The 144179-nt window shown below is 38.3% G+C and overlaps 6 protein-coding genes and 8 non-coding genes across 14 annotated transcripts; 11 read left to right on the forward strand and 3 right to left on the reverse strand.

Annotated features, from left to right (window-relative positions):
- The first annotated feature begins 1468 nt into the window (after positions 1 to 1468).
- LOC107792992 (uncharacterized) lies at positions 1469 to 6537 on the forward strand. The gene is made up of 2 exons (XM_016615261.2): positions 1469 to 2179; positions 6185 to 6537. The coding sequence occupies exons 1-2, from the start codon at positions 1883 to 1885 to the stop codon at positions 6359 to 6361; spliced, it is 474 nt and encodes a 157-aa protein (XP_016470747.1). The 5' UTR covers positions 1469 to 1882; the 3' UTR covers positions 6362 to 6537.
- A 33-nt stretch (positions 6538 to 6570) lies between these two features.
- LOC107792991 (lipoyl synthase, mitochondrial) lies at positions 6571 to 13585 on the reverse strand. The gene is made up of 4 exons (XM_075246665.1): positions 12973 to 13585; positions 10929 to 11140; positions 9410 to 9789; positions 6571 to 8043 (listed from the first exon to the last, which is right to left on the reverse strand). Exons 1-4 carry the CDS (start codon positions 13425 to 13427, stop codon positions 7936 to 7938), a joined length of 1155 nt encoding a protein of 384 aa, XP_075102766.1. The 5' UTR covers positions 13428 to 13585; the 3' UTR covers positions 6571 to 7935.
- Positions 13586 to 28305: 14720 nt separating this feature from the next.
- LOC107799639 (secretory carrier-associated membrane protein 1-like) lies at positions 28306 to 35992 on the forward strand. Its single transcript, XM_075246996.1, has 12 exons — positions 28306 to 28569; positions 29479 to 29535; positions 29659 to 29721; positions 30180 to 30213; positions 30322 to 30444; positions 34019 to 34081; positions 34162 to 34252; positions 34357 to 34402; positions 34481 to 34548; positions 34771 to 34819; positions 35175 to 35240; positions 35704 to 35992. The coding sequence occupies exons 1-12, from the start codon at positions 28513 to 28515 to the stop codon at positions 35788 to 35790; spliced, it is 804 nt and encodes a 267-aa protein (XP_075103097.1). The 5' UTR covers positions 28306 to 28512; the 3' UTR covers positions 35791 to 35992.
- Positions 35993 to 48664: 12672 nt separating this feature from the next.
- LOC142177657 (U2 spliceosomal RNA) lies at positions 48665 to 48859 on the forward strand. The gene has a single exon (XR_012706230.1). It is a non-coding gene; the product is annotated as a U2 spliceosomal RNA (small nuclear RNA).
- A 2121-nt stretch (positions 48860 to 50980) lies between these two features.
- LOC142177661 (U2 spliceosomal RNA) lies at positions 50981 to 51175 on the forward strand. The gene has a single exon (XR_012706234.1). It is a non-coding gene; the product is annotated as a U2 spliceosomal RNA (small nuclear RNA).
- A 908-nt stretch (positions 51176 to 52083) lies between these two features.
- LOC142177667 (U2 spliceosomal RNA) lies at positions 52084 to 52279 on the forward strand. Its single transcript, XR_012706240.1, has one exon. It is a non-coding gene; the product is annotated as a U2 spliceosomal RNA (small nuclear RNA).
- Positions 52280 to 57572: 5293 nt separating this feature from the next.
- On the reverse strand, positions 57573 to 60540 carry LOC107799641 (desiccation-related protein PCC13-62-like). Its single transcript, XM_016622781.1, has 3 exons — positions 60021 to 60540; positions 59117 to 59342; positions 57573 to 58190 (listed from the first exon to the last, which is right to left on the reverse strand). The coding sequence occupies exons 1-3, from the start codon at positions 60362 to 60364 to the stop codon at positions 57798 to 57800; spliced, it is 963 nt and encodes a 320-aa protein (XP_016478267.1). The 5' UTR covers positions 60365 to 60540; the 3' UTR covers positions 57573 to 57797.
- Positions 60541 to 91465: 30925 nt separating this feature from the next.
- On the forward strand, positions 91466 to 91659 carry LOC142177663 (U2 spliceosomal RNA). Its single transcript, XR_012706236.1, has one exon. It is a non-coding gene; the product is annotated as a U2 spliceosomal RNA (small nuclear RNA).
- Positions 91660 to 92700: 1041 nt separating this feature from the next.
- On the forward strand, positions 92701 to 92896 carry LOC142177664 (U2 spliceosomal RNA). Its single transcript, XR_012706237.1, has one exon. It is a non-coding gene; the product is annotated as a U2 spliceosomal RNA (small nuclear RNA).
- A 313-nt stretch (positions 92897 to 93209) lies between these two features.
- On the forward strand, positions 93210 to 93405 carry LOC142177658 (U2 spliceosomal RNA). The gene has a single exon (XR_012706231.1). It is a non-coding gene; the product is annotated as a U2 spliceosomal RNA (small nuclear RNA).
- Positions 93406 to 94339: 934 nt separating this feature from the next.
- LOC142177674 (U2 spliceosomal RNA) lies at positions 94340 to 94533 on the forward strand. The gene has a single exon (XR_012706244.1). It is a non-coding gene; the product is annotated as a U2 spliceosomal RNA (small nuclear RNA).
- A 5403-nt stretch (positions 94534 to 99936) lies between these two features.
- LOC142177923 (U2 spliceosomal RNA) lies at positions 99937 to 100132 on the forward strand. The gene has a single exon (XR_012706451.1). It is a non-coding gene; the product is annotated as a U2 spliceosomal RNA (small nuclear RNA).
- Positions 100133 to 100374: 242 nt separating this feature from the next.
- Positions 100375 to 102824, reverse strand: LOC107799642 (pentatricopeptide repeat-containing protein At1g03540-like). Its single transcript, XM_016622782.2, has one exon. It carries the CDS (start codon positions 102658 to 102660, stop codon positions 100858 to 100860), a length of 1803 nt encoding a protein of 600 aa, XP_016478268.1. The 5' UTR covers positions 102661 to 102824; the 3' UTR covers positions 100375 to 100857.
- Positions 102825 to 103977: 1153 nt separating this feature from the next.
- LOC107799640 (syntaxin-124-like) lies at positions 103978 to 106157 on the forward strand. The gene is made up of 2 exons (XM_016622779.2): positions 103978 to 104735; positions 105661 to 106157. The coding sequence occupies exons 1-2, from the start codon at positions 104227 to 104229 to the stop codon at positions 106091 to 106093; spliced, it is 942 nt and encodes a 313-aa protein (XP_016478265.1). The 5' UTR covers positions 103978 to 104226; the 3' UTR covers positions 106094 to 106157.
- The last annotated feature ends 38022 nt before the right edge of the window (positions 106158 to 144179 follow it).

A 144179-nucleotide genomic window follows, 5' to 3' on the forward strand; every position in this document is an offset into this window, starting at 1 on the left:
TTTAGATTCAAAGTCATACATATTCTTCCACATGGAGTACTAATACTCCATTTACTTTAACAAAGTGGTGCACTTTTAGTCGTAACACTAAACATATTTTAATTTTTAACAGAAATCTAAGATCTAATAAAATATTTGTCCCTTTATTTTCTTGTTTACCGAAAGAAATAAAGATGACAGATTTATCTGGATAGCAAATAGTAAATATACATAGAATTTATTTACTATACGTAAAATATACATTTTACTAAGAAATGTTAAACACCATTAATTTTTATTTGTAATGATTTTTATCTAGATAACCTTCGTATATTTTTTATTATATACATAATATTTACTATACGTTGACATAAAATAAATATACGTAAAATCATTGCGGAGAGTAAAATAAATTTTATTACTAAAATAAATATACGTAATATATATTGATTAGATTTTTTTATTTTATGGGAGTCAGCGTATAGTAAACATAATATTTATTTTTATTTTATGTATATATAATAAAAAATCTAGATAACATTTGAGGTTATCTAGATAAAAATTATTGCAAATAAAAATTAACGGTGTTTAACATTTCTTAGTAAAATGTATATTTTACGTATAGTAAATAGATAATTAGTAAATAAATTCTATGTATATTTACTATTTGCTATCTAGATAAATCTGTCATCTTTATTTCTTTCGGTAATAAGAAAATAAAGGGACAAATATTTTGTCAGATCTTAGATTTCTGTTAAAAATTAAAATGTGTTTAGTGTTATGACTAAAAGTGCACCACTTTGTTAAAGTAAATGGACTATTAGTACTCCATGTAGAAGAATATGTATGACTTTGAGTCTAAAGCCAAAGATAATATATGTTTTTGGACTTTTTTCAGTGTTATGACTAAAAGTGCACCACTTTATTAAAGTAAATGTACTATTAGTGCTCTATGTGAAAGAATATGTATGACTTTGATTCTAAAACCAAATATGATGTATTGTTTTGGTCTTTTCCTCATAAAATTTTATAGTAAAGATGGCATGCTGATATAAAAATTTTAAAAGTATTAACATTGTGTATAACTTAAACTCGTACCAGAAAGTATTAGTGTAACTAGGGGCGGATCTATGTAGGTCATTCGGGATCGCACGACACCCGAAAACTCCATATATATAAGTATTTTACACCGAATCGGAGCGAATTAGTTCAAAATCGATCGAACTGATTAAATATATATTTGAATTCAACCTCCTTTACTAGTTTAATTGCATTAATAACCATGAGACCCGTGATCATCAAATTCTGAACGAGTCTATAATTGTAACTTTTTTTATTTTTGTCACATGGCTACTTTCTTATGTGTATTTGAAATACACTGTATTCTCCACTAACCATAGTTAGCTTCCAATTAAAGAGCATTATTATCTTAAACAAACTCTAGTTTACCTTGATTTTCTAGTAGTATTCCTTTTTCTCCTCCTCCATTTGCCCATCCCAAAGCTCTACACTTTTTCTTCTCCCTCCACCCTCTGTTTGTCCATTTCAAGAAGCTTAGTAGTAAACTAAACCAACTTTTATTATAGTATTAGCGTAAATCTTTGAAAGTTACCCACCTCGAATCCATCATCATCATCACACACACACACACAAAATCTCTCTCTCTCTCTCTCTCTCCAATTTCATCAACCAAGTAAAGTGTAGAGTCTTGTGTATGAAAGAAAAATTGGGTCTTTCTCTGTTTCTTGAATAGTAGCCTCCCTTGTTCAATTCTCTCTTTTTTCTCCAAATCTGGCAGTTTTCAGTTAGGCAAAAACTCAAACACATTGAGTGCAACAACAAACTGGTTAGTTATTGGTTAATTGGTGATGAGACAAAAACAGAGTAGTTTGTTTTTACTCAAATGGGAAGACATATAATTAGTGGTAGTAGTACACCACCAATTTCAAGTGTGGCACCAGCGGTAAGTGGTGGTGTAGAAGGAGGAGAAGATAGTAATCATTGGAGAAGCTTTGACAACTCTGTAAATGCTGTGTCATTTGGTTTTGTTGCAACTGCTATTCTTATTTCTATGTTCTTAGTTATGGCTATTTTTGAGAGGTTTCTCCGGCGAAGATCTTCCTCTTCCGGTGGCCGGAGTAGTACTGATCTTGTTGCTCAAATGAGGGTTCAAAGGAAGCTTGATTACCCATCTCCCGAGGTATGTTCTCTCTTTCTCTCTTCCAAAATTGTATTATATTTTCACTTTTAGCCCGTATCGAAATTATATCAAAAATATAATTTTTAAATATAACATAGAGAATGTATATATATACAAAAAAAAATAAAAAATCAGACTATTATTTTGAGAGCGTTTATACAGTGTTATTTTCTCGATATGTTATCTGACTTATTTAAACAAATAATTTTATTTGATTTTATTTATAGTTATCGTGAAATTATTAGATCATTTAAAATATAAGTACTATATGCAATCCTTTATAAAAATAAGGATTAACAGCCTCGAAAATATTACATTTTACTTGTTAGTTGTTACAAATTAAAATACATTATTAGTGTTAAATTCCAATTTAATGTAATTTTATATAAGTCAAATAATTTATACAACTATGCTGATAGGAAATAGCAAATATCGGATGCTACCGTTGTAAAAAAATTAATAATAATGTATTCACATGCATGTGTAAATATATTTTTTACTCCTTCAGTGCAGTTTAACATGGTGATAATATGTTAACTATATTTTACCAGGTTATTATTACCGTTTATCACAAATATTAACTTATAGTTACCTCTCATAAGTGTATTGCTTACTTGTGAGTGTATAAAACAACTCATATATATAAAAAAATATTTTTTTAAAGTGCTTTATGGAGCAATTTGTCATTTGTGTATCTTTTAATCGTTGCTTCAGCGCTTGTACTTTGCTTAGTAGGAGGAACAGTGCTATGTGATCATAACATGTCAATTACTGTCAAACATCTTTATAACAATTTCGGTTGTTCCGATATTTTTTTGTTATTATATTGAAGTGCTATTATGGATGAGATATATTATTTCCTCGGTTTCAATTTAGATGAGTTAGTTTAACTCGACACGGAGGTTAAGAAAAAAAAAAAGACTTTTGAAACGTGTGATCTTAGAAGCCTGATGGGGTAAAAGCTTTGTGAGACCATGTCATTTGTGTGGTTATAAAAGCTTCTCATTAAGGGTGAAATGAGTAAAATAAAGAGTTTAAAGTTGAATTATTTCCAATCGTAGAAATGTATCATTCTTTTTTGAACTAACTAATAAGTAAAGTGTATCATCAAAATTGAAACGGAGGGAGTGTAACATAATATAAAAATCGGTTTCGAGAAAAACTAGGGATACTGTTACATAGAGGTGTGACTATACTTTTCTATTATACATTTAATATTTTATTGGACATAGAAATTAAAAGTAAGTATTACGAATGGAAATATACGTGGTTATTCTAGGTTTCTAGTATGTTTTAAGGACCATAATGAGTAGGCTAACTAACTTTTCTGTGACAGTTAATTGCTTTTTTCCTTAATGCCATTATTGTTTTTTCACATAATTATGGCTATTATAGTATATAGCTGGATTATTTGACTGGGATTCTATTCATAATTATCATTTGGTAGACCTTAGTGACTGTTGATGATTCGTGATAATCATGTCGTTGAAAAATTTATGCCTCAGACCAAAAAGAAAAAGTGATAATATTATTCCGGTTAAAGATAGTTTTTAATTCGGTGATTTTCTCTGTGTAAGTAACAATTTGTTGTGTAGGAAGTGCTTTGCCTCCTAAATCCTCGGTAGATTTCGAATAGCATATGGTTAAATTACAAAAAAATTGTTGTGTAAAATGCTTCTTTTCAGCATCATGAAATATAATTGTCCCTAGGTAAATGGTCTAGTGGTAAAATACGCAGCATCTGCAATGTGGTTAGGCGTGCGTCACGAGTTCAAACTTTGTCACAGTTAAACGTCTGGTATTTAAGTGAATAACGATAAAGGGGTGAGCCTATTATCCATTGAATTTTGAATCGAGCGCCATTTATCCTCGGGAATTTATCAGTTATCAAAGAAAAATACAATGTCCAAAATTATATTGGACAAGAGGTTGCTATCATGACCCCATTGTGGTTTTGCATGGTACTATTCAAGTTAAAAAGACTTTTGTGATTGAAACCCATGTTGTATGTCCCAGTTTTATGCATAATAGAAGACATTAATGCCCAGGATATGCTATTTTATACAAGGAGCCATTCAAAACATGTTTTTTTTAATTGACTGATTTACAATTTTTTGGTCAGTTTGTCCCAGTATCTAGCCAAAAATAATTATGTGGTAAGGAGAGATGAAGCTATAGCTTATATGACATCCTACCATAATTTTGACTTTAGAGACCAGAATGACATATGACCTTTTTTTTTGTTCTCTCTCTTTTAATAATTGGGTCGTTTGACGCACCTCAACTAATTTTTCGAGATATGACCTTTTTTTTGTTCTTTCTCTTTTAATAATTGGGCCAATTTGACGCACCTCAACTAATTTTCCGAGATATAACCTTTTTTTTTTGTTCTTTCTCTTTTAATAATTGGGCCAATTTGACGCACCTCAACTAATTTTCCGCAACTAATATTCCGAGATACCTGCTACCTTCCATCAATGCTTTTAAACCTAAAATCTCGGGGCATCTCCAACCTTTGCTCCCATTTTGGGACAACTTTACTCCAATCATTCTCCAATTTTTCCCCCAAAAGAGAATATTCTTTTTTATATTCTTCTCTCTCTTCTATATTATATTAATATCTTTCATTTCAATTTTATTTTTTAATTTTCATTAAACAAATTCCATCTTTTATTTTCATTAATTTGTAATTTCCATTACAACAATTCCATAAAATTTTAAATAATATAATTTGTAAGCAATTATGGATTAACTAATAATACAAATAAAAGTAAAATTATTGCGATACAAGATTAATTTTAATGTATTTTAATTTAATGTATTTTTAATTTTAATGTATTTTCAATTTTAATGTATTTTCAATTTTAGCAACATCAAATATTTTATATTTGCACCTTTCATTTTTTGTGATGGATATATCATTTTCATACAATTATAACTCATAATAAAATTAACTACCAATTTTACATTTAAAAAAAAAATAGATGCACGATAATTAATTTTTCAAAATTATACGTCCAAGTTAAGATGAAAAATTAATTAGGTAAATATATTATATAAACATAATTAAGTATATATAAAAAGATAAATTAAAAGATTAAATAATAAAAATAATAATATTTTAATAGAGAATATTAAATGGGGAGATAATAGTGTTTCCCCAAATTTGGGAAGATACTATTCACTCCCCATTTTGGAATGGGGACAAAAATGGGGGAGTGTTGGAGTGAAATTTCCCCATTTTTGTCCCCCAAGGGGACAAGGTTGGAGTTGCTCTCATAGGAGCAGTAATCAACCCATTTCACTGACTACTAAGCCACACTCAGGAGTACTCCACTTTTGTTCCTTTCCTGGTGTGAGTTAATGCTGGGTTCAACAACAGCAACAACATACCCAGTGTAGTCTCACAAGTGAGGTACGGGGAGGATAGAGTGTATGCAGACCTTTCCCATGCCTTTAAAAAGGCATAAGGGGTTCAACATTGTCTCATTATTATTTTATTTTTTTTATTTTTGGAGAATAATGGAGCAGATTATTGAATTGGTTTAAAAATTCACATTCTAGATGGAGTATGAGTGGGAATATCTGAAAATTCTATAGCTGGCTACATTATGAGATACTTGTTAACTGTTCCTTTTTAGCTAAGCAACACTTGTCTAGTAATATTCACGAGATTATTCGTAAAGCTACATTCTATGCTTTAGATGTTTAGTTAATTGATTGCTAGAATCATGTTTTACAAATGCTTAATGGTGGATTGAACCACTTTATCAGCAAAAAGAGGGTGGAGAGAACTAAACACTTAACATATGAATATATATGCTCTTTTGGTTTCATTCCTTCATTTTAACTTCCAGACATTGCAAGTAGCCGTCAACAAGGGTAAACCACACTTAAAGTATTAAATTCTTTACATTGTCGGCGTATATAAGTTAAGTTCATTTGTTTTAAATGTTTCTCAACTACGCGGAGCTGCTTTTCTGATTTTCTTTGTTATTGCTTCAGATGACTTTTTACGCGAACGGAGTCTCAGTACTGATGCCCGGAGAAGAAGTTCCTACCTTCATTGCACATCCTGCACCTCCACCTTGTCCTCCAGAGTGTATTTCTCAACCCCGTCATCAAGACGACGACGCGTCTTCAAGTCCAGCCTTAACTTCTATTGGCCATATTCTCAATTGACAATACAGATATGAAACTGAAATCTATGGATATCATTATCCTGAACCTGTAAAAGTAGATATTGGTAGAAATGTCCCACTCATAGTGAGATGAAAACTTAAGGGCCTTTTTTCCCCTTGAGGAACTTGTCATTGTATTTACATAGTGTAATGTGATTTGCCTACTGGCTTTCTTCATTACTCCAGGGTATGTTCCAACTCCACCTCTTCTTTTCTTTTTCCTTTTATATTAAAGAGTTTAACTTCTGTACATTGATATGCATAAGTGTGCCTCCTACACAATATTATCGTTTTTGTTTTCCTTTTTTTTGCGTCCTCTGTCCCTACTTTTGACTCAGCTACAGCTCGTAGCTTTTGATATTTTGGAAGAATCTATTTTACGTCTCTTTTTCGTTGGAATAGGAATCATCTACTAGTTGGGAAGTTAATCTTCTGTTTCTGATTTTAGGTCCCTTTGGTATATTGGATTGACTCTGAAGCTTCACCCATCCGAATTTTCGTAACACTTTCCATTTTGAGACGTTGACACCACTCTCTTTCTCACAACTTTCAAAGTCAAATTTGTATGTTTTCTATATTAAAGTGACATTATTTTTTGGTTCTTTTAACACATTAAAAAATTTATCTTTTAGCATTAATTAATAATAAAATTGACCATATTAATCTTAATTTACTCATTAAAAATATAATAAATTACTCCTAGAAGTTAATTCCTTCCTGATATATGAAGAACTAAAATATTTTTTACCACAAAAAAGGTTAAAAAATCACTTAAAGTGGACCGGAGGGAGAGTCCGGAGAGTGCGTCTTGCTCTTGGGTCTCCATCGATATGCAGGAGAATTTTATAGAAACATAAGTTCTTTGTTATTGAAAAAAAAATAGTGAGCTCACTGCCCAAAATTCATCCCAAAAGAGGGAACAGAAGCTGCACATCCCAACAATAATTTCCTTTTCCAAAGACCTCCATAGGGATTACAATCTCAATAATCTCTTCATAGACACGAATTCATTTTCTTTCTCACAGACATGCAAGTTGGCCTGTCAATAGTATATGATTTTTTTTTCCAAAGTTTGAAATTTATGTTTAACTCTCTTTCCCACCGCCAGATAGTCTCGTTTATCTATAACGCTGAAAGTGAAAAAGTACAACCCCAGTGTAAATAGAGATTGTGTAGTAGCTTGCTTATTCTTGTTAGACTCTGATGCTCATTTTAATTATAAGTCTAGAGTATCCAACACTGTGAATGCCCACAGGACAGCCGTTGTATAGATTTTCTTTTCCCTATTGATTTCAACAAAGAACTTGAGAATAGTGACAGATGGAACAGATTTACAGTAAGGTAGATATACAACTACAACTTATACTTACTTCATAAATGAGGGTATATATGGGGCAAAAGCTAAAGCTAACCAGACTTGCAAAACCTATATCTTTCTCTTGCTCTCCACTCTCTTATGGAAAGATGCCATAGAGGAATAAGAGTTAAATGACAAACCTTCTTTTTATTCGCAAAAAAACTTGTGTGGACATTCAACCCTGTGGTATGAAAAGACACGATTTGAAGACCAGAAGCTTACACCGAAGATGCTGCACGATCTGATTCTATCATGGATTTAATATAGAATTCACCTGCCTTGTATGAGGACCTAACCATGGGGCCAGACGCCACATATCGAAATCCCTGCCAGCAATTCAGGAAAATATATTAGCTAAACACAAATAATGCCAGTAAAGCAAACAAACACTTCCTCTTAAGCTTCAAGTTCAATCATGTTACCAGAAAATCTAGCAGTTCTAGATTTAGTCCCATTCGGTATTGCAGAAAATAGGTACAATAATAAAGAGAAAAGCTATCAGAGTTTTTTTGGGAATATTTTTCAAAAGACACGCCTTGGTTAGAACCAGTGTTCTGATATTGAGCCTATGACCAGTGTTTTTAAAGGCGTAGGTGTAAGAGGTGTTTTACATATGTCTCAGTAGGGCATAAGCCCCATAGGTATTTAATTTTTAATATTTTATAAAATAATATAATTACAATAAATATTTATAAACAGGTAAAATTGCATAAAAAATAAAGAAAACTATAAATATGTGAAATATATATATATATATATATATATATATATATATATATATATATATATATATGTGTGTGTGTGTGCGCGCGCGCGCGCGCGCTTCATCCCCACAAAAAACTAGTCAAAACAATCTATTGTACGGTACTTAGAAGCTCAAGTAACTTGAGTAGAAAAAAATAATGTTTTCTACATGGAGGAACAAAATGGATGACTAACCTTCAATTTGAACTTTGAACTTGCTGATACGAAAGAGAATGTTTCTCTTTGTATTTGTAAAAATAAAATTGAATATTCATTGCTTTTGGGAGATATTAGCAGACTAGCGGACAAGATAAAGAATTGGAAAAAACCATGAATTGGGGCTTCAATCAATAAAAAAGGTCTTGACTTTTAAATTTAATACATTTCAGTTCCTTTTTAAAACTTTTGAGTAATTACCAAGCTGAATTTTGAAATTTTGGGTATTATATGAATGACTTATTCAACAAACTTTGTTTTAATTTGAGAAAATCTCTGGGGCTTACCTCACTAAAAAAACTCGCCTTAAACGCCCGAGCGTACGCCCCGAACGCCCGGGCGTACGCCCCGAATTGCTGGGCGTACGCCTCTTGAGACTTTCGCCCTACACCATCACCCCGGGGCGTTTTTTGGTGCGCCTCGCCCCAGGGCTCGCCCCGAAAACGCCTTTTAAAACACTGGTTAGAACCTCACTGGCTGTGTCATTGTCCCAAGTGCAAGTAATAAGCTTTCACAGTGTTTATTCCGATCAGGCCAAATTGACCAATTATAAAATGAGACTAACTTTTTGTTACACACAAACTTTTTTAGAAAAAGGTGAAATTTAATTGATTTGAAAAACCATAGGTAGGCCTATGTAATTAGGACAAAACCTCAAGGGAGATAATTAATCCTACCAAAAAACAAGGCATGTAGGACCTATGTACGAAATAAAAAAGGTCATAAACAAACCATTTCCATGCCGAGTACACGATAGTTCTCAAAGGCCTCAGGAGTTATGTATTCTGATACAGGCATGTGACGCTTTGTTGGTCTCATGTACTGACCAAATGTCATTACATCAACCCCTGCTGCTCGCACCTTCTCCATTGTTTTAACAACTTGGTCAGGTGTTTCCCCACAACCCAACATTACGGACGTCTTCGTCAATGTACCAGCAGGGGCACAGTCCTTTGCCATCATCAGAACATCCATAGATTGCTTGAAGTTAGCACGATGATCTCGTACTACACGCTGAAGCTCTTCAACTGTTTCAATGTTGTGAGCAAAAACATCTAATCCAGATTTTGCAACTTTCTCAACACAGCTAGGGTCTCCTCGAAAGTCTGGAACTGCAGGATAAGAACAACATCAATACCACGACTTCTAGCATGGTAAGGTCAAAAAAATAAATAGAATCTGGGTTATCAGAAGGAAAAGGAAAATTCTTGGAAATAGATTTTTGAGAAGCTTGAAAATGTAACGATAACTTCTATCATGTTAATTACGTAGACAAAGTAACAAGTTCAAATGGCTAATACGTTACTTTCACTGTTGCCTTTTTCTTTTAAAAAAAAAAACTTCCAGAATGGAAACGGAAAAGAGCAGTTGGACGAAAATTGCTAGTCCGAACTTAAATGTCAAATTCATGCATGACCGGTGGCAAGTTGATTTTGTAGTTAGATTACCCAATTGACATTGATCTGGAAAAGGAATAGAACTAGACAAAGGTATTTTTTGCCAAATTTTTTATGTGTTCCGCCAATGGCAAAGTTGGAGAACACAACAACAACAACAACAAACCCACTACATTCCCTCAGGTGGGGTCCGGAGAATACACACTTAAGAAATTTCCTGCCAGAAAATACTACTGAAAATCAAATGCTTTAAAAGCTATAGGACTTTGAAGAGAAGTTGTAACCACCCACAGCTTCTTAGTTCATATATTTTCATTTTTCATTTAAACTAACACGTGTCTAAATATTTTCTTCCTTTATTTTACTATCCCAGAAGAACATTTTATGACACTGAAATGGAGCCTTAGACCTCCTTCAGAATTTGAAAAAGTTAAAACAAGGCAAAACACTTCTCTAAGTGTAACTTGGCAGTCAAAGAGAATGCATCAAAATGAAGTATTAGTTTTGATCATATTTCACATGTCTAAGACAAAACGAGATGTCAAAAATCTCAGACACATATCAAACATGTGGGTTTCAACGAAGTGTCATGGTTCCTATTGTTAAGCTCCTCTATCAATAGATTCTTAGCCACGACAAATCAGCCTATCCAGATGCTTAAAAGGGCATCATTGGGATTTCCCAGACCTTATCCATCAGGTACCAGATCAGTTGTCTTTCTATCAACCTAAAAGCAGTTATTTGGTTGGTCACAAACTTCTTAAAAACCATCAAATTAAAATAAAAACGACAAGCATACAAACTCCACTTCCATAAAATCAAGTTTAAAAAACATAAAAGCATGGAACTCATACCAAGTGCTTCTATGAGCATATTTGGCTTCAGGGTTTTCAACTTCTGCACTGTCTCAGCAAAATGACCGCTTCCTTGATCAGGTAGATCATCACGGTCAACACTAGTAATAACAACATAATCCAGACCCCACGAAGCAATGGCCTCGGCTACATTAGAAGGTTCATTTGGGTCCGGAGGGGGTGGAGTGCGTGATGTCTTCACATTGCAGAATCTGTTAAAGAAGCAGAGATCATTAAAAGGATCGTTTTCTCATATATTGCAACTTATTTCTCTCAAAATCCAAACTAGGCTACATAAAGAGGTCTCCTCTAACCTCCTCGAATCCTCAACGGATTATATAAACTACGAACTGGTGGACTAGGAAAGGAAAAGATGATCTAAATACAATGCGTCTTTCTTAATATTTTTCCTAAAAGAGAGTGTATTCACGCACTTTGCAATAACATCAACATCCTGGGGGTGGGTGGGTTTCGAGGCTATCAAATTGCTAAGTTCAAGGGGGTAATTAGGCCAAACATAAAGTTTAGGTGTGCACTGAATAAAGTCATCAAGTTCAGAGGACCCCGATCTATTTGCCTAAGACCTAACTAGTTATAAACTCTACGATAAATTCCTTAATATAAGTTGCAGAAAGCACCAAAAGCAAGAAAAGTTTCACAAAAGAGCGTAAACACCTTACCATTACCAACAACCACTAACACCTTCACCGACTCCTCTCACATGTCCAAATATACTCACATGGGGAGCAAGTACTAAAGGAATATACACAGTGAAAGCAGGATACCTACACAATATTAGCCAAAATGAAATGGTGGACAATTGGCCTTGGAAGCTCATCTGGAAAACAAAATTACCCCCCAAAGTTATATGTCATAGCTGGACTACATTGAAGGAAGCGTGCCTCACTCAAGATAATCTTTGCAAAAGGAGTATTCCCCATAGTTAATAGATGCTATATATGCCAGCAAGATTTTGAAACAAACAGACATCTATTTTTGCATTGTCCAGTTGCTACAGACATCTGGAATTCTTTTCAGTTTTAGGACTCAACTGGATGATGCCAGAGAGTATTAAAGATGCTTATAGTAGCTGGAGTTTATGGAAAGTTGGTAAGTCCATCAGCAAGATCTAGAAAATGATTCCTGGATGTATATTTTGAGCTATTTGGACAAAAAGGAACAGAAGATGTTTTGAGGGTTTAGCAACTCCAAATTACTCCTTGAAGGCTAATTGTATAGTTTTGTTATATAGCTGGAGTAACCTCTCCTCTATTAGCTCCCCCGAATTATTTTTGGATTTTGTTAGCTCCCTAACACTAGCATAGGACCATCTGTACAGAGCTAACATATCATCTTTTGTATTAGCACCTGGACAGTGCTCTTTTGCATCTTCTTGATGCTTTTTATAATATCTCTTACTTCATCAAAAAAAATTAATTGTTTAGGTCTGCCTCTTCATGATTACGCTCATTGGCCCCCCCACAACTCCCACCTTCCTTCCTTCTAGTGTTACATCACTAGGTAGACCTAAAATCAATAGAGGGTTGTCTCACAAGACCTGCAATCTCTCGAAATTAATTCAAACTTAGCTAAAAACATAACAGAATAGAAACAACGGATCACAAAAGAACAAGTAAGTAAAAGATTTTTAATGCTAAAATTAATCAAATTTATCAATCAACACTCCACCATGTTGTAATCCTAAACTAGTCGGGGTTAACTAAATAAGTTTGCTATATCCATTTGGATCTAATCAAGCACATTTCGTTTCAATCCAACTCCTAAGTCCCAATGGGCAAGGGAAAAGGGCATTCCTATCCAATGCATTCATATACTCCCCCGTACCAGTTTATGTGACGCTATTTCCTTATTAGTCTGCTCTAAACATCACTAGTTTGAAAAGACATGTAGCCACAAAAATGTTATGGCATGTTTAAACCACAAGATTCAAAACTATTCCTTTATTCTTACACTCCGTGTTGAGTTAAACTATATCACAAAAATTGGAATGGAGAAAGTATAAAAGTATAGTAATAAGCATCACCTGCAACCTCGGGTGCAAGTATCACCGAGAATCATAATAGTGGCGGTAGCAGTACCAGTTTCACCACCTGACCAACACTCTCCCAAATTAGGGCATTTCGCTTCTTCACAAACAGTGTGCAGTTTCAATTCCCTCAATTTCTTCTTAATCTGCGTGTACTTCTCTCCACCAGGGATGGCTTCTTTCATCCATTTCGGCTTCGGCAGCGGCTTCTTCTTCGTACCTACCTCAACGGAATACTCGTTTTCCGATTGCAGCCTTATAAAGTCGCCTAGCGTCGGTGACTCGGCGGCTAACCGATGGCGTAAGCCTTCTAGGGTTAGAGGTGGAGAAGTAGAGGTAGGCGTTGGGGCGGAGGAAGAGAAGAATTGAGGTAAGAGAAAGTAGTGGTGGTGGCTATGCCGGTGACCGGATTTGAGTGATCGGAAAAAGAGTGTTGTGAAACGGGAATTCATTTTCCGGCGTTTGAATGTATTTCCGGTGCCGGAAAAGTTGGATTCGATTTTCTCGGCGGAAAGGACTTCACCGTTCCAAGGCGTTGGTAGTTGGTTCTCACTCGGTAGTTGAAAAGAGATGGGCTTTTTTTGGCTGTGTTTGGTACTATGGAAAATGTTTTGCATCTAAAATGTTTTCCTATAAAATATTTTAATGTAAAATGAGTTATTTTATCACTTATTTTCATTGATGAGTGAAAACCTTTTTTCGAAAAATATTTTTTTGTTTTGGTTAGAGAATAGAAAATAGAAAATAGAGTGGGTTGATCTAGTGGCAAGTAACTGAAATTATCTCCTTTCCGCTTCACCGTTCCAAGGCGTTGGTAGTTGGTTCTCACTCGGTAGTTGAAAAAAGATGGGCTTCTTTTGGCTTTGTTTGGTACTATGGAAAATGTTTTGCATCTAAAATATTTTCCTATAAAATATTTTAATGTAAAATGAGTTATTTTATCACTTATTTTCATTGATGAGTGAAAACCTTTTTTCGAAAAATATTTTTTTATTTTGGTTAGAGAATAGAAAATAGAAAATAGAGTGGGTTGATCTAGTGGCAAGTAACTGAAATTATCTCCTTTCCGCTTCACCGTTCCAAGGCGTTGGTAGTTGGTTCTCACTCGGTAGTTGAAAAAAGATGGGCTTCTTTTGGCTGTGTTTGGTACTATGGAAAATGTTTTGCATCTAAAATATTTTCCTATAAAATATTTTAATGTAAAATGAGTTGTTTTATCACTTATTTTCATTGATGAGTGAAAACCTTTTTTCGAAAAATATTTTTTTGTTTTGGTTAGAGAATAGAAAATAGAGTGGGTTGCTCTAGTGGCGAGCACTCTCCATTTCCAACCAAGAGGTTGTGAGTTCGAGTTACCCCAAGAGCAAGGTGGGGAGTTCTTGGAGGGAGGGAGCCGAGGGTCTATCGGAAACAGCCTCTACCCAAGGGTAGGGGTAAGGTTTGTGTACACACTATCCTCCCCAGACTCCACTAGTGGAATTATACTGGGTTGTTGTTGTTGTTATTGTTAAAGAATAGAAAATATTTTTTAGAAAAATAATTTTTTATGCTACTCTCCTCAAATACCATTCTCCCAAGTCCCTATATTTTTTGTGCTCCCGCAAATACCCAATATTTTTATGACTCTATTTTTTCAAGAATTTAATATATTTTTCTAAAAATTCACACAAACCCAAAGTAACTAATGTGTTGCTTTACTTTTTTTATGCAAAAATAACGTTGAAATTTGTGCTCCATAACTAAAAAAAATATTTTTTTTTTGTTGAAAAAGAAAGTACTATTCTACAACACAAAAATAAAGTACTCATTTTGTTGAAATGAAAGAAAATACTTTTTTTACATTATAAAAAGAAAATACTCTTTTTGTTGCAATAAAAAAATACTTTTTACTACATCATTTTGTATTTTGTTGAAATGAAAGAAGATATTTTTACTACATCATTTTGTTGAAATGAAAGAATTTTTTTTCTTCTACATCATGAAAAAAAAAGTGAAAAAAAAAAAAATTATATCGTGAAAAGAAAATACTTATTTGTTGAAATGAAAAAACATACTATATCTATAATATGAAAAGAAAGTACTATTAATAATATTTCTATTTAGGGTGGGGGGTGTAACTGTAACGACCTGACTTGTCGTTTTAAGAATTTACGCCTCGTTCGGTGACTTAAGGTCTCGAACAGCCTCGCAATATGTATTATGACCCGCGTGTGTGGTCTAGTTTGATTTATGGATGATTCGGAGTGATTTGGGACACTTAGTCCCTAAGACGGAAGCTTAAGTCTTAGGATTTTGACCGTAGTCGGAACTGTGTGAAGACGACTCCGGAATGGAGTTTCGTCGGTTCCGTTAGCTCCTTTGGGTGATTTTGGACTTAGGAGCGTGTCTGGACTGTGAATCTGAGGTCTATAGCCAATTTAAGCTTGAAATGGCGAAAGTTGAATTTTTGAAAAATTGGACCGGAAGTGGACTTTTTGATATCGGGGTCAGAATCCAATTCCGGAAGTTGGAGTAGGTCCATAATGTCAATTATGACTTGTGTGCAAAATTTGAAGTCATTTCGGATTGTTTTGATGTGTTTCGGCACAAGTTATAGAATTTGAAAGTTCAAAGTTCATAGATTTTGATTTGGGGTACGATTCGTCGTTTTGATGTTGTTTGATGTGATTCGTCGTTCAAAGTTTTGACTTGTGTGCAAAGTTCGTATGATGTTTTAGGACTTGTTGGTGTATTTGGTTGAGGTCTCGGGGGCCTCGAGTGTATTTCGGGGTTGTTTCGGATCATTTCGGGTTGTTTTCGGAACTGTTGTATCTGGTATTTGACTTCCTTATTCGCGAACGCGAAGAGAGTCACGCGAACGCGAATAGGAGTTTTGAGGCTGCTGGGATTTGGCCTTCGCGAACGCGAAGGTATGCCTGAAGAACCTACACGAACGCGAGGGGCCAGTCGCGAACGCGTAGAAGGAAGGAGGGAACTGGGCCTGGAGTCATCAGCCTTCGCGAACGCGAAGCTTCAATCGTGAACGCGAAGCAGTAGGACTTGAGTGCATCGCGAACACGAGAGCTTGAACGCGAACGCGATGATATGCATGGCAGGCCTTCGCTAATGCGACGCTGGTAACGCGAACACGGAGAAGAATTTGAGGCAGCGAGTTTTTGGCCTTCGCGAACGCGAGACATAGGTCGCGAACGTGCAGAAGGCCTATCTAGGCAAAATTAAAGGTCCCAAAAATGGGGGTTTGAGTTCATAACTCAAAATCTAATTGGGAGCTCGGTAGAAGGCGATTTTTGAAGAGATTCTTGCGTTGGTGTTTGAGGTAAGTGATTCTTATCTAGTTTTTATTAATTTCCATGATTATGTCTTTGAATCCATCATTTAATTCGGATTTAATGGAGGAAAATTAAGATTTTTGTAAAATCTTCCAAAAACGAAAATTTAAGATTTGGAAGTCGAGTTGTTATTGGAATTCGATAAAATTGGTATGGTTGAACTCGTAACGGAATGGGTGTTCGGATTTCATAAAAATTATGTCGGGTTCTGAAGGACGGGCTCCGCGTTGACTTTTGTTGACTTTTTAGAATAAACTTTTAAGTCGGCGTATTATTATCTGGAATTATTTTCGATGAATTTTAATGAAGTTATACAATTAATTTGGATAAACTTGAGATGTCCGAAGGTCAATTAAAGCAAGAAGGCTATTTAGGAATATCGGCCTAACTTCAAAAAGGTAAGTGTCTTGCTTAACCTCGAGTGGGCGAATTACCCCTTAGGCATTGAGTTTTATGTGCCATTTGTGAAATGTGAAAAGTCGTGTACGCGAGGTGACGAGTACGTACTCGGGCTTATACGTGCAAAATTCATTGAATTAAAATCTTAGGCATTATTATATAGTAAATTGGGAAATTGTGAAAAATTATTAAATCATCTGTTTGCCATGCCTAAATCCTTATTGTTGAATTTGTTTTTATATGATAATTTGATGTGATTGTTACTTGAAATATTTATGAAATTTCGTGAGTATTGTTGGTTTAATATTTCTTGAAAACTAATTTCAATATGAATTTTCTTTTGCAAATAATTAATTTAAGCGAGCTTAAGAATAAGTGTTAATATAATTATCTAAATTTGCATTAATGAAGGTTTTGCTTTATGTTGAATAATTTCTATCTCTATTGATTGTTTTGGGATGTTATATACATTGTGTGGAGCCTTGGGCTATTTGTTGTGAAATTAATTAATTTTGTTATATCTTTGAAATTTGGTTGTGGCCATTGGGCAAATTGTGATATGAATTGATTTTATTATATTTTCATGTTAATTTTCCGTGTAAATTATTGTGTTGTGTGAGTTATTATTTTGGGGAGATAAGGGTGGCATTTCACCGTTGATATTATCTGGGTATAAGGGTAGCATTTCACTGTTATTGTGTTTGTTGGAATATTATCTGGGCGGAGCGATAAAGGTAGTTATAGGAGCGATAATGGTGGCAATAGGAGCGATAAGGGTGGCTATTGATATTGTATGGGCGGAGCGATAAGGGTGGCTATAGGAGTGATAAGGGTGGCAATAAGAGCGATAATGGTGGCGATTGTCAAGGGCGATATGTGATGATGTGGGGTTGTGATGTTGATAATTTTCATGTGATGTTATGATTTTCTTGTGTTTATTTTTATACCTTGTGCAATTTGTCTTGTTGTTGGTAAATTGATAACAATCTGATTTATACTGGAATTGAGAGCCTGTGGCCATTGCCAGACGGATTATAAAATGAAATATGGGCACGAGGTGCCGTGAGTAAATAATGAAGATATTTGGCACGTGAATTGTCCGTGCAGTTGTGATATGAAATGTGGGCACGAGGTGCTGTGATGAAATGATAATGATAATTGGCACGTGAATTGTCCGTGCAGTTGTGATATGAAATGAGGGCACAAGGCGCATAGAAAATATGATGATTTAATTATGGGCACGAGGTGCCGTGAAAATATAAAAATGGACTGAGACCCGTATTTTCATGATTATGAAATGAGGTGTCACATAGTGACTTTTTAATTGAAAGAATTATATTCAAAATATTTATTTGGAAGAATTTTTTCTTAGAAAGTATTGTATTTGAAAGATATTTATTTGAGAAAATTATATTTGAAAAGATTTATTGAAACAATTATATTTGAAAAATAATTATTTGAGAAAATTATATTTGAAAAGGAGTTTTATTCGTAAGAATTATATGTGAAAGATATTTAATTGAAGAACTTGATTTAACTGGGTATAATTGTATTTATTAATTGTTGAGCGATATTAAATGGTGATCTTATTGTCTTACTGTGCATATCATTAGTTGTTTGATGTTGCCTTGATGATCTTTGTTTCCTATTATTTTGTATACTATATTGCACAGGTTATTAGACTAGTGAATGTCTTGACTGTACCTCGTCTCTACTCCACTGAGGTTAGTCTTGATACTTACTGGGTACCGACCGTGGTGTACTCATACTACTGCACATTTTTGTGCAGAGCCACGTATTGGAGACATCGGACTTGAGCAGAGTTAAAGCGGGATCGTAAGGATTCAAGGTAGAGCTGCTTAGTCGTCGCAGTCCCTTGGAGTCTTTTTATTTCATTGTACTGTTAATTTGTAATCAAACAGTATTGTATATTCGGTCCTCGTGATCATTTCATGTATTCAGTTAGAGTTCGTGACTCAGTACTACCAGTCATGGGAGGTTGTATATTTATATTTGTTTCGTTGTTAGTTTTGATTTCTTATTAAAAAAATGGCTTCAGAAAAAATGTAATTGAAATCGGATTACCTAATCTTAGAGACTAGGTGCCATCACGACGCCTGTGGTGGGATTTTGGTGTAATGACTCAACCGGTCATTTTAACTTTTTAGCCCCGACCCCCTATTTATTTCACTCACTGTCTCATTTTGTGGTTACTTTACTTGTCAGGATACTTGGTGTCGGATTCGGGAGAGTTTCGTAGTGGAATGGGACACATAGTCCCTAAATTAAAAGTTAAAATTGTAGGAGTTGACCGTAGTTGGACTTGTGTGAAGATGACTCCGGAACGGAGTTTCGTTGGTTCCAATAGTTTCATATGATGATTTTGGTCTTAGGGGCTTGTCCGTGTGTTGATTTGGAGGTCTGTATGTCATTTCGGAGTTTTATTGGCGAAAGTTGAAAAGTAGAAAGATTTTGGAAGGTTTGACCGGGAGTGGACTTTTTGATATCGGAGTCGGATTCCGATTCCGGAAATTCAAGTAGGTCCGTAATATCAATTATGACTTGCGTGTAAATTTTGAGGTCAATCGGACTTGATTTGATATGTTTCGGCATCGGATGTGGAAGTTAGAAGTTCAAAGATTCATTAGGCTTGAATCGATGTGCAGTTCGTGGTTTTAGCATTGTTTTATGTGATTTGAAGGCTCGATTAAGTTCGTATGATATTTTAGGACTTGTTGATATTTTCGGACGGGGTCCCAGAGGCCCCGGATGTGATTCGGATCGAATTCGGACGAATTTTGGACTTAGCTTCATTGTTGAAGTCCCATGCCTATTGGTGTCATCGCAACTATGGAGGGTTCGACCGCAGGTGCGGAATCGCGGGTGCGGAGGTTGAAGCACAGAAGCGAAAGGGAGCCCCCAGGAGCTGGGCTCGCATGTGCAGACACCTGGGCGCAGGTGCGCCTCCACAGACGCGGCCATTTCCTCCGCATTAGCGGAAATTGGAGGAGTGGTTTTGGACACGACCGCATGTGCGGTCTCCTTCTCCGTAGAAGCGGGCTCGCAAGTGCAAGCCATGGTCCGCATAAGCAAAAATTCTGAGCTTAAGTGGGATCCACACATGCGATGGTTTTCCGCAGATGCGGCGTCGCTAGGGGTGTTCAAAACCGAACCGAAACCGAAAACCGAACCGAAACCGAAAACCGAACCGAAACCGAAGCTTAATGGCTTATTGGTATCGGTTTAACGGTTTAACGGACGGGGAACGGATTAAATTTTTTTATTAACGGCTTATCGGTTTGGGGGCGGATTATTTAATTTTCTTAACGGATAATCCGTTAACCCGTTAAGAATATATATATATATATTAAATATATATATATATATATATATATATATAATAATCAAAAACCCTTCTTCCACTTCCAATACTCTATCTATTACTAATTTACTATTAGACATTTAGTTATAATTTACTATTCCAGTTAGTTACTATTAGATAATTTTGATGTCATGTGTTATACCCAGTGTTCTCTTCTATTTCTTCTGATAGTTATAAGTTGTTAATAGGCTCATCCCCAGAGATGATTCTACTGGGAAATACGCTGGAATGTAGCTCTATATTTCTTCTATTTAGCTCTCTTCTTAGGTGCCATATTCTATAGACTGGAATGTAGTCTGCTGAGCATAGGAATTTTATTTTGAGTCACAGCGGTCAGCAAACAATCCGATAAATCGCCCGATAAGAGCTAAACCGATACCAATCCGCCCGATATCTTATCGGGTGGCTAGTGGATTAATACATTTAAAAGCTGATAACCGATAAGCCAAACCGTTAAGAGTAAATAACCACCCAATCCGCCTGATAAGCAGCCCCAGGCCTCGCAGAAGCGACAAAAAGGCCGCAGAAGCAGATTCGCTGGGCAGAAAAAAGTGATTTTTTAAGGTTTGATTTTATTATCCATTTTGGACTTAGAGAGCTCGGATTGAGGCAAATTTTTGAGGGATTTTCGGAGGAAGAATTTGGGTAAGGATTCTTGACTAGTTTTTGATTAGTTCCCACGAATCTATCGTTATTTTCATCATTTAATTAGTGTTTTAGTTGGAAATTTGGGGGGAAATTTGGAAAAACTTCTTAGGCTAAAAATTGGGGATTTGAAAGGTGATTTGAGGTCGAATTTGAGTAATTCTTGTATGGTTGGACTCGATATCGAATGGGTATCTGAGTTTTATGATTTTGGTCGGGTTAAGAGATATGTACCCGGGCCGACTCTTTGGAGCGATTTTTCAATTCTTTGCTAAAGTCGTAATTTTATTATTTAAATTAGTTTTCTATAGTTATATTTATAGTATGAAATTATTTTGGCCAGATTTGAGTCGATCGGAGTTGGAAAATCGAGGAAAAGGCTTTCTTATTGATTGATTGAGCGAGGTTTGAGGTAAGTGACTTGTCTAACTTTGTGTGGGGGAAAACACTCTCCCATGGAATTTGGTATTGTTGTGACAATTTGTAATATATGAGGGCCGTGTACGCGAGGTGACGAGTGCGTACACTGCTATATGTTGAAATTCCGGTTTTATCTAAGTAGTTCCTTTTATGCCTTAACTGAGTTACTTTAGCATGTAGAGTCATCGCGTTTAGCCTAATTTCACCTGTCTACTTGTCTTATCTCTTATTTGCAACTTGTACTACATGCTTAGTCGAATTACATGCTTTCTTGATTTCATATTCCTTATTTAATTGTGGGATTCTTTACTTGAAATTGCTATCCTTGAAATATCATTGTTTCAGTTGTTATGTTTTGGTTTCTGTGATTATTGTTGAGATGATTGTTTGGTTGTTGCACGAGGTTTCTATCGTACCCTTGTGATTATTGATACGCATGCGGTGGTATAAGGTATGGGTGTTAAAACGCATGCGGTGGTATAAGGTTTGGGTGTTGAAACGCATCCGGTGAGATAAGGTGGACTCGATACGCGTGGCTAGTAGGAGAATTATTAGAAGTCATGCGGTGTGATAAGGTCAGCTAAAATATGAAATGCTATTAAGGGAAAAATAATTTTCAAAATAAAATATAAAGGCTCACGCGGTGATATAAGGAAAGATTGTGAGATATTTACTTTTGAGACTACGAAGCAGTACCTCAGGAGTGCCCCTGTTGATTTTCTCTATTTGCTACATTGATTGTTGTTGTCTTTCCTTAACTTGTAAGACTTTTGCTTTCCTTTCATGTTGTATTTGTCTTCTTTGATTCCGTGTTATTACCATTCCGTAAATTCTCATTACTTCACTTCTCTGTCATTTCATTATATTACTTTATCTTCTGCCTTATTTCTTATTATTTTCAGTAGGGCCCTGACTTGACCTCGTCACTACTCTACCGAGGTTAGGCTTGGCACTTATTGGGTACCGTTATGATGTACTCATACTACACTTCTGCATATCTTTTTGTGCATATACAGGTACTGCCTACCAGACCAGGTATTAGTGAGCTAGTCTGTACATGGAGACTTTAAAGTACATCTGCCAGCGTCCGCAGATCTCGGAGTCCCCCATCTATCTTTATTATGTTGTTTCCTTATCCTCATTAGACTCTGATGTATAATGATATTTAGTATTTCTCTTTAGAGCTTGTGACTTATATCTACCGGGTTTCGAGAGTTGTTTATACTTAGGTTTTAGTTTTTATTTATTACAATTGTTGATATTTTTGAGTTTTAGCTTTGGTAGATGACATGGAAAAAATGGTGAGGTGGCATTTGGTAGATGACATGAAAAAAATGGAGTGATTCAGCTGTCACAATATAGATCCGTTAGGTATAGGGGCAAATATTATAAGTTCACTAACAGTAAGGGCAAAAATGGATAAATAATATAACGGGTGGCATAAGTAAACAATATAGTATAGTAAAGGGGCAATTTTAGACATTTTCCCGATTAAGAAAAGGTCTAAAATTGTACTGTCGAAAATAGTGTACATTTACCCTCCGTTATACTATCAGTACAAAAATACTCTGACGTTAACCAATAGTTCAAATGCACCCCTCTTCTATTAAGGATGTCCAAGATGGAGTTTAATGTGATGACGTGGCTATTAAAAACAAATAAATCAAAGACAAGTCAACAAAAGACCCAAAAAAAAAAAAACCAACTCTTCAATCTCATACGCTAAAACAGAAATCCTTCTGCCATGATTTCAATGGGATTGTCTAAATAAAAATGTGGTCCTTTTTAGTAAGCTTCGTGTCAAGATGAAGATTTGGACTTTTTTTTTTTTTTTGGATCTTTTGCTGACTTGTCTTTGATTTATTTGTTTTAATAGCCATGATATCGCATTGAACTCTACCTTGGATAGCCCTGACAAATGAGGGGTATATTCGAACTATTGGATAGCGTCGGGATATTTTTGTACCAATAGTATAACGCAAGGTAAATGTAGACTATTTTTGATAGTATAAGAGTATATTTGACCCTTATTCCAATTTTACCCCTTTATTTTCGAATATTATTTACATCTAACCTCCGTTATATTATTCGGTCAAATTTATCCCTTCCGTTATACTATCCGACCAAATTTATCTACCATCAACAAACTTTTAAAAATTACCTTTCAATCCGTCAGGTGACCCAGAATCTCCCAAAATATTTTAATCAAGTCACTTATTCTTCTTCTTGATCCACTATTTTCAAAATAGTTGGCATTTATATGCTCTTTCCATTGAAAAAAATAAGAGAAAAAATATATTAAAATAATACAATGGTTAGTAAATAAAATATAGTAAATTGAAGGATCTAAATTAGATAGCTTGTTTAAATTCCAAAAGTATTTACAACTCCCCAACATTAATGAATTCGTTGTACCAAAGTTATGGAGACTTTGTAAGTATTAGAGATAGAGTTGAAGTTCCTCGGAGAATTTACATTGTCGAATTCAACTTTGCTTTAATCAAATGCCTACGCACCGTGTACTCTTAAGTTAGTCGATCAAACTCTATACTTACCAAAAAATAATAAAAATATATTCAAATATACATATACATACATGATAAGTAGCTACATACAATACACATTATATAGACCCACTTAATTTTACGGTGTGTATATGGTTGAAAAATAAATAAAGTTTTAAACCAATTCCAAACGCATTATCACAAGAGGAGAAGTGAGTGCAATGGTAATTAAAAATTTTTATGGATAATTTGTATAGTCTAGTACCTTTAGCATTCACATCATAGTAATTTCTGAAAATAGTGGAGCAAGAAAAATAACAAGTGATTTAAATAAAAGAAAATTGGGAGATTTTGAATTACCTAATAGTTCAAGGGGTAATTTTTAAAACTTTGCTGATGGTAGGAGTAAATTTGCCCGGATAATATAATGAAGATTAAATGTAGACAATATTCGGAAGTAGAGGGGTATATTTGGCCCCTTTCCCAAGAATTTATGAGCAAAGTTATAGCCCATTTGACCAAGCTGCAAAAATCAGCTTATTTTGAGAAGTGTTTTTTTCTTAAAAATGTGCTTTTCTCAAAAGTACTTTTGGTGAGAAACAGTTTGTGTTTGGTTAATTAATTTGAGAAGCATTTATGAACATCAATTAGTGTTTGACTAAAATTTTAAAAACTGTTTCTAAGTGTATTTTTCTCAAAGATATTTTTCAAAAAAAGTGCTTTTGAAAATAAACTATTTTTTTCTGCTTCACCAAAATTGGTTCAGCTTTTGAATTTAGTTATACTATACAATTGACCAAACGATTCCTTAAAGATTCTTGTTAAGGTGAACTTTTACTATTACTCTATTTATTATTGTCTACCACCATTCACTACCACCACTAAACTTGTACACCTATCACGATCACCACTATCCACCATATCACAACCCCAATCGTCACTTGTTTCCGCCGCTAACTTTAAGATTGCTTCGTCAAATAAGCAATTTTACTGCATCATGTAAATAAAATAATCTCTCTAATATTTTGCGAATATAGTATTTAATTATTAATTTACATAATTTAGTAGACTTTAAGTAAAAATAAATTATGCACATTTAAATACTAAAAATCAAATAATTTTTAAAAGAAAAGACTTTAGTGTCAGCTAAGTGTCACAACTCATAATTTGGAGTTGTGATTTCGGCCAAGAATTGGTGAGAAAAGGTCCTTCTGATGGTCTGACGTAGAACAGTCTACTCGGGCAACTTGGGCTTTTTAATTTTAAGCATATATAAGGGGGGTATAGGTGATGAAAGCTCCGACCTGCCTCCCCCATACGTGCTGCCACCGAGCCGTATAGAACGAGCTGCCTTGGGGGCGAACCCCAAGGGCCTGCCTAGATGACTCAAGGGAGTGTCAAAGGTATCCATGCGAGTTTGGGAACTCGTATGGGCGGCGCAACGCCTTCGGGCCTGCGTTGGGCATCAAAGTGGCGCTGGAGGCTGGAAGTGTGGAACGGCCAGCCCCGCGGGCTGCCGAATGTTGGAACGAGACCTCCGTGCCGATTGGATACTTGACGCACCTATCATAGGGGCATCATGTGTCGACTTGTGAGCATGGCTTTGGTTCAACCATACAAGCAAGGGTCCGTTGGCCTAAAGGTGCAGGTGTGGGCGACACTGCACTACTTCGGAATGGAAGCATGTTGCAAGAGGGCTATGTATGGGCATGGCACGAAAGAGGCGCATGACAATGGCCAAGGGCTAAAGGTTGCCTTACTCGGGCGAGGCACGAACTAGTCGCGGATGCACTAGGCGAGTGTCAAGCTTGAGGATTGGGCTGTGCACGCGGGAGCGATGCTCAGTCTTGGGCTAAGGACAAGGCATGTCCTAAGCCAATCCCCCAGGGCACGTATGGATTGTGATCCTAAAATGGAGCGCCACGACATGTCTAGGGCCAAGGGCCTAGGCATCTTACGGGCGGCACAGATTGGGACGAGCCTGCGGGCGAGCCCCACCGACAGGCACAAGATTGTGCTTGGGAAATCCTGGGACAGGAAGTAGGCTGGCCCATGGTGATGGGAGTCCGTGGGCGCCGCACGGGCGAGCAGGTGCCGCTACCCAACGTGAGGATTCGGGCCCGTGACACTTGGTATCAAAGCTGATTAAGGCCATACTATGCCATGGCACAACGTCAAGGCAAAGGGTGGATATGGCGAGTGCATTTTGGATGTCAGTGCCGAGATCACGTCAAAGCAGAGATTGATGTTCATCTGCCACCAAAGATCGAGAACCCGATACTGATAGTCGACGAAGGAAATGGGTGATTCCATTGTCTTTCGTGAGTCTAAAGTGCTACTGAATGAGGTGATATGCCGATGAGTCGGATGGCCAAGAGAATGCCATGTTTGCCAGGTCGTGCAACCATATTGCGAAAGAGTGGGAGCCATGGACTATAAACTTGGGCATGATCATAGCGGAGATCTTGCCAAGGATGCGTGCGACGCATCAAGCTGAGTGTCTTTCCTTCAAGAGAAGACTTTGGGTTGCCTGAGGGCATTGCCAAGGTGAGGAGACGGATTCGAGGGTATAGCGAAGCTTCGAAATGGGGCGAGTTTCCTAGTTAGAAGGTGTCATCATTCTGGAAAGGGGTATGTCGAATAATCGGGGACCAAGAGTGTCCAAGTGCGAGGCACACCGAATCGGGAAGCCGTGCTAGCAGGGCCAAGAGGGCGCCTGTCTATAGGGCGAGTATTGAACTACTACCGGGAGCATTGGCTACTTGCTGAGGAAGTGACAACTGGAAAACAAAGAGCTTTGTTCGGAAATGCGGCGATGCTATGACTTTGGGAATGTAGTACTCACCAAAGGTCGTCCCAAGTGCTGGCCGAATGCCAAGTGGGACGACAGTGCTAAGATGTATCCTCCACATTGAGTGTGGGAGGATCCCACCTATGCAAGAGGCATAAGGGCGAAGTCGTGGGTCTGGAAGCGAACACATCTTCAAGGTAGTGAAGGCAAAGAAAGCTACGGGAGCAGAATGCTACGTGAGCTATGCCAAGAGGGCGTCTTAATGCTACGGGAGCGAAAGGCTACGGGTGCCATGCCAAACAGGGCATGTTAAGGCTATGGGAGGGAAAGGCTTCGGGAGCGGCGTCAAAAGAGCTCATGATGTGCTAACCTGTGAAGGAAAGCTTCAGACGGACATGAAGGCCGTGAGGGTCATGGTGTGATTTGACTAGTATGGGTCAATTACAAAGTTAGACACCATAGGGTGCAAGTGCGGAGGCACTTTCCAAGTGAACACCGAATGGAGGTGAAGTGCAGAGGCACGCTTGGAAGATACTTGGGGGAGAAGTGCATGGGGCACGCCTCCTTTTGAGAAAGGACTTCGAGGAAGTCCAACCCACAGGACAAAGGGAGCTTGAATGGGCATACCTGAGGGGGCAGACTCCGGGATGTCTTAAGCCATGATGTGTCATCGGGGACGATGACATTATGAGTGTGGGAGGATATCACAACTCGCATTTTGGAGTTGTGATTTCGGCCAAGAACTGGTGAGAAAAGGTACTTCTGATGGTCTGACGTAGAGCAGTCTACTCGGGCAACTTGAACTTTTTAATTTTAAACATATATAAGGGGGGTATAGGTGATGAAAGCTCCGACCTGCCTCCCCCATACGTGCTGCCACTGAGCCGTATAGAACGAGCTGCCTTGGGGGCGAACCCCAAGGGCCTGCCTAGATGACAAAGGAGTGTCAAAGGTATCCACACGAGTTTGGAAACTCGTATGGATGGCGCAATGCCTTCGGGCCTGCGTTGGGCATCAAAGTGGCGCTGGAGGCTCGAAGTGTGGAACGGCCAGCCCCGCAGACTGCCGAATGTTGGAACGAGACCTCCGTGCTGATTGGATACTTGACGCACCTGTCATAGGGGCATCATGTGTCGACTTGTGAGCATGGCTTTGGTTCAACCATGCAAGCAAGGGTCCGTTGGCTAAAGGTGCAGATGTGGGCGACACTGCACTACTTCGGAATGAAAGCATGCTGCAAGAGGGCTATGTATGGGCATGGCACGAAAGAGGCGCATGACAATGGCCAAGGGCTAAAGGTTGCCTTACTCGGGCGAGGCACGATCTAGTCGCGGATGCACTAGGCGAGTGTCAAGCTTGAGAATTGGGCTGTGCACGTGGGAGCGATGCTCAGTCTTGGGCTAAGGACAAGGCATGTCCTAAGCCAATCCCCCAGGGCGCGCATGAATTGTGATCCTAAGATGGAGCGCCATGACATGTCTAGGGCCAAGGGCCTAGGCATCTTACGGGCGGCACAGGTTGGGGCGAGCCTGCGGGCGAGCCCCATCGACAGGCACAGGATCGTGCTTGAGAAATTCTGGGACAGAAAGTAGGCTGGCCCGCGGTGAGGGGAGTCCGCAGGCACCGCACGGGCGAGCAGGTGCCGCTACCCAACGTGAGGATTCGGGCCCGTGACATAAGTCCCAAAGCCCCAACATATATATAATGCCTCAAATTTCGTCTTGTGAACACCCGCGAATAGCTTCTTACGTGCTTTTCTATACAGAAATTTCCCCAATTTCTTCTGCGAGAAAACAGGCAAAAGCAAATGAATGATAATTAACGAAAAATATATAACAGAAATTTAAAGAAAAAAATTCAGGAATGACGTTTTAATTCAATAGTGCATTGGTGATCAATGCACATTAATTTCCACTCCCCAATTAAAACCATACGTGCTACAGATTTACATTTTTTTTTATAGATCTGTCGCATGCATATTTGGGTTTTGCTTTTGGGTGCCTGTGGATTTTAGCAAAAAAAAATATTTTGCATAGGGATTTTTGATTCTCTTCGTGGTTATTGATCATGGCTCGTTTTAATGAAAATCCTTTTGCAGAAGAAGCTAATGTGAATCCATTTGCGGTATATACACATAAAATCTTATGCTCTTATTAGAAAATTTATGTTTGTTATTTGAAAAATATGATTTATATTGGTGGCGGAGCTAGAAATTCTATTAAGAGATTCAAGAAAATCCCAAAATGTCCTACCTGAGATTTGAACATGTATTAAAATTTTGTTTTTATACTATCTATATAGTATAACTTTCCGACCGTTGAATCCCCTTCTTTGCGTGTGGCTCTGCCGCTGATCAATGGCGGGGACGGAACTAGAGGAGCGGAAGGGATTCAAACCCCTTTCGCAGGAAAATCACACTGTATGTATGGGGTAAAATTTGTGTTTTTTCATGTATATATAAATAATAGATGTTGAACCCTTTGAAGGGGAGCCTCAGCATAATTGGTAAAGTTGTTGCCATGTGACCAAAAGGTCATGGGTTCGAGTCGTGGAAAAAATCTCTTGCAAAAATGCTAGGTAAAACTGCGTACAATAGACTCTTGTGGTCCGGCCCTCCCGCTAGCGCACCGGGCTCCCCTTTTATGTTGAACCCTTTGGTGGAAATCTTGCCTCCACCATAGGTCGATGGGGTTGTTGCATTTTTTTCTTTTTGGCATGTTAGAAACAATATAATTGCCCATAGAGAATATTAGGTTTGAATTATTTTTGTTCATTTTGTCCGGTTAACAGATCAGTTAATTGCATATTGGTATGTCATTACCTCTTGATGTTTTCTTGTTTAGTGTCATTCAATTGGAGAATGTAGTCAAATATTGAGAACGAGCTAGGATTTTTGTTGTTCTTAGGATTGTGAGCTCATTTAGTTACATTAAACTAGCTTCTTATGATTGCACATTGTAGAATTGACTTGATTTAATTGTGAGCTGTCCACCTTGCTTATTTATGCATTATTTTACTTACTAAAATGTTCAGAATACTGGAGGCGCTGCCCGTGGTTCAACAATTGATATTCCTCTTGATAGTGCAAAGGTGAGATAATTTTGACAATTTGAACTCTAAATATATCGCTTGTCACTTTGCCAGTGACCACAGTAATTCCGTGTACATTTGGAAACTAGAGTTGAATGATTTTTTACTTACATAACGATTCAGGATCTGAAGAAGAAGGAGAAGGAACTACAAGCTCGAGAGGCTGATCTGAGAAGAAGAGAACAAGTAGGTTTGCATAGCACTCTATGGTGGCTTCTTGTTATGCCTTTGCTTATCTTCCGTTAAGTAAACTATCCAAAGTTTTGTCAAATAGCTTTCTTCATCTAGAAGTTGTTTATCCTTTTAGAGATTTATACCTTAGTAGAAAATATAATGAACTCCTAGTACTTTTTTTATTACTATTATTTTTATTTTGGATAATATTGGCCTGAGATGGGTTTATATGGAGTAACATCATCAGTGCGGATTCATATAGCCAACATCAACTTGTTCAGGACTAAAGCGTAGTTGTTGTTGTTCTCTACTTTATGTAACTATTGCTATTTTAATATCTGGTTTACATAGAAGTTCTGTTTGAGCTTGAAGGATTAGATGTTTGTTGTGCAGAATTAATGCTATGACCGTATTTTGTAATTTAGGAATTTTATACGCTATTAATTTTCAGCTTTCTTGGTTTCTTATAGGAAGTGAAAAGGAGAGAAGAGGCCTTAGCAGGAGGTATTTCTCCACTGTGTATATATTACGTCGTTGTGTTGTTGAACTAAATCAAAAGTTTTCTTTTGTGAAAATTGATATCGTTTCTGTTCTCCCCTTGTTCTTTGGCAGCTGGTGTTGTTGTAGAGGAAAGGAATTGGCCACCATTCTGCCCTATCATTCATCATGATATTGCAAATGAAATCCCGATCCATTTACAAAGGATGCAGTATGTTGCATTTACTACATTGTTGGGTATGTTCGATTTAAAACCAGCTGTTACATCTTTTTGTTTACCCTCTGATTTACAGATGCTACTAATGCTTCTCAGTTCTCACATTACCAACTTTCTAGCAAGTCAACAACCTTTGATTTTACCTGGCTTACAGACCGATGTGCATATTAATAACTTCACTATGTTTTTATATAGTAGTCCAGCCACCGTCGGAAGATTACTGCATTAAAACAATTGGTCATATTGGTGCATGATCGACCTGGTTTTTGCCTTTTCCCGTGCCAATACTGTTGAAATTGTCAAAAGTCCCACATCGGTGGATGACAATTTTGAATGGGAATTTCACCCTATAAAAGGAGGCCTAATGTTTAGGATTTAAATACACCTCTCATTTGCCTTTTATCTTCTTAAGGCATTTGTATCTTCTCTCTTTAGTATTATTTCACTTGTAATTTTGGAGTGGAATAAAATATTGATTGTGTCCGAGGAAATAGGCAAAATTGGCCGAACCTCGTAAATTCTGGTGTTCTTTTATTGTTGTCTTATTGTCTTGTTTATTATTTAGTGGTTGTCATAATTTTTGGTATAGTAGTTGTGACTCATTCACACTATATACATTTGGCTTCCGCAACAATTGGTATCAGAGCCAAGGTACTGTCTAAGTATGCTCTGTGGTTGCAGCATAGTCTGATCTTCCACATCAGAAAAGATCTATCTTGGTAACTGAGTCAAGGTTCTGTCTGAGTATGCTCTGTGGTTGCAGCTTAGTAATCGTCTACCATCTGCTGCTATTGATGGCAAGACACCATTTGAAAAATGGTATGAAAAATCTGCTGTAGATTATGACTCCTTGCACGTGTTTGGCTCAATTGCATACTATCATGTGAAAGAGTCAAAATTGGATCCGAGAGCAAAGAAGGCTATATTTATGGGGATTACTTCTGGAGTCAAAGGATACCGCTTATGGTGTCCAGAGACAAGGAATATTATATTCAACAGAGATGTTACCTTTGATGAATCTGCCATAACAGATAAGGTGACAGTTGAAGATGTCAAACAAACTGCTGGTGCATCAAAGCAGGTGGAGTTTGAGGGAAAATTTATTTTTCCTACACAAAAAGCAGAGGAGGAAACTCATGAAGATTACCCTCTGGAAGAAGAGCCAGTAGAGAGGGAGATTCCAACTCAGGAACCTCGACAACAACTTGAATCAATAGCAACCAACAGGCCAAAAAGGACAATAACGAAACCTGTTCGTCTCATAGAGACGGTTGCTTGTGCAACCTCAATTGTAGCTGATGGTGTTCCTACCACTTATAAAGACGCAATCTAAAGTTCAGAAAAAGATAAGTGGAGGATTGCCATGAATGAAGAAATGCAGTCCCTTCATCAGAATCATACATGGAAATTGGCCAATCTCCCGAAGGGAAAGAAAACAATTGGGTGCAAATGGGTATTTGCAAAGAAAGAAGGATTTCCCAACCAAGAAGATGTTCGCTACAAAGCAAGATTGGTGGCCAAAGGATATACTCAGAAGGAGAAAATTGATTATAATGAAGTATTTTCTCCAGTTGTAAAACATTCCTCCATTAGAATTATGTTGGCTTTGGTAGCACAGTTGAATTTGGAACTAGTTCGGATGGATGTAAAAACTGCATTTTTACATGAAAACTTGGAGGAGGAAATCTACATGAATCAGCCAGAAGGATTCAAAGTTGCTGGAAAAGAAAATATGGTATGCAAACTTGAAAAATCGTTGTACGGATTGAAACAATCTTCTAGACAATAGTACAAGCGATTTGACAAGTTTATGTTGCGGCAAGGGTACAAGAGAAGCAAATACGATCATTGTGTATATTTGTGCAAACTTAATGATGGTTCCTTTGTATATCTTCTCCTATATGTTGATGATATGTTGATAACTTCCAAGAATTCGAAAGAAATTGATAAGTTGAAGATTCAACTGAAGGAGGAGTTCGAGATGAAGGATCTGGGTGAGGCAAAGAAAATTCTTGGCATGGAGATAATAAGAGATAGACGTTCAAAGAAACTCTGTTTATCTCAGAAAGAATATTTGAAGAGAGTACTACAGCGTTTTGGCATAGATAAGAAGACTAAGCCAATTAGTACGCCACTTGCTCCCCATTTTAAGCTAAGTACTACTATGTCGCCAAAGGATGAAACTGAACAGGAGTATATGTCAAGGGTACCATACGCAAATGCTGTTGGTAGCTTGATGTATGCAATGGTTTGTACGAGACCTGACACTTCACAAGCCGTTGGAGTTATTAGCAGATATATGCATAATCCAGGAAAGGAGCATTGGCAAGCTGTGAAATGGATTCTACGGTATATTCATAGTATTGTAGATGTTGGGTTAGTTTTTGAGCAGGAAGGCAATCGGTCTGTAGTTGGATATTGTGACTCAGATTTTGCGGGTGATCTGGACAAACGAAGGTCAACTACTTGTTATGTGTTTACTTTTGCAAAGGCACCAGTTAGTTGGAAGTCTACTTTGCAGTCAACAGTTGCTTTGTCTACAACAGAGGCAGAGTACATGGCTATTACAGAGGCTGTGAAGGAGGCAATTTGGCTTCAGGGGTTGCTAAAAGAGCTTGGTATTGAACAAAAAAATATTACAATTTTTTGTGATAGTCAAAGTGCTATTCAATTAGCGAAGAACCAAGTTTATCATGCAAGGACGAAGCACATTGATGTTCGGTATCATTTCGTACGAGAAATCATAGAAGAAGGCGGAGTCACGGTGAAGAAAATTCATGCTATGGAGAACCCTGTTGATATGCTGACAAAAGTGGTGACTGCGGTCAAATTTCAACATTGTTTGGATTTGATTAACATTGTTGAACACTAAAGATTGAAGATGAAGACACAACCAAAATTTGTTATTGAGAGAAAATTGAAGATGTGAAATTTTGACAAGGTGGAGATTTGTTGAAATTGTCAAAAGTCCCACATCAGTGGATGACAATTTTGAATGGGAATTTCACCCTATAAAAGGAGGCCTAATGTTTAGGATTTAAATACACATCTCATTTGCCTTTTATCTTCTTAAGGCATTTGTATCTTCTCTCTTTAGTATTATTTCACTTGTAATTTTGGAGTGGAATAAAATATTGATTGTGTCCGAAAAAGTAGGCAAAATTGGCGAACCTCGTAAATTCTGGTGTTCTTTTATTGTTGTTTTATTGTCTTGTTTATTATTTAGTGGTTGTCATAATTTTTGGTATAGTAGTTGTGACTCATTCACACTATATACATTTGGCTTCCGCAACAAATACGAGGTGTGAGGTTGGACCTTGGGCACCGTCTATGTTTTCTGATGCATAGGAATAATTGACCAAGTTGAAATGATCGATTTACATAGGTCGATGGGCCGGGCTGAGAATGAAGAACAAATGTGTGTTGTCATTCATTGAATCTTACAACTTTTACATAGTACAACAACTTTTGTTAGGATGATTTAGAACGAGCATTGGTGTTTCTTAAATTGTTGAATCAGACAATTCTCTTGAAATGGTTCATTTGGTTAATGCACTAGTGGGGTCTATTAACTTTGGACTCGGATAATCGCAGGTTTGGCGGGTTGTCTTCTATGGAATATTTTAGCAACAACCTTTGTTTGGATCAAAGGAGGAGGTTGCTGTTAAACTAATTGCTCAATCTTTTTAATCCTTCAATAAAAATTAACTATCTAACATAACTTTTTGTCATTATAGATCCCGGTGCTTGGTTTTTTGCTCTTATCTACTTATTCGGTATTCCATCAGCCTACTTCTTGTGGTATCGTCCTCTTTATCGTGCGATGAGGTACTGTTTTTGCGCTACCTCATTAAGGAACAAATCTTTATCACAGTCCTATGTTGCTGTGTTTTTTTTTTAAGACTATTTTACGATATCCCCTCTGTTTGCAGGACTGATAGCGCACTGAAGTTTGGCTGGTTTTTCTTATGTTATGCGGTGAACACAACATTTCCCCTTTTCTACTTTAGAGTTGCTTGTTAAGGACTGTTCTGAGTTTTTATTCATATATTGTAGATTCACATTGTATTCTGCGTCTTAGCTGCTGTGGCACCTCCATTCGTCTTCAGGGGGCATTCATTAACGTAAGTTTTTTTTTTCCCGGTTTTAGAAAAAGCAATATGTGATGATACAATGAGTTTCCAGGATACGAAAGTTATTGCAGTTATACCTTTTGAGCATTTTTTCCCTTTTTAATTTATTATTTGAAGTAATGTCTTGAGTTAAATGTATATGTTTCAAGTATTCCTTTATATATGCGTCGATATAATGTGGCTTACTCTTTTTTACATTCCTTTGTCTAACAGTGGTTTCTTGAATGCAATTGATCTTATAGGCTGGAATTCCATAATCGGGGTAAGGTTATCTTAGATTTTTCTAACATTTCATTAGGATCTATGTTATGCGGACTCTCCAAAATATTGCCGCACCCGTGTCGGATCCTCCAAAAATACATTATTTTTGGAGGATCCGACATGCACCCGGCAACATTTTCGGAGAGTTCAAGCAACATAGATTAGGACTAATCTATACTAGAGGTACTCTATATTCATATTATTGTCTTCTGAACATGGGTTCAGATTAATATCAACTGCAGAAATCAACAAATTCTAACCATGTTAGAATAAATTGATGAGTAATTCTTTTGTCACAAAAGCGGAAATATTGCTTTTTGCCTCAAAAAGAGATTAAACCTTGCTTTTACTTGCAGATATTCTTCTTCATTGGTGCTGCATTCTTCTCTGTTGAATCGTTGATCAGCATATGGGTTATTCAGGTTTAGTTATCTGCCCCTTTGTAATTGCTTCTACTAGTGCTCTAACGGAGACAGATTTATGATTTAAACTTTATAGGTTAAACATGTAAAGCTCTTAGCACTGAACACATTCTAGCTTTGAAATTATGCTCCCAAAATTTATTACAGTCAGACCTCTCAATAACATCATTACATAACATTCATTCACTATAAAAATCAAGTTTTTTATGAAACCAATTTTTAAGCTATATTATAATATATGCTCTCTGTAACAGCACTTTGCTATAAAAGCCAATAAAATCCGGAACAAATGAGGCTGTTATAGAAATGCTTAACTGTATTTATTAAAACGATAATGGTTATTCATATATGTCTATGTTCTATGTAGAATATTAGATTTGGTTGAACGCATACGCCTGTATAGGCTCATTCGTCTCTGCTCTTACCCTAACATCTTTCATTATCTTCAATATGCAATATGCAGCAAGTGTTCATGTATTTCCGAGGAAGTGGCAAAGCCGCGGAAATGAAGAAACAGGCTGCAAGATCAACAATTAACGCGGCAATATAAACTAACATTTGGGGAGTGAAGGCGTACGCGCAGTTTTGGACTTTGGCCTGTTGTATTCTTTCATTCTTTCTTCTCACACCTTAGCTAGATAAGCTTTTGCAGATGTGACTACTCAAGTACATATATAGTGATGTCCCTTGCCTTTGGCTATACTAGTGTATCGTTAATCCTTTAAAATCAAGAATACTCTTCACCAAACTAATATTTAATGAATACCCGTTTATAGGGAGTTTTCTTCATACTACAGGAGCAGAGTTGTACGAATATAGAGAATCATCAAAATGTTTGATTTTTAGTTTCTGGAATGTTTGTGTATTATGCAAACTCATTGTGATCCGAGCGGAAGCGAGCCTTGGAGCAACGGTAAAGTTGTCTTCGTGTGATCTATAGGTCACAAGTTCAAGCCATGAAATCAGTCACTGATGCTTGCATCAGGGTACGCTGCCTACGTCACACTCTTTCAGGGTGCCGCCCTTCTCCGACCCTGCATGAATGCGGATACTTCGTGCACCGGCTGTCCCTTTCATTGTCATGGGAGTACAGGAACAATTTGGTGTCAATCAACAAGATGGATTGCCATAAACAGTCGGCATTCTCTTGTATGACACAAAATTATTAAATGGACAGAGATTAAAGGTATTGGATTTTCTTGCGTGTTGACATTGTTTCAAGTCATACCAAGAGTGGATTACAATCAGATCTTATATATTTCCAATTTTTGGCACCTGCTTTATGAAATACTTGAATTAGTTGAATAATAAACCATACATGCTTGAGATTACTTTAGACTTGTTCTAGTAAACCATGCAAAATAAGACAATGAGAGTTGAACTCGCACCTATTTTGTGTGAAACTCAACAGTACCGCTAGACTTTAGGGATCGTTTGGTTTGAGGACAAATTATGCTGGGATTAGTTATATTGCGATTAGCTATACTCTGATTGATTATGCTGTGATTAGTTATCCCAGTATTATTTCTTATTGACTATTTGGTATGTTGTATTAATCATGAGATTATCAATTTTACTGCTTATTCTGGGATTACAACTCCACCATCTGGCAGGTATAAGTTATCTCGATACTATTCTTAGAGCCCGTTTGGATTGACTTAAGAAAGTAGATTTTTACCAGAAATAACTTGTAAGCCAAAAAGCACTAAGTTGGGGTTGCCCAACTTATTGCTTTTGGCTTGTTTTAAGCGGGTTTTAACTTATTTTAACCACCTTTTGACTTTGCCAAACACTAAAAAAGCTAAAAAAGAGCTTTAAAGCTTATTTGACCAGCTTAAAGGCCAATCCAAACACCCTCTTAGTGATGACCCAAAATATCATCTTTAAATTTAATAAGTAATTTTGTATTCTAAGATCTCGAAAAGTACCATTTATTTATTCCTCGACTTGCGTGCGCAGCACCTAAAATTTTCCGGAAAGTTTTCATGTGAAAAATGTATTAAAATGTGAAATAGAACTTTAAAACTCAACTGAGTTGATTTTGGTCAATATTTTTAGCAGACGGGCCCGGATCAGTATTTTGACAGTTCTGGTAGCTCTGTATCGTGATTTGGGACTTGGGCGTATGCCCGTAATTTAATTTGGAGGTCCCTAGTTGAAGTTATGACCATTTAACGGAACTAGCAATTTAAAGGCTAAAGATTTCCAAGTTTGACCACGGGGTTGACTTTTTGATATCAGAGGCGGAATCCGATTCTGGAAATTTGAACAGTTCGATTATGTCATTTATGACTTGTGTGTCAAATTTGAAGTCATTCCGGATTCATTTAATATGTTTTGGCACGAGATTTTGCAAATTGAAAAATTTAAAACTCAAAGTTTGAATCGGGTGTGAATTATAATTTCAGCGTTGTTTGACATGATACGAGACCCCGAGTAAGTCCATATTATGTTATTGGACTTGTTGGTATAGTCGTACGGGGTCCTGAGTACCCCGAGAGTGATACGGATTGAAATTGGATCAAGAATTGAACTTAAGCAAAATCTGAATTTTTCCTTCTCTTGTAATCGCACCTGCGGATTTTTTACCGCAGGTGCAAGCTCGCATAAGCGAGCCTTCGATCGCAGAAGCGTCCGGGCATGGCTTGGCAAAAATTCGCAGGTGCGGAAACCTGCACGCACCCGCGTGTCCGCAGAAGCGGACACAATAATCGCATAAGCGAAAGCAGCGCAGGTGCGCATTTTTCCTCCGCAGGTGTGAGGCCTCACCTGGCAGCCCTATTTTGCAGATGCGAGATTTTTCTCGCAGATGCGAGCTCGCATGTGCGAGCCCAGGCACCGCAGGTGCCGAAATGCCTCGGCAGTGTATATATCGAAGAGTCCGATATTATTTTCATATTTTGGTCGTTTTGAGCTCGGTTAAGGCGAAGTTTTGGGTGATTTTCACGAAAAACATTGGGGTAAGTGTTTCTTATCCTATATTGATTATATTTCATAATTCCATACTCGTTTATATCATGAATCCGTGAATTTATGGAACAAAAATCTATTTTTTCTAAAATATTCCAAAAACGAGAAATTTAGATTTGAAGGTCCATTTGATATCGGAATTGGATAATTTTTGTATGGTTGAACTCGTAGCAGAACGGGTGTTAGGATTTCGCGAGTTTTTAAAGGATTTGAGATGTGGGTCCCACTGTCGAATATTTTGATAAATTTCGAATTTTTATCCGGAAAATTAGTAAATTCATATGGAATTAATTCCTATGATTCATATTGAGTATATTGAATTATTTGTGAATAGATTTGAACTTTCGGAGATAAATTTAAAAGGGAAAGATGTGGTTGAGTAATTGATTGAAATTTGCAAAGCCAGCTAAGTGTCGTGGTTAACCTTGATTTGAGGGAATAGAACCCTTAAATTATTTGTTATGTGAATTGCATGTGAACGACGTATAGGCGAGGTGACGAGTGTCTATACGTCGTCAAATTAATTGTTTGCCTGCTTACTTGAAAGTTCATAAATTATTTTAAATCATAAATTAATTATTATAATAATTATTTCTCTCATATTTTTTGTCAAATATTAATTCTTGAATTCCTGCATTAATTATTACATGCTATTTGAATTATGTGTTTTAATTGTTATTTGACATTTAGCATAATAAATATTAAACTAACTAATTTCTCTATGATTTTCATAATAAATTGTTATTTGTCACTATTTGGTTCATAAATAAATTATAATTATTGTGTGCCTTGATACTTAATAATTTCTCATTGGACGTGGTATTTATTAGAGTAAGTTTTATTATATTTATGAGTTATTTAAAATTATATTGGGGGAACGGGTTGCGCGCCGCAACGGAAATGAAAGTGTATATATATATTGGGGGATAGGATTGCACGCGCAATAGACTTATTTAAAAGTCAATATTGGGGGATCGGATTGCACGCCGCAATAGACTTATTTAAAAGTCAATATTGGGGGATCGGATTGCACGCCACAATAGACTTATTTAAAAGTCTATATATGTACTTGATTGAAATAAATATATAACAGAATTGAATGTGAATATATTGTGAGAGCGGGTTGCACGCTGCAACAGAATTGAATATGAATATATTATGAGAGCGGGTTGCACGCTGCAATAGAATTGGTTAAAATAATAATGGATTATGACTGTTGAGTTGGCTTCAATTGTTATAAATGAGTTACCTGATTTATTTCTATTATTTGTTGTTGTTATTAATATTGCGTACATGTTAATGTAAGTGAACCGCCTTAGCCTCGTCACTACTTCGTCGAGGTTAGGCTCAGCACTTACCAGTACATGGGGTCGGTTGTACTGATACTACACTCTGCATTTCTTGTGAAGATTTTGGAGTTGGCCCCAGCGGCGTACCATAAACTTGCTCGGATTTCAGCTACCAGAGGAGACTTGAGGTATAACTACATGGCGTCCGCAGTTCTAAAGTCCCCATCTATTTTACTTTAGCTGTGTGCTTATTTTCAGATAGCTTTATTTTATTCGGACCTTTATTTGTATTTATTCTAGAAGCTCATGCACTTATGACACCAATTCTGGGATGGTATTTAGACACCGTTATTTTTATGGATAATTTCACTATATTTCAAACTTTGCTTCCACTTTTATTTCCTTGATTATTAATAATTTAAAAATTGGTTAATTTTATTCTAACGTTGGCTTACCTAGCAAGTGAAATGTTAGGCGCCACCACGGTCCGAATGAGGGAATTTTGGGTCGTGATACTTGGTATCAGAGCACTAGGTTACATAGGTATCACGAGTCACGAGCAAGCTTAATAGAGTCTGAAAGATTGGTACGGAGACTTCTGTACTTATCTCTTAGAGGCTATGAAGTTTAGGAACAATATCACTTCTTGCTTATTTTGTCGTGTGATTTTATTCTATCATCGATGATTGAACTATTCTACTCTTATTCTCTCGCAGATGGTGAGAACATGTAATACCTCTACCGATTGACAGGGACCAAAAACCCCGGTGGCAACTATGGCCAGGGGTAGAGGTCGAGGCTGAGGTCGTGCTAGAGGCCGAGGTATAGCTCAGTCCAGAGCTCGAGCAGCTGCACCTGTTGTAGAACCTCAGATGGAATTTCAGGAGGAGGTTCCAGTTCAGAATGTACCAGCTGGACCAGTTCAGGTCTCGGAAGGATTCATAGCTACTCAAGTGCTTCAGGACGCTATAGTTCGTTTGGTGAGTCTTATGGAGGGCGTGGCCCAGAATGGTACATTTTCAGTGGCACCAACCGTCTCACAGGTTGGGGAGGAGCACAAACTCCCACTACTCCCACTCCGGAGTAGATGGCTCCCCAGAATCAGGCTCCAACAGCCCCGCCAATTGGGGTAGTTCAGCCAATTATTGTGGCACAGACCGGTGATAGGCCCGCAATGTATTTTGAGGCCTTATTGAGACTGGATAAGTTTACCAAGCTCTTTTTAATTCACTTTAGTGGTACACCTTCCGAGGACCCACAAGATTGTCTTGAATACTGCCATGAGGTGCTGCGGAACTTGGGTATAGTTGAGACCAATGGGATTGATTTTGTTGTATTTCAGATGACGGGTTCCGCCAAGAGGTGGTGGAGAGATTATATATTGACCCGACCAGTCGGATCGCCTGCACTTATATGGGAGCAGTTCTCTCAGCTATTTCTGGAAAAGTTCCTCCCTATCATACTGAGAGAGGAATTCCACAAGCAATTTGAGTGTCTACAGTAGGGCAGTATGACTGTTACTCAGTATGCGTCCCGTTTTGTAGATTTGGCCCGTCATGCTCTCCTTTTACTACCTATGAAGGGAGAGAGAATGAGGAGGTTTATTGAGGGACTCACTCACCCTATCAGACTTCAGATGGCCAAGGAGACCGAAAGTGAGATTTCTTTTCAGGCGGCTGCTAATGTTGTAAGGAGGATCGAGATGGTTCTTGCACGGGAGAGAGGGCAGAGGTCTGATAAGAGGCCTCGTCAGTTCGATGGTTTCAGTGGTGCCTCGTCTGGAGGCAGAGGTAATTTTGGTAGGGGTCATCCTCCCATACCTTTTTCATTCAGCACTTCATGTATCTCCCGGTGCTTCACGGAGTCACGGTCCTATTATGCCTTACTCTGGGCAGCCAGCATTCAGTGCACATTCAGCTCCTATCAGTGCATCACCACTCCAGAGTTACTACAGCGGTTATTCGGCCCATTTGGGTCAGCTTCAGCTTCAACAGCCACGACATCATGATGGGTGTTATGAGTGTGAAAACATTGGTCACATCCGGAGGTATTGCCCTAGATTGGTGAGTAACAGATCTCGGCAAGATTCTCGTGCCATCATACTGGCACCGGTTGCTTCACTGCATGTTCAGCCAGCTAGAGGTAGAGGTCAGGCAGTTAGAGGTGGAGGTCAGGCTATTAGAAGTGGAGGCCATCCAGTTAGAGGCCGTCCCAGGGATGCAATTCAGAGTGGTGGGGCCCAGCCCCGATTTTATGCTTTTCCAGCTAGGCCGGAGGCCGAGTCATCTCATGATGTGATCACAGGTATTATTCCAGTTTGCCATAGAGATGCTTCAGTTATATTTGATCCAGGGTCTACTTATTCCTATGTGTCCTCCTATTTTGCTTTATATTTGGTTGTGCCTTGTGATTCTCCGAGTGCTTCTGTGTGTGTATCTACACCGGTGGGAGACTCTGTTGTAGTAAATCATGTCTATCATTCGTGTGTGATTACTATTGGTAATCGTGAGACTAGTGTGGATCTTCTACTTCTTGATATAGTAGATTTTGATGCCATATTGGGTATGGATTGGTTGTCCCCTTATCATGCTATATTGGATTGTCATGCCAAGACAATGGCCCTAGTTATGCCGGGGTTACCTTGGTTAAAGTGGAAAGGAACTCGTGATCATTCTGCTAGCAAGGTTATTTCTTATATGAAAGCTCGGCGTATGGTAGAGAAAGGATGTTTATCCTATTTGGCTTATATTCGCGATCCCAGTGCGGATGTTCCTTCTATGGACTCAGTACCAATTGTTCATGAATTTCCAGAAGTATTTCCTGCAGTTTTGCCGAGGATGCCACCCGACAGAGATATTGACTTCTGTATTGATTTGGCTCCGAGCACTCAGCCCATTTCTAATTCCACCACACCGTATGGCCCCGCCAGAGTTGAAAGAATTGAAAGAGCAGTTACAAGACTTGCTTGATCAGGGATTCATTAGACCCAGTGTCTCACCCTGAGGTGCACTAGTATTATTTGTAAAGAAGAAAGATGGCTCCATGCGGATGTGTATAGATTATCGGCAGTTGAACAAGGCCACTATCAAAAACAAATATCCGCTGCCAAGAATTGATAACTTATTTGATCAGCTTCAGGGTGCAAAGGTATTTTCGAAGATCGATTTGAGGTTTGGTTACCATCAGTTGAAGATTAGGGCATCTGATGTCCCTAAAACAGCTTTTCGAACTCGGTATGGGCATTACGAATTCCTAGTGATGTCATTTGGGTTGACAAATGCCCCAACAACATTTATGGATTTGATGAATCGGGTGTTCAAGTCTTATTTGGATTCTTTTGTGGTTGTATTCATTGATGATATCTTGATTTACTTCAGCAGTCGAGAGGAACATGAGTAGCATCTTCGAAGTGTGCTTCACACCTTGAAGAATAATCAGTTATATGCCAAGTTTTCAAAATGTAAGTTTTGGTTAGACTTAGTTGCCTTTTTGGGGCATGTTGTATCGGCAAAAGGCATAAAGGTGGATCCTAAGAAGATTGAGGTTGTTTAGAATTGGCCTAGACCTACTTCAGTTACAGAGATCCGGAGTTTCCTAGGTTTACCAGGTTATTATCGTCGGTTCGTGGAAGGGTTTTCATCTATAGCAAGCCCATTGACCAGATTGACCCAGAAAGGTGTCCCATTCAGATGGTCAGACGAGTGTGAGTTGAGCTTTCAAAAGCTCAAGACCGCTTTGACTACGGCGTCAGTATTGGTATTACCCACAGGTTCAGGATCGTATACGGTATATTGTGACGTATCTCACATTGGGCTTGGTATAGTATTAATGCAAGATGGCAAGGTAATTGCATATGCGTTGCGGTAGTTGAAAGTTCACGAGAAAAAGCCATTGTTCATGCGCTGAAGATTTGGAGGCATTACCTCTACGGTGTCTTGTGTAAGGTATTTACTGATCATCATAGCCTTCAGTATCTGTTCAAACAAAAGGATCTTAATTTGAGACAGAGAAGATGGTTGGAGTTGTTAAAAGACTATGATATCACCATTTTGTATCACCGTGGAAAGGCCAATGCGGTGGCCGATGCTTTGAGTAGAAAGGCTGTGAGTATGGGCAATCTTGCGTATATTCCGGTTGGTGAGAGGCCATTAGCTGCAGATGTTCAGGCTTTGGCTAATCAGTTCGTGAGGTTAGATGTTTCGAAACCCAGTTGGGTTCTAGCTTGCACAGTCGCTCGGTCTTCTTTATATGAGCGCATCAGAGAGAGGCAGTATGATGATCCTCATTTACTTGTCCTTAAGGACACGGTGCGACAAGGTGATGCCAAACAAGTTGTTGTGGGGGAAGATGGGGTTCTGCGAATTCAAGGTCATATTTGTGTGCCTAATGTGGATGGGCTTCGTGAATTAATTCTTGAAGAAGCACATAGTTTCAGGTATTCTATTCATCCAGGTACCGCCAAAATGTATCAAGATTTTTGGCAACATTTTTGGTGGAGGAAAATGAAAAAGGATATAGTTGCATATGTAGCTCGGTGTCTGAATTGTCAACAAGTTAAGTACGAGCATCAGAGACCTGGTGGTTTGCTTCAGAAATTAGAAATTCCTAAGTGGAAGTGGGAGCGTATCACTATGGATTTTGTTGTTGGGCTCCCACGGACTCAGAAAAAAATTGACGCAGTTTGGGTCATTGTGGACAGATTGACCAAGTCAGCACATTTCATTCTAGTGGTAGTTACCTATTCTTCAGAGAGGTTAGCTGAAATTTACATTCGTGAGATTGTCCGCCTTTACGGTGTGCCCGTGTCTATTATTTCAGATCGAGGTACACACTTTACCTCACATTTCTGGAGGACTGCACAATGTGAGTCAGGCACGCGGGTGGAGTTGAGTACAACATTTCATCCACAGACAGACGGACAGTCAGAGCGCACTATTCGGATATTGAAAGATATGCTCCGTGCTTGTGTTATAGACTTTGGAGGTTCATGGGATCATTTCTTACCACTTGCGGAGTTTGCTTATAATAATAGCTACCAGTCGAGCATTCAGATGGCTCCATATGAGGCATTATACGGAAGGCAATGCCGATCGCCAGTTGGTTGGTTTGAACCGGGAGACACTCGGTTGTTGGGTACCGATTTGGTACATGATGCCTTGGATAAGGTCAAGATTATTCAGGATCGACTTCGCACAGCTCAGTCTAGGCAAAAGAGTTATGCTGACCGTAAAGTTTGTGATGTTGCATTCATGGTTGGAGAAATAATATTGCTCTGGGTTTCACCTATGAAAGGTGTAATGAGGTTCGGAAAGAAAGGCAAGTTGAGCCCTAGGTATATCGGACCCTTTGAAATTCTTGAAAGGGTGGGTGAAGTAGCCTACAGTCTTGCACTACCACCTAGTTTATCAGCGGTTCATCCGGTGTTCCATGTTTCTATGCTCCGAAAATATCATGATGATCCGTCCCATGTGTTAGATTTCAGCTCAGTCCAATTGGACAAAGATTTGACTTACGAGGAGGAGCCGGTGGTTATTCTAGCCCGGCAGGTCCGACAGTTGAGGTCTAAGAGTTATCCTTCAGTTCGGATGCAATGGAGAGGTCAGCCGGTAGAGGCATCTACCTGGGAGTCCGAGTCGGACATGCGGAGTAAATATCCACACTTATTCACCAGCTCAGGTGTTTTTTTAACTCCGTTCGAGGACGAACATTTATTTTAGAGGTGGAGAATGTGATGACCCATAATATCATCTTTAAATTTAATAAGTAATTCTGTATTCTAAGACCTCAAAAAGCATCATTTATCATTTCTCGACTTACGTGCGTAATTCGTAAAATTTTTCGGAAAGTTTTCATGTGAAAAATGGATTAAAATGTGAAATAGAGCTTTAAAACTCAACTAAGTTGACTTTGGTCAACATTTTTAGCAAATAGACCCGGATCAGTATTTTAACAATTTTAGTAGCTCCGTATCGTGATTTGGGACTTGGGCGTATGCCCGGAATTTAATTTGGAGGTCCCTAGCTCAAGTTATGACCATTTAACGGAACTAGCAATTTAAAGGCTAAAGATTTCTAAGTTTGACCACGGATCGACTTTTTGATATTGGAGCCGAAATCTGATTCTAGAAATTTGAACAGCTCTGTTATGTCATTTATGACTTGTGTGCCAAATTTGAAGTCATTCCGGATTCATTTAATAAGTTTTGGCATGAGATTTGCAATTTGAAAAGATTAAAACTCAAAGTTTGAATCAAGGCGTGAATTGTAATTTCAGCGTTGTTTGACGTGATACGAAACCCCGAGTAAGTCCGTATTATGTTATTGGACTTGTTGGTATAGACGTACGGGGTCCCGAGTACCCAGAGAGTAATACAGATTGAAATCGGATCAAGAATTGGACTTAAGCAAAATCTGAATTTTTCCTTCTGTTGTAATCGCACCTGCGGATTTTTGACCGCAAGTGCGAGCTCGCATAAGCGAGCCTTCGATCGCAGATGCGCTCAGGCGTGGTTGGGAAAACGTCCGCAGGTGCGGAAACCTGCACGCACCCGCACGTCCGCAGAAGCGGACACAATAATCGCAGAAGCGAAGGCAACGCAGGTGCGCATTTTTCATCCGCAGGTGCGATGCCTCACCTAGCAGCCCCATTTCGCAGATGCGAGCCCAGGCATCGCAAGTGCGGAAATGTCTGGGCAGTGTATATATCGAAGAGTCCGATATTATTTTCACATTTTGGTCGTTTTGAGCTCGGTTTAGGCGAATGTTTGGGCGATTTTCACGGAAAAACATCAGGGTAAGTGATCCTTATCATATATTGATTATATTTCATGATTCCATACTCGTTTATATCATGAATCCGTGAATTTATGGAAGAAAAATCAGATTTTTCTAAAATCTTTCAAAAATAAGAAATTTAGATTTAAAGCTCCATTTGATATCGGAATTGGATAATTTTTGTATGGTTGAACTCATAGCGGAACGGATGTTCGAATTTCGTGAGTTTTTCCGAGATTTGAGACGTGGGTCCCAATGTCGAATATTTTAATAAATTTTAGATTTTTATCCGGAAAATTAGTAAATTCATATGGAATTAATTTCTATGATTCGTATTGAGTATATTGAATTGTTTGTGAATAGATTTGAAGCTTTCAGAGATAAATTTAAAAGGAAAAGATGTGGTTGAGTAATTGATTGAAATTCGCAAAGCGAGCTAAGTGTCGTGGTTAACCTTGACTTGAGAGAATAAAACCCTTAAATTATTTGTTATGTGAATTGCATGTTAACGACGTATAGGCGAGGCGACGAGTGTCTATACGTCGTCAAATTAATTGTTTGCCTGCTTACTTGAAAAATCATAAATTATTTTAAATCATAAATTAATTATTATAATAATTATTTCTCTCCTATTCTTTGTCAAATATTAATTCTTGAATTCCTGCATTAATTATTACATGCTATTTGAATTCTGTGTTTTGATTGTTATTTGACATTTAACATATTAAATATTAAACTACCTAATTTCTATATGATTTTCATAATAAGTTATTATTTGTCATTGTTTGGTTCATAAATAAATTATAATTATTGTGTGCCTTGATGCTTAATAATTTCTCATTGGACGTGGTATTTATTGGAGTAAGTTTTATTACATTTATGAGTTGTTTAAAATTATATCGGGGGAACGAGTTGCACGCCGCAACGAAAATGAAAGTATATATATATATTGGGGGATCGGATTGTATGCCGCAATAGACTTATTTAAAAGTCAATATTGAGGGATCAGATTGCACGCCGCAACAGACTTATTTAAAAGTATATATACTTGATTGAAATAAATATATAACAGAATTGAATGTGAATATATTGTGAGAGCGGGTTGCACGCTGCAACATAATTGGTTGAAATAATAATGGATTATGATTGTTGAGTTGGCTTCAATTATTATAAATGAGTTGCCTGATTTATTTTTATTATTTATTGTTGTTATTAATATTGCGTACATGTTAATGTAAGTGAACCGCCTTAGCCCCGTCACTATTTCGTCGAGGTTAGGCTCAGCACTTACCAGTACATGAGGTCAGTTGTACTGATACTACACTCTGCACTTCTTGTGGAGATTTTGGAGTTGGTCCCAGCGGCGTACCATAGACTTACTCGGATTTCAGCTACCAGAGGAGACTCGAGGTATAACTACATGGCGTCCGCAGTTCTGAAATCTCCGTCTATTTTACTTTAGCTGTGTGCTTATTTCCAGACAGCTTTATTTTATTCAGACCTTTATTTGTATTTATTCTAGAAGCTCGTGCACTTGTGACACCAATTCTGGGATGATATTTAGACACTGTTATTTTGATGGATTATTTCACTATATTTCAAACTTTGCTTCCGCTTTTGTTTCCTTGATTATTAATAATTTAAAAATTATTTAAAAAATAATTAATATTATTCTAACGTTGGCTTGCCTAGCAAGTGAAATGTTAGGTGCCATCACGATCCGAATGAGGGAATTTCGGATCGTGACACTTAATCCTGGGACAACTTATCCAGGATTAATAACCAAATAAGGAATACAACGGTACTAAATTATTATCGCAGGATTATTTTTGCTTATGCATCATACCAACTACTCCTAGGTGGTGATAGTATGTTGAAGTAATGTTGTATAATAAACTGTTTGTGGGTAGCTTTGTATACTATAGTGTACTTTAGTGCTTATAATCAGCGGCGGATACACCTTTCGGCAAGCGTTGTCACGTGACACCGCTTCGCCGAAATTTTTATTAAATATGTTTATATAGATAGTATACAAAATAAAAATATTAGGTATAAAATGACACCGTTTTTCATTATAATAATTTATTCATTCATTTATTTTCTCAAATTTTGACACCGCCTTATCAAAAATTCTGCGTACGCCCTGCTTATAATAATGCTTATGAATAAGTATGAGTAGTTAAATTTGCAAAATATTCTTCACTAACTTTAGATTAGTGGCTTCAAGCCCCTTGCTTTTTCGGGGATAAGTTATTTAAGAATGCAAATGAGTTCCTTTCTGGGAAATAACAAGAGTAATATAGCAAGGTCTGTTGATACCACATCGATATAACCTTAAAAACAAAGACTTGAGATGCAGAATAAAACAAGAGGCCCATGCATTGTGTTAAGCATACCTTTCTCGGCCTTTTGGCTAAGATCAAGTGTAGTATCTGTTCTTATCAGTTTAATATCTGATATGTGGGCTATTAGCTCACACGATATTAACTCAATTTTTTAAGGGAAAGGCTCATCAAGGTAGCTTGCTGCCTGTGCCTTTGCGTGTCGCCCTGGTCTTGCACTATTGCTTGGGTCCGGCGCACCCCACCAAATCAAGTTTAAATGTTTAATGTTCAAGTTGGCTTAACAAGATGAAGAAAATTTTAGTTTAGAAGGATGAATTTGTAACTATGAAATAGAAATCTTTGGCATGTATATAGATGAGCTCCCTCATCTTCCTGCTGTTGTGTAATGCACGTAATGGAAGAGTAGTCCAACATTTGATGTTCTGGCCTTTGGCTGTACCTAATGTCGTGTTATTCTTTTTAGCGTCATGTAGTATTTTAACCATACTACAGGAACATAGTAATATGAATCAACAAAATGACATTTTGGGTGTGTTTGGTAGGAAGGAAAATGAAGTACCAGGCTACACCTTAGCTACATTTCCCTTTACCGGGATTACCCTCCCATGAGCTAAGCTAGACAGAGCGGTCCCATTTATGGGGGTAAATTTCACAAATAACTACGAATGTTTTTTTATCAAAGTCATATAACTATGTTATTTCACACAAAAATCATAGTGATCGAAAAATATAATTTTTCAGTAGTATTTTCTTATTTTGTGGTTTTTTAATTTTTATTTTTTCAATCTAATAAATAATAATTCAATTAAAACCGGGATGACCCAATCCGACCTGATCCACCCGTCCCAATACTTATATATATAAATTAAAATAATACTAAAAGTAAATAGTAAATCCTTCAAAACATGATGATACTTCTATCTTTTATTTTTCTTTTCAAGATTTTTATTAAAATTGATAATATTTTTATTTCAAGTGCTCTCTAATTATACCTTTTATTTCTTTGATTTTTTGTCAGAATCTCATGCATTCTGAACTAAGTTTCTTATGGGGAAGAATTCACTTTTAGTATTATTTTTTAACTTACGTATATGGGTATTGGGTCAGGCTGGGTTGAGTCATTCTTATTTTAAGGAAAAAATATAAAATTAACCGGCCGGCCGAAACTAATTACATTTGCTAGCCTATATATATATTATCAACTATTATTTTTGGGAGCGACTAAAAATATACTCATATTTCTCCTATTATTATTGGATGATCATTTATTAGACTGAAAATAAAAATAAAAATAAAAATAAACGTAAAATAAGAAAATACTATCAGAAAATTTGTTTTTTCCGACCACTATAATTTTCGTGTGAATTAGTGAAACTTTTATGATTTTTGTGTGAGAAGAGACAAAGTTATATGACTTTGATGAAAAAAAGTCATAGTTATATGATTTTTGTGTGAGAAAATAAAATTATATGGCTTTGATGAAAAAAAGTCATAGTTATATGACCATTTGTGAAATTTACCCTCAAATCAATACGTTCTAAGAAGTAAGATTGAAATATCAATCTATCGAGATTATTGATCTCATACCAAATCCCATCAATAGAATCATTTTTCCGAGAAAATACAAGACATCTAAATCATACAAGTAAATAGAATTGACATTGTTTCAAGTCATACCAAGAGTGCATTACAATTAAATCTTACATATTTCCAATGTTTGGCACCTGCTTTATGAAATACTTGGATAATAAACTGTACATTTTTTAGATTACTTAAGACAGTGAGAATTGAACTCACATATATTGTGTTTGAAACTCACTGATACCACTATACTATAAGGGTTGATAGTGTGTTGAAGGTTATGTTGTATAATAAACTGTTTGTGGGTAGCTTTCTATATTATAGTGTACTTTAGTGGTTTTAACTCAGATTAATTTTTTCCCAAGTGTCTTTGTCAAGCTAATCTACAAGTTTATTTTGAAAGGTACGTTGTGTATTATCAAGCTATTATCATTTTAACCTTTTAGTTAGCTTTTCAGTTGGCAAATACTTGTAAATACTATTGAAACCTTGTTCTATGATCCTTCCTTTATACTTTACTACTTGGATAAATAGTTAATTAATTCCGGCATATTAATATTTTTCTGGAGAATATCCAACAATAGTTTAATACTTAGGAGTAAGCATGAACAATCGAATTCCCAAAATATTCTTCAATAACTTTAGGATAAGTTATTTAAGAAAGCAAAGGAACTAAGAAGTGTAATAGTTTAGTACGGTTTGTCAATCCCAAATCGATAGAAACTGAAACACAGAGAGTTGAGAAGCATTATAGAAGCAGAGGCCCGAGTACAAAGTAAAGCATACCTTTCTCGGCCTTTTGGCTAAGATCAAGTGTAGTATCTGTTCTTATCAGTTTAATATCTGATATGTGGGCTATCAGCTCACACGATATTAACTCAATTTTTTAAGGGAAAGGCTCATCAAGGTAGCTTGCTGCTTGGGCCTTCGTGCGTCGCTCTGGTCTTGCACCATTGCTTGGGCCTGGCGCACCCCACCAAATCAAGTTTAAATATTTTTTGTTCAAGCTTGGTTAACAAGATGAAGAAACTTTTAGTTTAGAAGGTTGAATATGTAATTAGGTAATGGAAATCTTAGTGTCTACAATGTGTGTTTGTGTTTGCTTTATGCGCTAATTTTGCTTGGAGCACCAAAGGCGGATTCGAATTTGAAAGTGGTTTAAGGTACCAATTATATATATATATATATATATATGTATGTATGTATGTATGTATGTTATTTAAGATATGTATACATATATTTTTTCGATGTTACTGGGGGCCAGTGACCCCCTACCCTAAGGGTAGGTCCGCTTATGTGGAGCACAAGTACATGTTCACGTCGGTTAATTGGAGGGTGGATTACAATACGTAGTTTGGTCGAGAAAAACATATAATATCTTATTGTTTTGCAATTTTTTGCAAAAAATAATAACTTTATACATACTTGAATAATAAACCATACATGCTTGAGGTTACTTAAGACATATTTTGGTAACACGTGCAAGAATTAAGCTCGCGCTTGAAGGTCTTTTGATCAGGGACGGGGGAAGAGGGAAAGAGAACAGTAAGAATTGAACTCACACCTATTGTCTTTGAAACTCACAGGCTTTGACATGGAGGAGACATTTTAGTTTGGTTTATCATAAACTCATCCTTTTTTAAACTTTCAAGTTCCAATTGAAACAGTGAGTCACAAATAAGTACTCTTTACTAATTTAAGGTTTGTGTTTAAAGCCAATTTCTATTTCTGGGACAAGTTATTTAAGAGATATATGGTATTGTTAACTCTTCAAAAGATACAAAAGAAGGGGAAGAGTAATACTATTATATTAAGGTTCATCAATCCCACATTGCTAGAAAAAAGAAACAGAGGGTTGAGACGCTTTATAAAAGAAGAGGCCCATGCACATTCTCGGCCTTTTGGCTAAGATAAAGTGTAATATATGTTCTTATCAGTTTAATATCTGATATGTGAGTCATCAACTCACACGATATTAACTCAATTTTTTAAGGGAAAGGTTCATCAAGGTAGCTTGCTGCCTGGGCCTTCGCGCGCGTCGCCCTGGTCTTGCACTATTGCTTGGGCCTGGCGCACCCCATCAAATCTAAGTTTAAATATTTTATGTTTGTGTGTAGTTGAGAAGGATTATTATGTAAGAGATAGAATTTTGTCAGCTAGTTGGTTTGTTTCAAGTCAAATCGAGAGTGGATTCTTATTGTCGTAGTTTGGTCGAATAAAACATGTAAAATCGGAGTAGCATTTATTTCTAGTGTATTTTGTATTATATACCGTCAAACATATCTATAACAGCTGTTATAAATGACATATATTATAACATAATATAAAAGATGGGTCCTGAAAAAACTTAACTTTTATAATTAATCATTATTATATATGGATGTTGTTATAGAGTGTCTGTAATAACTTATTATGCGGGAAAAATAAACCTTCTTGAAGGTTAATATATTATTATAAAGCACAAATTTTTTATGCTAAATATTGAATGATTAATATATTCTCCAAACATTGATCGACTTTTATCCAAGAGCCATATCAGACAAAGAGCTAATTATTGAAAATAGATGATTTTAATTTCTCATGGTTTAAATTTAATTTAAAATCAGAGTTGAATTTGTAATGGACCATTCTGATAGCCTGCTTGAATTTCTATTCATCTAATAGTTGGACCATATATTATATTAATACAGGAACACGTGTATTAAGACATTTTTCTTAGCAATATCAACTATATTAGATAATGTTTTGCAGTTTTTTCTTATCTATGGAATTAGTTTGGAAGAACAATCCCTATAAATAACCTTAAACCTTACGATATTAAATGAGTAATTAAGGTATCAGTTATTCTAAAAGGATCACACAATGTTGATGGACCAACATAGCCCAAAATTTTGGATCGACCTTCATTCCATGTTAGATAAAATTGTAATAGTCCACTACACCTTGCCTAAAATTTAGGATTTGAATTCAAATAAATAAGTTACATTCCGTACTGCAATACGTAGCACTCTGAAATCAAGTACAAATTTATTTGTCACTCTTATTTTTCTAGGATTTTTTGCCATCTATCTATATATTATTAAAAGGAAGGAAGTCTACCCTAGGATTATGATAAGTAAAACGTAGAAGAAAGACATGTAGTAGTTTTAGGACAAATTAGTTAGCACAGTTAATAATTAGTTACTCTTTTTGAATATATATATATATATATTATTAAAAGGAAGGAAGTCTAGCCTAAGATTATGATAAATAAAGCGTAGAAGAAATACATGTAGTAGTTTTAGGACAAATTAGTTAGCATAGTTAATAATTAGTTACTCTTTTTGAATTTGAATTAAAAATAATTAAACATCTATATATTTTTAAGGAAACTATTATAAAAAAGGAGAATATATAAATAAATAACTACAGCGTAGAGATATATAAAGTTATAAGACTAATTTATGGAACACTCCAAAAATTTGAACTAGGTGTGGACATGTTAAATGAGTATTAATGTGATATTTTAGACATGTGAAGTCTCATCGGGATGAGTATGGATAAAAATAGTTGTTTTGGAATCAAGACGGAGAGTGTGGTGCATAAGATTCGATAAAATCGACTAAATTTATGGAAAATTCGTCTTATATTAGAATTTCGTGAAAATCTGTAGAATTTGAAAAAACGTAAAACATGAAAGTTGTATCCCTTTGAAATAGCTTTCCAACGATATATTGTGGAGCCCGAACATATTTCTAAGCAAAATTGTATGTGCGTTTTACTAGACAGTGCGCAGTATGCGCGTCCGGATGGTTCCGTGTGTGGCCGCTGCCTCTGATGCGCGTTCAGGTGTGCGGTTGGGCCTTCACTGTCGGGGGGGGGGGGGGAATCCGGGAGGTTATTTTAAAAGCCCTACTTTGTCCCTTACACTCCAAAACAAAAAAACTTGCTCTAGAAATGGAAGCTCTCAAGAACCTAACTCCTCAAAGGACCCTCCATCATCCAAGGTAAGTTCTAATGATGATTGTAAGTTAATTTCAATTCCTCAACACCTTATTAACATGGGTAACCCTTCAAATCATTAGATATTCGATATGGACATCAGTTTTGAGAGACGAAACCCTTAAACTGAAATTCAAGAGGATTGAACGTCAAAAGGTAATATCTTCACCCTCTAAATGATTATAGCATTGGATTAATGATTAAAGACTCTAGTTCATGAGATAAGTTGATAGGTTTGATAGAAAAACATGAACAGTTATAGGTTTGGGTTGTTGATTATTGATTATTGGTTAAAGGTGTTATCTATCTTATGTGTGATGAAGAATGATATTGATTATAAGAATTTGAAATTTTAATATTATCTAGGAGCAAGAGAATGGGTTGATGGGCGTAGAAATGCCCTTAATAAGGACTATGAAGTTTTATGCCCACCAAATATTTGATAAAATACCTAAGTGACCAAAACATGAGTATTATTGCTAATATGGAATCCCTTTGACTTGTATTGCTATAGATTAAAGTTGAACAGGTTGGCGGATGTTGTATTATGCTCAAGAGCAGAAAATTAAAGTATGTGAGGCTAACTCTCTATGTTTAGGAATGTTTATGATTCTCCCTACACTACGTTTCTTTTACAACGTTACTAATTGCCTATGAAATATAGCTTAGCTTTGTTCCTTGAATAGTAGCAGAACTTCTTTTCTCTAGCTTCATAACTCGTTCATGACTTTCATTCTGAACATTGTGAGCTCAGTGCGTAATCAATATAGACTTGGGTTTGATGCCCATGAGTCTTAGTCTAGATTACTCAGCATGTCATAAACAATTGAAGTTTCAGTTTTCATAATCAGTTTAAGAACACATGTCTCAGTCTTGTCCTATTAAGTATTCTAATATCATGTAACTTAATATGATTCAGTATTTCAGCATCACATATTGCAGTATGATTCTCAGTTCCTAAATTCAAATCCCTGAATGTTGAAAACACAGTATTTGGGCCTGAGGCCGCAGTTAATGCTTTATGCATCTTTGGGCCTGAGGCCGCAGTTTATGCTTAATGCATCTTTGGGCCTGAGGTCGTAGTTATGTATACGTATACTTGGGCCCGAGGCCGCAGCTTATATACATATATATTGGGTCAGAGGCCACAGTTTATTTATTTAGATAAGCAGGTTGTTCATCATTTAGAAGAGGGAGTGTTCATATCCTTACTTCCTTTGTTCAGTTGAGTTATCAGTTATCAGTTCAGTTATCAGTTGTTAGTTCAGCTATCAATTATTAGTATAAGTTATCACTTTAGTTTCAGTTTCAGCATTTACAGTTCTTTCTTTTAGCTGCTTTACATACTAGTGCAATTCAAATGTATTGGCGTCCCTTTTGCCCGGGGCCTGCATTTCACAATGCAGGTAATGATTTACAGGTTGATAATTCAGAGTGCTAGAATTCTCGTACCAAATATGTGGTGATCCCTAGTTCTTTTAGGGCATTATCATTACTTTACAGTCTTTCAGTATTTATAGATAGTTAGTATTTTCAATACTTCCTTAGAGCCTTCATAGACTAGAGTACCAGTTAGACAGAGTCGCATGCTTTTCATGTTAAGCAATGTTTGCTACATATATGTTTTAGAACTATATTAATGTTTCCATTTTTTTAATAATCATTTAGACTTTCAGTATATTAGCATGTGCTAGTTTATCTTCCGCATTCAGTATGTTATGATATCACATGTTGATTCAACCAGCCAGTTGGTTCGCTCGGTCACATGTAGTCAGGCACTGGGTGCCGTGTTACGTCTAGGCCCAGGTTTGGGGCGTGACAATTTATTTTTTGAGATGTGAATTTTTTTGAATAATTATTCATATGGTCATACTATATGGATAAGATCACGTAACTATTATATTGGATAAAATTAAAGACAATAACTTGGGTATAATGTAGAAAAATAATTCTAAAAATATTGATTATACGAAATAATGAAAGAATATATATCTTGGACGAAGTAAAAATTGTAAAAATCAAAAACTACGTTAGTAAATGTCTAGTACTAAGTACTTGCTAATTTAATAAATAATAAATAAGGAACAAATAATTTATTTGATTACTATGTAATGTTATCCTTTGATTTTATATAGATTCTATTATATTTCTACACACTGCATTAAACTATAAAATAACAGCTAATATTTATTAAAATAATATGATATATCAAATCATAATTTTATAAGATTAATATTCTGTCAAATTATCCGCATCGCACGAGCAGTGGCCTACGCAGAATGTTTCGTAAGCGACGTCACATTTTGTAATAGGTGAACAAAGAAGTGAACAAATGAATAACTATAATGACATCATATTTATTAAAAAAAACAAAATTCAAAACATTACTATAAATCTCTACAATGAGTTTTTATTTTCTGAAATGTATTAATGATAGTCTCATTGGAAATACTAGTACCAAGTATGTCTTTTTTTCAAGAATGATTTGAGTATATCTATTGTCAGCTTGACTAACAAATAAATTCTTGCTCAAGTGGCTTTTGTTGTTGCGTAATTAATTTTGTTTGAGGTGTGGTTCAAGCCCCACTAATACAAAATATATTTTAATTCTTCTTTAATAAATAATGTCTCCAAAATAATAAAAACTTAAGCGTGCCGCCAAAAGCCTCACTAATACATAATATATTTTAATTCTTCTTTAATAAATAATGTCTCCAAAACAATAAAAATTTAGAGCCCGTTTGGACATAGAATTTGAAGAAAGATTTTTTCAAAACAATTTTACTTTTTTTTCGAAATCAACGTTTGTTCATAACATTTTCAATTTTCACTTGAAAATGCATTTTGGAAATTTTAAAAAATTTGAAAAACTGCAAAAAATTATTTTTCAAAATTTTTTCACTCAAATCACTCACAAAATTTAAAAAACAACCCAAACTGAAATTTATGTCCAAACACAACTCTAAATTTCAAATACCATTTTTATTTTCACCATTTTTTCGAATTTTATAATTATTATGTCCAAACGCCTACTTAATGCCGCCAAAATGATTCGAACTCCCAACGTCTACTAAGAAGTTGAAACGCTTAATCAGTTGGACAACGAACTATTTTATTTCAAGTGGTGTCACCTATATTGCTTTCTATGTATTTTATGGTTTTGCTTATGTGTATATATGCATTTAATAAAACTTTCCGACGAAGCGGTGTCATGTGGCACCGCTTCCCATAAGGTGGCTCGGCCCCTGCGCACGAGTTCTAACACTAGTAATGATAATAATAACTTCTCATCATTACGGGGATTATTATCGAGTTTAACATAGACGGAGACAAAAAACAAATAGAAATCGTCAAATATCAACAGAAGAGGGAGAGAGTGAGAGAAAGAAATCAGAAAAGAAAACAAATGCGCCAATATTATGAAGAAACGATAGAACAAAATAAATCGACAAAATAATAGAAAGCACAAAATAATGAGCTTGTTCTTAATTGTATTTTAGAATCTCATATTTTTTTCCACACCCTCTTTACTTTTTTCCTTCATTTTTTCCCTATCGTCTATGCCTATATTATGCATGGTTTTCGCTTGCATGCAGAACTGGATATTAAACAAAGCTTTTAGCCTTCAGATTTCTTAATTTTTCCAAGATGGGATTTGGCAATCCGACCGTCACCTCCCTTAGGAAAAAACCCACCCGGTTTATTCTCTTTTCCGGTTCCGTACACTATCCGGAGTATTTCCTCCGGCGTCCGATCATAGGCAAGGGAGTGTTTGTCGCCGGCCAGCACGTTCCCTTTTATCTTCCCTTCAGCACCTTCCTTTGGTTTCACAATTAGCCCTTCATCTTTCAATCCTCGGTGTCCTAGCTTGTTCCTCAGTTTCGATATCCGGCTCGTGAATTCCGCCACTGTTATCCCGTAGGGTTCCACCTTCTCTATTGCTCTCTGATATAGTAATGTCCTTAGAACTGCATCTTGCCCTGATTCCACACCTAATAATCCTGCTGCTAACTGGAAATGTTCACATGATGTGTATAAGTTATTCCTTATTAGTTTGAAAAGAAAAGAAAAGAAAAGAAAAAAAGAACATTTATATATGATCCGCGCGATGATGTGGCTTCTTTGCCGTTCTCTAGTGGAGGTCAGGGTTAAGGTTGCGTACATTTTAACTTCTCCGTACTCCATTTGAGGGAAACTAGTGTGTTTGTTGTTGTTGTTGTTCTCTAACTACAAAAGCTTTAGGGGCAGTGTTGTTTTAGCGATGGATGTCTGAAATCATACTAGTGTGTTTGGTATAATGTAAGCGGGGTAAATCCGGCACAATAACTACAGGTTTTCGTCAATCCATTAATTTTTGTACGGTAATCATGCTGCTAACTAAAAATATTCACATGACGTGTACAAGTCATTCTTTATTAGTTTGAACAGAAAAGAAAAGAAAAAAAAAAGAACATTTATGATCAGTACTCTAACTGCAAAAGCTTTAGGGGGCAGTGTTGTTTTAGCAACGGATGTCTGAAATCATACTAGTGTGTTTGGTATAATGTAAGCAAGGGCAGATATAACTGCGTGTTTCCGTGAACTCAATAGCTTTTGTTTAAATCATGTATATGTATTTAAGAATCTATTAAATGTATATGAATATTTAGCCCTGAACCAGTCGTTAATCCAGTTATTATTATATATTAATTTGAGATTTTTTTAGGAACTCATGAATTTAAAATTCTAGATTTGTCTCTGAATGTAAGTTATTTTAAAGAAACATTATCCGTAAGAACACTGAAATGGAAGGCTAACAATGGAATAAATTCAGCTACTAGACGTGAAAATACAACTGGAGACACATAACGAACCTCTAGCAAGTCAAATGCAAGAAAATAAAATCTGATCCTATATATTTTTTATGAAAATTAATTGAAGTGAGATTTAATTACTACCTTTTTAGCAGTAGGACTCTGGAGTTTAGGATTAGCTCCAACATATCCGGTAAGTCCAACGTAAGGAACAACATATGATGCAAGAAGAAAGTTAATGTCATTAGCGTATGGATTGAAAGGTGGTTCCAGAGGATGTCCAAATGCATCGTTCATAATTGTGCCAAATGACTCAGCGCTAAGATTTAGCAATGGTCTTGGAAATCCTGCTACTGTCTTCTTGATTGCCCTGCATATCAATTCGTCATTTCATTTAATACTAACATATTGCATCTACAAATTAACATCATTTTCACTAAGGGGTCTTTTGGTAAGGTGTATAAGAATAATACTGGATAAGTAATGCATGAGTTAGTAATTCAAACATTAGTTATACAAAGATTATTTCTTATTTAATGTTTGGTCATGTGGTGTATTAAAAATTAAAATGCATTGTACAATTTTAAGAAAAATTAGTTCTTTACAAAAATACCTTCCATATTCTTTAACTTTAAGGGACTTTAAGGACAATTTTGTCTTTAACCATGCTAATGCATGCATTAATAGCCTAGGTATTGTTAATACAATGGTTTTGCTATGTATTACTTATACATAGAATAATACCAAATAGGTTGTATAACCAATGCTTACATTACTAAGACATATGTTGAAAAAGTGTATCAAATAAGAGATTAGTAATACCCAGCGGCGAAGCCAAGATTTTCACTAAAGGATATCAAAATATAAAATATTAAATATATCAAAAAGCCAAGGAGACTCAACATAGTAAATAGACATAAAATAAAAATTTTTATCTAATAATACTATATAATTTTCGAGCAAAGGAGTGTCGATTGACACCCCTTGGATTTTTCTCTATTGCATACCAAACGATCCCTTAATTGTTTTAAATTGAGATGAAGAAAACCTCAAATGACCAACTTCTTGGAAACCAAACTGGGCAATAACATCTTTAATAAGAGGGCTAAGTTTGGCAATTCTGGCACCAATTGGTGGCGGCCCACCGGCGGCAAGGTCAGGTGAGAAGCTATCCAAGCCACGCCCAAAAGCTGCCCACAAGAAAAATTCAGCTTCTAAGTACTCTAAATTCAGTGGAAATTCTAATAAATCCACGTCTGATTTTCCCACATGATAATTATCATTATTTTCACAATCCATAAAAAACTCATGATTAGCAGCTTCAATGGCATAACTTAAACTTGGTAGTAGTAGAAGAAGAAAAAATAGTGCAGAAAACTGATTTAGTCTCATAGTGATTGCAAAACCAACGAAAGAAAAGTGGTTGTGGAATATTGGGAACAAATGACAAGTTATTTCTATTGTGTTATGGGTTTTATGTATTACTGTTATATTCTCTTTACTGGCATTGGCTAAGTATAAATTTAGACAGAAAGGGAAGACAAAAAGACATATGCAAGCAGAAGAAAGAGTCACATCTTCAGGAAACAAGGTGGGAAAGAGGTTCGATTGAGAAGGATTTGGATCATCATTTGATTGCAATATTAGTGGAGCTTTATGTAAAATTTGACGTCTTCATGCTTGCACTTTCTCTTTCTGTTATTTTCTTTTTTAGTTTTTTTTTTGGGGGTTCTGAAAGTATTTTCTTTTGTACATATGACTAGTATCTTTATTTTTAGAACTCAAATCTTTACAATATATCATAACAAAGGCAGGCCGACAGAATGTGCGGGTCAAATCCGCATCTTTGCGCTCTTTACTTACTTCAAGGAATGTTACTTAGAATATGTAATTGGTTAATGACGATTCTCAACAGAACTAGCTATTTACAACTTTATGGCAACACTCTTTGGGACATTGTTACGACCAAAAATCTCACTAATAGTCGTGATAACACCTAACTTCTACTAGTTAAAGCAGCATCCAAAATCAACCAAAGAACTAAGTGATGACTTAATTATCATTTTTACCGGTAGAAATTTACTTAGCAGAAGTATGGTTAGCTGCATGAGTGCATATTAGGAACCAATTAAAGTCAAGGTTCCGAATTATCATTATCACCAGGATAGTTAAAGCTAGCTTTCCATTCCCTGCTGCTTGGGCCTGGTGCAACTCCCCACCCACCAACCCACCCACCCCAAACCAAATCAAGTACTCTCTCTGTCACGACCCAAAATTCAACCTGTCGTGATAACGCCTATCATAGTACTAGGCAAGCCTACAACTCAGACATTACCAACACTTTCAAATTTAAGGTATACTAAAACCGGTTTAAATAAGTGAAAATGTCATAAAACGGGATAAAATGTCATAACTCAATACAGAAGTTTTCCAAAACCAGAGTGTCACTGAGTACATGAGTATCTATACAATACTAAGTCTGTTACACTGTCTAAGTCTGTTACACTGTCTAAGAAATACAGAGTCAAGGTCTGCGGATGCAAGGGCAGCTACCTCGATAATCTCTGAATGACTGAACTTTGTGAATCAGCAACCGCCGTGACCGGAAATATCTGGATCTGCACACGAAGTGCAGGGTGTAGCATGAGTATAACCAACTCAATAAGTAACAAATCTAACCTTTGGACTGAAAGTAGTGACGGGCTCGAACATTACAGCCCACATACGAAATTAACAGCACGAAAATTTAAGGAAAATATGACAGTAATATCTCAAAAATTCATAATATGCAGGTAACGGTACAAGAAGTTAGGCATGCTTCCCGGTTTAACAATTTAACTCAAAACAAATAAAATATGCCAAGTCTGAAAGATATGAGGAATATGACATCTTTATATCTACATGCCAATATGCATATCGTATGTGATGCAACACAACAAAAGCCTCGGGTACTCACACTCTCAGAGTACTCAACCTGACTGTCTCAATTCTCACTTATCACACTCAATCACTCAGCACTATACGGGGCAGATCCAGCCCAAATACAAATAAGTACAGGGAAGATCAAACCCAAATGAAAATAAATCCAGGGTAGATCCAGCCCAATACAAATGAATCAATAGCAATTGCGCTCACTGTGGGTGTGCAGACTCCGGAGGGGCAGATCCAGCGCAAGCGTTATAATAAGAAAAATCCTGACATGCATCAATAAAGTCTACTGTGGCGTACAATCAATCCCATAAATGTCACTCATAAACAGGCCTTCGGCTTCACTCAGTCATCAATCTCTCCAGTCTCTCGGGCTCACAACACTCATGCTAAGCAACCCAAATCAATGATACAAGATATGACAATATACGGTAACGGAGCCTGAGATATGATATGTAATGATGAATGCGACTGAGTACATAACAACAATTAATCAAATAACTCAAAAGCAAAGATCGACCATGTGGACCCCAATAGTACTAACTATAACGACTTGACCAGTCATTTTAAGAATTAGCGTCTTATTCGGCGGCTTAAGTTCTCGAGCAGCTTCGTATTATGTATTATGACTAGCGTGTATGGTCGAGTTCAGATTTCGTATGATTCAGGATCAATTTGGAAGAAGGATTCTTGTTTTAAAAGCTTAAACGGTAAGAGTTGGCCGGAGTTTGACTTTTATGTAGACGACTCCGAAATGGTATTTTGATAATTTCAATAGCTTTGTATGGTGATTTTGGACTTAGGCGTGCGTCCGAATTTATATTTAGAGGGTCGTAGGATAATTTGAAGCATTTTGGCAAAAATCGAAAAGTTGAAGTTTTGGAAGGTTAAGAGGTTTGACCGAGAGTTGACTTTGTTGAAATCGGGATCGGATTGTGATTCTGAGAGTTAGATTAGCTTCGTTATGTTATTTGAGACTTGCATGCAAAATTTAACGTCATTCTAGGTTGATTTGATATGTTCGGTGCGAGTTGTTGAAGTTGAAAGTTTATAAATTCATTAAGTTCGATTTGAGGTGTGATTCATAGTTTTGATATTGCTTGATGTGATTTGAGGCCTCGAGCAGATTCGCGTTGTATTTTGGGACTTATTGGTATGTACGGACGGGGTCCCGAGGGGCTCGGGTGAGTTTTGAATTGGTTTGGGTTGTATTGCGCTCGTTTTTTATGTTTCGACGTCGTTTCTTCAAGCATAAATGGTACCACAGTAAGAAAATGACCTCTATTTTTTATTTTGATTGAAGCATTACATCAGTATCGTAATTACAGAGCCATATAAAAAAGAATCGTCAAATTTGGACATCGTATGAGGGAGTTATGCTCATTTTTGTATCGGAGAAGAGAACTGGTGCTATTGCTTCGCAGTTGCGAAGTTGTGTCCGCATCTGCGAAAGAATGGTCCGCAAATGCAGAAAATACAGCTGGCAGACCACAGGTGCGGAGTTTTGGGTGCGGAAGCGAAATTCCGTGTGTATTAAAAAATTCAAACTACGTTTATTTAGTATTTTGAGCATATATTGAGTTTTAGAGCTCTGATTGAGGTGATCTTCGCGGCGTTCTTCTCGTCTTTTCATGGGTGTCAGTATATAACTATAATTTCTGTATTTTAATATGATTACAGAAGTTTATTTTTGAATTAATCCATATTTGGTTGGAGAATTGGGGGGTTTTATCAAAAACTTTTCTAAAGAGAATAATTGGGTTTTGAACATCGATTCAGAGTCGGAATTGGATGAAATTAGTATGGTTGGACTCGTAATTGAATGAGTGTTTGGATTTTATAAATTTTATCAGGTTACAAGGTGCGGGCCCGAGATTAACTTTTGGGTTGACTTTTTAGTTTTTGTTAATTGAAACTTTATTATCCGGAATCGTTTCGAATGAGTTTTATTTATAATTTGAAGTTATTTTGGCTAGATTTGAGTCGTCCAGAGGTTGTTTCACTAGAGAATGTCATTTTAAAGTAACTGTCTAGCTTCTTTGAGGTAAGTATCTTGCCTAACCTTGTGTGGGAGAACTACCCCTTAGGATTTGAGTCGTTTGTGCTAATTGTGTCATGTGAAGGCCGTGTACGCGAGATGACGAGTACGTGATCGGGCTTATTTGTGGAAATTTGACCGTTTAAGGTCTTAGGTTCTTATGTTCATTAGATATGAAGTTATTTTATCATGCTAAATCCTCCACTTACTAAATTTACCCTTACATGTCGTATTTGGAATTTATTTGATTCATGTTTTACCCTTGTTGCCAATTGAATCCTTATGTGCCTTAATTGAATTTGTTGTTATCTCTTCCGTAATTGCTTAACCTTAATTGATATTATTAGTATCTCTTCCGTAATTACTTAACCTTAATTAAAATTACTATTATCCCTTCCATAATTGCTTAGCCTTAATTGAAGTTTGTTATTCCTTCCATTGTTGACGTATTCTTATTTGGAATCATTGATTCATGTTATCTCTCTTATCGCCGAATTATACTTTTGTGGAATCATTGCTACATATTATCTCTTCCTTATTGAGTTATCCTTGTTGAGACTATTATTCCCTGTCGTGCGGTTGTTATTGTTGCACGGCATTTCTGTTGTGTGGTTGTTATTGTTGCACGAGGTTTTTGCCGTGCGGTTGTTATTGTTCGCACGAGGTTTCTGCCGTGCGGTTATTATTGTTGCATGAGATTCATGTCGTGCAGTTATTATTGTTCCACTTGCCTTCTATGTGAGAGTTGTCCTCTTGGCTTGTGAGTCGTCCGTGCGGTTATGGATTGAAATGTGGGCACAAGGTGCCAAGTGATTAGGGTTCAAGAATTGAGACCCGTGAGTTGTGATTATGAGGTTCGGTACCTCGTGGAAATGCTTGAACAAAGCTGGTGTGAAAGCGGTTGTTCTTATTAAGTCATTGCTGGTTTTCTTTTATTTGGTTTCACTGATGTAGACCGTGTTCCGTTTACTTTACAGCATTACCTGACTGTTTCCTGTTAAATATTGTTGTTATTAGTGTATCATTACAAGTATTAATCTGTGTTCCTTATCCTGCTTAGCTTTATATTAATATTGTTTCCCATGTTAATTCACCTTCACACTTGTTTAGGTTGTTTAGTCCGGTAGGTGTCTTGACTGTCCCTCGTCACTACTTTACCGAGGTTAGTCTTTATACTTACTGGGTACCGCTGTGGTGTACTCATACTACGCTTCTGCATATTTTTGTGTAGATCCAGGTGCCTCGGTTGTTGTTGATTATTAGTTGGCTAGTCGAGCATTGCTGTGGAGACTCAAGGTAAACCTTCTGCCGTGTTCGCAGGCCTCAGAGTCACCTTCCGATATTTTTCTTGTACTATTTAATTCAATTCTGAACAGTTATATTTAGGGATCTTCTAGCAAACTCAATAGAGCTTATGATTTGTACTACCAGTTTTGGGAATTATAAGTTGTGTATAAATATTTCTATTTCATATTCATCATTTGATGGTTGAATTCTTCTATTAATTTAGTAAGTGTTAGGCTTACCCAATCTTAGAGACTAGGTGCCATCACGATATCCTACGAAGGAAAATTGGGGTCGTGACAAGTTGGTATAAGAGCTCTAGGTTCATAGGTTCTACGAGTCATACGCGAGTTTAGTAGAGTCTTGCGGATCGGTACGAAGACATATGTACTTACCTTTGAGGGGCTGCAAAAACTATTAGGAAAGCTTCACTTCCTTCATTCCCATCGTGCGAGTTTATTGATCTTGGAGTTTGAACTTGTGTCATTATATTCTCTCACAAATGGTGAGGACACGCACTACAGTTACCGATAACGCTGCCCCCAGAGCCGGTGTTGCTAGGGACTGAGGCAGAGGCAGAGGCTGAGGAGGAGCACTTGCTACAGCTAGAGCACCTGACAAAGCAGCAGTTGAGGAGCCTCCAGTAGCTCCGGTTAGGAGGCAAGTACCAGAGGCGCCTATTGTGACCCCAAGACTTCAGGAGATTATAACATAATTCCTGAGCATGTTTGGAATATTGGCTCAGGCAGGGTTGATACCGATTGCACCAACTACTTCACAGATCGGGGAAGGAGCTCAGACTCCCGCCACCCGTACACCAGAATAGCGAGTCCACGTTTGTTTGGTTCCAGGTGTCATACCGACACAGCCAGTTGCCCCAGTTCAGCCCGTGGTTAGGGCAATAACATATGAGGAAGAACAACTTAGACTTGCAAGGTTCAAGAAGTAATACCCTCTTACTTTCAGTGGTTTGGCTTCAGAGGATGCACACGGGTTTGTAGGGGAGTGCTACCATATTCTCCGTACTATGGGTATTGCGGAGACAAGTGGGGTTGCTTTTTCTAGGGTACAGGTTAAGGGAGCAGCATATCAGTAGTGGCGAGCGTATGAGTTGGGTAGTCCGGATGATGAAACTTCACTTTCATGGGTTTAGTTTTCATAGGTGTTCTCGAGAGAGTTTGTTCTCCAGACCCTTCGGGATGCATGGCGTACAGAGTTTGAGCAGCTGCACTGGGGAACTATATCAGTGTCAGAGTATGCCGTTATATTCAATAAATTGTCTAGACATACACCTACTTTGGTTTCTACAGTTAGAGAGTGAGGTCACAGGTTCATTGGGGGATTTAGTCATGATATCCGGTTCAACATGGCTCAGGAGTTGGAGTTAGATGTTCCATTTCAGCAGGTGGTACAGATCACTCGACGACTAGAGGTCATGCAGGGTCAGGAGAGAGAGGGCAGGGAGGCTAAGAGGCCTTGTATACTGGAGAGACCTATTAGTTTCTATTTTGGAGGCAGGGTACGACATGTTATAGTTTGTGTGGGTCAGCTAGTTCATTTTGCACTTCTGGTTTCGCACTATGTTTCAAGTACCCATGGGTCTCAAGGTACCCGTACCGGATAGCTTCCACAGCCACATCAGTGGAGAGGTTGCTTTGAGTGAGGAAATACCAGCCACATGGTGTGAGATTGTCTTAGACTCCAGACATATGTGTCACAGCGGGGTAATCAGGATATGAGTTCTGTTTTAATTGTTGATATCCTTGCACCGCCAGCTTGTGGTGCAGGTCAGGTGAGTAGAGGGCACCTAAGAGGGGGAGGCCCAACCTGTTGATGTGTTTTCTACAGTAGGGCTGAGGCCACTGCACCAGATGATGTCGTACATGCATGGGTTCAAAATTTTATAGAGGAGCATCATTCGTATTTTGTTTCGGTTCTGCTTATCAGGGTGAGTCCTTCTATTTTACTTCACATAAGTGTGAGTTTTGTGATCTTGTACTCTGCTTATGTGTTTACCCCTGTCGGGAGATTCTATAGTGGTAGCCCGTGTCTATCGTGTTGTTTTAATTCATTATTGAGAGCTACGGGACTATAAGTGACTATCTGTTACTCATTTCGGTAGTTCTGATGTGATTTCTGGGTGATAGGTTACGATTTGTGATTTAGATGCTTTACCGGTGTGGGAGTTCAGTATGTGTTGTGATTTTATTGGCAGAATTGAATTAGTGAAAGGTTTAGGTGGGTATGATGTGTATTCTACTTGTGATTCAGAGTTGAGGGTGAGACCCTCACGGTTTCACGTGATTTGATGTGTTTGAACCAGGTTGCATGCCGCGGTGGAATTATATCAAGATGAGATCCTTGCGATTAGTTCATATGTTTTGATTCTCCCTTGTGTAATCGGTTTGTAGTATGGTACTGATAGGGAGTTGTGTCTGTCGGGCTTGTTTGGTAGTTCCTTCATATATCTCCTTAGACATTCAGTCATATTTGTGCTATGCTTATTGAGTTTTAGCTTGTGAGGTGTGTGCCCCGGTGGCGTTAGATGTGACTTGTTGATGCAGGTGAACAGTTATGAGGTCTTCATGTTTCTTGCATCATTGTTAGTGTTGTGAAGGTTTGAAACAGGGTTCTAATGGATATGAGGCTAATTCCGATACTGGATTTGATTATGGCGAGCTACTATGGCTAGAGTTATTGATAAAGGCATATGTGTGATGTGTTACGTCGCGTGGTTGTACCTTGTGGGCGTAGGCATAAGTTGTTGCAGCTGGTTGAGGTTGGTACCGTGTGTTGATATGGGAATCGAGTCTTTTGGGAATGATTGGATGGTGAGAAATTTGGTTTTAAAGTTTTCAGTGTGGGTGAAAGGAATAATTTTCAGTTAGGATGGTGTCGTCGGGCCTATGTGGATTGGGGTGACGTGGGAACACCCCACGGGTATATGTATGGTAAGTTCACTCAGTGATTGATGACTTCAGAATGATTCTTGGCACGTTCGAGGATGAACGTTTGTTTAAGAGGAGGAGAATGTAACGACCCGACAGGTCATTTTGAGAATTAGCATTCTAGAGCAGCTTCGTATTATGTATTATGACTAGCGTGTGTGGTCGAGTTCGTATTTTGGATGATTCGGGATCAATTTGGAAAAAGAATTCTTGTTTTAAAAGCTTAAACGGTAAGAGTTGACCGGAGTTTGACTTTTGTGTAGACAACTCCGAAATGACGTTTTGCTGATTCTAATAGCTTTGTATGGTGATTTTGGACTTAGGAATGCCTCCAGATTTAGTTTTGGAGGGCCGTAGGATAATTTGAAGAATTTTGGCAAAAATTGGAAAGTTGAAGTTTTCGAAGGTTAAGAGGTTTGACCGGGAGTTGACTTTGTTGATATGGGGTTCGGAATGCGATTCTGAGAGTTAGATTAGCTATGTTATGTCATTTGAGACTTGCATGCAAAATTTGACGTCATTCCGGGTTGATTTGATATGTTTCGGCGCGAGTTGTAGAAGTTGAAAGTTCATAAGTTCATTAAGTTCGATTTGAGGTATGATTTGTAGTTTTGATGTTGTTTGATGTGATTTGAGGCCTCGATCAGGTCCGCGTTGTGTTTTGGGACTTATTGGTATGTTCAGAAGGGATCCCGAGGGGCTCGGGTGAGTTTCGAATAGATTTGGGTTGTGTTGCGCTCGTTTTTTATGTTTCGACGTCGTTTCTTCAAGCATAAATGGTACCACAGCAAGAAAATGACCTCAAATTTCTGTTTTGATTAACGCATTAGATCTGTATCGTAATTACGAAGCCATAGCAAAAAGAATCATCAACGCATTAGATCTATTTTGAGCTAGTGTTGGTGCTTCGCAGATGCGAAGTTGGGTCCGCATTTGCGACCCCGCAGGTGCGAAGTTGGGTCTGCATCTGCGACCCCACAGGTGCGAAATATTGGTTCGCAAATGCGTAAAATATAGCTGGCAGACCACAAGTGCGGAGTTTTGGCCGCGGAGGCAAAATTCCCTGTGTGTTAAAAAAATCAGATTGCGTTTATTTAGTATTCTAAGCATATCTTGAGTTCTAGAGCTCCGATTGAGGTGATTTTTGCTGCTGCGTTCTTCTCGTCTTTGCATGGGGGTCAGTATATAACTATAATTTTTGTATTTTAATATGATTACAGAAGTTCATTTTTGAATTAATCCATGCTTTGATTGGAGAATTAGGTTTTTTTTTTATCAAAAATATTTCTAAAGAGAATAATTGAGTTTTGAACATCGATTCGGAGTCAAAATTGGATGAAATTAGTATGGTTGGACTCGTAATTGAATGGGTGTTCGAATTTTGTGATTTTTGTCGGGTTCCGAGGTACGGGCCCGGGATTGACTTTTAGGTTGACTTTTTAATTTTTGTTAAAGATTGAAGCTTTATTATCCGGAATCGTTTCCTATGAGTTTTATTTATGATTTGAAGTTATTTTTGCTAGATTTGAGCCGTCCGGAGGTTGTTTCACTCGAGAATGTCATTTTATAGTAACGGTCTAGCTTCTTTTAGGTAAGTATCTTGCCTAACCTTGTGTGGGGGAACTACCCCTTAGGATTTGAGCCATTTGTCTAATTGCATCATGTGAAGGCCGTGTACGCGAGGTGACGAGTACATGGTCAGGCTTATTTGTGGAAATTTGATCGTTTAGGGCCTTAGGTTCTTGTATTCATTAGATATGAAGTTGTTTTGTTATGCTAAATCCTCCACTTACTAAATTTACCCTTACGTGTCGTATTTGGAATGTATTTGATTCATGTTTTACCTTTGTTTTCAATTGAACCCTTATGTGCCTTAATTGAATTTGTTGTTATCTCTCCCGTAATTACTTAACCTTAATCATTATTAGTATCTCTTCCGTAATTGCTTAACCTTAATTGAAATTACTATTATCCCTTCCGCAATTGCTTAGCCTTAATTGAAGTTTGTTATTCCTTCCATTGTTGATATATTCTTATTTGGAATCATTGATTCATGTTATCTCTCTTATCGTCGAATTGTACTTTTGTGGAATCATTGCTACACATTATCTGTTCCTTGCTGAGTTATCCTTGTCGAGACTATTATTCCCTGTTGTGTCCTTCTTTGTGAGCTCGTTCGTCCGTCTCTTTGTGTTCTAAAGTTCCTGAGTTGATTCACTTGTCGTATTCTCATATTATTGTCGTTGTTGTTATTGTATTCAGTGTTGTTGAGTCGAGTGTTATGTGTGGTTGTGATATTGAAACTGTTTTGAGGAAACGTTGTGACATGTGGGCATATATTATGAAAGTCTTTTATTTGAGTTGTTATGTTTTGGCACATGTGTTGTTGTTGAGAGAATCGTTATTGTGTTTGCACGAGGTTTCTACCTTGAGATTGTTATTGTGGCATAAGGTTTCTGTGCGGTTGTTATTATGGCAAGAGGTTTCTACCGTGCGGTTGTTATTGTGGCACGAGGTTTTTGTCGTGCGGTTGTTATTGTTGCACGAGGTTTCTGCCATGCGGTTGTTATTGTTGCACGAGGTTTCTGTCGTGCTGTTGTTATTGTTGCACGATGTTTCTGCCGTGCGGTTGTTATTGTTGTATAAGTTTTCTACCGTGTGGTTGTTATTGTTGCACGAGGTTTCTGCAGTGCGATTGTTATTGTTCGCACGAGGTTTCTGTCGTGCCGTTGTGATTCTTTTTACGATTTGAGACTACGAGGCAGTACGTCGGGAGGGCTCTGTTGTCATTTCCCCTTTTATGTGCACTTTTCTTTGATTGTTGTTTTCCTTAGCGTATTGCTAATTGTTTTCCTCCGTGTTGCTCTATTTGCTCAGTTCTAGGTAGCTAATCTTGTTGTGCTTGTCGTTACGTCCACTTCATTTCCGTCTTATTTACACTATATATTTCGTGGTGATCGTTTCTTATGTGCCATTCCTTATCTCCGCGCTTAATTATCGACTTGAATTGTGGTAGAATACTTGCACAAGCATACACGTAGATGAATCACCCATATTGTTTTAAGGAGACGAGTCCTGATGTTATTGACCATTACATGTACTCTTGTCCACTTGCCTTATGTGTGAGAGTTATCCTCTTGGTATGTGAGTCGTCCGTGCGGTTATGGATTGAAATGTGGGAACAAGGTGCCAAGTGATTAGGGTTTAAGAATTGGGACCTATGAGTTATGATTATGAGGTTCGGTACCTCGTGAAAATGCTTGAACAAAGCTGGTGTGAAAGCGGTTGTTCTTATTGAGTCGTTGCTGGTTTTATTTTATTTGGTTTCACTGACGTAGACTGTGTTTAGTTTACTCTACAACATTATTACTTGATTGTTTCCTGATAAATATTGTTGTTATTAGTGTATCATTACAAGTATTAATTTGTGTTCCTTATCCTGCTTAGCTTTATATTAATATTGTTTCCTCTGTTAGTTCACCTTCACACTTGTTCAGGTTGTTTAGTCCGGTAGGTGTCTTGACTGTCCCTCGTCACTACTTCACCGAAGTTAGTTTTGATACTTACTGGGTACCGCTGTGGTGTACTCATAATACGCTTCTGCATATTTTTGTGCAGATCCAGGTGCCTCAGTTGTTGTTGATTGTTAGTTGGCTGGTCGAGCATTGCTGTGGAGACTCTGATATTTTTCTTGTACTGTTTAATTCAATTCTGTACAGTTGTATTTAGGGATCTTCTAGCAAACTCAGTATAGCTTATGACTTGTACTACCGATTTTGGGAATTGTAAGTTGTGTATAAAGATTTCTATTTCATATCCATCCTTTGATGGTTGAATTCTTCTATTAATTTAGTAAGTGTTAGGCTTATCTAGTCTTAGAGATTAGGTGTCGTCACGACATCCTACGAAGGAAAATTGGGGTCATGACACCAACATATAGCCTAAACATGTTTTCTAACATGAATCGCATCTCAAGTACTCTAACACTTAGAGTACAGTAATAATGTTTAGATAAGATAGCTACATAATTTCATAGAATCGACTAAATCACAATTACTACAGTGCACGCCCACACGCTCATCACCTAGCATGCGCGTCACCTCAACACAAATCACATAGCACATAAATCGGGGTTTCATACCATCATCACCAAGTTTAGAAGTGTTACTTACCTCAAACCGTGTAAATCTATACTCCAATAAGCTTTTGCCTCGCGAATCGCCCTCCAAATGCCTCGAATCTAGCCACAAACAATTCAATACAATCAACGCGAGCTAAAGGAATCAATTCCAAATAAAAATGCTAAGCTCTTAATCAAAAGTCAACTCCCGATCCCACGTCTCAAAATCCAATAAAGGTTACAAACTAGGTGGAATGGGAAAACAAGATTATTGAATAAAAATGATAACAAGTGACTTACCTCAAGAAACCCCTCGAAATCCCTCTCAAAATTGCCTTGGTCCGAGTTTGCAAAGTCCAAAATGAGAAAAATCACGAAATCCTTCGGATTTAACACTGCCAATGCTCTCGCACCTGCGACCCACTTAACTGCATCTGCGGTCTCGCAAGTGCGGACAATTCCTCCGCTTCTGCGGTTATGCCTGAAGGTCCCTGCTTCGCTTCTGCGATCAGACACGCGCAGATGCGAGTCCGCATCTGCGGAACTTCTTCCGCACCTACGCTCCATAGCCTCCTCACTAAGCTCTGCTTATGCGCCCATACACTGCATCTGCAAGCACGCAGGTGCGGAAATACCCTTGCATTTGCGACCACTGCACACCCATTTCCATGCTGCTTCTACGCTCCCCTGCTTGCTTCTGTGAGCTCGCACCTGCAATCAAAACTCCGCAGGTGCGATCGCACCAGACCTAGTGCACTTCAGTAGTCTTTTAATTCCAAACTTAATCCGTTAACCATCCGAACTCCACCCGAGGCCCCCGGAACCTCAACCAAACATACGAACAAATCCTAAAACACGATATAAACTTAGTCGAAACCTTAAATCACATCAAACAACATCAAAAACACGAATCACGCCTCAATTCAAGCCTAATGAAAACTAAAAAATTCCAGCTTCTACAATTGATGACGAAACCTATCAAATCATGTCCGATTGACCCTAAGTTTTGCACAAAATTCATAATTGACACCACATACCTACTACAACTCCCGTAACCAAAATCCGAGTCCGGTAACCACAAAGTCAACTCTTGGTCAAACTTCTCAACTTCCAAAACTTTAAATTTTCAACTTTCGTTATTTCAAGCCTAAATCAACTACAAACCTCCAAATCACTATCCAAACACACTCCTAAGTCCGAAATCACCCAACAGAGCTATCAGAACCATAAAAACTCCATTTCGTAGCCATTTACATATAAGTCAACATCCGGTCAATCTTTACGACTTAAGCTTCCAACCTTGAGACTAAGTGTCTCAACTCCTTCCGAAATATTTCTGGATCCGAACCAGCTACCCTGATAAGTCACATAGCAATAATTAAGCATGAAATAAGCAGTAAATGGGGGAACGAGGCTATAACACTCAAAATGACCATTGGGTCGTTACATCATCCCCCTCTTAAACAAACGTTCGTCCTCGAACGGGTCTAGAAATATACCTCGAGTCTCTTATAGGCGTGGATGTCTGCTCCGCATCTCCCGCTCGGTTTTCCATGTAGCCTCCTCAACTGGCTGACCTCTCCACTGCACCTTCACTGAAGCTATATCTGTTGACCTCAACTTTCGAACCTGCCGATCCAAAATGGCCACCGGCTCCACATTATAAGTCAAATCACCATCCAAGTGAACCGTGCTAAAATCCAAAATATGAGATTGATCGCCGACATATTTTCGGAGCATATAAATATGAAATACCGAACGAACACTTGACAGACTAGGCGGCAAGGCAAGCTTGTAAGCCACCTCTCCAATCCTCTGAAGCACCTCAAACAGCCTAATATACCGAGGGCTCAACTTGCCCTTCTTCCCGAACCTCGTAACACCCTTCATGGGTGAAACTTTGAGCAGTACCTTCTCCCCAACCATGTAAGAAACATCACGAACCTTCTGATCGACGTAACTCTTCTGTCTAGACTGCGCCGTGCGAAGCCGATCCTTAATCAACTTAACCTTGTCCAAAGCATTCTGAACTAAGTCAGTACCCAATAGCTTAGTCTCTCCCGGCTAAAACCATCCCACCAGAGACTGACACCGTCTCCCATACAAAGCCTCATATGGAGCCATCTGAATGCTCGATTGGTAGCTGTTGCTGTAGGCAAACTCATCGAGCGATAGAAATGGATCCCAAGAACCCCCGAAATCTATGACATAAGCGCGTAGCATATCATCCAATATCTGAATAGTGCGCTCGGACTGCCACTCCGTCTGAGGGTAAAATGCTGCTCAGCTCAACCTGTGTGCCTAACTCTTGCTGCACGGCTCTCCAAAATTGTAATGTAAACTGCGTGCCCTGATCTGAAATGATGGACATCGGCACACCGTGAAGGCGAACAATCTCGCGAATGTAAATCTCAGCCAACCGCTCTGAATAATTAGTCCCGGCTGGAATGAAATGTACGGATTTGGTCAACCGATCCACAATTACCCAAATAGCATCAAACTTCCTCGAAGTACGTGGGAGCCCAACTATAAAATCCACGGTGATACGCTCCCATTTCCACTCCAGAATCTTAAGCCTCTGAAGCAATCCACTCGGTCTCTGATGCTCATACTTTACCTGCTGACAATTTAGGCACCGAGCTACAAACCCCACTATATCCTTATTCATCCTCATCCACCAATAATGTTACCTCACATCATGGTACATTTTTGTGGCACCCGGATGGTGGAATACCGCGAACTACGGGCCTCTTCAAGGATCAACTCACGTAGCCCATCTACATTAGGCACACAAATTCGACCCTGCATCCTCAATACCCTATCATCCTCAATAGTAACATCCTTGGTATCACCGTTCTGAATCGTGTCTTTAAGGACAAGCAAATGGGGATCATCATACTGGCGCTCTCTGATGCGATCATATAAGGAAGACCGAGAAACCATACAAGCTAGAACCCGACTGGGCTCCGAAATATCAAATCTCACGAACTGGTTGGCCAAGGCCTGAACATCAACTGCAAGCGGTCTCTCACTAACAGGAATAAATGCAAGGCTACCCATACTCACCGCCTTTCTACTCAAGGCATCGGCCACCAAATTGGCCTTCCCGGGATGATACATGATGGTAATATCATAATCCTTTAGTAGCTCCAACCATCTATGTTGCCTCAAATTTAGATCCTTCTGTTTGAACAAGTGTTGGAGAGTTCAATGATCCGTAAATACCTCACAAGACACACCGTAGAGATAATGCCTCTAAATCTTCAATGCATGAACTATGGCTGCCAACTCCAAATCATAAACAAGCTAGTTATTCTCATGGGGCTTCAACTGGCGTGAAGCATAAGCAATCACTCTACTCTCCTACATCAAGACACAGCGATACCGATCTGAGAAGCATCACAATACACTGTATAAGAGCCTGACGCTGAAGGCAAAACTAGAACTGGAGTTGTGGTCAAGGTAGTCTTGAGCTTCTAAAAGCCCTTCTCACTCTCATCCGACCACCTGAAAGGAGCACCCCTCTGGGTAAATTTGGTCAAAGGCAATGCAATCAACGAGAATGACGATAATAACTAGCCAAACCGAGAAAGCTCTGAATCTCAGTAGCTGAAGACGGCCTGGGCCGACTCTGGACCGCCTCTATCTTCTTTGGATCCACCTTAATCCCCCCACTGGACACCACATGCCCCAAAAATGCCACCAAACTAAGCCAAAACTCACACTTGGAGAACTTGGCATAAAGCTTCTCCTCCCTCAGCTGCTGTAGTACAATCCTCGAATGCTGGGCATGTTTTTCCTGGCTACGTGAGTACAAAAGGATATCATCAATGAATACTATGATAAACGAGTCGAGATAAGGCTGAAATACATTGTTCATCAGATGCATGAATGTTGTTGGGGCATTGGTAAGCCCAAAAGACATCACAAGGAACTCATAGTGATCAAAACGGGTCCTGAATGCCGTATTTAGAATATTCGAGTCCCGAATCTTCAACTGGTGATACCCATACCTCAAATCAATCTTAGAGAACACCCTCTCTCCCTGAAGCTGGTCAAATAGATCATCAATACGCGGCAAAGAATACTTGTTCTTGATTGTAACTTTATTTAACCGCCTATAGTCGATGCACATCCGCATAATACCATTCTTCTTCTTCACAAACAGAACCAGTGCACCCCAAAGCAACACACTAGGACTAATAAACCCCTTATCAAGAAGTTCTTGAAGCCGCTCTTTCAATTTCTTCAACTCAGTTGGTGCCATACGATACGGAGGAAAAGAAATGGGTTGAGTGCTCGACACAAAGTCAATGCCAAAGTCAATATCCCTGTCGGGTGGCATGCTCGGCAGGTCTGCATGAAACACATCCGGAAAGTCTCGTACCATCAGAACATAATCAATAGTATGGGTATCAGTGCCAACATACCTCGCAAAGGCCAAATATGATAGACACCCTTTCCCAACCATCCGTTGGGCCTTGAAATAAGAAATCACCCTGCTGGGAACATAATCTATAGAACCTCTAAGATGGGAGTGCACTGAGAGATGACTGAACCGATCGAGCACTGTATGATCCATGGCTAGCTGATGTGCCATGATGAACTAGATGAGCCATTTGAGCGGGTCTATAAGGATGACCCCTGTTGTGGTGGAACTGACCCCCAGAAGGAACACCGTTGAAACCACCCGAACTATGAGACCTCTTAGCCTCCCTCTCCTCAAGCTCCTAACTGCGGACCATCTCTAGCCGCCGCGTAATATCAACCACCTCGTCGAACGTAGCACCTGATACATGTTACACCCCATATTTTCGTACGTGAAAGTACGCCATAAGTAAATTGATGGAAGCTCGAAAATGAGATATTGCATCCCGCATTTTCGTGTGTTAAAGTTTCATCGTAAGTTAATCGACGTAAGTTCAGGAATTAGATTTTCTTGAGATTATAAGCATTATGCTATTTCAAACACATGGTGAGTAAATTCGTGAAGGAGAGAAGGTAAGCAAATAGAAGAAAATGAGTATCATTAAAGGTTGTCGATTTGGGATAAAATACGAGCCGAGCGATAATACCCGATATTTATGAACTAGTACCATACAAGGTACCATATGACTATGATAGTAAGGTGTATAAAGTTTATTAAAAGTGAGTAGTATTTTATGTAATTTGAGATAATTCTTAATTATATGGATAATCGGGTAATTATTGATTTTAGTGGGATATTAATAATTAGTGAATATTTAATTAGGATCTTGGATTGGATAAGGCTAAGAGGCAAAAACGTGGCAGCAAGTAAGGATTAAATAATGACTAAGCAAGTCTTTAAAGCTAGGTGGAAAGATTTGAGAATTGTTTGGCCAAGTAATCCAAAAAGTGGGGCCCACTCATTTTGATAAAGATATAATCTCTCTAAATCATTAGATGAAACATGGAAATGCTTGGCAAAGTGACATATTGAACTTAAAGAATTCGTTTGAGACTTCATAATGCAATAAAGCATGAAATTTGCAATTATTTAAGAAAGATTTGGATAAATATTAGGGGGACAACACTTCCACGTGGATGTCAAAATCTTGGCAGCAAATTGCCCTTTAATCAAGTGATTAAGTAGGTGGTGGCATAAAATGACCAAACTTGAATATTGGACTCATTTTGCTGGACCAACTATTGGGAATAAATATATTTTCCAATCTTGAGAATTAGATGCGTGAGTTATGCATCAAAAAGTACTCCAAGGATTAATGATTCTTACAAGCCAAAATATGATATCTTGTAATCAAGACCAAATCCAGTAGTGACCAAGAACGCAAGAGATAGAAACATGAAATTGCTTCGCAAAATTCATAAAAGATTCGATTATGCGAAAGATGCAATTCTAAGGAAGCACGGTATAATCTTTTCCAAGAATATCATACGGATTTTTTCCTACTCCAGGTATGTTAAGGTTATCCCTTCTTTCTTTTTGGCATGACCCAAATGATACTGAAAGAAACGAGCAAACACACAGTTTCCATAAACGACTCTATTCATAGAAATATTAGGGGTGTCTATATTCTTGATTTCCCATGTGAATTATTATTATATCTTCTGTTCATGGGTCTCAGAAAAATACGTATTTGATAAAATTTATCCGACAGACATATTATTTTTATGACATTCTGAGAAAATCTTATTAACGTATTTCTTATGCATTTCATGCATTTATACATGTACATTGACCCATGACCAGATGGCGTTATATACGCGTATATTATATGTATATGGGATATGAGAAAAGGTTATGGCGTTATATACGCACCACCATCTGATCAGCTGGTATACGTTGATGATTTTGCCCACAGTGGCCGAGATGATATGATGGGATGCCCTCAGAGGTCTGATGATGTTATGAAATATGTACCTAATGCACGGCATGACATTCATACACATATGCATGACACTATGAGTATTTCATGATTTACAGAGTTATCCAGACTTACAGGTTGAGCCATTTACTCTATATTTCTTCCAGGTCTGTTATGTACTTATTTATGTGCCTTACATACTCGGTACATTATTCGTACTGACATCCCTTTTGCCTGGGGACACTACGTTTCATGCCTGCAGGTCCTGATAGACAGGTCGAGAGTCCTCCAAGTAGGCTATCAGCTCAGCGGAAGGTGTTGGTGCGCTCCATTTGCTCCGGAGTTGCTTATGTGGTCGGTATGATTAGGACATGTACTGATTAGTATGGCGGGCCCCTGTCCCTACCTTTATAACATTTATGTACTCTTAGAGGCTTGTAGACATATGTCGTGTACGTGAAAGATTGTACGGCCTTGTCGGCCTGTGTTTTGAGTTTATAAATGATCATGTTGGCCTATTAGGCCCGTATGTCACGTGTATATGATGATGTAGTAAGAAAGATACATTACGTTGGTACTCATTTGAGTAAGGTACCGGGTGCTCGTCGTGGCCCATCGGTTTGAGTCGTGACAAAAGTGGTATCAGAGAAGTTTTGTCGTAGGGAGTCTATAAGCCGTGTCTAGTAGAGTCTTGTTTATGGGTGTGTCGTGCACCACACTTATAAGTAGGAGGCTACAAGGCATTTAGGACTGTCACTCTTTCTTCTTACTCTAGATCGTGTGGTAGAGCGCAGTTGTAAAAACTCAATTTCCTAAACTCTATCTTATTCGTAGTACAATGATGCCCACATCCAGAAAGACGGTTGGTAAGAGATATAGCTATGGAAGAGTTGAGTTAGAGGAACTCAATTTTTGCATCATGCATATGATGGATAAATATTAGGTATTCAGCAGATCATGTGTATACTAAGACGTATAAGCCTTTTGATAAGGAACCTTAAGGCAATAATATTTATCCATCTTTATGGTGAAATACAATGAGAGATTCAGAAGATAAATACAAGTTTCAACAAGTAAAAGAAGCAAGATGAAGAAGGGTACGAGGTACCTAGTTAATAAAGATTATCATTATTTACCATTCAGGAAGAGAGATATAAGCATTTTGAGTTACCTTCAACAATGACAATGTATGTACAATCGGCCACACCGATCTCAGTTATGCCTTATGGGAGCTAAAAGACATAGTTTAAGAGAAGGACGAGTTATGAGGATCCGACTAGGGATATAGTAACCCAAAATAGTGGATAGATTGGTAGAGTTGGTTGACATTTCCGATGGATAGTGCAAACGTGGTGATGGATCTCCTCGTGAGACACCTTGATGGTGCACCCTAAAATAGTACAGCTAGATATGAGTACTACAAAGATAAGCACGGGAAGCCTGAAAGGGATAACTACTACCTTAGTGTGGCTCCCATCCCTAGTAGAAAGAGAACGTTAGGCAATTCGAGGAGCCAGTGGATGGAGCAAGAGGGGATAAAAGCAAAAGAATATCTTGTTCGAGTTTTCAGAATAAAGTGATAGACATAAATATTAGCGGAAAATAAGAAAAGAGTTGACGAAGCATTATGAGTAAGATATGATACATGGATGACAACGGTGGATCAAAAAGATGATAGTATTACAGAGTCTATAGTCAATTGAAGGAAAAGACGAGAGGTGACAGGCCTTGAGACAACAAAAGAATATAGGCCATAAAGTCATATCCTTATTTCAAGAAATAAGTTCGTGACTCCAACACGACTACCGGGAGGAAAAGTTAGACCCCAGAACAATAGAAATCAGTATGGGCTGGTGAACAAGATAAACTAAACATGAATTAGGGACTGAGTGATTGGATAATAGTCAGTATCATGAGAATTTTAGATTTCGTTCCGGCGATAATAGAGTGGACAACAGAAGAAGATTCATGAAAAATTTAGAGAATGGTCATTCAGGAAGACGTTTTCCTAAAGCAAGCAATATGAGCAAAGTTAAGCTTAAGGGATTGTATGTGCCAGTTGCACTAAGTGTCACCATTGCGAGTAAGGAAATTTGTTATCCTTGGTACAGAGGATTGCCGCAAGGCGAGTAAGGGTCATTGATGTTGTGAAACGACGCCAAAGATGAAGAGGTAAAACATCTATAGGTAGATCCTCGTGGCTTCAGTTCTTAGTACTCCCCTAAAGGGGGAAATATGGAGTGATATGGAATTAAATCGGAATTAAGTGGTTCTAGTGACTATGGAATGGTAAAGGAAGAATGCGATAAAAATAAAAGAGGAATGAGATGGAACTTATCCAAATCCTACAGATATGCTATGATTCTAGAATATTGTGCAAGCACGACGTCAAGGAGAGGAAGTAAGGGTTCCTGCCCGAGCTGTTATTAATAAATAAGGAGCTAGTACGAGACGTAAGTTAAGGCAAAGGAAATAACCCAAGAAAGATTACGCGGAATATTGAGATGAGAATGGGCCAACAAGTAGTTAGTAATTGATCATGAAGAACCTAGTTATGGCTAAACAGGAGGTTACAAATGAGTCAGCAGATCGTGTAAGATAAACATAGTAAAAACCAATATAGTGAATTCAGCCTTGCAGTTATGACATCGTGATCATTGAGAAATATTTAGATAGGAGTTGGGGTAGTTAAAGGTACCATATGAGTGTTATGGAAATAAAAGATAGTCTCACTGGGAAGACAGTCAAAACTTCAGTTCAGGAGCAACCCTACAAGCACAAGGGCATGGAAATAAGTAACTACGGATAATTATAGGCAAGGAAGAACATCAAAAATTCCGTCAAGTATACGATGTAATAAGCTCGTAGCTTTACAAGAGTCAGAAGGTCTTCCCTAAATACTACAATGAAAGACTAGCTGAGAAAGTAAGGAAGAAGGCTTCAACCTAATCTCAGTGCCCTAAGGAGGGAATGGTCTTATAACAACAGTCTCACAACAACATTGTATGCACTCCATAAGAAAGTGGCACCTACCATGGCCAATGAGCGTGGAGTAAAAACCAAAATTAATATTCGAGACCATATGAGTTGCACAAAAATCTCAGCATATGTGAGAACTTAGATAAGCTAAGTATGCACGCAACAAAAGGCAAAGACCAGGAAAAGCAATTGCTTACGTTTTGAAGGAAACTGAGATGGAACAAAAGGAATTATTCGATTAATGATCAGCCGTAGAAGACTCCGGTATAAGTTAAAAGAAGGAATTGGGTCCAGATCATAGACAAAGGATTGAATCATTAGAAGATTGTATCGTGGTTTTCCATAGCGTCCATGAAAGGCTAAAAGTAATAACTAAATGCCATGAGTGATATATTGGAAGATAGCTTAAGCCTACATAAAGGCTGATCAGAAGGAAGAGGAAACTGAAGACTTATATCAAACAAGTAAATCAGGAGTCTGATTATTGGACCCAGACAATTATAGAAAACGTGATTGAGAACATTGTAGGATCATCCTTAATATAAGAGGCACAAGAGAGATAGTACAACAAAACTACCATATTCCATAACGACTCTACGATAGAGCCAGTTAGAAGAGTACCAGTATGAGATTGTGTATGCACCAGAGGTGCAAGTATTATAAGAGAGTTTCAAGTTGTGGATATGAATTATACCTATAAGGAAGGGAGGTCATGAAAGAGATAGAAGATATGATGTGAGACTTTAAGATAAGTAAGGTAAAGGTGGACAACGTAAGAGATACTCAAATATAGAAGGTTGTGAATAGTCCTTACTTCGTATAGAAGGTTAGAAGTGCCGGGATTCAATATCCAGGAATGATAGCGGCATCTTCAGTGGCATATCTTCCAGTCTATGGCTTCTAAGTACCGAAACATCTAGTAAAGAGAGCAAAGAAGAGTTAGAGATAATGTGATGTCTCGCTTGATGTTCCAGAATAACACAACGAAATCTATGGTGCAAGTAAGTTGAAGGAAGGTTGAGAATAGTATAAATAGATATGTATAGGTCGCAAGCTAAAGTATAGTAAAACAACGAAGTTATATGACAGGAGCAAGGATGAGAAAGGGGGAGTAAGAAGGTAACGAGAATGGATAAGTCCTCGAGATTAAGCCCATGGAAACAAGAGAGCTAATAGTTTCTCTAAGTTATAGAAAGTTCAGCATAGCCTGAATGGACTCAAAGGATTTTAAGACTAATAGCATCTAGAGTGGAATGAGGGTGTGATTATGATAGATAAAGGATGACGTTTGGGCCCTCGATAGAGTAATGACTTAAAAGAGGATTTCATGAATTGTACGGGATTAAAATACCCACGTAAGGTGAGTCATATTGGGATGCTATAAAATACGGTTAGTATCACCCCTAGCGGCAGTGTTACATAAGAGATCAAGTTATCAGTGGTAGATGATAGATCAACATTAAGGTGAATCAACAGTGGATGGACAAAAGTATGAGGTGAGATTAGGCCGTCATTCTTAAGATGAACAAGTGATGAGAAAGCATTAAAGGACTTAGATTTATACATATGGGATAAGTAACGAAAGTAACCTGGAGTTCGGTAGTAGACCTCAGTAACGATAAATCGAGATGAAATAAAGTCATACGGATGGATAAACGGATCTATGAAATAAGGTATAGCAATATTCATAAGTTCAACAAAGTATCGAGCGAAGAACTTCAATATACCTATAGATGCCAGAGAGACATTTTATCAAGCTCTGTATATGTGTAGAAAGTGAGGCCCGGAGATTGGCTAATAGCTGGAGGAAAAAGGAGAGAGGTGTCGCATAGGCGCACTTACAAGGTCAGTATCGTACAGGCTGCATGATAGAAGGTAGCAATAATTACGAGATTGGAAGTATTCCGGTCACAAGACATGGTGGGGGAAGGAGACCTAAAGGGGGTGAATGCACTGACCTTTGGATTTATTCATAGAACAGTTGCCTAGATATCGAAGAGAGTATTAAAGTATTTGCAAGAGCTATAGGTTATGAGAATGTTAAGTGCATCAGTCAACATTCGAGGACGAATGTTCCAAAGGGGGGAATGATGTTACACCCTATGTTTTCGTACGTGAAAGTACGCCATAAGTAAATTGATGGAAGCTCGGCAATGATATATTACATCCCGCATTTTCGTGTGTTAAAGTTTCGTCGTAAGTTAATCGATGTAAGTTCGAGGATTAGATTTTCTTGAGGTTATAAGCATTATGCTATTTCAAACACATGGTGAGTAAATTCGTGAAGGAGAGAAGGTAAGCAAATAGAAGAAAATGAGTTTCATTAAAGGTTGTCGATTTGGGATAAAATACGGGCCGAGCGATAATACCCGATATTTATGGACTAGTACCATACAAGGTACCATGTAGCTATGATAGTAAGGTATATAAAGTGTATTAAAAATGAGTAGTATTTTATGTAATTTGAAATAATTCTTAATTATATGGATAATCGGGTAATTATTGATTTTAGTGGGATATTAATAATTAGTGAATACTTAATTAGGATCTTGGATTGGATAAGCCTAAGAGGCAAAAAAGTGGCAGTAAGTAAGGATTAAATAATGACTAAGTAAGTCTTTAAAGCTAGGTGGAAAGATCTGAGAATTGTTTGGCCAAGTAATCCAAAAAGTGGGGCCCACTCATTTTGATAAAGATATAATCTCTCTACATCATTAGATGAAACAGGGAAATGCTTGGCAAAGTGACAGATTGAACTTAAAGAATTCGTTTCAGACTTCATAATGCAATAAAGCGTGAAATTTGCAATTATCTAAGAAAGATTTGGATAAATATTAGGGGGACAACACTTCCACGGGGATGTCAAAATCTTGGCAGCAAATTGCCCTTTAATCAAGTGATTAAGTAGGTGGTGGCATAAAATGACCAAACTTGAATATTGGACTCATTTTGCTGGACCAACTATTGGGAATAAATATATTTTCCAGTCTTGAGAATTAGATGCGTGAGTTATGCATCAAAAAGCACTCCAAGGATTAATGATTCTTCCAAGCTAAAATATGATATCTTGTAATCAAGGCAAATCTAGTAGTGACCAAGAACGCAAGAGATGGAAACGTGAAATTGCTTCAGAAAATTCATAAAAGATCCGATTATGTGAAAGATGCAATTCTAAGAAAGCACAGTATAATCTTTTTCAAGAATATCATACGGATATTTTCCTACTCCAGGTATGTTAAGGCTATCCCTTCTTTCTTTTTGGCATGACCCAAATGATACTAACAGAAACGAGCAAATGCACAGTTTCCATAAACGACTTTATTCATAGAAATATTAGGGGTGTCTATATTCTTGATTCTCCATGTGAATTATTATTATATATTCTGTTCATGGGTCTCAGAAAAATACGTATTTGATAAAATTTATCCGACAGACATATTATTTTTATGACATTCCGAGAAAATCTTATTAACGTATTTCTTATGCATTTCATGCATTTATACATGTATATTGACCCATGACCAGATGGCGTTACATACACGTATATTATATGTATATGGGATATGGGAAAAGGTTATGGCGTTATATACACACCACCATCTGATCAGCTGGTATACGTTGATGATTTTGCCCACAGTGGCCGAGATGATATGATGGGATGCCCTTAGAGGTCTGATAATGTTATGAAATATGTACCTAATGCACGACATGACATTCATGCACATATGCATGACATTATGAGTATTTCATGATTTACAGAGTTATCCAGACTTACAGGTTGAGCCATTTACTCTATATTTCTTCCAGGTCTGTTATGTACTTATTTATGTGCCTTACATACTCGGTACATTATTCGTACTGACGTCCTTTTCGCCTGGGGACGCTACGTTTCATGCATGCAGGTCCTGATAGACAGGTCGAGAGTCCTCCAAGTAGGCTATCAGCTCAGCGGAAGGTGTTGGTGCGCTCCATTTGCTCCGGAGTTGCTTATGTGGTCGGTATGATTAGGGCATGTACTGATTAGTATGGCGGTCCCATGTCCCTACCTTTATAACATTTATGTACTCTTAGAGGCTTGTAGACATATGTCGTGTACGTGAAAGATTGTACGGCCTTGTCGGCCTATGTTTTGAGTTTATAAATGATCATGTTGGCCTATTAGGCCTGTATGTCACGTGTATATGATGATGTAGTAAGAAAGATACGTTACGTTGGTACTCGTTTGAGTAAGGTACCGGGTGCTTGTCGCGGCCCATCGGTTTGAGTCGTGACAATACACTCTCCCGATTCATAACAAAACTCAACTGATAGTTGAGGCCATCAATGAACCTCCTAATCCTCTCCCTTTCGGTGGGAACCAACCAGACTGCGTGATAAGCCAACTCTGAAAATCTTATCTCATACTAGGTCACAGACATGCCCTCCTAACGCAGCTGCTCGAACTACCTACGCAGCTCCTCCCTACGGGTCTATGGTACAAACTTCTCCAAGAAGAGAACGGAGAACTCGTGCCATGAAAGTGATGCTGCACCAACTGGCCTAAGCCTCTTATAGGCCTCCCACCATCTGAAGACAACCCCAGTAAATTGAAAAGTAGTAAATGAGACCCCACTGGTCTCTAGAATACCCGTCTTATGAAGAATCCACTGGCACCTATCCAAGAAGTCCTGGGAGTCCTCTGACTCAACCCCACTGAATGATAGAGGCTGGAGTCTCCCAAATCACTCTAGTATCTTTTGCTCATCATCACTCATAACGAGACCCACCTGGGCTGGTAGTACCCCGGTGTCTGAAGTCCTTGCATCACCTGCTCTGGAGTACGGGCGACAGGAGTCTGAGTACCTCTCTTGGCCTGAGAAGTGGCTGGCGCGGTTTGAACAGAAACTTCCGAAGCAAGGCTAATGCAGACAGTCAATATCTGAGCCAAAGCCTCTTGAAGGCCTAGAATCACAATGGGCACAACTGGTGCCTGAGCTGGCCTCACTGGCTCAATCACATATGGAACCTGCTCCTGAGCTGGAGCAACAGGAGGATCTGCAGGCGCTGCTCTAGCTGCTGCACGAGCTGTACCTCGGCCCCTATCGCGACCCCTACTACGGCCCCGACCTCTCGTGGCCCTAGCCGGTGGTACTGGTGGCTGTCTGTCTGGTCCGATAGCACGTATCCTTACCATTTGTGAAAAAATAGAATAACAGAAGTTTAGTTCCCAGAATCAACAAATTCGCACGACAAGAATATAAGAATGTGATGTTTTCCTAAGCGTTCGGCAACCTCTCGAAGATAAGTACAGACGTCTCTATACCGATCTACAAGACTCTACTAAACCTGCTCATGACTCGTGAGACCTATGTAACCTAGGCTCTGATACCAACTTGTCACGACCCAAAACTCAACCTGTCATGATGGCGCATATTATGGTACTAGGCAAGCCGACAACTCAAACATTACCAACACTTCCAAATTTAAAGTATACTAAAACAGATTTAAATAAGTGAAAATGTCATAAAATGGGATAAAATATCATAACTCAATATAGAAGTTTCTCAAAACCAGGGTGTCACTGAGTACATGAGCATCTACATAATACTAAGCCTGATACACTGTCTAAGAAATACAAAAACTGAATAAGTAAACTGAGGGATGGGGGAGGAGAGTCAAGGTCTGCGGACGCCAGCACAACTACCTCGATAATCTCTGAATGACTGAACTTTGTGAATCAGCAACCGCTGTGACCGGAAATACCTAGATCTGCACATGAAGTGTAGGGTGCAGTGTGAGTACAACCAACTCAATAAATAAAAAATATAACCTTTGGACTGAAAGTAGTGACACAAATAAGGTGGTTCAGTGTCCACAAATAGGGTGATTCATGAGATAAATAGGACATTGCATCAACTGGCAAGGGTGAGGTATGCTTGGATCCCTAATATTCCATTGTTATGGCCAGACTTGATTCAATACTTTGAAGGATATAAACCTATATTGATCAATACAAGAGCAACATGTCAGCTTCCTTTTCATGATTGGTACAAATGTAATACTGATGGAGCTTCAAAGGGCAATCCTGGACCTAGCTCCCTAGGCTTTTGGATGATGAAGGTGATGTGGTGTATGCTAGGGCAGTAGACCTAGGAGTGACAACTAATGTGGTAGCTGAAGCTAAGGCTATTCGTCAAGGGTTGGAATACTATGTGGAGCATGATCTTCACCCTCTCATATTGAAGACTGATTCATTGGTGATGAAGAAGGCGATAGAAGGGGAATGGGATCCTCCTTGGGTAATTGCACAAGATGTGAAGGAAATCATAGAGATGAAGGACAACTTCAATATGATCTTTCAACATGTGTTCAGAGAAGGCAACTCAGTGGCAGATTTTATAGCTAACATTGTGTTCTCTTTTGTAGGTACATCTGAGTTTCATTCATTCTCTGAACTGCCTAGTGCAGGGAGGAGGTTGATCAATCTAGACAAATCTCAATCACCTAACCTTAGGGTTAGGATAGCAAAGAGAAGAACCCCAGACTGATGGCTTCACAGGATTGGACTCTGCACAAACCTGTATGTTTCTTTGTCTTATTGAGTATGCTATTAAGGTACTTTCCAATGGTATTAGCATGGTCCCATGCTCATTCTAGGGGTGCTTTGATAGTGTACAGAAAAAATGCGATAAGCAGGTGTGGGATGGTACAATTTATCCTACTTCTAATGTGTCCAAATGCTAAGGAAAATGCTGAACCCATCATATGGTATTTTTGGAGATTGCTGAATCATTTCTCAGTAGTATTAACATGCTTTCATGCTCAATCTGAGGATGGTTTAGCAATGTTTAGAATGACGTCTACATTAAAGGATCTAGTAGGGAAGGATCTGAGCTTACAAGATCACAAAAATGCACAATCTCAATGCCTGGCCTTTGCCTTGCAAAGCCTGCTTAAAGCCAGCTCATTCCTGGCTTTTGCCTTGCAAAGCCGGCCTAAAGCCAGCTCATGCCTGGCTTTTGCCTTGCAAAGCCTGGCTAAAACCAGCTCATGCCTGGCTTTTGCCTTGCAAAGCTTGCCTAAAGCCAGCTCAAGCCTGACTTTTGCCTTGCAAAGCCTGCCTAAAGCCAGCTCACGCCTGGCTTTTGCCTTGTAAAGCATGCCTAAAGCCAGGCTCCTTTTCTACTCATTAATTTTGATGAGTGAGCACAGGATTAATACTTGGACAAAATCAGTCCACTGCATATGGAGATCAAATAGTAGCTACACTTGGAAGACTATGCTGGCTCCAACTCTGTAGTGGAGATGTTTGGAATTCATTTTAGTCTATGGACAGTATATCCTGGCGCCTGGTGAGAGCTTGATAGGTGTTGCTTGGTATTTGCCAATGACAATTGGATTCATATACACTAATAGGAGAAGGAAACATTCAACTTATCATGGTGTAATAGCTAGTTCATTAGATTTTATTTTTTCTTATCTTTTTAATAACTAGTAGCTTCATGCAACTTTTATTTTGGTTTGGACATCTTGTAAGCTTTGGACCTATTTTGGGATTTTATTTATATATTAGCCACTAGGCAAGTGCTGCCGAGTGGTATAGTTACTTAAAAAAAAAGAAGTAGTGACACGCTCGAACATTACAGTCCACATCCGGAATTAACAACACGAAAATTTATGAAAAATATGACAGTAATATCTCAGAAATTCATAATCTGCAGGTAACAGTACAAGAATTTAGGCATGCTTCCCGGTTTAACAATTTAACTCAGAACAGATAAAATATGCCAAGTATGAATGATATGAGGAATATGACATCTCTATATATACATGCCAATATGCATATCGTATGTGATGCAACACAACAAAAGCCTCGCGTACTCACACTCTCGGAGTACTCAACCTGACTGTCTCAATTCTCACTTATCACACTCAATCACTCAGCACTGTACGGGGCATATCCAGCCCAAATACAAATAAGTCTATGGCAGATCCAACCCAAATGCAAATAAATCCAGGGCAGATCTAGCCCAATACAAATGAATCAATAGCAACTGCTCTTACTGTGGGTATGCAGACTCCAGAGGGGCAGATCCAGCCCAAGCGCTATAATAAGACAAATCCTGACATGCATCAATAAAGTTTGCTGCGGTGTACAGCCCGATCCCATAAATGTTACTCACAAACATGCCCTCGGCCTCACTCAGTCATCAATCTCTCCAATCTCTCGGGCTCACAACACTCATGCTAAGCAGCCCAAATCAATGATACAATATGTGACTAAGCTCCGCTTCTGCGCCCATACGCCGCATTTGCACGCAGGTGCGGAAATACCCTCGTACCTTCGACTACTGCACACCCCTTTCCAGGTCGCTTCTGCGCTTCCCTGTTCGCTTCTGCGAGCTCGCACATGCGATCAAAACTTCGCAAGTGCGATCGCACCAGACCCGGTGCACTTCAGCAGTCTTTTAATTCCAAACTTGATCCGTTTACCATCTGAACTCCACCTGAGGCCCCCGGAACCTCAACAAAAACATACTAACAAGTCCTAAAACACGATACGAACTTAGCCGAGGCCTCAAATCACATCAAACAACATCAAAAACACGAATCACATCGTAATTCACGTCTAATGAAAACTAAAAAATTCCAAATTCTACAATCAATGCCGAAACCTATCAAATCAAGTTCGATTGACTCCAAATTTTACACACAAGTCATAATTTACACCACGGACCTACTACAACTTCCGAAACCAAAATTTGAGTTCGGTAACCATAAAGTCAACTCTTGGTCAAACTTCTCAACTTCCAAAACTTCAAATTTCCAACTTTCGCCATTTCAAGCCTAAATCAACTACGGACCTCCAAATCACTATCCGAACACACTCCTAAGTCCGAAATCACCCAACGGAGCTATCAGAACCATCAAAACTCCATTCCAGAGTCATTTACACATAAGTTAATATCCGGTCAACTTTTACAACTTAAGCTTTCAACCTTGAGACTAAGTGTCTCAACTCCTTCAGAAATATCCCCGGATCCGAACCAGTTATCCCGGTAAGTCACATAGCAATAATTAAGCAGTAAATGGGGGGAACGAGGTTACAACACTCAAAACGACCGGTCGGGTCGTTATATTCTCCGTCCCTATTTATGTGGCGGAGTGCGGATTTCAAGAGTCAAAGGAGTTTTCCTTTGACCGTGACTATTTCATATGTTTTTTGATATTTTGAATTGTTAATTATTATGACTTATAGTATTTCGTGGTTTCCAAATATATAAATTTTATTTCAAAATTTAAAGATTTTATGTTTGAATTTACAGTCAAAATTTAAAAGTTTGACTCTTGAAACCACATAAATTGGGACGGTGAAAGTATTAATGTTTTCCGTTCGAGTTGCGCTTATGGGTCTATTAATGAAAAACTAGAGATAATTAGTTGGTATATGTGATATCAAATCATAGTATGGACAATCCTTGTAAATTTATTATCTGTGATCCTAGTTGATATCGATGTCTAATTCCCGGATTGATTAAGACTGAAAAATATACTAACAACAAACTGGAAATATACTAAAAACATAGGAATTGCATCATCTTCATAAATGACACAGTAGTACTTAAGATAAAAGAGTTTACAGTGGTTCATTTTCAGAAATCATGCTTCTGATATGAATCTACGAGGCTGGTCCACTTTTCAACAAGCTGCACTTTGCCCTTTGATATCCTTTAAAGAAAGCAAAGGAGTTCCTTTCTGGGAACTAAGAAGAATAATATAATATGGTTTGTCAATCCCACATCGATAGAAAATGAAAAACAGAGAGTTGAGAGGCATTATAGAATAAGAGACTCAAGCGGTAAGTAAAGCATACCTTTCTCGGCCTTTTGGCTAAGATCAAGTGTAGTATCTGTTCTTATCAGTTTAATATCTGATATGTGAGCCATCGGCTCACACGATATTAACTCAATTTTTTAAGGGGAAGGCTCATCAAGGTAGCTTGCTACCTAGGCCTTTGCGTGTCGCCCTGGTCTTGCACTATTGCCAATTTGGATGGGAAATCTATATTGTCAATGTATATTAATTTATTTTCTTTTTAGTCTATTTTAAAAAATATTTTTTTTATATTTAAAAATAATTTACTTTTATGTAATAATTAAAGCAGCACAAAATATCTTAATTTGACATGTGTTAACACATATAAGAATTAAACTCACCCTTGAAGGTTATGTTTGTAGGTAGCTTTGTATACTATAGCAGGGGCAGAGCTACTAAAAGTTAAGGGGATTCAAAAGTTATGTTAGGTTGACATTCTAGTATTTCTTTTAATCATCTTTTGTAAATACAATAAAAACTTTGTTCTATCAACCTTCGTTTTAATTTGATTACTTGGCCTAATAGTTTGTTAAGCTCGTCATGTTAAATAAATCTCTGAACTTTATATATACCGTCATTAGTGTTCTTACCTTTGACACCTTTTTCTCTTCTCTTTGCGTACTTGAGAAGTTCGAACATGTAAATCGGGAGTTTATGAAATTCCAAAGGTTTATATTTCTTTGGAAGGATGGAATTATGATTATGAAATTGAAATCTAGGGAAAGACGGCAAATATATGGATGAGCACCCTCTTCCTGTTATTATGTAATGTTGTGGAATAAGCACGATTAATCAAATGAAGTAAAATGCTTCGATAAGACCCCATGCTCTGAGCCGCAAAATATTCTTGACTAACTCATAGTTACACGGTATCAACCCCCATTTTTTTGAGAAATGTATATTTTTAGCCGCTCCCAAAAATAATAGGCGACAATTTTTTTTTTTTGGTATATATATATATATAATATACACTTTTTGGTTAGCAAAATACAATTAAATTCGGCTGACCGACTAATTTTGTATTTTTGCCTTTTTCTTTTATGGGGTAAGTTATTTAGGAAAGAGATAGGATGGTTTACACTACAAAGAAATCAAAGGAGTTCCTTTCTTGGAACTAATAAGAGTCATAGTAGGAGTAGTATAGTAAGGCATATCGACATAAATTGGAAAACAGAGAGTTGAGACTTGAGAGGCATTATAAAAGAATAGGCCCATGTGTCAAGTAAAACATACCTTTCTCGGCCTTTTGGCTAAGATCAAGTGTAGTATCTGTACTTATCAGTTTAATATCTGATATGTGGGCCATTGGATCATACGATATTAATTCAATTTTTTAAGGGGGAAGGCCCTTCAGGGTAACTTGCTATCCGGGCCTTTGCGCGTTGTTTTGGTGTTGCACTATGGCCAATGCCTGGCACACTCCATATCATGGAAAAATCCTGTTATGAGCTAATCAAATAATCTCGAGCTCAATGATTAAAGCATCTCATAGCAGAGCTGTAGATGTGCTGCCAAGATGAAAATGATAGTGGATGTTGGGACAATTCCATTTCTTCATTCTCATGTGTAAGTGAGCAAAGGAATCTTTATACAATAAATATCAGGAGCAAAATGCTTTAAGCTGTGGAAATCCTCTCTCGTGCAAAACCGAGGCCTCCCCCCAACCACATCGATAGACACTGATAAACAGAAAGTTGAGAGGCACTATAAAAGAAGAGGCCCATGCACAAATTAAAGCATACCTTTCTCGGCCTTTTGGCTAAGATCAAGTGTAGTATCTGTTCTTATCAGTTTAATATCTGATATGTGGGTCATCGGTTCACACGATATTAACTCACTTTTTTAAGGGGGAGAGTTCATTAAGGTAGCTTGCTACTTGGGTTCTCAAGCGTCGCCTATGTGTTGCACTACTGCATGAGCTTGGCGCACCCCACCAAATCAAGTGTAGAATTTTTTGTTTGTGTTGGACTTCTGTTCAATTTATCAAAATCTACCAAATCAAGTGTTAATTTTGTCTGCTTGTTTGGTCTTAACGACATGTCTTCTTTCAAAACAGATATCTTGAAATGCAGTGTGCCAGCTATGATGAATTCGTGACCTAAAATGAATTGCAGAGATGGTTCTGGAGAGAGAAGGAGGAGAGATGTTATTATTTTGTTTGTTACCAGCTATATAGATTTATTATCTAAGTACATGAGATTACAAAACTACCCTGCTCATCTCAATTAGATGGATTTTCAGCTTTGAATTTCTGGTAAATTTTCAACTTTCAAGGTGACTAACAATTCAATTTCAAAATGCAACTAGAACATTTCAACTAAATCTATTATCCGGAAACCATCGGCATTAAAAGGAAGAAAGTTTTGCAAAAATCACATTTTAATGTCTTTAACTCCTGATACACACTTACGACGTCTGTCTTTGTATTGCCAAATTTATACTTTTTTGCAGTTCTTCAAACACCATAACAGGGAAAATATAGTTCAGAAGGATGGAATTAAAATCTGGGAAATGACGGCAAGAATATGGATGAGCACCCTCTTACTGTTAAAGTTGGCGTAACTGTTAAAGTTGTTGCTATGTGGCCAGTAGGTCACGCGTTCGAGCTGTGGAATAACCACGAGTAATCAAATGAAATAAAGTGATCTGATAAGGCACATGTTGCGAGCCGCAAAATAATCTTGGCTAACTTACAGGGTTTCAAGCCCCTTTTCTTTTCTGGGGTGAGTTATTTAGTAGAGAGAAGGATTGTTTACACTACAAAGAAATCAAAGGAGTTCCTTTCTGGGAACTAAGAAGTGTAATAGTATAATAAGGTATGTCAATCCACATTGATAGAAACTGAAAAGCAGAGCGTTGAGAGGCATTATAGAAGAAGGCCTTTTGGCTAAGATCAAGTGTAGTATCTGTTCTTATCAGTTTAATATTTGATATGTGAGTCATTAGCTCACACGATATTAACTCAATTTTTTAAGGGCTTGCACTATTGCTTGGGCCTGGCGCATCCCACCAAATCAAGTCTAAATGTTTTATGTTTGTCAGACATGTTCCAAGCTATTTTGTTGGAATATACCTGCCCTTGCGGCAAATGTTCACATATATGTTATTATCAAGTAAAACTTGTACAAATTGTAGCGAAGACGCATGCTGTGTGGCTTTTTGTTAGAGCTGTAAATGTGCAACATGTCTTCATTCTGATGTTTAAGTGATCAAAGGAATCATTACACAATTTAATATCAAGAACGAATGAAATGGATCTCTCTGATGTGTAAGTGGAGAACATTTGGTATTCTGAAACAGAAAACCGGATATTTTTTACGGCGGCTTGGTCAAATTCACAGTTACAATGCATTTTACAAGGTTTATCTGGGATTTCAGGATTTACAAAGGATCCAGCGTACGCATGACTTTTCGCAAGCGGTGTCACCATTTAGAGTGGAATAATACACAAATCTCTATATTAAAGAAAGAAAAAAAAGTATAACTCAAATTATATGAATAAAGCACAACTTAATCATTTTACAACTCGTCTTCAAAAAAATTTACTTTTTGAAATGTATTCAAAATAACCCCTTTAGAACTCGCAGCAACATCCTTTCGAACCCATGATATATCCTAGAAAACTAGGGTGCTTGACCAAACGAACTACTTACCTGGTTATGTCAAGCGGGATCACTTCAATCAGTTTATACATGTTTTAGCTTCTGCATTTTAATTATTATAAGTATTTAGTAAAATTTTCCGAGACACCGCTTCGCCCAACATAAATTCGTCGCAGGATCCAGCCTATTATAAGCAGCACTCCCAGGAATTTCAAGCATGCGATACCTGAGATGCTAACCGATCTGATACAATTTGCAAGGTTTAGATCGCGCAAGAACTCTAATATTGAGAGTTTGTGGTGCTGCAATATTTATCTCGAGTAAACTTAAGGGAAAAGCACGAGGAAGTGCTTTCGACTGTATATGATCAGGAAGAATGAGCTTTCCAAGAAATTAAATATAGTCATTAGAAGTGTACTAAGTTCTTCAGTTCCTAAAAATGGAAGCTTGTGGTTTTGCAGGTATGCTCCATTTTTGGCTTTTGCACCTCACTTGCCATTAAGAAAGATATCATGGTTTATGTTTGAGAGTGCTAAATGTGCTCCATATAATATACAAGGGATCATTTTAAGGGCCCGTTTGGCCATAGATTAAAAAAAAAATCACTTTTTTCATTAAATTTTAATTTTTTCGAAATCAATGTTTGGCTATGAAAATTTTAAATTTCACTTGAAGTTGAATTTCGGAATTCTTCGAAAATTTGAAAAACTCCAAAAAATTATTTTTCAAAATTTACTTCAAGTCACTCAGAAAAATTCAAAAACAGCTCCAAGTTGTATTCATGTCTCAAACCTTGTTAGTTTTGACACTGATAATAGATTATATCTGAACTGAGGAATGTATAGCACATTTTCTATTGTGCTCCATACTGAAAGTATACTAGTACCAATGTGTGTAACATTAGCTACTTCTCCATTAGGTAGATGAACTTGCTTATAATTACTAGGTTTGATTTCTTCTGCCTTAGACAACAGATTAGGATCAGACACCATGTGGTTGGTAGCTCCTGTATCAATAATCCAGCCATGAGCTTTATTATCCACTAAACATGCACTACTGATAGATGCCATATTTGCTGAGGGAATAGTTCCAATAACTTTGTTTAGCATCTGCACTATTTGATCATAATGTTCCTTAGTAAATGAATAAGCAGGAGTTTGAGATGTTTGTTTCCCTGCCCACTGTTATGAAGTCCTGGAGTCTGCATTATGAATTGTGGTTGTGCCTGACACTTTTGATCTGTTTCGTCAGTGAAGACACTGTAAGCAGAGGAATTGACTGCTCCCCCTTTCTTCTTGGATTTAGGTCCTTGTGGATAACCAATGATCTTGTAGCAATTTTCTTTGCTATGACCCTTCTTCCTACAATACTCACAAAACTCACCATAGCCTTTCCATAGTCCTGGATAACTATTAGGATAAAAGTTGCCAGACTGCACATTAGGACCACTAGTTTGAAAGTTGTTGCTTTGAGAGCTTCTAGATCTAGAACTGAGCAAAGCAGTAGGCTCAAAGTTCTCAGAAGTGATAGTAGTTGTGCCTAAGTTTCCTGCTATAGCAGCTACTGATTTTTGGCTCTCATCTCTCATGATCATAGAGTATGCTTGATTCACTGAGGGTAAAGTATGCATTAGTAGTATCTGACTCCTTGCTAGAGAGTATGACTCATTCAGGCCCATTAGAAATTGATACAACTTTTGCCTTCTCATGTGTACTACATAGTCTCTAGATTTTTCACAATCACAACTAGGTGTAGGCACTAGAGTTTCGTATTCATCCCACAGATCCTTTAATTTTGTATAGTACACAGAGACTGAAGAGGTACCTTGATACAAAGTCGCAATCTTCTCCTTGTGCAAATTGTACGACCTAAATCCATCTACCTTGCTGAATCTCTCTCGGAGATCTTCCCACACTGCATGTGCACTTGATCCAAACACAACTCCTCCAATAAGTTGAGGAGCTACAACATTCATCAACCAGGAGAGTACAATAGCATTACATCTCTCCCACTGTTCCCACAGATTATCTCGAAACTTCTCATTTTTCCATTTTCCTTCTACAATGCCTAGCTTGTTTCTTCCTCGTAGAGCAATTCTCATTGATCGATCCCAAAGAGCATAGTTATCAGTACCTGTTAATTGAAACGAAATGAGATGAGCTCCAATCGTATCTGCTGGTCCAAGGTACAGAGGGTGATGGTGAGGTAAATCGACCAAAAAATCATCGCAGTTTGATTTTCGTCCACAGCGTCAGCAGTTATACCCGCTCCAGTGACAGATGTGTTCGCAGGAGCAGTATCTTCCATGGCTTCTTAGTTGTGCTTCGACAACAATTAGGGCGAGAATGTCTATGGCAAATTTTTCAATCACAAATCTAACCGCTCAACACACGCAGCTTCAGCTTGAATCGATGAGGACTAAAATCACTAGCCTTAAGGCTTTGATACCATGCTGAATTAGCAGATCTGAGATGAAGAACCCTAGCTAAGACAAGAGATGAAATGAAATGAGGAAGGAAGAAGAATATCGGTATCTTTTTCATTCAATGAAACAATGGGCTACAACTCTGTATTTATACAATTAGTTACTATTAGAACTAACTAACCGCCTCGAACAATCTACTAACAACTCTACTGATAAATAGACTAAAATGCCCCTGCTCTATATACAAACTAAGTGACCCCTTTCTCTACATATATCCTAGAAAACTAGGGCGCTTGACCAAACGAACTACTTACCTGGTTATGTCAAGCGGGATCACTTCAATCACTTTATACATGTTTTAGCTTCTGCATTTTAATTATTATAAGTATTTAGTAAAATTTTCCGAGACACCGCTTCGCCCAACGTAAATCCGCCCCTGGATCCAGCATATTATAAGCAGCACTCCCAGGAATTTCAAGCATGTGATACCTGAGATGCTAACCGATCTGATACAATTTGCAAGGTTTAGATCGCGCAAGAACTCTAATATTGAGAGTTTGTGGTGCTGCAACATTTATCTCGAGTAAACTTAAGGGAAAAGCACGAGGAAGTGCTTTCGATTGTATATGATCAGGAAGAATGAGCTTTCCAAGAAATTAAATATAGTCATTAGAAGTGTACTAAGTTCTTCAGTTCCTAAAAATGGAAGCTTGTGGTTTTGCAGGTATGCTCCACTTTTGGCTTTTGCACCTCACTTGCCATTAAGAAAGATATCATGGTTTATGTTTGAGAGTGCTAAATGTGCTCCATATAATATACAAGGGATCATTTTAAGGGCCCGTTTGGCCATAGATTAAAAAAAAAAATCACTTTTTTCGTTAAATTTTAATTTTTTCGAAATCAATGTTTGGCTATGAAAATTTTAAATTTCACTTGAAATTGAATTTCGGAATTCTTCGAAAATTTAAAAAACTCCAAAAAATTATTTTTCAAAATTTACTTCAAGTCACTCAGAAAAATTCAAAAACAGCTCCAAGTTGTATTCATGTCTCAAACACAACTCTAATTTTCAAATACCATTTTCACTTGATTTTTACTTTTTTCAAAATTTCACAATTCTTATGTCCAAACGCCCAATAAGTCTACCCTCAATGTTAATGGACTATGTTGGATCTTTTCTCTTCTATTTACATCAGCACCTACTAATAAAGATATAGCTGCACAAAAAAGCTCAAAATTATACTTTATCTTTGGCCTCCTCACGTGCCTGTGCCTGTCACATAGTTTTTAATTTGTTCCCTCCAAACGAATAGCTACTATGTCTGATGTCTCTCTGTCTTCGATCATTTTTGCGAAGAGAGTAATGCCAAGCAACTCATCTGTAAGGAAACAATTAGAAGAATTCTGAAAATAAAGAAAGTCTAAGAGCTGAGAAACTATCTGTTTAATTTATATTCTTGCTTACCCAAAAGAAAGAAAGATAACAGGTGCAGTGCTCAATCTTTTATTGAAGAACCTATTGCAAACAATAAGTAAAAATGTGAAGCTAATTGCTGGTGCAAAGGGACAGCTTGAACATCTGGTGAAAAAAAATTAAAAACCTCAATGCTTTCCTAGCTATAGAGGATGCTGTGAAAACTCAAAGCAACAACACTGGAAAAAGTTTGTCAGAAAAACTCGTATTAATATGCAGTCAAACCTCTTTATAATAGTCTCGTTTGTTCAATATATTTTTAGTTGTTATAACGTAGTGCTATTATAGAACATATATTATAACATTAACATAGAAATTGATTCAACTTGACTTTTATAGTGAATGGTTGTTATATGACGATATTGTTATATAAATGTCTGACTGTAGTATACAAAGTTGAGGATGTCTATCAATCTTGATAAGCTCTTCTGCACGTAGAGAAAAATATAATTAAAAGAAGGTTGATTATTGCAGCCGTCAAAGAGCTCGAAAATCAGGTGAGAACCGTCATTGAAAGGTGAAGAAAACTTCGTGAGGAAAACCTCGGCAATATCTCGGATGTTCCAAAAGCCAATTTGGTTTTCAAAAAACTCAGCTACTCTTGGTATTACTCTCTTTGCAAAAAACGATGTAAGACAGAGAGACTGATAGCTAATCGTTTGTACGGAATAAATCCGTTAAAAAAGCTGTGTGTAGGGTTATGACTAAAATTGCACTATTTTGTTGAAGCAAATGGACTATTGGTGCTCCATGGGAAAGAATATGTATGATTTTAGGTTTTTTCTCCGCTTCTCAACAAGCTGCAGTTTGCCCTTTGGTAACCTTCCAAGAAAGCAGAGAAGTTCCTTTCTGGGAACTTAAAAGAATAATATATAATAAGATTTGTCAATCCCACATCGATAGAAAATGGAAAACAAAGAGTTGAAAGGCAGTACAAAAATGAGGCCCATGAACAAAGTAAAGCATACCTTTCTCGGCCTTTTGGCTAAGATCAAGTGTAGTATCTGTTCTTATCAGTTTAATATCTGATATGTGGGCCATCGGCTTACACGATATTAATTTAATTTTTTAAGGGGAAAGGTCCATCAAGGTAGCTTGCTATCTGGATCTTTGCGTGTCGCCCTGGTCTTGCACTATTGCTTGGGCCTGGCGCACCCTACCAAATCAAGTGCTAATGTTTTCTGTTCGAGTTGTGCAAATGTCAGGCTATATATTCCATTTACGTCAGCAGCTAGTAATAAAAAGTTAGTAGAAGTTTACAACGAGCTCTGCAATTTGCTCTATTTAGTCCTTCTAGAACAGAGTGCTCATTACATTTAGCTTGCTCTTGGTTGAACAAGAGATTCATTTTCAGTTAATTCAATGTGATTAAACAATACAACTTCAATGCAACAGGATAACTTCAACTAAATCTATCATCCTAAACCAGCGGAATAAAAAAAGGAAGAAAGCTTTGAAAAAAATCTGTTTTTCTGCTGTCAAAGTTTATTAATAATCTCAAAGAATTCGATAATTCTATTTCTACAATGTTGCACATTGCTGAAAACATTCTCATGACATGTCGTTGGAAGGCTTGTGTCGCTAGTAAATCTCCTTTCCTATAAGACTAAGACCAAGATGTTCCGGATAATACACTTTGAGCCATTAGAAAACGCGTGCACGGACATAATTATGGGTTGAGAAGTTTCTATATCATGTGCCGGGTCCGTGCACGCGTTTATAATGCTGGATACTCAGACAACAACTTGCCATGTAAACGAGGAATACATGATAACTGTGCTATGTATCTGCATTATCATCTTGAGCACTTTCAGAAATGTTTCTTCGTAGGGGCATATACCGGTACTTCTTTTCACTGAAAAGGCTATAAGCTGTTAGTATTCGTTTAAATCCAGCTCTTCCCAGTTATCTTATTCACTCTTTTTTCTTGCATCTGCCTCCGAATCTCAAGAGCATCGGCCCACCGGCCTACTGCTCTGTACACATTTGCTAGAAGAACATAACTCAAATGATAATCAGGTTTTAGTTCCATCATTTTCTTTGCAATACGCTCCGCAGCAGTAGGATTTGTGCTGCTAGTACAAGCGCCAAGTAGGGTAGCCCAAAGGGAAGAATCGTTTCTGCATTCTGCACCTAGAATCAAGCTTTCAGCTTCTTCTATCTCTCCAACCCGACCAAGAAGATCGACCATGCAACTATAATGCTCAATATGAGGTTTGATACCATACTCATTAATCATTGAGAGAAAATACTTTCGCCCTTCATCAACCATACCACTGTGACTACAAGCAAAAAGAACTGCGATAAAGCTGATGTAATCCGGTTTGACCTCTTCACTAATCATCTCCTCGAATACTGCAATGGCTTCCGTGCCTTTCCCATTCTGAGCAAATCCAGATATCATTGAGTTCCAGGTAACGGAATTCGTAACCTTCATTTGGCGAAAAATAACATAGGCGTAACTATCAAAGCCACATTTTGCATATAGATCAACTAGAGCTGATTCCACAATAACATCACTCCAGCCACCTCTCCTTAAATACTGGCAGTGAACTTCCTTCCCCGACTTCAAAGCTGCCAACCCGGCACAGGCACGAAGAACAGTCCCAAAGCTATAAAGATCAACTTTCCCCATCATCCTAAAAAGCTCGATAACAGCGTCAAAGTCACCCTTTTGACAGTATCCGCCCATCAACGCACACCACGACACAAAATTCGTCTTAGCCATTCGGTCAAAAACACGCTGAGAATCACTAACCAGCCCACATTTCGCATACATATCCACTAAACTACTATCCACAACAACATTCCCACAAAGTCCACTTGTTACAATCTTAGCATGAACTTCTCTACCTTGCCTCGGCCTACCCGAATTACCCAGTGCAGTCAGCACACTTCCAAACGTAAACAAATCGGGCAACAACCCATTCTTCCTATGCATTAAATAAAACAACCTCAAAGCCTCCTCATGCAATTCACACCTCGTGAGACCCGAAATAACCGAAGTCCAACAAACAGCATCTGGTTCAGGCAATTCATCAAACACCTTAACTGCATCACCTGATTCACAATTCTTTCCATACATATCAATCAATGCGCTCACAATCACATTATTCTCATCAAATCCACGGATAATCACAACACCATGAAACCCACGGCCCAATTTCAAAAGCCCAATTTCAGAACAAGCTTTAATCACAGCAGATAAAGTGAACCCATTTGGCTCAAAACCCAAACCAATCATTTCTCCATACAATTTCAAAGAAACATTAGGCTTTCCTATTTTAACATACCCAGTTATCATCGAAGACCAAGCAACAACATCCTTGTACAACATTCCATCAAAGAACCTACGAGTATCCGCAAAAGTGGGACCCAATTTGAAATACAAAGCAAGCAAGCTGTTCCCGACAAAACGGTCATTTTCGAGGCCCGTTTTGATGACGTGACAGTGGAATTGAAGCCCGTGATTGAATGAATGGGCTTTCGTACATGCTTGTATTAATGTGGCGTATAGTATTGGTTTTGAGGAGATTCTATTAGCAGAGCTTATGGTGTTGAGAAGGTTTAGAGCTTGGGAAAGTAATCCTGACCTGCAAAGTTGGATTGTTTCGGATTCTTTAGAGGGTGGATTTGTGAGGGAAGTAATAGAGCTGTAATGGCGTTGGATAAATAGTTTCAAGAACATGACAGACACTGCTGAGGAAGAATCAGCCGTTGAGTCGTTTTTTTTGAAAAAAAAAAATTAGAGCCTCCCCTACATTTGTTGGTGCTTTTATATTAGAAAAAAATGATTAGCCAGAAATTTTCTAAATCGCCAAGTGACGCATAGTCTGTGCCTATGGTAACATAATACTACCTCCGTTCCATTTCATTTTGGTGCGTTCTAAAAAGAATGACCCGTTTTTAAATTTGAAAATAATTTTATTTAAACTTATAATTCTATCCTTAATGAGAAACTTTTATAACCACACAAATACTCCGGGACTCTTTTTGAATTATTTAGGACCACAAATTCCAAAAGTCTTCATTTTTTCTTATACTCCGTGCCTAGTCAAACAAGTTCACATAAATTAAAACGGAGGGAGTATATATTAACTCCAATACCGTGTTACACACCATCAAGATTTTGTATAACATGGGTGGTCAGAGCTGGATTCAGAATTTAAAGTTGTTTACCCTTTAAAGTTATTAGTGTTGAAGGGGAGTCTTGGCGCAACTGGTAAAGTTGCTGACATGTAACCAGGCAGTCACTGGTTCGAGCCGTGGAAACAGCCTCTTACAAAAATGCAGGGTAAGGCTGCGTACAATAGACCCTTGTGGTCCAGCACTTCCCCGGACCCCGCGCATAGCGGGAGCTTAGTGTATTGGGCTGCCCTTTTTAGTGTTGAAACCATTGTATTTTTAAAGTTATGGGTTCATATCAACTGTTTGTTACAATTTTAGTGAATTTTTACACATAAATTTATGGTTCGCAGTAAAAATACCGAGTTCAGATGAACTCGCCAGCAATATGCTACATCTGCCTCTAATCCGCGGAGTCTTTACAAATTTAGTGTAACCAATTATAATAGGTTGGTTATCATTTTTATCAGGTTATCAATTAATGTTTATCATAAGAGTTTTATCAATAATTACTATATAAATGACATAATTATGTAAGAATTTTTCAGGTGTAATTACTGCATCAAGCTTAGACTCAACCATGAAAGTGTACTGTCATACCTGAAATGTCCAAACAGAAGTCCATAAATATCCTATTTGGTCAAACAGAAGTCCATAAATATCTTTTGTTTAATGACTTTAATTTCCTATTTGGTCAAATATATAAAGACCAGGTCAAGGCAATTTCTTCGGCTATGTTAATATGAGGCAGAGGTCACAAACCAAGTGGCCCAAAAAAAAAAAAAAAATTCTTCCTGTTTTATCGACCGTCCTCATGTTTGTTTTGTTGGAATTTTAATACTAACAAGTGACTGGTTCACCTCTAATAATATGACTTTCAAATCTTCACCAAACAAATGAATTTGGTTTGTTATTGTCTCTTAATGAAGGCTTTTCTCTTGTCACCTTCTCTTCTTCTTTTTCCTCTACCAATTCATAACCCCTTTGGACATGGCCACAAGCCTATCATTCTAATTGCAAATATTATAAGGATTGAAGAGAGAAGGCTTAGACAAGATAAAACCAACTTTAGTTTAGATTACACTTTGAAAAAAATAGAGGAAAGGAAATTATTTAAGGTGGCGAAAAGATGAATGACTTGTTTTCTCCTTCGTTAAAAAAATATCAGGACCTGAAACAACAGGTCCAAATGGATGATCTGGAAGCCGGGGCCGGAGGGTCCGGCCCCGACCCTTCCCAGAATGAAAGCATTGATCTTGCTAAATTCTTTGAAGATGTAGAGAATGTGAAAGAAGATATGAAGGATGTTGAGAAGCTTTATAAAAGATTGCAAGAATCAAATGAAGAGAGCAAAACCGTGCATAGTGCTAAAACTGTGAAGGAAATAAGGTCTCGAATGGATAATGATGTGACACAGGTCTTGAAACGAGTAAAGATCATCAAAGGAAAGCTTGAAGCTTTGGAAAGATCCAATGCAGCTAATAGGAAAATGCCAGGTTGTGGTCCAGGATCCTCTGCTGATCGAACGAGGACTTCTGTAGTTAGCGGTTTAGGAAAGAAATTAAAAGTTCTCATGGATGATTTCCAAGCATTGAGAGCAAGAATGAATTCAGAATACAAGGAAACGGTGGCAAGAAGGTACTAGTAAATGGTGTAACAATCTTATCTAAAAGTTTAAATTATTAGAGAGAGCAAGCTCTTATCCTTGAGCATATTCCCTATCTATTAGTAAGGTTGTCAAAAGGCTCTCTGCTAGATCCTTTATAACTCTAATATAAATAACAGGGATAGGGGCGTTATCGAGCAAGAAAATAAATGCACTACGCCCTTGCTTCATGTCTTATTTTTCACTAAGAAACTAATCTAATAGAAACGGTGTTTTATATCAAAGTCAACTTTCTCTCTTTCTAGTTTAGTGAAATAAGGGGCCTTGCAACCTAAGTTGCTCGCACTTTTCACTTTCGGTGTCGTACCCATGTCGACACGACGTGGGTGTGAGTGTGGGTAAGAGATCCTTACCAGATCTAGTCAACCAATTTTGGATACTTTGACCAAAATCGACGGAGAAATTCAGGACAGATACAATAATTTGTTAAATCAAAACAAAAGATAGGGTGAAACTAAAGAAAATGGAATACCTTGTATATAGAAATTTCTATGTCAGTTCTTTTTTTTTTAATCTCCTTTTCGAATTCTCGTTTTAATTAATATTTTCTCTTTCTCATCTACCATATATGTTTGTCATATAATATCTCATAATTTAGACATATTCTTATATTTGAATTATTTTTAGCCGAAACCTCGCACTTGTATCCTTACTTGAATTTGTACCCGGATTCTAAAATTTAGATCATGAATGATCCAACCTCTACATCTGCACCCGTATCGGATACCCGTACCCGAGTACGAGCAGCTTAGCTTTCAACCTTAATTCAAGTTGCTTCACCCTACCTTTCTATTTTCTCAAATAGACATTTTGGAATCTCTTGTTCATAGATCCTGAAACTAGATCAATATCCATTCTCAATCGAACTATTTGTTTACTTATTTATATCTTCAATAGGTACTTCACCGTGACAGGAGAGAAAGCAGACGATGAACTAATAGAGAATTTGATATCAAGTGGAGAGAGCGAGTCATTTCTCCAAAAGGCGATTCAAGAACAAGGAAGGGGACAGATTATGGACACCATATCAGAAATTCAAGAACGACATGATGCTGTGAAGGAAATTGAGAAGAACTTGATTGAGCTACATCAAATTTTCCTAGACATGGCTGCACTAGTGGAAGCACAGGGACAACAATTGAATGATATAGAGAGTCATGTGGCACATGCAAGTTCATTTGTTAGAAGAGGAACTGATCAACTCCAAGAGGCTAGGGTGTTGCAGAAAAGCTCAAGAAAATGTACTTGCATTGCCATTCTCCTTATCATTCTGCTTATCGTTGTCCTCACTTTTCCACTTTGGTCACCTTTAATTACTAGCCGATTGTAGAAATGATCTCTAACAACAAGAGAAAAGACCCTTTTGGGGATATTCATTGTAAGAATATTTTCTTTTCTTTTCTTTATTCATTGTTTGTGTGACAATACTTATAGAAGTAACTTCTGTCATATTAATGGCTTGTTTCATTCATACATATATATATATATATATATATATATATATATATATATATATATATATATATATATATATATATATATATTGTATTCCTTTGTATCCATCTGTACAATAAATATTGTTTACCCTCAAAATCGGATAGCAATTGAATTTGTACGCGGTTTTAAGGATACATGATCTAACTTGATACAAAATGAGAAATCAGATTTAAATTGAAATTAATGATAAACAAGTAAATGCAAACCTCACATGTTGAATAATCTTGGCCTTGAAGGTTGATCACCCTCGAGTCAAAGATGCTGCAATCGGTGCCGGAACAGAGTGATGAGATGACTAGAAATAACAGTTTATTGCTTTGGGATGCGTGTTACCATGTTCTTTACAAATAATCAGACCCCTTTATATAGTAGAGGAGTCCTACTTTAGGTACAATTCCATATAAGGCAAAAAATCTCATGATTCGCTAATTAATCGGTTTCATTGATACATGCCGAGATTCCCGCCGTGATATCCGACCGGTTACAGATATTTCGGCCGTCAATAATGTTTTCTCGAATTAATTCGAAGTCGTGGTCAGTTCCGGGGTTACAAACTTGATAATCTTGAAGACGCATATTCTAACCTCGTGCCTAGGTTCGGTGGAACCTAAGGTCGATCTTCAGTCCATTATATTTCATCCCCGATCTATCATGCAATAAATGAGCTCGGTTTCTACTGTATACAGATAATCCCCTCATTTTTCGGAGAGTAAACAACGAGAAACGATATGAGCCCCCGATCCTTGTCTCTATACTTTGCGCTAGAAACGACAAAATGGGCGAAACGTCTCGTCAGTCACATCTAAATGGCATTAAATATTCGTCAGTTGCTGGTCGGCCACTATAAGTTTTGAACCGTCGTTTGCAAACTATAAATACTTCCTCCTTCATTCATTCAAACTTTACATCCAATCTTTTTCTACTCTTGTTCTTAAAGAAACTTTGCATTTTCTAGTGTTTTTCCCAATTTCTTGAGAGCTTTGTAAGGGTTTCTCCTTTGTCTGAACTATTCAAGCGTACCCTTTTAACTCCTTCTTCTTAATCTTCATAAAAAAATGGCGAAGACTTCTAAGTCTGTTCCCCAAAATGAAACTCCTTCTGCCTCGCGACCGACTGAAGAGAAAAATGTTTCTGGTGCTACTAAGGAAACGACACCGGAGCCTCCCTTGAAGATGTTCGTTCCTGCGGGGTGCCCGACTGGTGCTGATTTTAAGGTCGAGAAAACTTCATCAGTCCCAGGTCGGTGCGAGCCAGTCTCGAGATATATATGCTCGGTCACCGACAACTTCCTCTCCAAGGTCAAGGAGGATTGCAACTGGGTTGGTAAGCATGTGGTTGTGCCTACGCCCGAGGAGATGATCACTACCCACGTGGTGGGTTTCCTGAGTGTTTACACTTATCCCTTCATGTTGGGCCCCTTGGACCCGGTCATCATCGCCTTTTGTAAGAGGTACGAGGTGACCCTAGGCCAAATTCATCCCTCCTTTTGGAGGATAGTCATTCTCCTCCGCTTCTTTGTAAACAAGATTGAGGGGTGTCCCTTCACCATCGATCACCTCATACGTCTGTACAGTCCCCGACTCTATCGAGGGGGGCTAATAAAACATGTCCGTCGGGCCAGTAAGGCCACATTCTCGAGTATCGACGAGGATCGGGACCGAGGCTGGTTGGGCTGATTCGTTCGAGTGAAGAGCTCAGACTTAATCCCCGTCGAGGACATGCCATTTCCTGAGAAATGAAACATGAAGCGTAAGTATAACCTTGACTTTAAGATTTTGTTTATCATTTTTCTTTTGCCCTTCTTCTTATTGATTCTTTGTGATGCAACTATTGCTCGGATGCCGGATGCAGTTCCTCGACTCAAGGAGTGGGTCGAGGGCATCGTGTCACAAAAACCATATTCCAAGCGCGCGTGGCACGAACTTTAGAAGGGACGGTGGGAGGCTCGTGCTCACGGTGAGATTTCTCTACTGAGTGAATTAACACTTAGTTTTCTTAGCTATATTCATTCTCACTTTTTCTTCCTTTGTAGGTCTTCCCAAAGATGTCGAAATGAGGCCCCCGTTCGGTGACGAATACATCATCCCCGAACCATCTGTTCCTAGGCAGGATAAAGGGAAGAAGAGAAAAAGGGCTCCGAGTTTTCCGAACTTGGAGAAGAAAAAACAAAAAAGGAGGCTGGTGTGCAAATCCAAGGAAAGTGCCAGCGCTCGGGAAGCCCCATCAGATTCGCTCAGTCGACTGAGGGACTAGTCCGAAGAAGAAGAAGAAGAAGCCTCATAGCTGATGACCCGATTGAGAAGCGATACCGAGTTGCCTCAAACCAGGATAACCGATGAGGTGGCAGTGGCCGAGGCCTCCGAACCAGGGAAGGACGAGGCCATTTTTCCCTGAGCTGGGGAGGTCGACAAGGAGACCATGCTTGGTATTCCTCGGGCTGAGGGAAATGCCCCGAATGATACGCCTGGGGTGATAGATCTTTTCAGGTCACCATCATTCACCGACTCCATGATAAACGAGGCCCAGATGCTGAAAGGACGCACAAATGATGGGCCTCAAGGGGCGGCAGATTCTTTCAACAACTTCTTCGATGGCTTAGATTCTACCGCCTCGGAGGATGTCACCGGGTTAGGTGACTTACCGGTACCAAAGAACATGTCATCTTTGGGAGCCAGCGGATCTTCTTCGATTCCGAGATTAGTAGACCGGTTCCCAGCCCCGAGTGCAGATCCTGACCGGAAGCGATCAATCATCATATCCATACAGGAGGATGCCCGGGTTCTCTTTGCTCCCGTGGGGGGTTGCCAGCTATCTTCGTTGCCTGGTGACCGAAAAGGATCAGGCCAAAATGGATGAGGTGGAGGCCCTATGTATTTTCAATGAATCTCAACATGCATTGAATCGGGTAAATTCGAATGCCTTTTTATTATGTACTTAGATTAAATTGCAAATAATCATAACATTCTTCTTTGTGTTCGCATGCATCGGTGCTTCATCACGAAACTTTTCTCCGATATTGGAAAGAGTTAAACAAACACGAGGCTGAAACCCGGGATCTTACTGAGAAGAGGGATGCTTACAAGCTACTTAGTGAGAAGCTCCAGGGCGGGTTAGAAGCGGCTCGGAAGGAACATGTCAACCTGGTCGATCAGGTAAGACGAGTATTTGAAGTTAGTGATGATGATTCAGACGCAGTGGCTAACAACCCGAACTTGCAGGTTCAAAAGAAACTTTACTAGATCGAGCAGCTCCAGGCAGAGGTGGACACGGTGAAAGTTGAGGCCGAAGAATGGAAGAAAAACATGGACCGTCTGGCCTCGTAAAAGAAGACTGCCCGAGAACAACTGGCTTCGACTGAGTTCTAGCTCCTGGATGCAAAAGAAAAGGCCTTGGTACAAGCCAAAAATATCGAGGAGCTCCAGTCTCAACTGAGCTCGGCGATCTCCGGCGAAGAAATTCTGGCCAAGGAACTTGAGGTGGCCAAGTCGGAGATTGCTGTGGTTAAGACCGAGGCTGATGAGAGGGTGGCCCATCATAAGGCCGATGCCGAGGCGGCTCAGGATCAAGTGAGAAACTTGGTGGAGCATATAAAGTGGCAATCCTGAAGGGAGGCCCTCGAGGGAGTTCGAGCTCAGGGTTTTGACCTGTTGGCCAAAATCGAGAATGCCAAGGTGTCCGAAGCCAAGTCCAGGATACTGGCTTATCCTGAGGATGAGGATTTCGAGGGATCTGACGATTCGGATGAGTCCGAAGGTAGCGGAGACCCCAAAGGTGATGATGCGGCCCCCGGCAAAGACTAGGCCACTTAGGATCTTTTTAAGCATTTTTTTGTCTTTTGTTTTTTTTAGGCCGATTTGGCCGTTGTAAAGTTTTATACGGGGCCATTCGACCCTTGTAAAAAGAAATTTCTTATTATGAATATAAGGCCTTTTCATTTCAATAGCTTTCAAATTTTCTCTTTGCCTTGTTTATTTTTATTTGCAAAGATCTAAATGCCTTGGCATGAAACAATTGGTTTTTGTTTATAGACTCGAAGAAACCTTACCTTCAACTATTTCGTTTTAAGGCATCGTGGGGGTTCGGTGTGACCGAAAATTTTCTTTCCCCAAAGTACTTAGACCTTTTTTTTAAGTCATAGTTTGTCGAGGGTAGCATTTGGAACCGGTTAAGAAATTTCAAGGCCTTATTTTTTACGGGCTTCGGACGTCTCCGAGCCATATTTATGTGGTCGTAGCCTTTATAGTTTGGGTGTTATCCCGTGTTAATATCATTATCCCGAGTTCTCCGAGTTTTTCTTAGATGGCAGTCCCCTAGTGGGGGTGGCCTTAGCCTATAAAATTCAGGGGTTGCCTAATAGATCTTATACCCCCAAGGTCTAATACCGTCCGAGTTTATTTTTCGGACAGCAATCCCCGAGTGAGAGAGTGATTATTCGTACTCAGGTTAAGGAAGCCCTTGGGCTCGTTTCCTTTAGGGGATCGGAAGCAGGGAACTCCTTAAGAAATGTAAAGGAAAACATTTTAAAAGACAAGCTCGAATTCTTGAAATCCCCAGCAGAGTCGCCAGAGCTGTCACACCCCTTTTCTATCCCCAAAAAGATAATGTATGTTATTTTATGGATTGTGGGTTAAAGAGTTTTTTCAATTGAAGTGACAAATTTGAATAAGGATTATTTTATTTACAGAGTTGCCACTTGGAATTGATTTTTCGGTGTTCCAAGTCACCTTTTATTTGAATCCCTAGTCAAAGGAAGGTTTGACTATATTTTTATCGGTCCGCAAAAATAAAGTTCGGGTTAGGAATTCTATTGACCGGAGAGAAGGTATAAGGCATTCTCCAAGTCCCGTAGTTCTAGAAAAAATATCATTCTAGCCACCTTACTAGTAAAATATAAGCCACTAGTACCCTAAGTCATGATCAAACCCATCTAAACTTCAGATTCTAACAACATAAATACCACCCTATTGATTTTGAACCAAATAAACTCAAACAACTAAGAATTGACAAAATAGAAACAAGACTTCAAATGGAACTAAAACTCAAACTAACTAGATTAAAACAAATTGATTTGTGCAAACTAAACATAGAACAAACAACTGAATTCATAAGCTAATGCTCAAAATAGAAATTAGACAAGCATCATTAACAATCGGACGACGACGATCAACAACTAAATAATCGACTAACTAAGTGAACGATTTAACTAATACACTAAAGATCACGTTTAATCAATAACAGTCTAACAAACAACTTAACTAAATAGAACCATAAAATCTTTGTAGTCTAATTTCATGTGGAATAAGTATTGCAAGAAGGAGCCACCATCTGTGGTGCATTTTAGGGAAGGGTTTCATGTTTGGAGACAAATGTTGAATGCTAGGGAAGAAGTAGAACATGAGATCGTATGGGAATTGAAGAGTGGAACAACTAATATTTGGCATGAAAATTGGACTGGATTGGGTGCACTTTATCATGTATTACCCGAAGACTTTCCAATCAATGAAGGTCTTCAAGAGGTGGCAGAACTGCGACAAGGGGAAACATGGGATGATCACCTGCTAGATCAAACTTTCAATGAGGAAATTGCAGAACATATAAGGCTAAATGTGCACTATGAAGGCAGTGAGGGATATTGGGATAAGCCATACTGGATGCCAACTCCTTCATGCAAGTTCAGTGTTAGCAGTGCTTGGCAAATATTAAGGCATAGGACAGATCCTAATCAGGAATTCAAGTTAACGTGGATTAAAGGTTTGCCATTCAAGATATCCTTCTTCTTGTGGAGATTGTAGAGGCAGAAAATAGCCACCGATGACATGTGGAGGAGGCACGGGCAAATGGTGATGTCTAGGTGTTGGTGTTGTCAGCAGCCCCAAGAAGAATCTATTGAGCATATATTTGTCACAAGTCCTACTGCCTCTAAGGTATGGAACTAGTTCATGGGGGCTGCTGGAATTTCTGTGCAATTGATTCAATTGAAGCAGATTATAAGGCATTGGTGGTATGTTCAGTGTTGTCCGAAATTAAAGCCACTATTTCAAGCAGTACCAGCTATCATCACTTGGGAGCTTTGGAAGAGAAGAAATACAGGTAAACATGGTGGTTCAATGTCCACAAATAGGGTGATTCATGAGATAAATAGGACATTTCATCAATTAGCAAGGGTGAGGTATGATTGGATCCCTAATATTCCATTGTTATGGCCAGACATGATTCAATACTTTGAAGGATATAAACCTATATTGATCACTACAAGAGTAACATGGCAGCTTCCTTGTCATGGCTGGTACAAATGTAATACTGATGGAGCTTCAAAGGGCAATCTTGGACCTAGCTCCTTAGGCTTTTGTATGAGGGATGATGAAGGTGATGTGGTGTATGCTAGGGCAGTAGACCTGGGAGTGACAACTAATGTGGTGGCTGAAGCTAAGGCTATTCTTCAAGGGTTGGAATATTGTGTGAAGCATGATTTTTACCCTCTCATACTGGAGACTAATTCATTGGTGATGAAGAAGGTGATAGAAGGGTAATGGGATCCTCCTTGGGTAATTACACAGGATGTGAAGAAAATTATAGAGATAAAGGACAACTTCAATGTGATCTTTCAACATGTGTTCAGAGAAGGCAACTCAGTGGCGGATTTTATAGCTAACATTGCGTTCTCTTTTGCAGGTACATCTGAGTTTCATTCATTCTCTGAACTGCCTAGTGCAGGGAGGAGGTTGATCAATCTAGACAAATCTCAATCACCTAACCTTAGGATTAGGATAGCAAAGAGAAGAACCCCAGACTGATGGCTTCACAAGATTGGACTCTGCACAAACTGATATGTCCAAATGCTAAGGAAAATGCTGAACCCATCATATGGTATTTTTGGAGATTGTTGAATCATTTCTCAGTGGTATTAGCATGCTTTCAAGCTCAATCTGAGGATGGTTTAGCAATGTTTTGAATGATGACTACATTAAAGGTTCTAGTAGGGAAGGATCTGAGATTACAAGATCACAAAAAGGCACATTCTCAAAGGCTGGCCTTTGCCTTGCAAAGTCTTCATAAATCCAGATCATTCCTGGCTTTTGCCTTGTAAAGCCAGCCTAAAGTCAGATCATGCCTGACTTTTGCCTTGTAAAGCCTGGCTAAAGCCAGCTCATGCCTGGCTTTTGCCTTGTAAAGCCTGTCTAAAGCCAGCTCACACCTGGCCTTTGGCATGCAAAGCCTGCCTAAAGCCAGCTCAAGCCTGGCTTTTGCCTTGCAAAGCCTGCCTAAAGCCAGCGCATGCCTGGCCTTTGCCTTGTAAAGCCTTCCTAAAGCCAGCTCAAGCCTGGCTTTTGCCTTGCAAAGCTTGCCTAAAGCCAGGCTCCTCTTCCACACATTAATCTTGATGAGTGAGCACATGATTAATACTTGAACAAAATCAGTTCACTACATATGGAGATCATATAGTAGCGACACTTGGAGGACGATGCAGACTTCAACTCTGCGGTGGAGATATTTGGAATTCATTTTAGCCTATGGACAATATGCCCTGGCGCTTGGTGAGAGCTTGATAGGTGCTGCTTGGTATTTGCCAATGACAATTAGATTCACATACACTAATAGGAGAAGGAAATATTCAACTTACCAAGAAGTGGCTGCCCGACCATGGAACACTTATTTCATTTTGGTAGACACCAAATCCAATGAACTTGGTGTCATACCATAAGGAAATGAATGTTCTTGGCTCGGAATTAGGCTAAAACAGAGGAGGAGTGGTGCGGTAGTAGCGGCGGGTCGGCGGTGAGGGTGGCTGGCCGGCGTCGACGAGGATTTTAGGGTTGAAATAGGTAGGAAATAATAGATATCAATGAGATCTATCCGTTTATGTATGTATTACAGGGTGTGGAAGGTTAAAACTCGAGGAATTTTGAGGCGGCAACGGCTAAGGTTTTTTCCAGATTTAGGTAGATCTGTGGAGATTGGTAGAGATTTGAAGGATTTGAGGCTTGGATTCATGAAGAAGAGGTTGAGAGGAAGAAGCGGTGAAATTTTGGTGTGATTTTGACGACGGCCGCCACCGTTGGGCGATTTCCGACGGCGGAGGACAACGACAGTGGGTGGTGTGACATAGAGGAGAAAGAGAAGAGAGAGGAAGAAGAGAGGGAGGAGAGTAATAAGGGAAATGAGGCAAAATTTTGACTATTCTAGGCTTTAAATACTGGGGATAGGGAGTGAATGAGAACCGTTGGATCATGAGGGAATGGATGGGTGGGATCTAATGTTAGTGAACAACACAAAACTACATAGTTTTGAAGCCTTCCAGGCCAAAGCATATGGACCAGGTCTTGGGCTGTTGGGCCGCTGATTTTGGTCCAATATTTGGGCCAATTTTGGCTTTAAAAATGATAAAACCCAATCCTCTAACTCCCTTATCAAAATTTTTAACATAATCTAACTTTAGAAGCCTAAAAATACACACATAATAATCCTAAAAATTATAATGTAGAAGAAAAAAACAAGAGCAAAAATTAGGCATTTACAGCTGCCCCTCTTTGCTCGAGAACATGAAGAGTTTTCGTACAAAGATAGTGAGTGTCATGACTAATTTTGCTCACATATGACTCTAATGAAAGTATGTTTTTTTTAAAAAGTTGACCGAACCTTGCTTCTGAAATTGCATACATATCCTTGGCTATAAAGGAATCAGGTCAGTGTAGTTCTGAAAAACTTTTGGTAGCTAGGACACTAGAGTTAAGACTGCTACTGCTTGCTATTGTTGTTGTTGTTACTGTTACTGCTGCTTACATCAAAAGGAAAAGATAAGAGAACTACATATGCCTGCAAGCTAAGAGTTACAAAATTCCTATCTATGTGTCTTCTGAAGTCAAATCTTGATTCTTGACCTACTCGCTTGTGTTGATCTTAGATTAGATCTTGATGCTATTTGAAGAAAATATTATGGCTCATTCTCGATTGCTTGCTTTCCGGATCAAAATTTGAGAAAATGAATCTTGAGAAGCTAGGCTGCTGACACATTATCAAAGCTAACTCCAACTATCTTGTGATCGAAAGACTTCTCTCTTCTAATGAGAAACTGAAACTGCAAGCTTTAATCGTCGCTTGTGCTATATGGCGAAGCCTGCAAAAGCCATCAAAGACGAACAAAACGAACAAAATTTTTCTGTCCCAGTCTGGCAATAAGAAAATTTTGTGAGTTATTAGATAAGCTATAAACTATCTAATTTACTGAAAGAAAGACAAAACAATAGTATAAACTAGCTATGCGAAGATATGTAACCACGAGGTAGTACCCTGTGTTACCAAAGGAAATGGAATTAAAGGTAGTTTAGAATTTTGTTATAAATATATACCGCTAATTCTAAACATAAATATACTGGTTGCATTCTTCTTTTTTATTTCTTTTGTTTCTTTCCCTTTTCAAATAATGGTTTGGCAAAAAATTAGTCACATGGCTCATTTTATCTTTGCCTAATAACTCTTCATGTTTTCAAGCAAAGAGGGGCATGCTGTGAGCACCTAATTTTTGACTATGCTTGAATTTTTTATCACGTTTTAGTATGTAAATATTTTTCGAATTTAATCTACATATTTTAGCCTTTATTTTATTTTACTTTTTAGTAGGTTTAGTTGACAAAATTGAAAATCACAAAAGTATTTTACATTTTTTGCTAACTGAATAGTAGTTAGATTTTTAAATAAATTTCTTTCTTTTAATGTCCCATTAGTTTAGATAATTCATAATTTTGTTTCATCTTCAGAAGAATAGAATTGAAAACAAACAAAAAGAAGAAGAAGAAAAAGAAAACAGAAAGAAAAACGTGAAAAGGCAAAAGAAAAGTCAAAGAGGAGAGAAAAGAAGGTTCAATTGGGAACCCCTTAAATTGATTTTTCTCCATATTCCCACTCAAAAAATCATGGGCCCTCTTTCCCTAATAAAAATTTATTCTTCTCTATCACAAAATGTTCCTCTGGTGGGACCACATGGCTTCTTCTAGTTTATTTTCTTCTATCCAAGATTTTTACACTCACACACATTATATAAGAAAACTGATCCCCATTAGACAAAAAACCCTAGCCGCCCCCTTCTCTTTCTTTACTCTTGTAAATTTTTAATTTTTGTATTAAGATTTGAAAGCTAATTCTATTTCCCGTTTTTTCAAAAGAGTTGTGGAATCCAAACTAATGGCTGCTTATCTCCATTCGAGTATTTGAGTTTCACCCTAGAGTTTTGACCTATATTTGGTCTGGGTTTGCTGTTGTCGAGTTACTTTTTACGAAATTAGTTGAACGACGAGGTTTCAAGCTCCGATCATTAGTAAATTTCCTGTTTTATCTGACTTTGAAGTACAAATAGGCGTGACAGCTCTGGCGACTTCACGGGAGAATTCAAGAATTCGAGCTTGTACATTGAATTTATTTGGCTTTATTAATTTTTGTAGATATTGTGATTTATTTTACCGCTTCGATATTGTTGAATTGTACATATAAATTGTCTTCTCACACACCCCCTCTGAGTCTTCTGAATATAACCCTGGAAATCGCGGATACACGCCCCATTCATTTTTGAGATAAAACCGATGGACCTGGGTTCCCGGTGAAGGATTATTAGTCACCCATATTTAAGAACGGGGAGGATTATTGCTCCCGGTACGCTACCCCTTCCCAACTCGAGTTGTCCGCTCATTTTATGACCAGTCTAGATACACCTCATCCCCTAAGATTTTTAAAACCTATAACAACAAGCCACATTCCTGGTTATCCCTAATAGGATCGTTTTGTTGCATCATGTGCATTTCACTTAGCAAAACTCGATACAGGGGTCGGGTCTGTATAAGACATGTATCATTTTTGAGACCATCATGTTCATTTATGTGCTACTTGCTGCATCATTTGGAAGGCTTGCTTGCATTGTGGACTGGCTTTAGAAAATTAGTTGAGCGAAATTGAAAAAAAAAATTATTTCCCCAGTTTTGTACAAATAATCCGTTTTACTATAAATAAATAAAATAAATAAAAAGTGGTCAAAATATATCAAGCCTTGGACCGAACTACATGGGTCTGATTCTCACTGGATGTGAGATACGTAGGCAAACCTCATTGGTTCCGGCCCCAATTTTCAAAATTCAAAAATATTTTCCTTTACTTCCTTCTTTAGAAAAGTCTTTCTTTGAGACACAAATTTTTAAAAATATCCAAAAATATTTTCTTTTAATTTCTTCTCAAAATCTAAAAATATTTCCATTCTTTTTCAGAAGTTTTTGTTTCGAAAATTGAAAAGAAAATTCAAGATTCAAAAATATTTCCTTTTTTCTTTAGAAGTCTTTCTTTCATAAATTCAAAATAAAATTTTAAAAATTTAAAAATATTTCATTTCCTCTTTAGAAGTTTCTTCTTTCGAATTCCAAAAAAACAAAATGAAATTGAAAAAAATATATTTTATTTCTTCTTTAGAAGTCTTTCTTTTCAAAAATTCTCAAAAAATAATGGTTTTGTTTTGGAGCTATTTTGGGAGGGGGTGATTTCGAGCAAATTTCGTGGCTGTTGTTGGGTGTTTTTGGGAGAATACTGATGGATTTTTGGCAGCATTTTTGAGATGATTTTGGGGTCCTCTGGAGCTGGTTTATGGACTGTTTTTTTATAGCTGAAAGTGACCAGCTTTTCATGAGTTTTAGAGGCTTATTTTTGAGGGTGTAAGATGATGCCTTCCTCATCTTTTCATGCCCCTTTTCCCTTGTTGTCTCCCTCTTTCCTCCTCCCTTTTTTGACTTTTTGTTGTGTGCGTTTATATTAGTAAAAGAGAGTGGGAGTGTGAGTTGTTAAAGTGTAAGGGTGGGGGAAGTGGGAAGTTAGGTATTGGGGAGATGAGTGGGGAAAATTCAAGTATGGTAAAAAATTAGGTGCTCACAGCATGCCCCTCTTTGCTTGGAAACATGAAGAGTTTTCAAGCAAAGAAAAGATGAGCGATATGGCTAATTTTATGCTATACCATTATTCAAAATGGAAGAGATAAGAGAAAAGAGTGCAACCGAGTCCTGGTTTTGGACAACCTACATATCCCGGGTTATAAGGGAATCAGATCGCGTGTAATTTAAGGAAAATGATGGAATGCTGAGTTGGAGAGTCGAGTGAGGTTCCGTCGAGGCTCCGGTCTGTATTCCTATTATTACATCAAAATCAAAAGAAACTAAACAATCCTATCAGCGATGAGTTACTAGATTCATATCTATAAGTCTTCTAAAACTTGATCTTGAGTCTTGACTGGTGCTTCACGCAGACACTGATTTGAACCTTGATGCTTGCTAGCTGCATGTGCTAGTTCATTTTTCTATGGCTTCTTCTGATCAAAACAGAAAATGCAATGCTCGTGACTTCAGTCCTGTCTTGAGTAGTCCACATCCTTTCATCTGCTTCTGCATTTGGATTCACTTATTTTCCTTTTTTTTCTTTATTCTGGATTGAGAATTCTTCTTTTGGTCATCTTGAACCCTGTGCCTAGAGGTAAAACCTGCTCAGACATAAAAAAATGAACGAACGAAATTTTTCTGCCACAATTTTCACTAGAAAAATTTTGTGAGTTATTGTAACAAAATTCTAAACTACTTCTTTATTAAAAACACTAAAATATCGGGAATGGTATACCCTGGAAAAACATGAAGATGATTTTTGGTTTTTGGAATGGTGTACCCTTCTTGTCAAAATGATGTCTCAACTAAGGATTTGTGTACCTTATGTTGGAGAAATGCGACTAAGGAATGGTGTACCATATATTAATAAAGATGTCAGGGAGTGGTGTACCCTGAATTTAAGCTCAAATCAACTAGGGAGTGGTGTACCCTATGTTACTAAAAGGAAATGTAACCAGGGGTTGGCACCCTATATTACTGAGAAGGAATGTAACCAGGGGTTGGTACCCTGTATTACTGAAAGGAAATGTAACCAGGGGTTGGCACCCTGTATTACTGAAAGGAAATTTAAGCAGTGGTTGGTACCCTGTATTACTGAGAAGGAAATATAACCAGGGGTTGGCGCCCTATATTACTGATAAGGAAATGTAACCAGGGGTTAGCGTCCTGTATTACTGAAAAGGAAATGTAACTAGGGGTTGGTACCCTGTATTATTGAAAAGGAAATGTAACCATAGGTTGGTACCCTTTATTATTGATAAAATGCTGAATCCCCTTTGGCGAAAAGGTTCTACCTGGGTTAAACTACAAAAAACAAGCCTGGACGAAGAGTACTTCTACCCGGAAATATGAGTTGAATCCCCCTAGGTGAAAAGGTTCTACTTGGGTTAAACTATGAAAAGCAAGCCTGGATGAAAAGTACTTCTACTCGAAAATATGAGCTGAATCCGCCTACGCGAAAAGGTTCTACTTGGGTTAAGCTATGAAAAGCAAGCCTGGGCGAAGAGTACTTCTACCCGAAAATATGAGCTGGATCCCCCTAGGCGAAAATGTTCTACCTGGGTTAAGCTACGAAAAATAAGCCTAGGCGAAGAGTACTTCTACCCGGAAATATGAGCTGGATTTCCCTAGGCGAAAATGTTCTACCTGGCTTAAGCTACGAAAATCAGCTTGGGCGAAGAGTACTTCTACCCGAAAATATAGGCTAGATCCCCTAGGCGAAAAAGGTTCTACCTGGGTTAAGCTATGAAAAACAAGCATGGGCGAAGAGTACTTCTACCTGGAACTATGAGCTGAATCCTCCTAGGCGAAAAGGTTCTATTTGGGTTAAGCTATGAAAAGCATCATAAGCGAAGAGAATTTCTACCCAGAACTATGAGCTGGATCCCTCTAGGCGAAAAGGTTCTACCTAGGTTAAGCTATGAAAAACATCCTGAGCGAAGAGTGTTTCTACCCGAAACTATGAGCTGGATCCCCTAGGCGAAAAGGTTCTACCTGGCTTAAGCTACGTAAAACATCCTGAGCGAAGAGTACTTCTACCCAGAACTATAAGCTGGATCCCCCTAGGCGAAAAGGTTCTACCTGGGTTAAGCTATGTAAAACATCCTAAGCGAAGAGTACTTCTACCCGGAACTATAAGCTGGATCCCCCTAGACGAAAAGGTTCTACCTGGGTTAAGCTACGTAAAACATCCTGAGCGAAGAGTACTTCTACCCAGAACTATGAACTAGATCCCACTAAGAGAAAAGGTTCTACCTGGGTTAAGCTACGAAAAGCAAGTCTGGGTGAAGAGTACTTCTACCCAAAACTCCCCCTAGGCAAAAATGTTCTACCTGGGTTAAGCTACGTAAAACAAACCTGCACGAACAGTACTTCTACCCGAAAATATGAGCTGGATCGCCCTACGCGAATAGGTTCTATCTGGGTTAAGCTACATAAAACGGCCTAAGCGAAGAGTACTTCTACCCGGAAATATGAGTTGGATCCCCCTAGGTGAAATTTTTTTTACCTGGGTTAAGCTACGTAAAGCAACCTGCACGAAGAGTACTTCTACCTCGAAAATATGAGTTGGATCCCCTAGGCGAAAAAGGTTTTACCTGGGTTAAGCTACGTAAAACAGCCTGAGCTAAGAGTACTTCTACCTAGAAATATGAGCTGGATCCCCCTAAGTAAAAATGTTCTACCTGAGTTAAGCTACATAAAAGAAAATGGAGATTTTGCAGAAACTTACCTTTGGTGATATTCGTCCTTTAAGAATCGCCATTCTGCACTGCTTTGTTCCTGCTTCAAACAAAGAAAAATTGTGAGTTTTAAAAGTGGTGGTCGGTTTGTGCTCTTGATGACTTTGGCAGCTTGGCTTTGTGCCCATTCGCTTCAGGAAGACCGACTGTATTGGTAGTTGACTATAGTGCTGGTAGACTCTGTTGTTGCTTTCAAGAGACTTTCGCTCTCTGTACTAACCCTGATTGTGTTTGTGGCTCAATTAGCCTTATCCCAACTGGAGATCTTTGCTTAGGTGATCTTTTCTGATATCTTGAATGACTTTTTGCTTTTCGAGAAATTTGTTTGTCAGAGAGAATCGCAACTGGGTATGCGCCTTTTGCATGATGTGCACACTTCATAGTCTCTATTGAGTACTACAGGGAACCCGTAATCAATCTTGCGATCTTTTCTTTGCTTGTTTTTGACAAGTAGGTAGATAGAAATATTCTTTCGGGGGAACCTTTGTATTGCACGAATCCTCAAGACCTGTCGACAGTAACAACTATGTATGCATGTTACCTCTCTGATAATGTTATCTTGAATGTTCTGGCCAGAATTTGCTTTGTGCAACTGAAAAGCTGGTAGCAGATTTTGAAATCCTTTCTTACTTGTTTTGACAAGGACTGACTCAAAGCAAAGGATATAATGATGGGAAGAAATAATATTTACAAGAGATGCCTTCATCAGGAAGGAGAGAAGGAAAGGTTTTTTTTATTATTATATATATGAAGAAGGAAGAGGCTTTTTTTTTTTAATGAGTTAACTAGCCTTAATGATCATGATATGAATTTTGGACTCAACGGCCTGATCTATCAAACTGATCTAATCATTCCTTTCGTTATTCCTTCGGGCCTTGAAGTCGGACTTGTTTGTGTTAATTCTTTGCATCAGTTTCACGACTTACTTTTGACTAGTGGTGCCCCGAGAGGTTTTCACCAACAAGTCTCTCTTATTTATTTATCTCTATTTACCGTCGTCTTACAGTGTCTGTGAGGGTTTTCACTAGTAAGAATCTCTCATTTTTTTCTATTTTTTTTCTTAATTCCTTGAGTGAGAACCATGACCATGTCCTCCATATGACAACCATTACTCATTGCGAATTTCCCTTGGCATTCTCAAAACTGATCAGGAGGTTTTGTTTAAAAGGCTTTTGGATATGGTTAGAGATAAAGGACGGCATAAATGCTCAAGGTAGACTAAAAATGATGAATTTTACACTCACAACTTTTGAAATCGACTCTTTCAAAAAAAAAACTAAAACAAAGTCATGCCCCAGTTTTAGATACTGGATTTGTTTTTTGGAATTCTTATTTGATTGGACCGAACCGCGTAAGGCTGTCTACGTATCCCTTTTGTAAGGAATCCGGTCAAACGTAGTTCAAATATCTGACCTAACTATTTTTTTTATCTCTTTCTGTTTCTTTGTTATTTTTCAAAACAAGTGCCCCAACTTTTATTTTCTAGGGGCATGGACCTTTTACTGATTTTTTTCTTTTTTTTTTCACTTGAACTTTCTAAGAGTTGCCCTAGTTTGTACTTTTGGGGCATGGACTTTTTTATTTATTTTTTATTCCTTTTGTTTGGGCTTTTAACTCGAAACTTGATTCCAAAAGAGGATGGTCAAAGAAAATAACACAAGCTCAAAAAGGAGTACCGAAGGGTATAAAGTGTTTGGATAGCAGAAAAAAGGCCTCCCAACCTCAAAAACGCCAAACATAGTATCCTTTCGCGATCACAGCATTGATGAACATGTCTGTCTTCTTGGTGTGTCGTGGTCAAAAGACACTTTTCATCCATTAATGTCAAACTTTCTACCAAACTTCAATTGATTCTTCCTCAAACCCGATCTTTACAATGATTCAAAGGTAGAATCCTTAGCCTCCACGGGTATGACTATAGTTCTACGTGCATTTTTCTCGAGCTTAATTCCAAAGTGTTCCAACTCTTTATTCATCCTCAAAAGTGTCGTGTTCTCAGTTATCCAATTCAAGAGTAGATCAATTTTATAAAAGCTGGCCAAAAATTCTGCATGCATGTCATGTCACTAAGACTAGCGGCCAAAGAATTAAGCATATAATGACACAAAGGGACAAACTGTATTTTATTAAATAAAGTATGGAAGGATTTGACAATAAGACAAATAAACTGAAATCTCGGTTACAACCCTGGATAACCCAGATAACAGAAAAGACGATAAAATAAGCTACCAAGACTCCTCCCTGGCTAAAGAGGAATGACTTTTCAGTTACCAAGCGATATCTTAGCCACAGACTTGTACATCAGCATTACTATGGTATTCAACCATTTTTATTGCTATAGATACAATACTCAAATTTGGACTTTTTGATCAAACCATTCCCAATATTGACTATCGGATTTCAGGAGTGACGGCATGGGAGATTTCATAGCAATTAATTTCCCAAAGGACTTGAGAAGAAATTAAATGAAAATAGTTTTGGATATTTTTTAAAAATTGGGGTCTCAAAGAAAAACGTTTTTAAAGAAGGAAGTAAAGGAAAATATTTTTGATGTTTTAAAAATTGGGGCCAGAATCGATGAGGTTTGCCTACGTATCTCACATCCGGTGAGAATTAGACCCGCGTAGTTCGGTCCAAGGCTTGATAGATTTTGACCATTTTTGATTTTTTTTAATTTATTTATAGTAAAATAGATTATTTGTACAAAACTGGGGGAATGATTTTTTTTTTCAATTCCGCTCAACTAATTTTCTAAAGGCAGTCCACAATGCAAGAAAGCCTTCCAAATGATGCAGCAAATAGCACATAAGTGAACATGATGGTCTTAAAAAGGATATCTGTCTTATACGGACCCGACACCTGTGTCGAGTTTCACTAAGTCAAATGTACATGATGTAACAAAATAATCCTGCTAGGGATAACCAAGCATGCGGCTTGTTCTTCTAGGTTTTAAAAATCCTAGGGAATGAGGTGTATCTAGACTGGCCATAAAACGAGCGGACAACTCGAGTTGGGAAGGGGTAATGTACCGGGAGCAATACTTCTCCGGCTTAACTACTGGACCCTCCCCGTTCTTAAATATGGGTGACTAATAATCCTTCACCGGGAGCCCAGGCCCATCGACTTTATTTCAAAAAATAATGGGGCGCGTATCCGCGATTCCCAAGGATATATTCAGAAGACTCAAAGGGGGTGTATGAGAAGATAGTTTATATGTACAATTCAACAATATCAAAGCGGTAAAAAGTGGACAAGTTACACATTAGGCCCAAATAGATCACAATATATACAAAAATAATAAAGCCAAATAAAGTCAATGTACAAGCTTGAATTCTTGAATTCTCCAGCAGAGTCGTCAGAGCTGTCACACCCCCTTTTACCCCCCAAAAGATATGTATGTTATGGATTGTGTGGGGTAAAAGAGTTTTTCCAATTAAAGTGACAAACTTGAGTAAGGATTATTTTATTTATAGAGTCGCCACTTGGAATTGAGTTTTTGGGTGTTCCAAGTCACCTTTTATTTGTATCCCTAGTCAAAAGAAGGTTTGACTTTATTATTATTGATCTGCGAAAATAAAGTCCGGGTAAAGAATTTTGTTGACCGGGGAGAAGGTGTAAGGCATTCTCCGAGTCCCGTAGTGCTAGCACGATCGCTTTTATTGACTAAGATTGGCTTGAGTTAATTTTTGGATAAACTATGCTTTATTTGATTCTTATATTTTACCTATGTCCGCTTTTATTGCCTGCTATTTGTAACTATAAAATTATCTTGAAACGAATCACGTGTATGTGTATTCGTTTTGTTTGGTATGTCAAAGTCATGCCACGCGTACGTGTACACGACTAATAACACTTTATTAATTTAAGATTGTTTCGTCCAAAGGCGCGCGAACGCATACCTTGGTTTTAATTTTGAAAATCGTAATTATGTCACGCGAACGTATACATAATCTTGATAATTGATTAAAGGCGTGCCTAAAGTATTCTACGAATTAAGAATTATTTTTTCTAAATTAGTTTTGAGATTATTGTGAGGCTATAAATTACGAATATGGCATTGTTGGAGGCCAAGAAATATTTTAGCTATTTGGTGTATTGACAAGTTATCTACATTTAGAAATATTTACAACTTACTACTTTATCTTTAAAACTATGAGATATTTATCTACTATGAAAAATGGGCCATCTAACATGGAATATTACTCGACCCAAATTTCTCTTCCCGTTGCCAACCCAAATTCAATACCCAACAAGAAAACACTTCATAGACCAAAAATGTTCAAACCCTCTACACCCCATCAATCTTCCCTTAGTTAATTAATCTATTTTACGACTTACCCGAGATTTATACAAACAATAAACTACAACACTGAAAATTCATTAGATGAAGATTACATCAAATAAAAGAAATTAATAGGTACTTACAAGATTCAACATTAACTAACTAAAAGAAATTTATATATCCAATCCTATAGAATTTAATCAATAAAAAAAATCACTTAAACACAATATCCACCAAACAATATCATCATTCACTGAAAAATTGAATAAATCATTTAAGCAAGAAACTTATCCAAAATAAAGACCAAGCAGTTGAGAAAGAGGACCCTTTATAGATGAAAACTTCTTGAGGTTACACCATCGCTACAGCTAAAAATGGAAACAAGACTTTGACCGGAACCCTCGATGAGGATCCCAACCGCAACCTCCATTGGTGGTGTTTGGGGTAAGTTCCAGCTGCTATTTTGTGAATTTCGGGGCTGTTTTTGAGCAATTTGGTGGCTGTTTTCGCAACTTATATTTTGGGGTAGCTTTTGAGGTATTTTGGGGTGAGTTTTAGGTGCTGATTTTGCTGAGTTTTGGGAGTGAAAGAAGCTGATTTTCGTGACTGTTTTTTAACTGGTTTTGGGGTGAGGTTTTAGGAGCTAAAATGAGGTGTTTGTTTGCTGATTTTCGCTGGGAAATTGGGGCTGTTTTTCGGCTCATGATTGTTGGGTTTGGGGAGTATTTTTCAGACATAAATATACTGGTTGCAATACCGGTTGAAATAAAAAAGAAGAATGCAATCGGTATATTTATGTTTAGAATTAGTGCGGTATATATTTATAATAAAATTCTAAACTACCTCTAATTCCATTTTCTTTGGTAACACAGGGTACTGCCCCGTGGTTGCATATCTTCACATAGCTAGTATGTGAAGATATGCAACCACGGGGCAGTATATGTGAAGATATGCAACCACGGGGCAGTACCCTGTGTTACCAAAGGAAATGAAATTAGAGGATGGTACCCTGTATTACTGAAAAGGAACGTAACCAGGGGTTGGCACCCTGTATCACTAAGAAGAAACGTAAACAAGGGTTGGCACCCTGTATCACTAAGAAGGAATGTAACCAGGGGTTGGCACCCTATATCACTAAGAAGGAACGTAAATAAGGGTTGGCACCCTGTATCACTAAGAAGGAATGTAACCAGGGGTTGGCACCCTGTACTACTGAGAAGGAATGTAACTAGGGATTGGTACCCTGTATTACTGGAAAGATATGGAACCAGGGGTTGATGCCCTGTATTACTGATAAAGTGTTGAATCCCTCTAGGTGAAAAGGTTCTGCCTGAGCTAAGCTACGCAAAACATCCTGAGCAAAGAGTACTTCTACTCGGAACTATGAGCTGGATCCCCCTAGGCAAAACAGTTCTACCTGAGCTAAGCTATGTAAAATACTCTGAACGAAGAGTACTTTTACCGGGAACTATGAGCTGGATCACCTTAGGTGAAATGGTTCTACCTGAGTTAAGCTAAGTAAAACAACCTGAGCGAAGAATACTTCTACCCGGAACTATGAGCTGGATTCCCTAGGCGAAATGGTTCTACCTGAGTTAAGCTACATAAATCACCCTCAGCGAAGAGTACTTCTACCCGGAACTATGAGCTGGATCCTCTAGGCGAAATGGTTCTACCTGAGTTAAGCTACGTAAAACAACCTGAGCGAAGGGTATTTCTACCCGAAACTATGAGCTGGATCCCCCTAGGCGAAATAGTTCTACCTGAGTTATACTTCTACCCGGAACTATGAGCTGGATCCCCCTAGGCAAAAAGGCTCTACCCGAGTTAAGCTATGTAAAACACCCTGAGCGAAGCGTACTTCTACCCAGAACTATGAGTTGGATCTCCCTAGGAGAAATAGTTCTACCTGAGTTAAGCTACATAAAATACCCTAAGCGAAGATTACTTCTACCTAAAACTATGAGCTAGATCCCCCTAGGCGAAATGGTTCTACCCGAGTTAAGCTACGTAAAATACCCTGAGCGAAGAGTATTTCTATCCGGACCCCTAGCTGGATCCCCTAGGCGAAATGGTTCTACCCGAGTTAAGCTACGTAAAACACCCTCAGCGAAGAGTACTTCTACCCGGAACTATAAGCTGGATCCCCCTAAGCGAAATAGTTCTATCTGAGTTAAGCTACGTAAAACACCTTGAGCGAAGAGTACTTCTACCCGGAACTATGAGTTGGATCCCCCTAGGTGAAAAGGTTGTACCCGATTTAAGCTACGTAAAACATCCTAAGCGAAGAGTACTTCTACCCGAAACTTTGAACTGGATCCCCCTAGGCGAAAAGGTTCTACCTGAGTTAAGCTACGAAAATGGGAGATATGAACAATAGTGATGCATGCTAAAAATAAAAGAAAATGGTGATTTTAAGGAGCTTACGTTTGGTGACATTCGTCCTTCGAGAATCGCCATTCTGCACTGATTTGTTCTTACTTCAAACAAAGAAAAAATTATGAGTTTTTAAAGTGGTGGTCGGTTTGTGGCCTTGATGCCCTGAGTAATTTGAATTCACGACCACTCCGCTGTCGAAGAAATGATTTTGTTAGTGTGGTACCGAGGTGCTCGGATACTCTATATCGCTTTCTGGAGACCTTGTCTTCCTGACGTTTCCCTTGGCTGTTTCATACCCGGATGCCCATGGTACCGCTAACCCTTGTCCCTAAGGCAAGGAAATTTTTCTTTAAAATTAAACTTAGTTGTCTTGCACCCAAAACCAGTTTGTGTCCATAGTGCTTATCAACTTTTCCTATGAAGCAAGTCTTGCTTAGGCGACCTTTTCAGTTTCTTTGAGACACTTTGTCCGCCTTATCAAAAGGGATCACAGATGGATTCCTGCCTTCGTCAATACCGTATATGCTCCAAATTATGCTCGGTACTACGGGGGAACTATAGCCAGATTTGCAACCATTTTGTTTGCTTCACTTTTGATGCAAGATTAGACCGAAAAGGACTTAAAGAAAAATTATGGGAAAAAGCAGAAGAGCAATTGAAAGCGAAAAAGAAATTGTGTCTAAACAAAAGGTATCCCTTTCGGGGAGAGGAATAGGGAGACTAATCTGGAGGCATGTGCCGACTTCAATGAATCATGAAATGCATTTTGGACTAGACGCATGATCCGTCTGAACTGTTTAATTCTCAAAATCTGTCGCAATTGTTCATCTTGAAACTGTCTTGGTTGTGCTCATGTCGGAGCATTGAACACCCTCATTCGGCTAGTAGTGCCCTTTGCGGGTGTTCACTAACTGACCTCTCTCATTTATCTACTTACCGTCGCCTTATGGTGCCCGTCTGGGTTTTCACCAATAAGAATCTCTTATTTCTCTGCTCACTGTCACCTTACAGTGCCCATATGGTGAATAAGACTCTCTCATTTCTTTTCTTTTTTTTGACTAAGATACGACATGCGGAAGGTTGCCCAATGCCCTTGGCATGGGGACTTCAAATATTCTCAAAGATTGATTAGAAGTTCTTAACAAGGAAAAGGCAAAAAGAACCTTGAACGAATTACAAGTTTTGGAACCGTTTCTACAGAAAAAAAACCCGTAAAATAAAACAAACTTCTGCCCCAGTTTTGGAGTATTGGGAATATGGATTTTTTGTTGTGATGGGACCGAACCCATGGTAAGGCTGCCTACGTATCCTTTCGGAATCATGTCGGACGTAGTTCACTAAACTCAGAAGGTTTGTTGTTTGATTTTTTTTCTTTTCTTTCTCTTTTTTTTCCTTTCTTTTTTTTTTCATTTTTGCTTTTACAAGTACACGAGTTCCAACAGAGGGAAAACAAAGAAGACAAATACGGCTCAAAAGGGTTAACAAAAGGGTGACACCTATTTGGGATAAAGACCAATAATAGCCTTCGTCATCTCGATCTGAGAAAATAATGCATGAATGTTCTGCAGTGGATATATATCAAACATAATATCTTTTGACTGCATCTGCGTTAATCGTCATGTCTGGTACCCGTCCTTCTTTATCTACCAAGTGCAAGGCCCCTTTTGGTAACACTTTCTTGATGATGTAGGGTCCTTGCCAGTTCGAGGCGAACTTTCCTTTAGCTTCTACTTGGTATGGAAGAATGCATTTCAAAGTGAGTTGGCCTACCTCAAAGTGTCGTGGATGCACTTTCTTATTGTAAGCGCGTGCCATTCTTTTCTGGTATAATTGGCCAAAACATAATGCTGCTAGCCATTTTTCATCAATCAGCATCAGTTATTCCAAACAGGTCTTTACCCATTCTGTATCTTCAACCTCTGATTCCACAACGATTCGGAGAGAGGGAATTTCGACCTCGGCCGGTATTACAACGTCCATTTCGTATACCAGTAGATAAGGAGCTGCACCAACAGATGTGCAAGCAGTCGTACGTTATCCTAAAAGAGCAAAAGGCAACTTTTCATGCCATTGTCTGGAACCTTGAATCATCTTCCTAAGAATCTTCTTGATGTTCTTGTTTGCCGCTTCAGCGGCTCCATTAGCTTTTGGCCGGTAAGGGGTAGAATGGCGATGCACAATTTTAAATTGCTCGCATACCTCCTTCATCAAATGACTATTTAGATTGGATGTATTGTTAGTAATAATGGTCTTTGGGATACCAAAGCGACATATGATGTTGGAATAAACAAAGTCTACCACTGCTTTCTTGGTGACTGCTTTGAAAGTGACAGTCTCCACCCACTTGGTGAAGTAATCAATTGCAATCAAAATGAATCTATGCCCATTTGAAGCCTTTGGTTCGATTGGCCCAATAACATCCATTCCCCAAGCAACTAAAGGCCAAGGAAAGGACATGGGATGTAACTCCGAAGGAGGCGAGTGAATCAGGTCACCATGAATCTGGCATTGGTGACACATGCGAACAAAACTGAAGCAATCTCGCTCCATAGTAAGCCAATAATACCATGCTCGCAGAATCTTCTTCGCCAAAACATATCCATTCATGTGAGGTCCGCATACCCCCGAATGCACTTCACTCATGATCCGTTCAGCATCTGTGGCGTCTATGCATTTCAACAAGTTCAAATCCGGGGTCCTTTTGTACAAAATTTCCCCATTCAGGAAGAAATCGCCGGCGAGCCGCATTATAGTTCTTTTTTGATCTCCCTTGGCGTGCTCTGGGTATTCCCTTATTTTCAGGAATCATCTTATGTCATGATACCATGGTTCACCATTTGGTTCGGTCTCAATAGTATTACAATAATCGTGTTGATTCCGAACTTGGATTTCCAATGGATCAATATGAGTGTTGCCTGGATAAGGGAGCATCGAGGCTAAGGTAGCCAAGGCATCGGCTAGCTCATTGTGAAACCTAGGAATGTACCTGAACTCGATAGACTTGAATCTTTTACTTAGGTCTTTCACATATTGTCTATACGGAATAAGTTTGATGTCTCGAGTCTCCCATTCGTCTTGGGCTTGCCAGATAAGCAAGTCGAAATCTCCCATAACCAATAGTTCATGCACATCCAGATTGAGGGCCATTTTAGACCAATTATACAAGCCTCGTATTCTGTCATATTATTGGTACAGAATAAACAAAGGTGGGCCATCGCAGGGTAATGGTGTCCAATATGTGAGATAAGGATTACCCTTATCCCAACTCCTTTGATATTGACAGCCCCATCAAAATATATTTTCCATACTCGGATGTCATATGAAGCTCCTTCCTCTATTGTGTTGACCTCTTCGTCTGGGAAGTATGTGCTCAATGGATTGTAATCATTATCAACTAGATTCTCCACCAAATGATCTGCCAAAGCCTATGCTTTCATTGCGGTGCGAGTGACATAGACGATGTCGAACTTTGTGAGCAGAATCTGCCATTTTGCGAGCCTTCCAGTGGGCATTGGCTTTTGAAAGATGTACTTCAAAGGATCCATTCTGGATATGAGATAAGTAGTGTAGGCCAGGAGATAATACCTCAGCTTCTGAGCGACCCAAGTCAAGGCACAACATGCCTTTTCTAAAAGGGTATACTTAACCTCATAATTGGTGAACTTCTTGCTCAAATAATAGATTGCTTGTTCCTTTTTGTCTATCGCATCATGTTGCCGCATAACGCATCCAAAGGAATTATCCATCACCGATAGATATGAAAACAAAGGCCTACCAGGTTTTGGTGGGACCAATACATTTTGACAGATAATCTTTGATCCTGTCAAAAGATTTTTGGCAATCCTCCATCCACTTGATAGCAACATCTTTCTTCAACAAATTAAAGATGGGCTCACACATAGTTGTGAGCTGAGCAATAAACCTACTGATGTAGTTCAATCTCCCGAGCAAACTCATGACTTCAGTTTTGTTCTTCGTGGGCGGCATATCTCGAATGGACTTTATCCTAGAGGGATCCTATTCGATGCCTCTCTGGATGACTATAAAACCTAGGAGCTTCCCAGACGGAACCCCAAATGCACACTTGGCTGGATTGAGCTTAAGGTCACACCTTCACAGCCGTTCAAAGAACTTTTTTAAATCGCGCACTTGATCAGCCTGTGTCTTTGACTTTATGATGACATCATCGACATATACTTCAATCTCTTTGTGCATCAAGTCATGCAAAATGGTGGTCATGGCCCTCATGTAAGTTGCCCCTACATTCTTCAAACCGAATGGCATGACCCTATAATAATAGGTACCCCATGGAGTGGTGAAAGCGATCTTTTCTGCATCATCCTCATCCATTAGAATCTGGTGGTATCCGGCATAGCAATCCACAAAAGATTATATTTCATGCTTAGCACAATTATCTACAAGTATATGGGTGTTTGGTAACGGAAAATTATCCTTTGGACTCGCTTTGTTCAGGTCCCTGTAGTCAACACAAACACTGGTTTTTCCGTCCTTCTTTGGCACCGGCACAATATTTGCCACCCAGGTGGTGTATCGTACCGCTCTAACTATATTGGCGCTCAGTTGCTTCATTATTTCCTCTTTGATTTTATCACTCATGTCCATTTTAAATTTTCGTTGCTTCTGTTGGACTGGTGGAAAATCAGGATACATGGGAAGATTATGAACCACTAGATCAGTGCTTAAACTCGGCATATCATCATAAGACTAAGCAAACACATCTCTCTATACAAATAAAATTTGAATCAAGGCATCTTTGGTTTTTCGTTCAGTGTGAATGCTTATCTTTGTTTCTCTAACTTCTTCATGACTTCCAATATTAATTGGCTCAGTTTCATTGAGGTTGGGCTTAGTCTTGTTTTCAAATTGTTCCAACTCTCTTTTTATTTCCTCAACAGCCTCATCTTCATCATATTCGACCTCTTGATGCATTATTTCGAAATTAGACAGCTTTTTTAGATTTGGGCGTGAATTCCACATGCATGTCATGTTATTTAAAGCCGGCATTAATAAAACTGAAATGGAAACAAAATGACAATAATTAGGAAAAGAAAAAGATACAAAACTTAATACGAAACTGATCTGCATTTCATTAAATTTGAAAAGATAGAAGGGTTAACATCAAATCAAAATAATCATACTGAGATGTTTGGATTACAACCCTGAAAGTAATCCAAAATACAAAACGAAGCTGCAAAAGCAAACTACCGAGACTCCTTCCTTGTAGGGAGAAAAGTTGTTTCCCAGTTGTTGAGCATGGTGTCTAGGCCAATTAGTTGCATATCGGCATGAATAGTGCCTTCACCAGCCTGGATCATATTCACTTTAGAAAATATCTGGCTGAGGCCATGGTAAATTTCATCAATGTTTGCCTGCGCCGAGGAAGTTTGACCATCTTGGAGTCGTGGCTTGACAAAAGTGTAGAACATTTGAGGGATAGGTTGCTGCAAGACCCACCCATGTTTTTTGCTGTGCTTGGCTTTGTCTTCGTCTGCTTGTGTTGGCCTGAATCCTAAGCCAAAAGTACCCTTGTTACCGAATGGAGAAATGGTCTCCGAAATTCCTTGCAAAGATGCCCCCAAGCCTTTTCCTGGATTATAACCTTGTCTCAACATAAGTGCAGCAGAGACGAGGATGCAGAATGGGATTTCCTTACTCAACATGGTCCACAGCAACCACTTCGAAAGCCGAATAGACAATGGACTCACATCCTTCCCTGGCCTCAATACACGGGATTAACGGGTCTTTATAAATGGATGACTCGTCTTCTCCGTGAACAATAATTTCTTGTCTGTCGTGTTCGAATTTGAGCATCTAATGCAAGGTGGATGGCATAGCTCGGGCCATATAGATCCATGTCCTTCCAAGAAGAAAGTTATAAGAAGTTTACATGTCCATTACTTGGAAGACAATTTCAAAATCAACCGGCCCAATCATCATGGTGAGGTTGATCTCCCCAATGGTATCTCTCGCTGAGCCATCAAAAGCCCGGATGCGAACATTGCTGGGTCGGATTCTATCTGTATTGATCTTCATGCTTTGCAAGGTAGAGAGAAGGCATACATCTACACGCGAACCTCCATCATCCATGACTCGCTTTACATTATGCCCATCACATTTGACAATCAGGTGCAAAGCCCTATTGTGCCTGGCTCTCTCCTCGGGAAGTTCATCATCAGTAAAGGAGATTCTGTTCACCTCAAAAAATCTGTTGGCCATCTAACTGATTCACTATGGTCTTCTCTGAGCCATGTGCCTCGTTCAGGATCTTGATTAGTACACGAGCATGCTCATTTGAATGTATGAGCAGAGATAGTAGAGAGATTTGGGCAGGAGTCTTTCTTACCTGGTTAATGATTAAGTAATCCTGAACTTTCATCTTTTTCAAAATCTCTTCCGCTTTTTCTTCAGTGACTGGTTTTTTCTATTGGCATTTGGCTTTCTCTCATTTGCTTAGCCTTCCTCAACTCTTCTGGAGAGTAACACCTCCCCTATTGAGTCAAACCTCAAGTTTTCCCCACTTCTTCTATGATTTCCTTGCCTTTGTAAGTCATCACAATTTTGTTGTAGTTCCAAGGAATGGTTTTCGTGTTTGTCACAGGCACGACAGGTTTGATTATGATCGGCTCTGCTATATCCTTCATACCGCCCGGATTCTGCCTTGTGATGGGGTGGCCTCCAAGGACATACAACCTTAGGCTTGGAATATTGGAGCAAATTTCCAACCTCGAGACCTTGGGAACAAATAAAGTTTCCTTTTTTTAGCTCGGCGCGCCTTTCACAATCAACGACACATCTCGGCTTGGAATTACTTCTAGTTTGGTTCCCTCTTGAATCGTTCCCGCTGTCATTTCTTCTCTACTAGCTAGCTTGTATTCTTGATCTCAGCCAATCATTCTCACAAAATAAACATCATTGTGTATTGGCAACGGGTTGTTGGTCACATTAGGAGGGTCCTCGCCATTTGTCACTACAATCAATATTTTTGCAGTGATTCTTACTATGGATCCTTTCAGAGTCCAATAGTCATTAGTGTTATGCCCTGGGGCACCTGAATGATATTCACATCTATCATTTGCTTGAAATCCATGTGAATCAGGATGCATATTGTGGGGAGCGATGGGTCCAATCACGCCCATCTGCTTTAACTTCTGGAACAGACTAGAGTATGATTCAGCCAATGGAGTAAATTTTTCCACCGGCCTCTGCTCTCGACCATAATCTTGCCTGGGACAAGCATTGTAGGGTGCCCGAAAATTTTGTTGCTGAGGTCGGGGATCCTTGGAGCTGGTGCCCATACGTGTTGATTGGGAGGCCGAGAATATGATTAGGCATTAAACATTGTATACTGTGTTAGGCCCATAGAGTAGCGAGGAATTGGTGGGGGATAATAATATTGAGGGTGGCTGGATTGCCCCTGCTGAACTTGCATATAAGGGTGTGATGCCCCTCTTTGAACTTCTCTAGATCCCGAAGTCATTATGGACCCTTCATCTCTCTTCTTTCTATTTGCCAAACTTCCCGATCCATTTTGGATAGCTTGGGTGGTGGCTTTGAGAGCATCTTGACTTACAATTATGCCAGTCTTGAGGCCATTTTCGACCATCTCTCCTATTTTGATCGCTTTCTTAAAAGGTCTACCCATCGCGGACATCATGTTCTGAAAGTAATCAGGCTCTTGAGCCTCCAAAAAAATAGTGATCAACTCGTGGCTATCCATGGGTGGCTTAACTCTAGCCGCTTGCTCCCTCTACTTGATTGCATACTCCCTAAAGCTTTCAGTAGGCATTTTCTTCATATTGGACAGGGAATTGAGATCCGGCGCAATATCAATGTTGTATTGAAATTGTTTGACGAAGGCCTGGGCTATGTCATCCCAGATATGCCAGTGAGAGATATCTTGGTCAATGAACCATTCATAGGCACCCCCCGCAAGACTTTCCCCAAAATAAGCCATTAGCAATTATTCTTTTCCACCTGCACCCCTCAACTGGTTGCAGTACCTTTTCAAGTGGGCGATGGGGTCACCGTGTCTATCATACTTCTCAAATTTTGGGGTCTTGAACCCTGGTGGCAAATGGATGTGAGGGAACATGTATAGATCACTAAACAAAACACTTTTGTGACCATATAGTCCTTGTATATTCTTTATGTTATGTTCAAGACTTTTCATTTTCCTGGCCATCTCATCTGACTCACCCGTCTTGGCAAGCTTTTCATTTTCCACCTTGACTCGTACTGATGAGTCTGATTGTATAGAGCCGAGACCCTGAAATTGATATTTGAAAAGTAGTTTTGTCCATCATAAGCATGATATAATGGCTTGTTGTTTGGCCTCGTCACAGGAGGTGGTGGCAGGATTGCATATAACGGTGCGCCAAACACGACAAGAGGTGTGTTCCTGACTGGTGCGGCTGGAGGTCGCACATTAGAGGTACCAGGGGCGGAATGGAAGCTGTAGTTTGGCACATACCCTGGTGATTGAATGTGATCGCTCATTTCAAGGAGCGGTGGTTGAGTAGCCAAGGGTACGGTAGAAGTTCCTTCTAATGGACCCTGAGGCGTAGGCTGACCGGAGACCCAAGCCTGATACATATCAGACAGTTGTTGTTTCAATCTTCTTACTTCCTCCGACTCTTGCTCAACTGGCTGACCCTGGGGGTCGTCATTGACCAGCTCGATCTTATCATTGTTAGCCATCGCTATCTTTCCCTTAGATCTGATGAAGTAATGATGTGTTTGTTGCCAGTTTCACCACAAACCAACCACCTTAAGCTTACTATATAAGAGGCAACAAACGTGTTAGGGTTAAGCATTTTACAGATACGAATCACGCGTAAATATGTTATGCTCCTAAAATTATCACCATCTCTAACATACTTTTGGAAGGCTTCATGTTTCATTCCGGCTTATAAGGTTGCTGCTTATTGACGCTCTTAATTGTTTTTTTCCTCTCTTTCTTTTTTTCTTCACTCACCTCATTTTGATCCCTCATTTTAGAGTCATTGAAAAATATTCGATAACCTTTTGGGAGTTGTCTACGTATCATGTCGCCGCATGAATCAGATCATTACGTAGTTCAGGGACATGACAATTTTTTTAATTACTTATATTTACAAAAACAAAAAAATCTTTTTGGTTCGTTTTCGAATTTTTCTAAAGCAACATCTTTTTCATTGATTTTCAACTTTTCCCTTTTTTTTGTTTTGTTTTGTTTTGATACAAGACTAAAAAAACTTACATAAAGACAAACATTTAAACAAAGACCGGACTCGACTCAAACAGGCTTTTTAAGATGAAGGCCAAAAAACAAGACTCAAAAACCAAAAGACTCCTACAGACTCAAAGCAACAAAAGAATAATCAAAAGGATTGCTAACTAAAAGAAGACTATGATCCCTGCAGTAGAATCCACCAGCATCATTGTAATCAAGGCGCTTGTTCCTGCAACTGACCCATAATATTGTGGTATATCCTTTCCAAGTCTGAAGATATATGACAAGCGACGTTCAATGATACTTCTGTAAATTGCTCAGGCGTCATTCCCTGGCAACTCCTGCATGCTCGTGAGGTATATGTGGCTACCTAGAGGATCTTTCCCTTAATGTGTTCCTCAGCCAAATGCAACTCTTGATTTCTCTGACCACGGGTCTCGGCTAAATCCAGCGCATCACGCTCGTGCTCCAAGGCCATATCTCTCTGGTGCCGAATTTCTAGTGACTCCCCCTCAAACCAATTGATCATACTTTGGTAGTGATGTCTTTATATTTGAAAATCCGCGATCTGGCACTCCTTGCTTGACTTAACTCCCCCTATCTGATCCCTCAGACCTTGGATTAATGGAGCAAAACCTCTAAGCTCATGATCACGGACCACCTTGAACTGGGTTTCTATTTCTTCTTGTTGTTGAGCGGTAGTGATCGCTTTTTTCTGTCCAATTTGAGCTTTGAGTGCTCGCCTCTCTTGTGCCCACTGAGCCTTTTCCCTCTTGAAATCAGCCTGTTGTATGCCCATAGATGTCTCTAGAATGCCCTTATCTTCTTGTAAAATGTCAATACGGGATTGGCACTCGTGTGCCACTTCCCTTTCGATTTTTCTAACTCTGGCCTCGATCTCCTCCTCCCAATCAAATGCATTCCGTATGGATCTTTATGGCCTTTGCTCCGGGATAGCCAAGTTGTGAAACCACTCAAGGTATGCGAGGCTTACCTCCCCACGTTCACGATCAGCTACCATCTCGTCCAAGTCGGAAAATCGACCACCGAACCAAACCTTTTGTGCATATGACTCCCTTGGAAGTTCCTCTCCCTTTAATTCCTACACAAACGAATGTCGCGCCCCATTCTCTCGCGAAAGAAGGCTTTGACATATTACAACTCTTTTGGATAGGAGGATATGTATTAAAATAGAAGAGTCGCCACCTAACAGGTTTTAAGGTGCGTCAGGGCACCTATTATGCAAATGACTCTGTTTGACTAGTCAGCGTCACCAAAGATCGGGTAAGGGCTCAAATTACCTCAAAGAGAAGGTGTTAGGCACTTTTCGAGGTCCACAACTGTGGGTCGCAGCCGAACTTAAGATTATGTGGATTACAATTAAGCTAAGTGATCAAATAAACAGAGCGAATGTAAAGGTCAAAGAATTTCATTACAACATGATTAGTACAGATCTTAGTACAAATATAGGGATACAACTATTTGGATCTAATAACAACATATAAAGGGGGAGGTCCTAAGTTTTTTAGCCTAAAAGATCACTCGTGCAACATAAATAATGCGGAATTCCCTTGAGATAGGGAGTTACTCATATTATTCAGCGGGCACAGACTGTCATCCCCTGCTACTCGATTACTATGTTAAATTTGTTTACCTGAAGCGCGCTAATTCAATTCTAAGTCGTACTCTATGTGCGCACTGCTCGTCCCATTCCTATAGTCCAGGAGGTATTGGACCTCTACTAGGGTGGTTCTAGACCTTACTTAGGTGGCTCAGAAATATCAAAATTAGGCGACATACAAAACATATATTGGACTTCAAATATGGGCAGTTAAGGGCTCAAGTTAGCCTCCACACTTAAGAAACATATGCACGCGAAACAGGTTTTCATGTTAGGCCATTTCAGAATTAAGAACCTTAAGCCTTATAGACATGATTTCTATGTGACTATGCATTAAAACATACAAGCAGTTTCAGAGGCTAGGCGCTGCTTATCTGCAAATAATAATAGGATTGTTGCATGCTGATTTGAGATTGCAGATTTCCAGTTATTTAACCTATAGATATTGTGTCTAGGTGATTTACGCACTAAGTGACAATGAAATCTATTGGAGGAAAACCCAGAATTATTCATGCTTTTCGAGCAGCAAATAGCGTTTAGAAAATTAACACTTTTTGCCGAGTAGTAATACCCTATAGGCAGGATCTCTAACAATTGGCGATTGGAACCAAATCTATTGTTATACTTTAACCTTATAGGCATCTAGTTGAACGATGCAATACATTGGCGAATGAAATGATTAAAATCTTATAGGCATGATTTCTAGTGGATATGTTGCAGCGATGCAAATTGAAGGAAAATTCAATGATATTTATTTCATATGGTCAGGTTTTCTAATAACATGTAGCAACAAGGATAATTGAAGCATTTGAATTCATGCTTTGCTAGTAGACAAGTAGTGTGACTGTGTGCTTCACTTAATGCCATGATTTCTACAGTGCACATATAGATTGAATGGCATATATAGCAAATGAATCATTGAATCCTATAGGCATATTTTCTGCCCTTGCATGCAAACATCAGAATTTACCCATCCCCCATTTTTACTAACACCCCAATTATTTATTACAAAGTTAATACAGATCCAATAATGAATATGATTATAAATATTATATAAATAATGACAGTAGGCCCATAACAGGCCCAAAAGAAATACCCCAAACTGCTAGGCCTTCAACAATTCTACCGTGGTATACCCAGATTTTTAACAAGGAACCATATTCATCAGCACAACTCAGAATCCATAGAAAATCTCAAAGACAAATCACACAATCATAAATCAACCATATTACCCAGGCATTAAATCACTTAAACCAACCAGCTTATATGTTCATTAGATAATAGGAAGAAGGAATTGCGAGGGGTAGTTCGGTCTCAGTAGTAGAGAAAGTGACTAAAAGACCCCAAACCCTAGTGTGTCAGGATTCACAAGGGTCTCAAATAGACCCCGAGCAGTGCTCACACTAGGGAGGTCAGTAGTAAGAGTCTTGGTGGCTTTGGCTTTCAGCCAGCCAAGAATGATAGGTTCAGAATAGCACATGTAACAAATGTGAGGGAGTGGACCATGGTTAAGGGACAGAAGTTGAGGAAATACACTTATAGTTTAGAAAGCAAACATAGCAAAGTTGAGAACATAGAACAGATAATCAAAAGGTCAACAAGATTTAGAAGCAGGTTCAACACTTAACAAAAATAATACATTGGCAGAAAGCACATTGGGAGTTGGAGGAGAGTCATGTTCCTTGAGATTACAAGATAAACCAGATTATCATACTAAGGTGCATATTATCAAACAAATCTAAGTGGGGTACTAACTTAAAAGGTTTAAATCTTAAAGGTCCAAATTATGCTAAGGATTCATCACAATATCATAAGACAACCTTGTTAACTTATATCATGAAGCAGAATAGTATCAAACATGGTATGGAAACACAAACTAAGATAACCATTCTAAAGGTTCCAAACAGTTACTAAAGATATAAAATTAAGCAAAACAGAGACATGCTGTGAGACACATTAACAGAGGAGCAGATCATAGTTGATAGAAAAGGTCTTAACATAGATTAGAACACATTACATGTACAAGTCTGTCATTATAGAGATTCAGAATAGAGTGGGAAAGCAAGCCCATGTCAAATAGCAAACGTAGGCATTCAGGTATTGACATAGTAGACTAATGAACTTAAGAGGGTTCAAATTATTCAAATTAGGCATAAACATGTCTCAAAACTTGCAGCATTAGGTAAAATTAAATACTAAAGAGGTTCAAAGCAAAATGCAAAACTAATCAAAGTTGCACACAAAAGTATCCCAGAAACACATTAAGCCATGAATTTCAGAGGTAAGGATGTGCGAATCATGAACACATAAGAACGAAATTGCAAAGCCAAGTGACTTACCAGTTAAACGGATAATAAGGAAAAACAAATTCCACAATGTTTCAGAGTATCAACATAGAACAAGAACCCAGAATCTCAATGCGTCAAAGTTTTCAAGGGCTTCAAAGGAACCCCGGGCAGTGCACGCACCAAGAAAAGGTTGAAAAGTTGAATCCCGGTGGTTTGGCTTTCAGCCGGCCAAGAATCAAGGTATAGAACAAAAGAACGAGAGAACAATAAAGTGATAGCTCTATTTTTTAGTGAAAGTCTAGCGATCCAGGTCCGTCTCAAAGGGGAATGGGGAGGGGTTTATATAGTTACAGAAATCGAACAAGTAAACAAGGAAACACTGTAAAATCAAACATAAATAAGGAAGTGATAACATGCAAAATCAATAAAAATTGGATTAGGGGAAAAAAATAGGTAAACCCTAGTTGACAGAAATCGGAAATTGGTCGTAAAGCTTGGCTAATCGGACCCATATAGCTTGGTCATGATGTATATGGACTAAATATTGTCCAGATTCAAGCGATTGGAGTTGAACAGACCCAAATCTGAGAGATAGTACTTGCCAAGTTTAGGCAAGTACTAACTGATGCCATAGCCTTGCAAGTAGTACCGAGATAACACATAAAAGGTACGAAAATCATGGAAAGAATCCATGATTGAGACGGATTTGGAGAAAATTGAGAGGTCGGCTAGGGTTTCTGAGGAGAGGAGAAGAGAGGATTCAAAGGCAGTGTCTGGGAAAAACTGATAGGGTTTTGGGGCGGGTTAGGTTAATTAAAACGGGGGAATGGATATGGGTCGTTGATCATTTGAGATCAACGACCAGGATTAGAGGAGAAGCGGGCGGGTAGCGGAACGGGTCCCGACCAGATTATAACTAAAGAGGTCGTTTGGTCTTGGGCCAGGGGGTTAGGCTAAGGATACTGGGCCAATTTTGGTCCAAATATTAGTTTAAATCTGGGCTATTATTTAAATAAGCAATATTTATCGAAAGTAACTTATAAAAATGATTAATAAATAAATAAGAATAATATTTATGCACTAAAATGATTAAAAATAATAACTTAGTATTATAAAAAATATAAAATACTATTTTGACACAAATAATATAAATAAAGAGCATTTATGTATGAATATGAGCTATTACTGCAAAATAAAGAGCATTTATTTTCGACATATGTATGACCCTAATAGAAGGGAATCAATAATAGTTCCAAGTGATTCTATCAGCACTCAATGAACCAAGTAATGTCTGCCAGGCCCTCACCCCCTCTGAAAGATTACAACTCGCGGCCTAGTCTGGATGACATCCAATGTAATTCAGTCAATTATCATTGGAATCTACTATTGGATGATGATAAAGGTGCTCTATGAACCACATCTGCAACAGAATGTTTCATCCCTCGAAGTAATCTTCACCCTCTCGGCAACGGGTCAAAGCTCGAAAAATATCTCCTAGAATCATGGGAAGAATGGTATGATCCTCGCTACTTTGTAAATACGAGACTACCACAGCCAATCAAATTCTGATGCACCCACCATGCTCTAGAAAGACCATGATACCCAGAAATGATATCATGAACGCGAAGATTCTCAACTCTCTCCGGGTGTCGTAACTCAATTGGTTGACGAATCATGTGCCCGAGAAGTTCTCAAACCCTTTCTCGTCCCCATATATATCATAAAGATATTCCAACGGAACCCAACCTTCGTTCAAGCAAACCATTAGAATTCGACGGAGGCATAACTTCTTTAAAAAGTTGTTCACACCAACCTTTCTCGGAGCAACAGGCTCTTTCCCACGAAGGTCTCTTCCCAATCCGGTAAACCTACCTAATTCTTCTAATGTAGGCGTCATTTCACAATCTTTGCACCTGAAGACATTGTTCACGGGGTCCCAAAAACCCACTAGAGCCTCGATTAAATCTCTATTAGGTTTAATTCCCATGATGTTTGTGAGGAAATTGAGGTGCTTAAATACTTGATTCTGTTCCCATGTAACAAAACTAGCTCACCAATTACAGAGACTACTCGGGGTCTTATCTCTGATCAAGAACATAGGAGGTGTCTCATCCCCTACCCTTTTCTAACTTTTTCTTTGTAGAGAATTCATGGTGAACCTAAGAATAAGATTTAAAAAAAGGGTTAGAACTTACCTAAACTATATGCAAATTCTGATTTGATTTTTTTTCTTTCAAAAAAGCCAATTTAGGACTCAATCTATTTTTCATTATTATTATTATTATTATTATTATTATTATTATTATTATTATTATTATTATTATTATTATTATTATTATTATTATTATTATTATTATTATTATTATTATTATTATTATTATTATTATTATTATCGGACACAAAAGGTGAGTAGGAAAATGGCTATTATTACGAAAATAACCCTTTGATACTTCCACAGAAGGCTTAAAGGATGTCTCGGCAAACACGGCTAAGCATAGGGACAAAATAATAAATAAATAAAATAGATAAAATAAAAAAGTGGCTATTTTACGAAATCGGCCATTCGGTACTCCCGAGAGAGGTTCAAAGTTGTATCGGCAAATATAACCAGACAAAACTAGATAAGATGGCTATTTTTGCGAAAACAGTCTTTCTGTACTTCCGTAGAAGGTTTAAAGTTGTCTCGACAAAAATGGTCAAACATAAGGGCAAAATGATAAAAGGTAAACAAAGATGGAAAAAGTAGCTATTTTTACAAAAATGGCCCTTCAGCACTTCCCAGGAAGATTTTAAGGTTGTCTAGGCAAAACGGCCAGACAAAACTAGATCAGATGGCTATTTTTGCAAAAATAGCCTTTCGATATTCCGTATAAGTTTTAAAGTTGTTTCGACAAAAATAGTCGGATATAAGGGCAAAATGGTAAAAGATGATCAAAGATGGACAAAATAATTATTTTACAAAAACGGCCCTTCAGCACTTCCGAGGAAGATTTTAAGGCTTTCTTGGCAAAACGGCTGGAATACGAGGTCAAAACAATAAAAGGTGACCAAAAATAGCAAAAACAAATTTGAAAAATTTTATGCACATGCGGAATTTTATGCTTTGTTTTTTTTGAAAAATGTGGGTTGAACCCGAAGGAGGTTGCCTACGTATCTCACATCCGATGAGAATGAAACCCGCGTAGTTCGATGAAATCGAGTATTTTTCTCTTTTGATTTTTATGAAAATTAATCTTTACACCTCACGCCAGACTACTACAAAATCTTAGTAAAAAGGATTATTTCTATTAAACTAGGAGAATGATTTTTATTATTATTATTATTATTATTATTATTATTATTATTATTATTATTATTATTATTATTATTATTATTATTATTATTTATAATAATAATTTCGCTCAACTAATTTTCTAAAGCCGGTCAACAATGCAAGCAAGCCTTCTAAATGATGTAACAAGTAGCACGGACCCGAC

The sequence above is a fragment of the Nicotiana tabacum genome, chromosome 23 (assembly GCF_000715075.1).
Source record: "Nicotiana tabacum cultivar K326 chromosome 23, ASM71507v2, whole genome shotgun sequence".
Lineage (NCBI taxonomy): Eukaryota > Viridiplantae > Streptophyta > Magnoliopsida > Solanales > Solanaceae > Nicotiana > Nicotiana tabacum.

What these genes read in the sequence shown, in the direction of transcription:
- LOC107799640 (XM_016622779.2), top strand. Translation starts at nt 104,227, where the DNA reads ATGAATGACTTGTTTTCTCCTTCGTTAAAAAAATATCAGGACCTGAAA. An exon ending in AAGGAAACGGTGGCAAGAAG is followed by an intron (nt 104,736 to 105,660) that starts GTACTAGTAAAT and finishes TATCTTCAATAG; the next exon opens with GTACTTCACCGTGACAGGAG.
- LOC107792992 (XM_016615261.2), top strand. Translation starts at nt 1,883, where the DNA reads ATGGGAAGACATATAATTAGTGGTAGTAGTACACCACCAATTTCAAGT. An exon ending in TTGATTACCCATCTCCCGAG is followed by an intron (nt 2,180 to 6,184) that starts GTATGTTCTCTC and finishes TTATTGCTTCAG; the next exon opens with ATGACTTTTTACGCGAACGG.
- LOC107799641 (XM_016622781.1), bottom strand. Translation starts at nt 60,364, where the DNA reads ATGAGACTAAATCAGTTTTCTGCACTATTTTTTCTTCTTCTACTACTA. An exon ending in CAAGAAGTTGGTCATTTGAG is followed by an intron (nt 59,343 to 60,020) that starts GTTTTCTTCATC and finishes ATTGATATGCAG; the next exon opens with GGCAATCAAGAAGACAGTAG. An exon ending in AGAGTCCTACTGCTAAAAAG is followed by an intron (nt 58,191 to 59,116) that starts GTAGTAATTAAA and finishes GAACATTTCCAG; the next exon opens with TTAGCAGCAGGATTATTAGG.
- LOC107799639 (XM_075246996.1), top strand. Translation starts at nt 28,513, where the DNA reads ATGGCTCGTTTTAATGAAAATCCTTTTGCAGAAGAAGCTAATGTGAAT. An exon ending in ATCTGAGAAGAAGAGAACAA is followed by an intron (nt 29,722 to 30,179) that starts GTAGGTTTGCAT and finishes GGTTTCTTATAG; the next exon opens with GAAGTGAAAAGGAGAGAAGA. An exon ending in TGTTTGGATCAAAGGAGGAG is followed by an intron (nt 34,082 to 34,161) that starts GTTGCTGTTAAA and finishes TTGTCATTATAG; the next exon opens with ATCCCGGTGCTTGGTTTTTT.
- LOC107799642 (XM_016622782.2), bottom strand. Translation starts at nt 102,660, where the DNA reads ATGTTCTTGAAACTATTTATCCAACGCCATTACAGCTCTATTACTTCC.
- LOC107792991 (XM_075246665.1), bottom strand. Translation starts at nt 13,427, where the DNA reads ATGAATTCCCGTTTCACAACACTCTTTTTCCGATCACTCAAATCCGGT. An exon ending in ACTTGCACCCGAGGTTGCAG is followed by an intron (nt 11,141 to 12,972) that starts GTGATGCTTATT and finishes CTTCTTTAACAG; the next exon opens with ATTCTGCAATGTGAAGACAT. An exon ending in GTGTACTCGGCATGGAAATG is followed by an intron (nt 8,044 to 9,409) that starts GTTTGTTTATGA and finishes AATTGCTGGCAG; the next exon opens with GGATTTCGATATGTGGCGTC.